We start from the raw sequence: 128,362 nt of genomic DNA, 5'->3' as shown, positions 1-128,362 counted from the left end.
CAAACATAATATAGTACATACAGATGTTGATTTATAGCGCTGTATACCTGAAATCTAAATACTGCTATAAACTAATGTTACCACAATAAAACTTTTTGAAAAAAACATTCTTTTCTGGATAGGCCATCAGCATAGAAATACTGTGGACTTATATCTTTTTTTAAAAATTTCTTTATACAGGGGCCTCCCCGGTGGCGCAGCGGTTGAGTACTGGGTTGCGAAGCTGCCCGCAGCCTCTGCGGTGCTGGTTCGATCCCCGGCTGCTCCCCGGCCACCGGAGGAGGGTCCCGCATGGCGCGCAGACCTCTCCTGCCGCCCGCTGCTCCCCTCAGCAGTGTACCTCGGTCCTTCTGCCTGCTCTGCTCCCCGCTCTGGCTCTGGTGAATTCTCTCACCCTCCCATGCTTCTGACTGTGCCCAGTGCATGTATAAACAAAACAAACAAACAAACAAACAAATAAATAAAGCATGCCTCTATTAAAAAAAATAAAAATAAAAAAATAAAAATTTCTTTATACATACAAGAACAGGGGTATAGGGGCCTCGCTGGTGGGTGGGGCCTCACCTATACCCATCCCCTGCACCTCTGGCCTGTACCCCAGCTTTTAAGTAAATAAATCTTTGGGGGAAATAAAGGGGGTCTCCCTGGTGGCACAGGGGTTGAGGACAGTGCTATTAAGCTATTGCAAGCCACTGTAGCATGAGTTCCATCCCCAGCCCTCCAGGAAGCAACATAACCTGGCACAGCAGACCTCTCCTGCCTTGCCCCATGCTCCCCTCAGCAGTGTATATCAGTGGATCTGCCTGTTCTGCTCCCCATTCTGTCTCTGGTGAACCCTCTCACCCCCCACACCTCTGGCTTACACCCCAGTTCTTATATGCATAAATAAATAAATCTTAAAAAAAAGAACTGGGGTGTAGGTCAGAGGTGTGGGGGGTGAGAGGATTCACCAGAGACAGAGTGGGGAGCAGAACAAGCGGGTCTACTGAAATACATTGCTGAGGGGAGCAGTAAGTGAGACAGGAGGGTTCTGCTGCACCATGTGGTCTTAGCTCCCTGGCTGGGGATCAAACTTGTGCTGCAGTAGCTGGTGATGGCTTGATAGTGCTGAGACTTTAACCCCTGGGCCACCAGGGAGGCCCAGTGGACTTAAATCTTTAAAATTAAAAAGTTCCTCTCTCGACCTTGATAATTAACATGATCTGTGACAGCATTTTGTAAGAGAAAAACAATCCTGATGAGATTTAGCTGAGAAAAGTTCCCAGTATATCAGCCAATACCCGTTTCCTCACTCCATCCTAGGATGGAGAAACTCCATCAGAACATTAAAAGTATCCTCTAATGTAGGTCCCCTGCAAGTTGTTTTGGTCAGAACAGAGCAACTTCCCTGGAACTCAGGTTCTACAGCCAATCAGCTACAGAAATTGGGAGAAAACACTTCCCATTTTTAAGCCTGACTCTACTGTCAAATGAGTGGCTCATACCAGTTCAGGGTTTTCTGGTGACAAGAAATCAAAGTTCACTTAAACCTACCCGGCTTAAATGTATCTGATGAGAAGATGGAGCGTGATCACACAGAAGCCAAGCACAGGAAGTCAGGCATAGGAGGTTCTGGGCATAACAAAGGCATAACAGTTCCTCTGTCTCTCCTGGGAGCAGTGTGAGTGTATATTTTGGGTGGTTCCTGCATCTCATCGTGTTCCCTATTGCCCTTCACCTTCCACTTTGAGTGCCCAACAAAACTATGCCCCTCTCAATCTCTTAAATCAACTCCAGAAGAAGACCTTTGCTCGCTCATTTCATGCTTGTGAGGGCAAGGATACAGTAAGTTATAAAATCCTGGCTGGCCTAGGAATGGGGTGCTTGAGTGCAGCATCTACCCCTGCTCTGGTGGGTTGTGACTGCAGGTAGGTGGGGGCAGATGTGTCAAAAATGAGTCTGTTGGGGCAGACAATGAATTCCACCTTGTGCAGAAATAATTCTTTTCTGACAATGACCATATGACATAATTGTGAAACTGCTTTAGCAATCATCAGATGTAAATTTATTTTTTTAATTTTTTAAATATTTATTTATTTATGCATACAAGAATCGGCGTACAGGCCAGAGGTGTGGGGGTGTGTGTGTTTGAGAGGATTCACCAGAGACAGAGTGGGGAACAGAACAGGCAGATTGACTGAAATACACTGATGAGAGGAGCAGCAGGCGAGACAGCAGAGGTCTGCTGCGACATGTGGGTAACTCCCTGGCCGCTGGGGATGGAACTTGTGCTGCAGTAGTTGCACATAATTTCACAGTGCTGAGGCTTAACCCCGTGCGCCACCAGGGAGACCCAGATATAAATTTAAAGCTTTCTAATAATTAAGGAACTTAGAACAAAGAGTGGGGGTCAGGAAAAAACTTGAATGAGCTCCCAATGGCACAAAATAATACAGTGTAAGCAACAAAATTGATTATGATGGTGATATATTTTGCCCACATAAAATAAATATAAGTCCTCAGTAATATAAACAGTTAAATACATTTTAAAATGTGGAAAAGGGAAAACCTCTTCCTTATAGTAAAATTCTATACAATTAAATAAATATATAAAGAATGACTGAAACAGAAAAATCATCTCTTGACAACTACGACAGTAAAAATTATGGCATTAAAGAATCATTAATGGATGCAACAATTTGTGGGGAAATGTATAACAGAAACAGGCTGTGTACATAGCCTCAACATATATCTCAACAATATACTTATTAATTGCAAAGGGGAAAAGTGACTTCACAGTGGAGTTATCTGGAAGATGCCACCTTAATGAACAGTTCAACGTTAACGTCACCAGTAATGTGACGTGTCAGCATCACATGCCTCCTGATACCACGTAATGAGGACACAGCATCACTTATGTGATGTTCTTTCTAAAAATGCATAACCTGGGGCCTCCCTGGTGGTGCAGCGGTTGAGTGTTGGGCTGCGAAGCGGCCCGCAGCCTCTGCAGTGCCAGTTTGATCCCTGGCTGCCGGCGAGGGTCCCACATGGCGCGCAGACCTCTCCTGCCGCGCACACTGCTCCCCTCAGCAGTGTATTTTGTCAGTCTGCCTGTTCTGCTCCCCACTCTGGCTCCGGTGAATTCTCTAACCCTCCCGCGCTTTTGACTATACCCAGTGCTTGTTTGATTAAATAAATCTTTAAAAAAATAATAAAAATAAAAATGCATTACCTAAATTTAACTATGATGAAACACATAAATCAAACTTGAAAGCCATTATAATTCTACAAATTATTGGACACTGCTCTTCAAAAATCAGGTCAGTAGATCACTAATAGTACTGGATCAATACTAATTTTCTGGTTTTCATAATTGTCCTGTGGTTACAGATAATGTTAACATTTGGGGAAGCTGTATAAAGGGTATACAGGAATTCTTTATACTACTTGTACAATTTTATTTTTAAGCCTGATTTATGTCAAACTTCAAAATGACCAAGTTTAAAAAAGTAACGAGATTGGGCCTCCCTGGTGGCACAATACGTTAAGGTGCAACCTGTGAAGCTGTCCGCAGCCACTGCAGCGTGAGTTTGATCCCCGGCCAGGGAGCTACCCACATGGCACAGCGGACCTCTCCTGACTCATCCTCTGCTCCCCTCAGCAGAGTACTTCAGTCAATCTGCCTGTTCTATTCCCCACTCTGTCTCTGGTGAATCCTCTCACCTCCCGCCCCTGCACACCTCTGGCCTGTACCCCAGCTCTTGTATGCATAAATAAATAAATCTTAAAAAAAAAAAAGTAATGAGATTGCTCATTAGTACTGTCTCTCTCTCTCTCTCTCTCTCTCTCTCTCTCTCTCTCTCTCACACACACACACACACACACACACACATGAATCTACATAAAACATCTCAAAGAAAGCACAATTTTGTAATAGTGGTCATGACTAAGGTGAGAACACACACACAGGGTTAGAAGAAAGATTTTTTATGATATACATTTTTTGGTATTTTTTGAGGTTTTTAAAATATCATGCATGCATATCTTTAAAATATCACTGAACTACCAAAAACTTTTCATCTTGTAAATCTGAATTCCTTTCAACAACACTTACTGAGGCCAGATACATCCTTTTCAAGACACTCAGTCTTCTACTGTATCTGTCCTTATTTCTCTAAGTTAAGAACATAATAAACCACTGTGATTACATTTTCTCCCAAACCCATATTTGCATGGAAATTTAAAAGCAATAGACCAAGAAAGAGAAACAAATTTAAAAAAAAACAATTATGATTATTTGAAACTCTCTAGGTCACTTTCTGATTTCCACTCTGTTCCATGAATGCTTTAAAAGTGCCAAATGTGTAATTCAACTCTGCCATTAAAAAGCATGAGTTATTACTAAAATCATGTAAGATAGGGCCTCCCCTGGTGGCGCAGCGGTTGAGCGCTGGGCTGCGAAGCTGCCCGCAGCCTCTACAGAGCCGGTTCGATTCCTGCCCACTGGCGAGGGTCCCACATGGCGCGGAGACCTCTCCTGCCGTGCCTACTGCTCCCCTCAGCAGTGTACTTCGGTCCTTATGCCTGTTCTGCTTCCCGCTCTGGCTCTGGTGAATTCTCTCACCCTCCCGCGCTTCTGACTGTACCCAGTGCTGTATAAATAAATAAAATCTTTAAAAATAAAAAAATAAAATAAAAATAAAATCATGTAAGATATATTCAATCCCATGTTCCTTGCACCATTATTTACAATCATTAAGAGTTGACCACAATTTAAGTGTCCCTAGCAGGTGACTGGATAAACTTGGTATATAAACACACGGGACACCACTCAACTATACAAAATATGAAATCCTCTCCCTACAACCACATGGATGGACCTAGAGAGTACTATGTTTAGTGAAATAAGTCAGAAGGAGAAAGACATACACCATATGATTTCACTCATGTGTGGCACATAAAGAAACAAAATAAGCTAAAAATAAACTTTTAAACTACAAAAAGAAGACAAGAAGAGAATTAGCCTGCAGGCTGTGGTTTGCTGACATTTCCTATAGCTACATATGCCATATTAAGATATTCAAGTGTGGGGGCCTCCCTGGTGGTGCAAGGGGTTAACCACAGCACTGTGAAGCTATCCATAGGCACTGCAGCATGAGTTCAATCCCCGGCCAGCCAGGGAGCTACCCTATGGCTCAGCAGACCTGTCCTGTCTGACCTGCTGCTCACCTCAGCAGTGTATTTCAGTCAATCGACCTGTTCTGCTCCCCACTTTGTCTCTGATGAATCCTCTCACCCCCCACACCTCTGGCCCGTACCCCAGTTCTTCTGTGCATAAACAAATAAATCTTTTTTAAAAAGGATACTCAAGTGCTTTCTACTTCCTACTCATTAGATAATATTAAAATAATGCAACTGATAACGAGCAGTGTGTGCCTATTTCTACAATGTGAAAAGGTAGGTGTATTTGTAAACAAAATGATGGCAAAGAGCACAACCGATCTTGCCCTTTAGCAAAGTTGTGAAGGTATACTGTTGATGCTACTGCTCTTCTGTTTCCCTAAGTAAGGGAAAGTTGATTCTAATAATCCTTGCAAATTGATACAGGGAAAACAGTATTTGTCAGATAAATAGCTGCGTGCCAGAAATAAAGTTTCCTTAGTGTTCAGCAATGTCGGATAACTAGAATAAACAGATAATGTGAAAGTCTATCTCTTTTTGCTTTTAAACTCTTGCTGGAGGAAGTGAAGCCTTTTTGAGAGATGTTTTACCACAGTGTTAAAAATCTTAAAGTAGGGGCCTCCCCGGTGGCGCAGCGGTTGAGCGCTGGGTTGGGAAGCTTCCCGCAGCTTCTGCAGCGCCTGTTCGATCCCCGGCTGCTCCCCGGCCACCAGAGGAGGGTCCCACATGGCGCGAAGACCTCTCCTGCCGCCCGCTGCTCCCCTCAGCACTGTCCTTTGGTCCTTCTGCCTGCTCTGCTCCCTGCTCTGGTGAATTCTCTCACCCTCCCGCGCTTCTTACTGTACCCAATGCTTGTATAAATAAATAAATAAATAAATCTTAAATAAAAAAAAATCTTATAATGTGTAGAAATAAGACTCCAGCTATGACAGAACGAAGAAGTGGGCAAATCTTCTCCCCCCCCAAACAAATCTCTTGTTAAAAAATATCTAAACAAACCACTTAGTGCTCTGGAGGTCAAATGCAAACAACAAATTGAGTGGTTTATTCTTAAAAAACTGCTGCAACTTTGGGTAAGAACAAGAGGAATTTGCAACCTTCTAGGGCTGCTTCCATCCCACTACCAAGTTTGGTTGGTGCAATAGTTTTACAGGAGTTGGACACCTACTGGGTGGCAAGTAGGGCAAACATGATCTGAAATGGAGAATGAAAAAATCATGGTTGATAGCACTGTCAGTGAAAGTAGCAGCTTAGCAGAAATTAAATACTGAAAACCTGAAGCTCTGCTGACCTTAGGCTGTGGTCCCAGCTGAGCTGAGTAGTGGATAAGCCAGAGATTTACTAGCACGACTCTGGAAATGACAGAGCAACAATAAAAGGCCCAGGGCCTTCCTGGTGGCACAAGGGGTTAAGACGCAACCTATGAAGCTGTCTGCAGACACTGAAGCATGAGTTCGATTCCTGGCCAGGGAGTTACCCACGTGGCACAGCAGACCTTTCCTGGCTCACCTGCTGCTCCCCTCAGCAGTGTATTTCAGTCAATCTGCCTGTACTGTTTCCCACTCTGTCTCTGGTGAATCCTCTCACCCCCCCACACCTCTGGCCTGTACCACAGTTCTTGTATACATAAATAAATAAATCTATAAAAAAAGGAATAAAAAACTTTAATAGAGACATCAGCTGCTATACACACTGAGGAAGATGGATCCTGCAGATGAAGTGCAGGCAAGTTATTTAAACTAAACTAAAATAAAACAAACTAAAATAAGCCCTTGGGAGGAGAAATCAGCATCTCTAGGTGTTACAGATATTAAACATTCTTCAGCTTTCCAAAAAGAGAGAGAGAGAGAGAGATAGCAAAAAACAGGAAAGTATAGTTCACACAAAGGGAAAAAAGTTCTTAATAAAAACTAACTCTGAATGATCCTCAATGTTGATTTTAGCAGATAAAAATTTCAAAGCAGAGCCTCCCTCATGGCACAAGGGGTTAAGCACAGCATTATGAAGCAATCTGCAGCCACTGGCAGCACGAGTTTGATCCCCGGCCAGCCAGGAAGCAACCCACATGGCGAAGCAGACCACTCCTACCTCACCTGCTGCTCCCCTCAGCAGTGTATTTCAGTCAATCTGCCTGTTCTGTTCCCCACTCTGTCTCTGGTGAATCCTCTCACCCCCTGCATCTCTGGCCTGTACCCCAGCTCTTGTATGCATAAAGAAATATATCTTTAAAAAAATTTCAAAGCAACTATTTTGAATATGTTCAAAGAATCAAAGGAAACAGGTTAAAAAATTAAAAGAAAAACCTGACAACAATAACTCAGTAAATAGAGAATCTCAACAGAAAATATCAACTAGACTAAAACCAAACAAAGGGAAATTCTAGGGCTATGAAATAAAATAACCAAAATGAAAAATTCATTGGATAGGCTCAATAACAGATCTGAGAGCAGAGAAGGAAGGCTCAGCAAACATGACACTAGATCAATAGAAACTATCCAATCTGATGAACGCAGAGAAAAGAGTAAAGAAAAATGAATGGAGCCCCGAAGCCATAAGGGGCAACACCTAGCAAAGCAACTTATGTGCAATGAGGGTCCTGGAAAGAGAGAAGTACAAGAGACAGAACAAATACTTGAAGAAATAATAGCTCAAAATAGTTCAAATTTCAAGAAATACTCAAAAAAGTCCCAAGTAAGATAAACAGACACAAAAAATCCATACCTAGACAGATCATAGTCAGTTTGCTAAAAGACAAAATGAAGAGACAATACTGAAAGCAACAAAGGAAAATGACTCAGCATGCACAGAGAAGGCACAATACCATTAGTGATCAACATCTTGAGAAAGTGCTCGCTTCGGCAGCACATATACTAAAATTGCAACGATACAGAGAAGATTAGCATGGCCCCTGCGCAAGTGACATGCAAATTCGTGAAGCGTTCCATATTTTTGCTGGAAGGGATCATGCTCAGCGAAATAAGCCAAAAAGAAAAAGAAAAATACCGGATGGTCTCACTCATAGCAGGAATCTAGAAAACTTAAATAAGGGATCAGGAAAATGAATAACTATAAGAAAGTGAAAATCAAAATCAACAAAAAACTATGAACCAGAGACACTTTTAGGGGGGCGGGGACGGGAGGGGAGGGATTGGGGTCAGAATGGGGGGTCTGCAATTGTATGGGGGAATATAAAAATAAAATTTATTATTAAAAAAAAAAAACATCTTGAGAAACAAGGAGGCCAAAAGGCAGGAATGGCATAAAGAACTAAAAAAATTCAACAAAACAGGGGAGGGATGAAGACAAGGAACATAGTGATGGCTCACGGCAGGAGAACTATGGAGACTACAACAATGTAAAAAGAAATTCAATTAACGATAAATAAATAAATCAACAGATAGCTATAACAGAGTCAACAGGATCATACTTTATTTTTTTTAAATAATAAATTTTAGTTTTATATTCCCCCATACAATTGCAAACCCCCCATTCTGACCCCAATCCCTCCCCTCCCGCCCCCCAAAAAGTGTCTCTGGTTCATAGTTTTTTGTTGATTTTGATTTTCACTTTCTTATAGTTATTCATTTTCCTGGTCCCTTATTTAAGTTTTCTAGATTCCTGCTATGAGTGAGACCATCCGGTATTTTTCTTTTTCTTTTTGGCTTATTTCGCTGAGCATGATCCCTTCCAGCGCCATCCATGTTGCTGCAAATTGCATGTGTTTATCTTTTTTGAATACTGAGTAATATTCCATGGTATTTATGTACCACATCTTCTTGATCCAGTCATCTATTTTTGGGCATTTGAGCTGTTTCCAAAGCTTAGCTATTGTAAATAGTGCTGCTATAAACATAGGGGTGCAGGTGCTCTTTGGAATTGATGTTTCTGTGTCCTTTGGGTAAATACCTAGGAGTGGAACTGCTGGATCATATGGAAGCTCTATGTTTAGTAGGTCCAGAAATCTCCACACAGCTCTCCATAGTGGTTGGACCAGTTTGCTCTCCCACCAACAGTGCAGAAGAGTTCCTTTTTCTCCACAACCTCGCCAACATTTGCTGTTGCTAGTTTTTTTAATATGTGCCATTCTCACTGGTGTAAGATGGTATCTCATGGTAGTTTTGATTTGCATTTCCCTGATTACAAGTGATGTTGAACATTTTTTCATATGCCTGTTGGCCATTTGCATTTCCTCTTCAGAGAAGTTTCTTTTTAGCTCTTCTGCCCATTTTTTGACTGGATTATTTTCTTTGTTGTTGCTGAGTCTCATCAGCTCTTTGCAGATTTTTGTGATCAGTCCTTTATCATTAGTGTTGTGTGCAAAAATGTTCTCCCAGTTGGTGGGGTTTCTCTTTGTTTTTGTTATTGTCTCTTTTGCTGTGCAGAAGTTCTTTAATTTGATGTAGTCCCAGCTGTTTATCTTTGCCTTCACTATCACTGCTTTGGGTGATGTGTCTGTAAAGATGTCTTTGATATGCAAATCACATAGTGTTTCGCCTATATTTCCTTTATGTATTTTATGGTTTCAGGTCTTATGTCTAGTTCTTTAATCCATTTTGAGTTGATTTTTGTGTATGGTGTGAGGTAGTGGTCAAGCTTCATTCTTTTGCATGTAGCAACCCAGTTTTCCCAGCACCATTTATTGAACAAATTTTCTTTGCTCCATTGCATAGTCTTTGCTCCTTTGTCAAAGATTAGTTGACCATAAATCTGTGGGTTTATTTCTGGATTTTCTATTCGATTCCATTGGTCTGTATGTCTGTTCTTGTTCCAATACCATGCAGTTTTGATGATTATGGCTTTGTAGTAGAGTTTGAAGTCTGGGAGTGTGATGCCTCCATTTCCTTCTTTTTTTTTCAGTAGAGCTTTGGCTATTCGGGGTTTTTTGTGATTCCATATGAATTTCATCAATAATTGTTCTATTTCTTTGAAGAATGACATTGAAATTTTGATTGGAATAGCATTGAAACTGTATATTGCTTTTGGTAGGATGGCCATTTTAATAATGTTTATTCTTCCAATCCATGAGCAGGGGATGTCTTTCCATTTCTTTATGTCTTCTTCTATTTCTTTTAACAGTGTTTTGTAGTTTTCTTTGTATAGGTCCTTTACCTCTTTTGTTAGATTTATTCCCAAATATTTGATTTTTTTTCTTTCGATAATAAAAGGGATTTTTTTTTAATTTCTTCTTCAGATTTATTGTTTGTGTATAGGAAGGCTACTGACTTTTGCATGTTGATTTTGTATCCTGCCACTTTACTGAATTGATTGATGAGTTGAATTAGTTTTTCTGTGGAGTTTTTTGGGGTTCTCTATGTATATTATCATATCGTCTGCAAATAGTGATAGTTTGACTTCTTCTTTTCCTATTTGGATTCCTTGTATGTCTTTCTCTTGTCTTATTGCTCTGGCTAGGACTTCCAGTATTATATTGAAAAGCAGTGGTGAGAGTGGACATCCTTGTCTTGTTCCAGATCTTAATGGAATTGCTTTCAGCTTTTCACCATTGAGAATGATACTGGCTGTTGGCTTGTCATAGATGGCCTTTATGATGTTGAGGTATGTTCCTTGTATCCCAAGAATTTCAAGGGCTTTTATCATGAATGGGTGTTGCACTTTGTCGAAAGCTTTCTCAGCATCTATTGATATTATCATGTGGTTTTTATATTTCTTTTTGTTGATGTGTTGGATAACGTTGATTGATTTTCGGATGTTAAACCATCCTTGTGTCCCTGGAATGAATCCTACTTGGTCGTGGTGAATTATCTTATGGATACATTGTTGGATTCTGATAGCTAAAATTTTATTGAGGATTTTTGCATCAGTGTCCATTAGGGAGATTGGCCTGTAGTTTTCCTTTTTTGTGTTGTCCTTATTTGGTTTTGGTATTAGTGTAATGTTGGCTTCATAGAACGTGTTTGGTATTGACCCTTCCTTCTCAAATTTTTGGAAGAGTTTGTGAAGGATAGGCACTAATTCGTCTCTGAATGTTTGGTAGAATTCATTTGTAAATCCATCAGGTCCTGGGCTTTTGTTTTTGGGGAGGTTTTTGATTACCATTTCAATTTCGCTAATTGTAATTGGTCTGTTTAGGTGTTCTATTTCTTCTTTATCTAGCTTTGGGTGATTGTAGAGTTGTAGGAATTTGTCCATCTCCTCTAGATTGTTGAACTTGTTTCCATATAACTGTTCATAGTAGTTACTGATTATTCTTTTGATTTCTGCTGTGTCCATTGTGATTTCTCCTCTCTCATTTATGATCCTATTTATTTGCGCTTTCTCCCTTTTTTCCTTTGTGAGCCTGGCTAGGGGTTTGTCTATTTTATTGATTTTTTCAAAGAACCAGCTCTTGGTTTCATTGATCTTTTGGATTGTTTTTTTAGTTTCAATTTCATTTATTTCTGCTTTGGTTTTTATTATTTCTTTTCTTCTATTGGTTTTGGGGTTTTTTTGTTGTTCTTTTTCTAGATCTCTGAGCTTCGAGATTAGGTTGTTTCTTTGAGTTCTTTCTTGTTTTTTGATGTGAGCTTCTATTGCTATATATTTTCCTCTTATTACTGCTTTTGCTGCATCCCACACATTTAGGATATTGGTGTCATCCTTGTCATTCAATTCAAAGAATTTTTTAATTTCTTTGATCTCCTCGTTAGTCCAGTGGTCTTCCAGTAGTGCGGTTTTTAATCTCCATGAGGTAGGATAGTACCTTGCCTTCTTTTTATGGTTTATTTCTAGTTTGATGCCTTCATGGTCAGAAAAGATGGTTGGTATGATTTCAATCTTGGTGTATCTGTTGATGTTTGTCTTGTGCCCCAGTATGTGATCGATCCTGGAGAATGATCCGTGTGCGCTTGAGAAAAATGTGTACTCCGTTTTTTTCGGGTTTAGTGTTCTATAGATGTCTGTTAAGCCCAAATGCTCTAGGTCTTTATTTAGAGCTTTAGTTTCTTTACTTATTTTTTTGTCTTGTTGATCTATCCATTGTTGATAGTGGTGTGTTGAAGTCTCCCACTACGTATGTGTTTTCTCTGATGTCTGTTTTCAGAGAGGACAATAGTTGTCTGATATATTTTGGTGCTCCTTCGTTTGGTGAGTATATGTTAATGAGTGTTATTTCTTCTTGAAGTATTGTCCCCTTGATCATAATGTAGTGACCATTGGGGTCTCTTTTTATTTTTTTGAGTTTGAAGTCTGCTTTATCTGATATAAGTATAGCTGTTCCTGCTTTCTTTTTTGGTCCATTCACTTGTAGGATTGCTTTCCATCCTTTAACTTTGAGCCTATTTTTATCTTTTGTAGCTAAATGTGTTTCCTGGAGACAGCAAAAGGTTGGGATTTGTTTCTTAATCCAGGATGCAACTCTGTGTCTTTTTATTGAAGAGTTTAGTCCATTTACATTTAGAGTTAATATTGATATGTTAGCATCTGTATTTGCCATTGTGTTTGTCTTTCCTTTGATTTTATTTATTTATTCTTTTAATAACTTTTTTTTTTGGTCTTCTTTCGTTGTTATTCATCCCTCTGAGGTTCTGGCTTTAGGATTCCTTGTAGTATTTTTTGGAGTGGGGGTTTAGTCGTAATGAAATTCCGTAGTTTCTGTTTGTCTGGGAAGGTCCTTATTCTTTCTTCATAGAGGAAGGAGAGCTTTGCGGGATAGAGTATTCTTGGTTGGCATCTGTTTTCTTGGAGTCTGTTGACTATGTCCCTCCACTCTCTCCTTGCCCGTAGTGTTTCTTCAGAGAAGTCTAATGTCAGCCTGATTGGTTTTACTTTGAATGTTATCTGTTTTTTCCCTCTTGTCAGCTTCATTATTTTTTCCTTGTCCTGGATTCTTGGGAGCTTTGCTATTATGTGTCTTGCTGTATTTTTCCTTTCGTCTTGGAAGTTTGGTGTTCTTCTTGCTTCTTGTATATCAATTTTCAGCTCCTTCTTCGCATTTGGGAAGTTCTCTTCTATTATCTCCTGGAATATTTTATCTGTTCCTACATCTCTCTCCTCTCCTTCTGGAATTCCTATTAACTCTTATATTTCCTTTCCTCATGGAGTCAGATAGTTCCCGAAGTCTTTCTTCGTTCTTTTTCCTTCGTATTTCTCTTTCCTTTTCTGTTTTGGTTCTTTTTATTTCTGTGTCTTCAAGATTACTTATTCGTTCTTCCATTTCATCTATTCTGCTTTCATTGCTTTTCCCAGAGTTCTTTAGTTCCTCCATTAATTCTTTGATCTCCTGCATTTCTTTTACTTCCCTCTTTAGGGACTCAATTTCATTCTTCTGACCATTGTTTTCCCTCTTTAGGGACTCAATTTCCTTCTTCTGATCATTGTTTTCCTTTATGACTTCTGTCACTTTTTTAATCATGGCAATTTTAAATTCTTTTTCTGGAAGGCTCAGAAGTTCTTCCAAGTTACTGTCGTTGCAATCTGGGGGGTGGTTTTCTTTTTGTGGTGTGCTTCTTTCCTGAGGAGTTGTTAGGTTGCGTGTGGTTCTTCTACTCCCTACTGTCTGTTTTCTAATTTGTCGTATGCATTGGGACACTGTGTTGCTCGGACTGGCCGGCATCTTGGGTGAACTTCTCCGCTCCCCTCTGGCTCCTCCAGGAGCCATCTCTGGCTTCTGGGGGAGCTTTCTGCTGGTTTTAGGCAGTCTTTACTGAAGAAATGTCCCTGATCTAAAATGGTGAAGCAGGACGCAGTCCCTGAGCATCCGGTCTCAGGCACACTCTTCTGCGTGCCCGCGGGTGCCTTCTCCCTCTGTGGGCTCAGACTGCTGGTTGGAAGGGGCCTGGCGTGGGCTAACTTCCCAGCTGGCCACTGTCTCCTCCGGGAGCCTTCTGCCCTTTTCAAGCAGTCTTAAGAAATTTCCCTGTTCTATGGGGTGTTAGTGACTTTTTTTTCCCCTGGTCGCTAGGTGGGCACCAGAGATCTCTCCTATTGTCCTTGGGGGGGGGGGCTGTTTTTCGCCCCCCCCCCCGAACCCGTGGGACAGGGAACAGAGCGGGAATGGTAGAGTAAACCTCAACGGCTTTGGAGTGCTGTGTCTGCCTTGTGCCCCACCGTCGTGGAGAACCCACGCCCCGAATTTCGTGCCCCGGGTCTCAGTTCCAAAGCCCTCAGGTCCAGGACGCGGGCTGTAGCCCAGTTCAGTGGCGCGGGAAGGGCACCTTTTGCACCCGCTCCCGTGCCTGGGCGCCTGTTTCCTGCTTACTCAGGGAGGGACTTTCACCCCAGTGAGGGCCTCCGCGCGTCTCCCCGCAAGCCTAGGTCACAGGCGCGGGACCTGGGCAGCCGCGATCCTGATCCGCGTTTGCTTTTCAAGCGCGCCAAGCGCGCCGCTTTTCCACGCAAGCTTACCGGCAGCCCAGGGCTGAGTGCAGGTCTCCTCCAGAGTCTCTTTGTTCTCCAGTGGCGCCTGAAGCCGTTCGCTCACTGCCGCGGCGAATCCTGCAGGGTTCTCCACAGCTCCCGTTCACGGGGTGTGGTGGCTGCAATAGTTCCTTTCCACTCACAGTCCCGCTTGCTGCGTCGTTTGTTCTTGTTGGTCGTTTTAGTTTGTTGTTTTCCTCCTCTCTGCCGGTCGGAGAGTGCCGCCTCTGTGGGCGGGGGAGGGGAGCAGGGTTCTGTGCTTCCCTCCCTTCTAGTCCTCTTTTATGGCCACTTTCTTCTTCAGGCAGTTTGCTGGAGTCACCCGTTTATCTTCCGTGTCCCAGTTCTCACTGGGACCTGCCGCTTTCCCTCCCTATTAACTTTTTTTAATGGGAGATCTTACTCGCAGCGTCTCCTCGCCGCCATGTTGCTCCGCCCCCTCCAGGATCATACATGAAACAAAAGAAAAATATATCCAAATAGAAAAAATCTGAGCTAATTTGTTGCTAGTACATCTGCCTTTCAAGAAATTCTAAAATAAATACACCAGGCTGACAGAAAATAACATACACAGTAACTTGAATCCACAAGAAGAAATCAAGAGCTCTCAAAATGTTAATATATAGGCAAATTTAAAGAGAATTACTTCTTTATTTGTCTCTTAATTTCTTATAAAAATAAAATTGGGGCCTCCCTGGTGGTGTAGGGGTTAAAGTCTCAGAACTATCAAGCTATCACCAGCCACTGTGGCATGAGTTCGATTCCCGGCCAGGGAGCTAGCTTATCCACATGGTGCAGCAGACCTCTCCTGTCTGGCCTGCTGCTTCCCTCAGGAGTGTATTTCAGTAGATCCACCTGTTCTGCTCCCCATTCTATCTCTGGTGAATCCTTTCATGACCCTCCCCCAACATCTCTGGCCTGCACCCCAGTTTTTGTATGCATAAATAAATCTTAAAAAAAAAAAGAGGGGGCCTCCCTGGTGGCCCAAGGGTTTAGCATTTAGCACAGCACTGTGAAGCTATCTGCAGCCTCTGCAGCACAATTTAGAACCCTGGCCAGCCAGGGAACTGCCCACATGGTGCAGCAGACCTCTCCTGTCTCACCCGCTGCTCCCCTCAGCAGTGTATTTCAGCATATCTGCCTGTTCTGCTCTTCACTCTCTCTGGTGGATACTCTCACCCCCTGCACCTCTGGCCTGTTCCCCAGTTCTTGTGTGCATAAATAAATGGGCCTTTAGAGGGAAAAAAAGGGTAGAAATAAAAATGTATAATATAAACCACTGAATTGTACAATTTAAACATGCAAACTTTATGGGACACAAACTATATTTGAATGAAACTTCAAATACAAGTACCTGAATCACTTATTTTCCTCTAATCTGTATGTACTGGTTCTGCAGATAGAAAGCATTTTACAGCAACACCATATAATAGAAAATTCCTCCATTAGTCATCACCAGCAGAAGAATAGTACTTTTATTTAATGGGGAAAAACCTCAACACATACCCAGTTAATAAAATTAGAAATGTAAAAGGAAAAGATCCAAAAGCACAAAAATCCTTTGACATATTGTATTCTCTCTCTACAGAAATATCATGTAAAACTAAGCATCCTGCTTATGCATAGCTCTAATTTGGTGCTCTGTTTTTTATTTTAAGTAAGTGCCTGTTCTGTGCTTTGGAAGCTGTAGGTAGTAGAGGGGTATTACAGATTTATTCCATTTACTAATATTTTCAAATGAAATAACTTTTTTATTTTCTTCTTAGAGCTTTTAGCTCTTTAAAAGAATTTCATAGGGCCTCCCCGGTGGTGCAGCGGTTGAGCGCTGGGTTGCGAAGCTGCCCGCAGCCTCCACGCCACCAATTCGAGCCACCAATTCGATCCCCGGCTGCTCCCCGGCCACCTGAGGAGTGTCCCGCATGGCGCGCAGACCTCTCCTGCCGCCCGCTGCTCCCCTCAGCAGTGTGCTTCGGTCCTTCTGCCTGCTCTGCTCCCCGCTCTGGCTCTGGTGAATTCTCTCACCCTCCCGCGCTTCTGACTGTACCCAGTGTTTATATGAATAAATAAATAAATAAATCTTTAAAAAATAATAATAAAAAATAAAAGAATTTCATAGGCCAAATTTTCTCTGTTATTAATGGGCCATAGCTAAACTATTGTCTATCTAAGTTCATATACACCTCCTATTCCTTTGATTTGGAAGGGGTGTTTTGGGGTTTTTTGAGGGGGTATTTTTTAAATCACAGATAATTTACCACCTCTTCATTTCTTATAACCCTGGTGATTAACACCTTTTGTAGGTGAATATGAAATAAAAGTAGATAGTCATGTAGTTGTAACTGATATTATATTATTCCTAAAGCATTCTCCACAGCCTTTTCTTTTGAATATATAGAACACAATAAAACTAATCTTAAGAAGAAAAAATTCAAGAAATATAAAAATTCATAAATGAAAAATTTTAACACTATTACGGAGTTCATAACACATATAGATGTAATATATATGACAATAACAGCACAATGGAGGGGAAGGAAACTGAGCTTGTCAGAAAGTTTCTATATTTTACCAGAATCAAGTCAGTATTCATTTGAAGTAGGTTGTGGTATATTAAGATATGCACTATAGTCCTTGGCACCAATCACATTTGGGCAAGAGAATTCTTTATGGATGTTTGGCCGCATCCCTGACTCTTCTTACTAAAAGCACACCCCTACACTCCTTTGTGGCAAGTAAACATGTCTCCAGACATTTTCAAATACCTCAGTATGTGTAGGGGGAGTGGAGAAGGAGCAGCAAAAATCATCCCTAGTGGAAAACCACTGCCCTAAGGCAACCACTGAGCAAAGAAAGCTCAAATTAACAGAGAAGAAAACCAAGAAAAAGATTAGAATGCTACCCTAAAAATATTTTTTACACAAAAGAAAGCTGAAGTGAACAGAGGAACAAAAAAAAAGACATGATATATACAGAAAACAAGTTATAAAGCAGCTAATGATAAATGCAGCCATATTAATAAATATATTAAATATGACTAGACTACGGCCTCCCCAGTGGCGCAGTGGTTGAGCGCTGGTTTGCGAAGCTGCCCAAAGCCTCTGCGGCACCAGTTCGATCCCCGGCTGCTTCCCAGCCACTGGAGGAGGGTACCACATGGCGCGAAGACCTCTCCTGCCGCCTGCTGCTCCCCTCAGCAGTGTATTTCAGTCCTTCTGCCTGCTCTGCTCCCAGCTCTGGCTCTGGTGAATTCTCTCACCCTCCCGCGCTTCTGACTGTACCCAGTGCTTGTATAAATAAATAAATAAATCTTTAATAAATAAATATGAATAGACTAAATACTCCAATTAAAGGATAGAAATGGTCATATTGGACTAAAAAGTATGATCCAACTATCCACTGTATACAAGAGACACATCAGATTCAGACACAAATGATCTGGAAGTAAAAGGATGGAAAAAGATGTTCTATGCACACAATATCCAAAAGACGGCCAAGTGACTATCAGTATCAGACAAAAGAGATTTCAAGAGAAGAAATATGAGAAACACAAAGGGATATTTCATAATAATAAAAGGGTACAGTATATCAAGACAATATAACAATTATAACTGTATATGTATGAATAATAGAGATTCAAAATATATAAAGAAAAAGCTGACAGAACTGAAATGAGAAACAGAACAGACATCAACAAGGATATATGCCCCTTACTTTGACCTGACAATTACAGAATACTCCATCCAAAAACAGCAGGATATATAAATATATAGACAGCACACTTGGAATATTCTTCAGCAGAAAAACAACAAGATGAAAAAATAAAATCTCAATAGATATCAAATATCAAAGGGTTGAAATCATACTAAGTATGTTTTCTTATTACAATGGAATTAAATTAGAAATCAAAAATAGTAGGAAATGTATGAATTTTGCAAATTTATTGAAATTAAACAACAAAAGCTTCAATAACTCATGGGCCAAAGAAGACATCGCAAGAGAAGAGTTTTCCAAAGGGTCCCTGTATCTATAACTGTCTTGGCATCTCAGCAGAATGAAGTCTGACTTGCCGCCTGACCAGTGAACAGCTGATCCAGGCTTCCCTGGATCACTGGGGTCGGCCTCAGCGCAAAGATCAGCTCCTTGAACCTTCACATCATTCTTCCTTTGCAGATGAGAGGAAATGAGTTCTGAGAGCCCTCTCTACTAACAGTCAAGTTTTAATAGGTTAAGTGAAAATACTGGAACGAGATTGTTTCTCCTCCTATTCCTATCCCCTGATGATGGACTTATTAATGATATACAAAAATCCATGTCAGGAGCTTGGAAACCTCTGCTCTCCATAAAAGGTCAGGGGTGTTTTTACCCCAAGGAGAAAGTTAGAGATGACAAAAAAGAATATATCATATTTAATGAAATATTTCAATTTGCAAGTGATAATATTATTCCATTAGAGTCTATCACTCAAAATGTCTCACATCAGAGAATGAATTATTATTTAACTAGTTGTTTGAACTCTCCTTCAGAAACTCTCCTTCAGAAGGACCTATTCATAATACATCACACTATTCTCAAACTGAGAATGTGGGTCATCTGGCATTTTCTTTGCCCTGCTTTTCACTGCAACTATTTCTCAAAGTCAGTACATGAAGAATCGGCACATTTTCGTCTTGGTTATAGTCCCCATACAATTCCCACCCCCCCTGGTTTTTTTTTTTTTTTTTTACTGTACATATTTTTTTTTATAAATTTTATTGTTATATTCCCCATACAATTGCAGCCCCCCCATTCTGACCCCAATCCCTCCCCTCCCGCCCCCACCCCCCTAAAAGTGTCTCTTGTTCATAGTTTTTTGTTGATTTTGATTTTCACTTTCTTATAGTTATTCATTTTCCTGGTCCCTTATTTAAGTTTTCTAGATTCCTGCTATGAGTGAGACCATCCGGTATTTTTCTTTTTCTTTTTGGCTTATTTCGCTGAGCATGATCCCTTCCAGCGCCATCCATGTTGCAGCAAATTGCATGTGTTTATCTTTTTTGAATGCTGAGTAATATTCCATGGTATATATGTACCACATCTTCTTGATCCAGTCATCTATTTTTGGGCATTTGGGTTGTTTCCAAAGCTTAGCTATTGTAAACAGTGCTGCTATAAACATAGAGGTGCAGGTGTTCTTTGGAATTGATGTTTCTGTGTCCTTTGGGTAAATACCTAGGAGTGGAATTGCTGGATCATATGGAAGCTCTATGTTTAGTAGGTCCAGAAATCTCCACACAGCTTTCCACAGTGGTTGGACCAGTTTGCACTCCCACCAACAGTGCAGAAGAGTTCCTTTTTCTCCACAACCTCGCCAACATTTGTTGTTGCTAGTTTTTTTAATATGTGCCATTCTCACTGGTGTAAGATGGTATCTCATGGTAGTTTTGATTTGCATTTCCCTGATGACAAGTGATGTTGAACATTTTTTCATATGCCTGTTGGCCATTTGCATTTCCTCTTCAGAGAAGTTTCTTTTAAGCTCTTCTGCCCATTTTTTGACTGGATTATTTTCTTTGTTGTTGTTGAGTCTCATCAGCTCTTTGCAGATTTTTGTGATCAGTCCTTTATCATTAGTGTTGGGTGCAAAAATGTTCTCCCAGTTGGTGGGGTTTCTCTTTGTTTTTGTTATTGTCTCTTTTGCTGTGCAAAAGCTCTTTAATTTGATGTAGTCCCAGCTGTTTATCTTTGCCTTCACTATCACTGCTTTGGGTGATGTGTCTGTAAAGATGTCTTTGATGTGCAAATCACGTAGTGTTTCGCCTATATTTCCTTCTATATATTTTATGGTTTCAGGTCTTAGGTCTAGTTCTTTAATCCATTTTGAGTTGATTTTTGTGTATGGTGTGAGGTGGCGGTCAAGCTTCATTCTTTTGCATGTAGCGACCCAGTTTTCCCAGCACCATTTATTGAACAAACTTTCTTTGCTCCAATGCATATTCTTTGCTCCTTTGTCAAAGATTAGTTGACCATAAATCTGTGGGTTTATTTCTGGATTTTCTATTCGATTCCATTGGTCTGTATGTCTGTTCTTGTTCCAATACCATGCAGTTTTGATGATTATGGCTTTGTAGTATAGTTTGAAGTCTGGGAGTGTGATGCCTCCATTCCCTTCTTTTTTTTTCAGGAGAGCTTTGGCTATTCGGGGTTTTTTGTGATTCCATATGAATTTCATCAATAATTGTTCTATTTCTTTGAAGAATGACATTGAAATTTTGATTGGAATAGCATTGAATCTGTATATTGCTTTTGGAAGGATGGCCATTTTAATAATGTTTATTCTTCCAATCCATGAGCAGGGGATGTCTCTCCATTTCTTTGTGTCTTCTTCTATTTCTTTTAACAGTGTTTTATAGTTTTCTTTGTATAGGTCCTTTACCTCTTTTGTTAGATTTATTCCCAAATATTTGATTTTTTTTGTTTCAATAACAAAAGGGATGGTCTTTTTGATTTCTTCTTCTTCAGATTTATTGTTTGTGTATAGGAAGGCTACTGACTTTTGCGTGTTGATTTTGTATCCTGCCACTTTACTGAACTGATTGATGAGTTGAATTAGCTTTTCTGTGGAGTTTTTGGGGTTCTCTATGTATAATATCATATCGTCTGCAAATAGTGATAGTTTGACTTCTTCTTTTCCTATTTGGATTCCTTGGATGTTTTTTTCTTGTCTTATTGCCCTGGCTAGGACTTCCAGTATTATATTGAAAAGCAATGGTGAGAGTGGACATCCTTGTCTTGTTCCAGATCTTAATGGAATTGCTTTCAGCTTTTCACCATTGAGAATGATACTGGCTGTTGGCTTGTCATAGATGGCCTTTATGATGTTGAGGTATGTTCCTTGTATCCCAAGAATTTCAAGGGCTTTTATCATGAATGGGTGTTGCACTTTGTCGAAAGCTTTCTCAGCATCTATTGATATTATCATGTGGTTTTTATATTTCTTTTTGTTGATGTGTTGGATAACGTTGATTGATTTTCGGATGTTAAACCATCCTTGTGTCCCTGGAATGAATCCTACTTGGTCGTGGTGAATTATCTTATGGATACATTGTTGGATTCTGATAGCTAAAATTTTATTGAGGATTTTTGCATCAGTGTTCATTAGGGAGATTGGCCTGTAGTTTTCCTTTTTTGTGTTGTCCTTGTTCGGTTTTGGTATTAGTGTAATGTTGGCTTCATAAAACGTGTTTGGTATTGTCCCTTCCTTCTCAATTTTATGGAAGAGTTGGTGAAGGATAGGCACTAATTCGTCTCTGAATGTTTGGTAGAATTCATTTGTAAATCCATCAGGTCCTGGGCTTTTGTTTTTGGGGAGGTTTTTGATTACCATTTCAATTTCGCTAATTGTAATTGGTCTGTTTAGGTGTTCTATTTCTTCTTTATCTAGCTTTGGGTGATTGTAGAGTTGTAGGAATTTGTCCATCTCCTCTAGATTGTTAAACTTGTTTCCATATAACTGTTCATAGTAGTTACTGATTATTCTTTTGATTTCTGCTGTGTCCGTTGTGATTTCTCCTCTTTCATTGATGATCCTGTTTATTTGTGCTTTCTCCCTTTTTTCCTTTGTGAGCCTGGCTAGGGGTTTGTCTATTTTATTGATTTTTTCAAAGAACCAGCTCTTGGTTTCATTGATCTTTTGGATTGTTTTTTTAGTTTCAATTTCATTTATTTCTCCTTTGGTTTTTATTATTTCTTTTCTTCTACTGGTTTTGGGGTTTTTTTGTTGTTCTTTTTCTAGATCTTTGAGCTTCGAGATTAGGTTGTTTCTTTGCGTTCTTTCTTGTTTCTTGATGTGAGCTTCTATTGCTATATATTTTCCTCTTATTACTGCTTTTGCTGCATCCCATACATTTAGGATATTGGTGTCCTCCTTGTCGTTCAATTCAAAAAATTTTTTAATTTCTTCTTTGATCTCCTCATTAGTCCAATGGTCTTCCAGTAGTGTGGTTTTTAATCTCCATGAGGTAGAAAGTTCCTTGCCTTCTTTTTATGGTTTATTTCTAGTTTGATGCCTTCATGGTCAGAAAAGATGGTTGATATGATTTCAATCTTGGTGTATCTGTTGATGTTTGTCTTGTGCCCCAGTATGTGATCGATCCTGGAGAATGATCCGTGTGCGCTTGAGAAAAATGTGTACTCCTTTTTTTTGGGGTTTAGTGTTCTATAGATGTCTGTTAAGCCCAAATGCTCTAGGTCTTTATTTAGAGCTTTGGTTTCTTTACTTATTTTTTGTCTTGTTGATCTATCCATTGTTGATAGTGGTGTGTTGAAGTCTCCCACTACGTATGTGTTTTCTCTGATGTCTGTTTTCAGAGAGGACAACAGTTGTCTGATATATTTTGGTGCTCCTTCGTTTGGTGAGTATATGTTAATGAGTGTTATTTCTTCTTGAAGTATTGTCCCCTTGATCATAATGTAGTGACCATTGGGGTCTCTTTTTATCTTTTTGAGTTTGAAATCTGTTTTATCTGATATAAGTATAGCTGTTCCTGCTTTCTTTTTTGGTCCATTTGCTTGTAGGATTGTTTTCCATCCTTTAACTTTGAGCCTATTTTTATCTTTTGTAGCTAAATGTATTTCCTGGATGCAGCAAAAGGTTGGGTTTTGTTTCTTAATCCAGGCTGCAACTCTGTGTCTTTTTATTGAAGAGTTTAGTCCATTTACATTTAGAGTTAATATTGATATGTTAACATCTGTATTTGCCATTGTGTTTGTCTTTCCTTTGATTTTATTTATTTATTCTTTTAATAACTTTTTTTTTTTTTTGGCCTTCTTTCATTGTTATTTGTCCCTCTGAGGTTCTGGCTTTAGGACTCCTTGTAGTATTTTTTGGAGTGGGGGTTTAGTTGCAATGAAATTCCGGAGTTTCTGTTTGTCTGGGAAGGTCCATATTCTTTCTTCAAAGAGGAAGGAGAGCTTTGCGGGATAGAGTATTCTTGGTTGGCATCTGTTTTCTTGGAGTCTGTTGACTATGTCCCTCCACTCTCTCCTTGCCCGTAGTGTTTCTTCGGAGAAGTCTGATGTCAGCCTGATTGGTTTTCCTTTGAAAGTTATCTGTTTCTTCCCTCTTGCCAGCTTCATTATTTTTTCCTTGTCCTGGATTCTTGGGAGCTTTACTATTATGTGTCTTGCTGTATTTTTCCTTTCGTCGTGGAAGTTTGGTGTTCTTCTTGCTTCTTGTATATCAATTTTCAGCTCCTTCTTCACATTTGGGAAGTTCTCTTCAATTATCTCTTTGAATATTTTCTCTGTTCCTACATCTCTCTCCTCTCCTTCTGGGATTCCTATAACTCTTATATTTCCTTTCCTCATGGAGTCAGATAGTTCCCGAAGTCTTTCTTCGTTCTTTTTCCTTCGTACTTCTCTTTCCTTTTCTGTTTTGGTTCTTTTTATTTCTGTGTCTTCAAGATTACTTATTCGTTCTTCCATTTCATCTATTCTGCTTTCATTGCTTTTCCCAGAATTCTTTAGTTCTTCCATTAATTCTTTGATCTCCTGCATTTCTTTTACTTCCCTCTTTAGGGACTCAATTTCTTTCTTCTGACCATTGTTTTCCCTCTCTAGGGACTCAATTGCATTCTTCTGATCGTTGATTATTTTTCCCTTATCATTGTTTTCCTTTATGACTTCTGTCAGTTTTTTAATCACGGCAATTTTAAATTCTCTTTCTGGAAGGCTCAGAAATTCTTCCAAGTTATTGTCGTTGCAATCTGGGGGCTGGCTTTCTTTTTGTGGTGTGCTTTTTCTCTGGAGAGTTGCTAGGTTGCGTGTGGTTCTTCTCCTCCCTACTGTCTGTTTTCTAATTTGCCGTATGCGTTGGGACACTGTGTTGTTGGGACTGGCCGGCATCTTGGGTGGGCTTCTCTGTTCCCCTCTGGTTCTTCCAGGAGTCATCTGTCAGTTTCAAGCAGCCTTTACTGGAGAAAGGTCCCTGTTCTAAGATGCCGATGTGGGGACACACTCCCCTGTTCGCCTGGTCTGCCCCGGCGGTGGGTTCCTGCTCCCCTCTGGGCTTGGACTGCAGTCCAGAGGGGGTCTGGCGTGGGCGAACTTCCCCCGCTCACCTCTGGCTCCTGAGGAAGCCTTCTGCAGGTAGTCTTTACTGAAGAAATGTCCCTGTTCTAAAATGGTGATGTGGGACACACTCCCTGCGCGTCTGGTCTCAGGCACACTCTTCTGCGCGCCTGGTCTGCCCCGGCTGTGGGTGCTCGCTCTCCCTGTGGGCTCAGACTACTTGTTCGGAAGGGGCCCGGTGTGGGCTAACTCCCTAGCTGGCCACTAGCTCCTTCAGTAGCCTGTGCTGGGGTCAAGACGCTAGGTGGCGCCAGAGATCTCTCCTAGAGCCCTTGGGGAGCTGATTTTCCACCCCGTGGGACAGGGAGCAGAGCGGGGATGGTAGGGTACACCTCAACGGCTTTGGGGTGCTGTGTCTGCCTTGTGCCCCATCGTCGTGGGGAACCCACGCCCCTAATTTCGTGCCCCGGGTCTCAGTTCCAAAGCCCTCAGTTCCAGGACGCGGGCTGTAGCCCAGATCAGTGGTGCGGGAATGGCGCCTTTTGAATCCCGCTCCCCTGCCTGGGCACCTTGTTCCTGCTCACTCAGGGAGGGCCTCCGCAGTCTCCCCGCAAGCCTAGGTCGCAGTCGCGGGGATCTGGGCAGCTGCAATCCGAGCGCCGCTTTCGCGCAAGCTTACCGGGCGGCCGGGGCTGTGTGCTGGTGCTGGTCTCCTCCTGGGGGGCGGGGCTCTCTTTAATGGCGCCTGGAGCTCACCTCCGCGGCGGATCCTGCAGGGTTCGCCTCAGCTCCCGTTCACGGGGTGTGGTGGCTGAAATAGTTCCTTTCCACTCACAGTCCCACTTGCTGCGTCCGTTTTTCTTGTTGGCCGTTTTGGTTTGTTGTTTTCCTCCTCTCTGCCGGTTGGAGAGTGCCGCCTCTGTGGGCGGGGGAGGGGAGCAGGGTTCTGCGCTTCCCTCCCTTCTCGTCCTCTTTTATGGCAACTTTCTTCTTTGGGCAGTTTGCTGGAGTCGTCCGTTTATCTTCCGTGTCCCAGTTCTCACTGGGACCTGGCGCTTTTCCTCCCTATTAACTTTTTTTAATGGGAGATCTTACTCGCAGCGTCTCCTCGCCGCCATGTTGCTCCCCCACCCCCCCTGTTTTGATCCTACTCCCTCCTGCCTACCCCCCCAGTGTGTCTCTGGTTTATAGATGCTTGTTGATTTTGATTTTTACTTTATTATAATTAAGTTTTTTCCTGGTCCCTTCTTTAGGTTTTCTAAATTCCTGCTATGCATACATTGTGCAAAAATGAAAAAAATGATGTAAAAAATGTATAAAAGAAAAAAATCATATTCAAACAGGAAAAAAAAATACCCTCACAGTGACAGAAAAAAAAAAAATCGGCACAAAGTGTCCTCAGAGAGAGAGCAGAGGCTCACAGGAGGCATATTTACAGAGCCAGGGTGTTGCAATACTTGCCCCTAATCCCTTGTTTTTAGATGAAGAAATAAAGCCCAGAAGAACAAGTGCTGGGCTCTGGGGTGAGACACACTGGGTTTGAGCCCTGGTTCTTCTGCTGGGGGCCCTTGGACTGCCAACCACTTAACTCTGAGGCTGTTTCCTCTCATCTGCAAAATAAAGATGATGAAATCTACCTTACAGGGTTACGGGAGGAAAATGAGATGACCTGTGCCAAGTGATGAGAAGGGGGCCTTGCACATGCAAACGACAAGTGCAGGCCATGGAGAGCTGTGGCAGAACTGGCATCAGGGCTTGGATATCTGGGTTCCCAATCCAGCAGAGCTCTCCTCTCCTCCACTCCTCCCAACCAGCAGCTCCTATTCACCTCACCACTGTTAACCGCTGCCCTTCCTGTCCCTCAGCCCCCAAATCTTGGAGCCTTTTCATTTACTTCACATGTGTCATTCACTAGCAGATGCTGCAGGCTCCACCCTTAAAATCAGCCAGAACTTAACCAGTCTCACCACACCTGACTCCAGTGCACCTCATCTCTCACCTCCTGATGGGTCCCCCTACTTTCCCCTGTTCTCCCCAGCAGACCAGCCACCAGAGGGATCCTACTAAAATGCGAGATTAGGGCCTCCCCCGGTGGCACAGCGGTTGAGAGCTGGGCTGGGAAGCTGCCCGCAGCCTCTGCAGCGCCGGTTCGATCCCCGGCGAGGGTCCCACATGGCGCGCAGACCTCTCCTGCCGCCCACTGCTCCCCTCAGCAGTGTACTTCGGTCCTTCTGCCTGCTCTGCTCCCCGCTCTGGCTCTGGTGAATTCTCTCACCCTCCTGCGCTTCTGACTGTACCCAGTGCTTGTATAAATAAAATAACTAAATCTTTAAAATGTGAGATTATTTTCTGCTTCTGCTCAAAGCCCTCTGAAGAAGCGTTCGACAGGCCCTGAACCCAAGGCAATGGTGGTTCCAGGACCCGAAATGCATGGAAGAGAGACTGAAAGTACAGGAAAGAAGCTGGATTTGGGGCTCCAGAGGTGGGAGGTTAGGCCTCGGCCGCCTCCTGGGGCCTTGGGGCAGCCCAGAATCCAGCTGGCCTGGGGCGGCTGCGTTAGAACCACACGAGGCAGCGAAGACCACGAATTAACGCGGAGCTTACCTTTCTTCCTCCGGGTCTGCTCCCCAAAAGCCAGTGTTCGCTCAGCAGCGGTCCTTGGGCCCGGGTCCACGAAGATGGAGTAAAGGGACCGACGCCAGCAGTTTCCTACAAACCATCAGGCCAATTTAATCAACGCGCACTGAATACAGTTGTGCTGCAAGGGTGGGCGCCTCCTGGGCCACAGGCTACGGCTGCTGCTTCATTTATTTTCCCCCCTTTATTGGGCATGAGCGGGAGGAGTAGGTGACCCCAGTGCCAGGCCGGCCGTGCTTGACGGGCTTGCAGGTGACGGAGAACTCCCCCAGGTAGTGGCATCATCTCAGGCTGCCTTTCCGACCGAAAGTCTTGCCATTTTAAACGCCCACCCTGCGGCCCAGGTTGATGGCGCCAGGTGCCAGGTGCGTCTTCACCAAATGGGCGTCTCCACGGGGGGCGTCTCCTGCGCGTTGGCAGGCGCCTGGCAGTGAGCGCTGCTCCCGCCGGAGGCCCTGGTTCAGCCTCCGCAGCCCTGCACAGCCGCAGCAGCTGCGGGAAGGTAAGACCTGCAGCTGGTGGTGAATCTGCAGAAGCTTCGCTGCGGCTTCTGCTCCACTCCTGCCATGTTGTTGGTTCTTCAGAACCGGCGGTCTTGCCTGTGCCTGCGCAATTACCCAGCTTTTAAAAAAAATCTTTTTAGTGTTTTTTTTTTGTGTGTGTGAAGATTTATTTATTTATGCATACAAGAGCTGGGGTACAGGCCAGAGATGTGGGGGGTGAGAGGATTCACCAGAGACAGAGTGGGGAGCAGAACAGGCAGAACTACTGAAATACACTGCTGAGGGGAGCAGCAGGCCAGCCAGGAGAGGTCTGCTGTGCCATGTGGGTTGCTCCCTGGCCCGCTGGGGATCAAACTCGTGCTGCAGAGGCTGGGGATTGCTTCAGAGTGCAGTGCTTAATCCCTTACATCACCAGGGAGGCCCCCCCCAGCTTCATTTTAAACAATTCTATTCTTTTATTCTGGTAACATTGTTTTACACGACTATATATGATTTAGGGGTATTGCTTCACACCTCCTCAGAAGTATGTTACCACCCCATACCCACCACCAAAATACCAATAAACCTTCACATAGTTTTAATCAGCTTTATTTTTTTTTTGAAGATTTATTTATGCATATAAGAAAGTGGGGTATAAACAATGGGTGGGGGGTGTTGGTGAGAGGATTCACCAGAGACAGAGCAGGGAGCAGAGCAAGTAGATCTACTGAAATACACTGTTGAGGGGAGCAGCAGCTGAGACAGGAGAGGTCTGCATTGCCATGTGCTGGATTAAACTCGTGCAGCAGTGGCTGGCGATAACTTGATAGCGCTGTCTTTAACCCCTGAGCCACCAGGGAGGCCCAAAAGGCAAAGGCTTTAAGCAGTAAGACTTCATTATTGCCCATAAGTCTACAGGTCATTCCGGACATTCTTTTGGTCTTGACTGGGTTCACTAATTCAACAATTATTACTAGTTTCTGCTGACAACGTGCTGGGCTAACTCTCATGTTTGGATGGGTCTGCTGGCTGGTCTAGACTGAGACTGTGGGCTACCTCCATTATACCTCTTGTAGGTAGTGATAGAGGCCCCCAAAAGTATGCAAGGTTTCTGAAGGCATAGTCTTGATATGACAGATCTGTCCTTTTGCCACATTCTGCTGTCCAAAGCAAGTCGCGAGGCCAAATTCAAAGTCAGCATGAGAGGCCACTACCAAAGGTGTGAGTACTGGGGGTGTACAAGATTGGGGCCATAATCTACCATGCCAGTCCCAGATTCACCTCTGCTACTCCACTGTCAGAGATGACTAGAGAAAAACAAAATGATTAAGACTTTGAGAACCACGAGACTTGGATCTTACTTACTTCCTTGTCTGAGTGTGTTTGAGGAAGTTTGTTAACCACTCTGGCATCAGGTTTCTCATCTGTAAAATGAGGATAATAATCTCTCTCCCTCAGAACCAGGGGGATGAAATGACATGAATTGTGGAAAGGTTTCCAAGGACGGATAGCAGGTATTTTACTACGTGGGGCTTGTGGTAAGTGCCCCTTTCCTCCAGGCTATAAGTGGGATCAGCTCTATAAAGACCTTTACCATGGACCAAAGGAGGAGGCATTGGAGAACAGGGAATTGACATAAGCAGACTTATATTTTAATAGGATGCCTGAGTTTAAAAAAGTGGTTAGGGGGTAAGGACCGAAGTAGGTAAAACCAGGAAGTATTGCCATCATCTAGGTAAGTGACGATGGTAGGTTTGACCCAGGTCACTGAAGCAAAGGTGAGAAAAGGAATATGTCCCTGTAGCTGGCAGCTTCTGCTTGCTCAGTGGCAAGCAGATGGCCTGATTTCAGCAGAGTTCCCTCTGCCACCCAGGCACTTCTCCTGAACTCTTTTTCTGAAACTTTCCCCCCTCCCTTTCAGCTGATATCAGAAGATTCAAGTGGCAGAGACCAAAAGGACTAACTTATGATGTAAATTAGTAAGTGTAGAACTGAAAAAGAGATGACAGAGGAAAAGAAGGCTGTTAGTCCATAGGTTTTAGTTGCAAAAGCAATCTGCTCATGTTGATTTGGACAAGAAAAGAATTTGTAATAATGATATTGGGTAATCACACATTTCACTATGGGTAGACAGCCAGGTTCTAGGAGACACAGGTTCAATGCCCACGGCGGCCACGTCACACAGCTCATTAAGTGTGGAAATCCCTACCACAGCCAGAGAGGAGAGGCTCTGCAGCTGCACCACCCACCCCTCCCCTAACCCCTCCAGCATCACACCCCAGCCCTGCAGCCTCTGCTGCCTCAGGAATCAATCTGAGTGGAGGCTCCCAGCCCCTACCTCTGGTTCCTGCCTCTAAGTCAATATAAGGAGCCATGTCCAAGCTGCAAGAAAAGAGTTTGACATTTTCATTTCTCTCTGGGTGAGCAAATCTGTGCATCCCACTGTGGTTAATAATGTTGAGGAAACACCAGACATATGAAGGATCATAGATGCTAAATGGACTAAAAAAAAAAAAAAACCAAAAAAACCCCACACACATGTATACATGTGTCTGTAAGAAAAAGTGTATTGAAAGGACCAGTCACTGTCCTGTGATTATAAAACTACCACACTGATATCCTTCTGTGGCTCTAATGCACACTACCAGAAGGAAAATCCAAAGGCAAAAATTACACTCTGAGGGAACCACCTTAAGTGAAAACACTTGTCTGGATATTTGTTTAAGTATTATTGTCAAGAGCATGATTTAAAATTTTTTTATAAAACAATGTGATAAGTTGATAGGATGGATGGATGGATGGTGGATGGGCAGATGGATGGGTGGCTAGTTCACTCAATTCCTATATCATTTGACATACTGTTACAGGGAGGTAGAGGGGCATCCCAGAAACCCCAAACCCGTCTGCTCTAAATAGCTTCTGCCATCCACTGCATCAAGACAAAACATAGGACCTTTAATGGAAAGGAAATTTAATACAATTAGTGAACAATACAGAAAAGACAAAAATATAGTTTCTAAATTAATTACCAAAGGTTACCCATCCCCTCGTGGGTAAAAGTCCACCCAAACAGGATTGCCCCAGAGCAAGGCCCGAAAGACTGCCACAGATCAAAACTGCCACAGTGGGGACTCATAGAAAGGGGTCAAAAACCACCAGCCAAGTCTGGAAGGAAAAGAGCAAAATCAAAATCAAGATAAAAGCTGCCATTGTTATCCTCCCCATGGTCTCTCACCCACATCTGTGTCACCCAGTCTGTGACCAAAAGGCAAGTGCAGTTTCTTCACGTGTCTCTCTGTTCCATGTGCCTCCTCCAGGTTTCCTTGCTCATCATCCTGCTTCCTTCCTTCTTGTCTCCTCCCCAGCTTCTTCTCCTTCAAGCTCAGCTCTACCCTCTTTTGGGTGGGGCAGGGAACCTGGGACCTCCCTTTTTTCTGGGGAACACCCTGTTACAATACCCCAAGATCTATCTGTAACTAGAGCTGAACAGAACCTTGGAATCCCTTGTATTCAAACAAAGAAATTACCTTTTCAATGTCAGTTAGTTTAAGGGCCTCCCTAGTGGTGGTAGCGCAGCACTGTGAAGCTGTTCACAGCCTCTGGAGCATGGGTTTGATTCCTGGCCAGCTAGGGAGATACCCACATGGCGCCACAGACCTCTTCTGCCTTGCCTGCTGCTCCCCTTAGCAATGTCCTTGGTCCGCCTGCCTGTTCTGCTCTCCACTCTGTCTCTGGTGAATCCTCTTACCCTCCTGCACTTCTGGCCTGTACCCTAGTTCTTGTATAAATAAATAAATATTAAAAACAAAACAATTTCAGCTAGTTTGAGATGAATTTCTGCCACTTGCATCTGAAAGAATCTGGAATATAAAACAATTCTTTGAATAAAATTGATACTTAACATTTGTTGATTCTATGTGTTTGGACTACAGAGATAAATGAACTTACGTGAGAGTATATTTATCAGAAAGAAATGGGGAATAAAAAATGGAAATGTTTGTAGACTTTTATAATCCTCCATCTGTGAAGGTTCGATATATTTTATTTTTTCTTTACAATTTTTTCTTAGTTTAAAAAAAAAGATTTTATTTATTTTTGCCTGGAAGAACTGGGTGTAGGCCAGAAGTTCAGGGGTGGGGTAGAGGTGAGAGGATTCCCCAGAGACAGAGCGGGGAGCAGAACAGGCAGATCTATTGAAATACACTGAGGAAGTGATAGTGAAGGCAAAGATAAACAGCTGGGACTACATCAAATTAAAGAGCTTCTGCACAGCAAAAGAGACAATAACCAAAGCAAAGAGAAACCCCACCGATTGGTAGAACATTTTTGCACACAACACTAATGATAAAGGACTGATCACAAAAATCTGCAAAGAGCTGATGAGATTCAACAAAAACAAAGAAAATGATCCAGTCAAAAAATGGGCAGAAGAGCTAAAAAGAAACTTCTCTGAAGAGGAAATGCAAATGGCCAACAGGCATATGAAAAAATGTTCAACATCACTTGCAATCAGGGAAATGGAAATCAAAACTACCATGAGATACCATCTTACACCAGTGAGAATGGCACATATTAAAAAAACTAGCCACAACAAATGTTGGCGAGGTTGTGGAGAAAAAGGAACTCTCCTGCACTGTTGGTGGGAGTGCAAACTGGTCCAACCACTATGGAGAGCTGTGTGGAGATTTCTGGACCTAGTAAACATAGAGCTTCCATATGATCCAGCAATTCCACTCCTAGGTATTTACCCAAAGGACACAGAAACATCAATTCCAAAGAGCACCTGCACCCCTATATTTATAGCAGCACTATTTACAATAGCTAAGCTTTGGAAACAGCCCAAATGCCCAAAAATAGATGACTGGATCAAGATGTGGTACATATACACCATGGAATGTTACTCAGCATTCAAAAAAGATAAACACATGCAATTTGCAGCAACATGGATGGCGCTGGATGGGATCATGCTCAGCGAAATTAGCCAGAAAGAAAAAGAAAAATACCGGATGGTCTCACTCATAGCAGGAATCTAGAAAACTAAAATAAGGGACCAGGAAAAAGAGTAACTATAAGAAAGAAAATATCAAAATCAACAAACAAATATGAACCAGAGACACTCTATGGGGGATGGGGGGCGGGGAAAGGAGGGATTGGGTCAAAATAAGGGGGTTGTAATTGTAAGGGGAATATAAAAATAAAATTTAAATTAAAAAAAAAAAGAAATACACTGCTGAGGGGAGCAGTGGGTGAGACAGGAGAGGTCTGCTGTGCCATGTGGGTCACCTCCCTGGCCAGGGATCCAACTAAGGCCATCTCAATGCTAGCACTGAGAGTTAACCCTAGGCCACCCTGAAGGCCCAATTTTTTCTTAGTTGTTAAGATTTACTTTTTGTGTAAGTGGGACAAGATACATTTGACAAAAAAGGAGAGCTCTTTCTGTATTTTGAAATTTTTGTCAAGTTTCAGCAAGGCAGCAAGGCAAGAACTTAAAATATGTTCCCAGAAAGAAATGAACTTTGACATAGATTTAATGTTAATGTGAGAAACAACAGATTTTAAAACTTAAGCTATTTATAAAATAGGAAGGAAAAGGAGTAAGGGGGATTAAGTCTGTGATTGGGTGAAAGCATAAAATTAAAACACAACTAAAAAAAAAAAATTAAAACACAACTAAGTCTCTGAGTCTGGCACTGAAGCCCTCCATCCTCAATACACCTCTCCACTCCCCCACCCCCACACCAGTTATTTTGCTTTAAGAGTTCTGGGGCATTAAACTTAGTGCGCAAAAATGTGTGTAAGAATTATGACATAGGGCCTCCCCGGTGGCGCAGCGGTTGAGCGCTGGGTTGCGAAGCTGCCCGCGGCCTCTGCGGCGCCGGTTCACTCCCCGGCTGCTCCCCGGCCACCGGAGGAGGGTCCCACATGGCGCGCAGACCTCTCCTGCCGCCCGCTGCTCCCCTCAGCAGTGTACTTTGGTCCTTCTGCCTGCTCTGCTCCCCGCTCTGGCTCTGGTGAATTCTCTCACCCTCCCGCGCTTCTGACTGTACCCAGTGCATGTATAAACAAAACAAACAAACAAACAAACAAATAAATAAATAAAACATGCCTCTATTAAAAAAATTTTTTTTAAATAAAAATTAAATTAAATAAAAAAAAAGAATTTTGACATACTTCCCATTAATCATCAAGAAAAATGAACAAAGATATTTATCTCTATTCTCTTCTATAACTTACTAAAATGAGAGTCAAGGGAATAATTTACAAGGCAAACTACAAGGATAAATACAAGTGGCAAGGAAACAATAGCAAAAATTTGCAAACAAATATACAGATAAATTCTTAGCAAACACTTCTAAACATGACAAAGCCAAAACCTAAACAAGCAGTGGCAGAAGCACAAGCAAGTAAGCTCATTCCTGCTGCCCACCCCTCAGAATTCTGCCCTGGGGGCACCAGGTACCTTGTGGAACAGGTGGGGTGAAAATTCAGGGAATCACTGGAAGTGAACACAATGGTGAAACCCATTTCCCCTCCCCACTGGCAGAAGATTGGAGTTTTATTGACTGGACATGTAGATTCAGCAGTGCTCTGGACTTTGGGGCTCCAGTCTCCCCTATACATAGTAAGACTAGACTGGAAACAAGGGCCTAATCGAGTCTACACAGCAGTGAGGCCTCTGTTCCCCTTGTCCCTTAGAATCCCAGAGAAATGGTGGTCAATTTAGGGTGCAGTTTTGGACTACCTTTTCTTTCCTCTTTCTTCTATTCATATGTTTTTAATTCTTTACAGTGACGTATTATTTATGTAGTCAAACAAAGTGGAAGAGGTAAATACTTCTCGCCAGGCACAAAGAATGTGTTGATTTATTCCAACAATTAAAGGACATCTGGAACAGCAGCTAAACTGGAGTGCCATGTGATTCTGTTGATAACAATCCAATTACTCAGCAAGATCCATCTGCCCTTTGTATAGCTATAATTGAGCAATCTTTCATAGAGGAAGAAATTGGGGTTAAGATCACACAACTTAATAAATGCCGGACCAAAATCCAAACCTGCCTGACTCGAAAGTCTAAGTGTACAACCCCATACCCTAAGATCTCAGTGGCTCTGGAGTCTTGTCAAATTGCCGCCCACAAACCTGCATCTGCAGGGTACTAGGAATCAGCCTCATTTTTTGGCAAAAAATACATTAAAGGAATTTTTATCTTTACAGAAATGTGCAATAGGTTGGTAAGAAGATACCTGAAGCAGGATGCATCCCTTCTCCTGCAATATTTCTTTTTTTAAAAATTTTTTTTGTAATGATTTATTTATTTATGCATACAAGAGCTGGGGTGTAGGCCAGAGGTGGAGGGGTGGTGGTGGTAGTGTTGAGAGGATTTACCAGAGACAGAGTGGGGAGCAGAACAGGCAGGTGTACTGCAATACACTGCTGAGGGGAGCAGTGGGCGAGACAGGAGCTCTCATCTGCTGCGCCATGTGGGTCAGCTCCCTGGCTGGGGATCAAACTCACACTGCAGTGTCTGTCATTAGCTTGATAGTGCTGAGACTTAACTCCTTGTGCCACCAGGGAGGCCCTAGATTTATTTTTAAAATTGAATCAATAACCTCTCCAAGGGCCTCCCCTGGTGGCGCAGCAGTTGAGCGCTGGGCTGCGAAGCTGCCCACAGCCTCTGCAGCGCCGGTTTGATCCCCGGCCACCGGCGAGGGTCCCACATGGTGCAACAGACCTTTCCTGCCGCGCCTGCTGCTCCCCTCAGCAGTGTAATTCAACAGTCTGCCTGTTCTGTTCCCCGCTCTGGTGAATTCTCTCACCCTCCCACGCTTCTGACTGTACCCAGTGCTTGTATAAATAAATAAATAAATCTTTTAAAAAAAAAAAAAAAAACCTCTCCAAAAAGAAAACACCTACCTTTGACAGCCTCTATGCCTTTATAACCCTTCATGAGAAATATAAGTTGAGAACTGCAAGTCAAGTACTTAAGACATAGAAAAGTGCAAGCTAGATCATCACATATGAATATTTCCTAAAATCCCGTGACCATACCTTAAACTAATTCATTGCTGCTGATGTTGACTTTATTTTCATAATTTTTGGAATGATCTTATTTCAAAAATTTCCACTTCATAATATAGGAATCATGTTACTGTCCTTTTTAAACTTTGTCTTTTTTTTTTTTTTAAAGATTTATTTATTTATACAAGCACTGGGGTACAGGCCAGAGGCACGGGATGGGGAGAGAATTCACCAGAGAGAGCCGGGAGCAGAACAGGCAGACAGACCGAAGACATTGCTGAGGGGAGCAATGGGTGAGGCAGGAGACGTCTGCTGCACCATGTGGGTTTTGCCCTGGGTAGTCGGGAATCGAACACATGCTGCAGAGGCTGCAGACAGCTTCACAGGACAGCGCTCCACCCCTTGCGCCACCGAGGAAGCCCTAAACTTTCAATCTTGATGTCGATTTATATTGCCTGTTTTATTGTAGTGAGCTAGAAAAAGAATGGAAATATTTCTAGGTGCTAGTTCAGGTAATTGGGTAAGATCCATATTTTTTAGCCACCTGTTATTTCTTAAATTAGTTCCTGGTGGGCTTCCCTTGTGGAGGAAGGGGTTAAGATGCAACCTATGAAGCTATCCGCAGCGTGAGTTCGATCCCCGGCCCAGGGAGCAACCCACATGGCGCAGCAGACCTCTTCTGACTTGCCTGCTGCTCCCCTCAGCAGTGTGTTTCAGTCAATTTGTCTATTCTGTTCCCCACTCTGTCTCTGGTGAATCCTCTCACCCCTCACCCCTCTGGCCTGTACCCCCCGTTCTTGTATGCATAAATACATAAATCTTTAAAAAAAAAATTAGTTCCTGGTATTTTACCCAGAGGTGAGGAATTTCTTTCTTTCTTTCTTTCTTTTTTTAAGATTTATTTATGCATACAAGAACTTGGGTACAGGCCAGACGTATGGGGGAGAGGGTAAGAGGATTCACCAGAGACAGTGGGGAACAGAACAGGCAGACTGACCAAAACACACTACTGAGGGGAGCAGCGGGTGAGACATGAGACGGGGAGAGGTCTGCTGAGCCATGTGGGTCACCTCCCTGGCCAGGATCAAACATGCTGCAGCTGTTGCGGATAGCTTCATGGTGCTGACGCTTAGCCCCTTGCCTCACCAGGGAGGCCCAAGGTGAGGAACTTCCAACAATACCAAAGATGATTTTGCCTATCTTCTGACGTCTTTGCCTTGCGAGGCTGGTATAGCTTTGTGAAGTCAAGAGAATGGGCAGTGGGGAGCCTATTTCATGGAGAAGTGCTTTATCTCCACCTGGTGGACAACCTTATCTTTGCGCAGCTCATGGTAGTTCTTAAGCCAGGCTGCATTTAGGATCACCTAACTGTTCGCAATTCCCAGGTCCTTTCCCAAACTAATTCAATCAGATCTAGGGTAGGACCCAGGCATCAGTATTTTTTGAAAAAGATTTGTAGCTGGTGGTGGGTGAGTACATTTTAGAAAATGTACTCCTGGAACTACACAATGTTGGAAACTGTTACCTCAGTAAAAAGAACAAACAACAACAAAACCTCCAAAAAGATCTGCAGCTAATTTTAAGAATCACTGAGTTAGAAGAAGCTCTAACTGATGAGTACTAGACAGTCATTCCACCTATACAATTGCATAAAGGAGAGAGCAATGTAGGCAAATTCTATAATCTTCCAAAAGACTTATCCCACCTTGCAGTGGAGAAATCATCAAGGAATTGCTAAAAATATAAGCAATCTAAATTACTTCCTTTGTGATGGATGCAGCAGAAAGTGCTGAACACACACACTTACCACACAATCAGATTAGTCCCTGGGCTAAACTGTCAAGTGGTTTCAATCTGATCTTGATATCTTTAATTCTCAGGAAAAAAACCCAACAACAACATTGTAAAATGAAAATTCTGAAGGCCCTATAGACACCGGGACTTCAAGTATCTTAAATGCCAGGTTTTTCCCATCATCTTTTTGTTCATTAAATCTTTTATTGTTAAAATCAGCTTCTTTCTCACCTTGTTATCTATGAAAAAACTTCTCAAACTAATTCCTCATTAATAACTGCTCAGTCTTCATCATGACACATGCATTACTGATATAAATGTAGTTAATAAAAGGAAGACCAAGTTTTGCTTTGGCAGTTGTGGACTAGGTGATTCTAAACACTCTCACTGAAAGATAGAAAACTTGCATAAGATACATATTATTAAAAGAGTGAAAAGGGGCCTCCCTTGTGGCGCAAGGGGTTAAGCACCACACTATGAAGCTGTCCACAGCCTCTGCAAAATGAGTTTGATCCCCGTCCAGCTGGGGAGCAACCCACAGGGCGCAGCAGACCTCTCCTTACTCACTCTGCTGCTCCCCTCAGCAGTGTACTTCAGGCAATCTGCCTGTTCTGCTCCCCACTCTGTCTCTGGTGACTCCTCTCAACCCCCGCACCTCTGGCCTGGCCCCCAGTTCTTGTGTAGATAAATAAATCTTTTTTAAAAATCCATGATATAGAATTTAAAGCAGGCAAAACTAACCTATGCCATCAGAGTGAAGACAGTGGTGACTTTTAGGTATTAGGAAGAGGTTGCGACATCAGCGGGGAAAGAAGGGATTGTGTATTTGTTGCCCTGAGTTATTATTACATAGGTGTATTTGTTATAGAACAGAGTGAGGGGCATCCCCCCAGAACCCCCAAACCTGTTCGCACCAAGTAGGTTCTGCCATCCGCAGCATTAAGACAAAACATACTCTAGTGCGTAAGACCTTTAATGGAAAAGAATTTTAATACAATTAGTCTGCAATAAAGAAAAGGGAAAGCATATAGTTTCCAAATCAAGCACCCGAAGTTACCTGTCCTCTCGTGGGTAAACGCCCAGCCAGACAGGGTTGGCCCAAATCAGGGCCTCTGAGGCTTGAAAGCCTGCCATAAGTCTAAAGCACCTTCTAGTGGGACAGCCAGCCAGACAACTCTGGAAGGAAAAGAGCAAAATCAAAGCTGCCATTGTTAACCTCCCACGGGTCTCTCACCCACATCTGTTTCAACCAGTCCAGGACCAAATAGCAGGTGCAGCTTCTTCACACGTCTCTCTGCTCCATGTGCCTCCTCTAGGTCTCCTTCTTGCTCTCCATTCTGCTTCCTTCCTTCCTTCCCCCCTCCAGCTTCTTCCCCTCCCTGCTCAGCTCCACCCTTGGGTGGGGCAGGGAACTTGGACCTCCCCCTTTCCCTGGAGACCTCCCTGGTACATAGTTACTTTGTGATAAATCATTGAGCTGTTTACCATTTTGTCCTCTTGAATTAAAAATAAAAAGGTTAAAAAACAAAACAGGATATTCAAAAATAGTTTTGTACAAAACCAAGTCTTTGACTTCTTTGTGTTTTTCACCTAAATGGGATAATTTTAATGATGTGCACCTGGCAGTGCTCCACAAACTTTATTGTATATTTGACTCACCTGGGGATCTTGTTAAAAAGATTTCATCCAGCATTCTGAGGTGGGGCCTAAAGCTCATACATTTCTATCAATACCAAGCTCCCAGGTGATGCTCGTACTTGAGCAGCAAGGACCTAAGCCGGTGCTTCTCAAATATTGTTCCACAAATAGTAATTTTTGTGATTAATAGATGTCATCATTATTACCAATAAGATCACAATAGGATTCTTTGGCTAATAATCTCTCCAAAGACATTTAGAATTAATGAACTTACACTTGTCCTATAAACTGTTGTAGTACCATTTATAGAATTTCAAACTGTCCCCCAAATCTCCTACCACCAACTTTATCAGGTGAAACTATTAATACTTGCATTCTCAGGTGTACTTTTATGAAATACTTTCATTATTTTTTAAAAAGATTTATTTATTTATGCATACAGGAACTGGGGTGCTGGCCAGAGGTGAGGCGGGTAAGAGGATTCCCCAGAGGCAGAGTGAGGAACAGAACAGGGGGACTTACTGAAATACACTGCTGAGGGGAGCAGCAGGCAAAACGGGAAAGGTCTGTTGTGCCATGTGGGTAGCTCCCTGGCTGGCCTGGGATACAACTTAAGCTGCAGTGGCTGGCGATAGCTTGATAGCGTTGTTTTCAATCCCTGTGCCACCAGGGAGGCCCCATGATTTATTTTATAACGGAAAATTTCTACCTTTGACTCTCTAGCCTCATTTTCCCCACCTCCCTCACTCCCCAGCTCCCTGGCAACCACCAATCAATTCTCTGAATCATTGAGTTTGGGTTTGTTTGTTTTTGATTGCACATATAAATGAGATAATAAGGTATGTCTTTCTCTTATTTCACTTAGCATAATGCCCTCAAGGTCCATCACTGTTGGTGCAAATGTCAAGCTATTTCCTCCCAGTCAGCAGTCTGCCTCTTAATGGTATCTTTTGAAGAGAAGACCTTTTTTTTTAAAGATTTATTTATGCATACAAGAACTGGGGTACAGGCCAGAGGTATGGGGGTGTGTGTGAGAGGATTCACCAGAGACAGAGTGGGGAACAGAACAGGCAGATTGACTGAAATACACTGTTGAGGGGAGCAGTGAGTGAGTCAGGAGAGGTCTGCTGTTATGCAGGAAGCTCTGGGGCTGGGAATCAAACTAGTGCTGCAGTGGCTGGGGAGAGCTTCATAGGTTGCGTTTTAACCCCTTGTGCCACCAGGGAGGCCCTCAAATAGTTTCAATAGCAGTGACAGCATCCTTATCTTGGTGTAGATCTTAGGGCAAAGTATTCAATATATTATCATTAAACATCATATTTTCCTGAGTTACTCACGTGAAAAATATTAAGTATAGACTATTGAAGGAAAAAGTTACAATATCGAATGTATGATCCCATTCTACATGTATAAGAAAAAGACTGTGGTTGTTTTTGAATGGTGAGGTCTGATGAAATTGACTCTTCTTCATGCTCCTTTTCTGAATTTCCAAATGGTTCCAGATAGTCTCATCACTCCAGGGTTGTAAAGGAGAATTTGCATTGATTTAAGGGATTTAGCAGGTCAGGGAGTATGGATGTGAACTAATCCCAACAAGGAGGAAGATCCTGCAGGCAGGGTGGTAACTGGCCACAGAAGTACAGGAGATGCACAGAGACTGGGAGGTATCCTCTCACTCCCTCCAAAATGAGCAAAGATTGGGGGATTAAATAAGATAGTGCATGTGAAAAAGGTAAAGTTCCATGCGAATATTTACAAAAGCAATTGCCTTTCTACTTTTTCCCTAGGTATTAATAATAAACTTGGTAGTTGTTATTATAAGTATCCACATGGCACAATTAAATCTGGAGTTTAAAGACTGGAGTGGAAGTCTGAATTTGTGTTTCCTGCCAAATCCCAGGCAATTATCTTTCTGGGCACTACCATCTTTGAAAACCTGGGAGGATGATGATGCTAATTTTAACCACCATCTTCCCATGTTAAAAGATTATCGTGGGAGGGCCTCCCCTGATGGCGCAGCGGTTGAGCGCTGGGCTGGGCTGCGAGGCTGCGCGCAGCCTCTACAGCGCCGGTTCGTTCTCCCGCCGCAGGCGAAGGTCCCACAAAAAAAACAAAACAAAAAAATATTATTGTGGGAGCTCTGTAGTCTGTGAGAGTAGTCTATAATCTATAAAGTGCTTTATGATGAGTGCTTTATGATGAGTGCTTTAGTTGAGTTGCCCACATATTCTAAACTCTTTGAAAAGTTGGACTTGGGTGAGAAAAATAGCAATTCTGTATTACCAAAAAGTATTGCCACAAGAAACCACAGTATTAAAGCTGACAGAGAATGAACTTCATTAGCTAGGCAGCACAGAACACTAGGGATTCAGGAGCCAATTGGTGAGAGACCCCACCAGGAAAGATTAGAAGGACAGGAACCACACTTACAAAAAGAAGATAAGTATGTGAAAATCCTTGATTTTCACCATAAACTTTCAGGGAAGTTATATTAGAGAATATGATCAGGGAGCCAGATGACCCCAATTCCTCATAAAAAGGAGGAGAAAACTGCCCCAAGTCATAAAACCTGCATAGGGTCTCTGGAACGCATCTCCGCGTCATCCCTGAACACGAGGGTAGACTGCACGCACTATGCACTGCCCTGGGCTGGACACTGAGGACGAGGCATATTTCCTCTTGAAGTGCCTATTCAAGCCAGCTGGCAACACCAGGACTAGAAAGATTACCTTGATGGGGAGTGAGCAGCCAGTGACTGGACAAAATATCCACCTAATCTGCTGCTGGAAATGTGACAAGAAGATGCAAAGAGTAGCTATAGAGAAGAGAAATACTTAGTTTTTCTACCCTTTTTATTTTCCTCCTTGTAATACCTGAGACAAATCTTTCTGGGTATGGAGTCAGTGATGTTTCTGTTTTACGAAACTGGTGTACTCTTAAACTGTCAGGCTGACCTATTTATTGAATTAAATCACCATTACCCAGATATATTTAAACAAAACAAAAACCAGAATTCACTACTTTCTGCATGGAGAACAATGAAAACAAGAAACATTGTCAAATCGGGACACTAAGAGTTTGAGGACTGATCAGTCAAACTGTAAAAATAAAACAAATGCAAACTCCAGAGGTTAAATTCAGGCAATTTATTGTAAACAGGATTACCCTAGCACTCCACCATAATGGCTGTGTCACATGCTCTTTCTTCCACATCAACTAAAAGACTTCTTTTAAAAAGCCACAGGTAACTAATAACTTAATTTGCTTTACAGATCTCATTTACTAAGCTTTGAGTAAATAGCAGTATCCGGGGTAGTCTGTTATTGCTCATGGACTGCAGCTTGGATCCACTTAATGAATCCATTAGTATGCCTGAGTGATCCAACAGTACTCAATCCAATTTGGAAACCAGATGACGCTGAAGCATACTGAACAACAATCATAGGTTCCTGGAAGACTACATGAGATTCCTTTCAGATTTCTTCATATGACTTTCTCATAAAAATGACACTGTTAAATTTCACCCATTTTTTAAAAAGAGCTCAGTTACTCAATAGCACATAATTTTTCACAGAAAAGGTAGGTGGATTATTTACTCTTACAGCAGTAGATTTAAACACTCAGGACTAATTTTAGATCCCTCATGTATATATTTGCAGTTTGATGAAACGCTGAATAAATAGCCTGCAAATGCATAAAATCAGAAGGAAGTAATGACTCACACACCTTCTGATGGACAAAGACAGGCTTCAAACAAGGAACTCTTGAAGGTAGGGATAAAAAGACAGTTACAGCACCACATTTATCTGATAGTAGAAATGGAGCCCTGCTTTTGAAAACAGCCTCCATAGTAGAGATTATATCATTCTTGCCCCAAATTTAGATTATTTGGAAAATGGCAAATGTGAAAACTTAAGATGTAAAAAGACATGACTCCACAGGAAGAAGTCCTGGCAAATTACTCCTACGGTGGCAAAATGTCATCTGAAAATGCCATTCTTGACTTTGCCTGAGATAGTGAGCAACAGGGCCACGTAGTGTTACTAGTGCCTGTATGTGGAAGTATATTCACAATTTCTCTTGAAGTAAGCCTAACTAACAGTAAATATTTCAAAACAGTTGCTAAATATACAGTAACAGTTTCATCGAAAATAGTATCTCATGAAAAAAAATATTTTTTAAAAGTCCACTCCAGTCATCATCTGTGGGTTTGTATGTTTATATTTATAGATTCAAAAATAACTTACTTAAGGCAAGATTAGACTGGTAGCAAAAGTGATTTTAGAGCTTATAGAACTCATACTATTTAAGAATCCAGGGCTTTATTTATACCCCCAAAAAGGTGACCTTGTACTTGTTGTCTTCTGACTTCATAAAGGGGCAAATATTTTGGTTGGTATTCAGAATGCAATTTCATGGCAGTAAAGAGCACAGGTATTTATAATATCTGATGTTAGAAAAGCATGTCACACACACAGTGGGCTCTGAAGTTGACCAAGGTTGTACTTGTTATACACAGCAACATGTTGATGGGGGAAAAGTAAAATTGATGGAACACTGCAAACCAACTATGAACAAGAATGTCAATATAATTCAATCAGAAAGAAACAAATCACAGTAATCCTGAGAAATTCAGTTTGGGACAAAATTGATGTAAGGTAAGTCTGTATTTCTAGCACTGTAAATAAGTGGGGTGTTCTAAGGTTTTCCAGCATATTGCTAGTTTGAATATAAAACATGTTCATGTTTTATAAAAAGATTAAAACCATGCCTTATATAATCAGCAATTTCACTAATGAAAGAAAATTGCATTGTTTATAATCTGCCAAATGTAATGTTCTCCACTGATTTACATGAAACCATCAAGTAGAAAGCCAATTTGAGGATCAATTGTTAACAAAGTTATCTGTTACCTTTCTAAATGTTTTGAGGCCTTTTCTGTCAACCTAGAAGGCTTTTAGGAGAAAGCTAACATTTTTTTTTTTTTTGACAAGTGACTGTTTTGCAGAATAGGAAAGGAAAATTCTAAAGGAGTATCATTCATCATTTTAAGTACTGTTATATAAGGGGAATTTCCCTTAGTAATGAAAAGAAAACTTTTTAAATATTTAAGAGGCATGTATTTTAAAAATATTCTACATTTATAAGATTTTGTAATTTAATTACTTTGGATTTAATATTTCTACATAATGACATTTGACAACTTCTTTTTTTTTCTGTTTGTCTTCGTAACAATGAGCCTGAAAATATTAAAGTGGCTAAGATTGTTTCCCTAGCTCTGGGAAGACTCAGGAATGCATCCACTTGCACTTTCCCACCCACAGGAAATCCTCAGAGTTTTGCAGCCATGAAGTTAATATGTGGTTTCACTAGGGGAAACAGTGGCAGACCACGCTTGAACTCAGTCATGTTCTGAATCACCTCAGGCTGCAAAAAAAAACAAAAACAAAAGGTTTTCTCTTAGTATGTTTAGCTGAAAAAGCACACTGAACAGGAATCAACATCTTGCTTTCATAAACACTAGTTTCTACCCGATATATTATACTCTGCTGAGCTGTCTGGCGGGATCAGTAGGGATGGAGCATCTATGTAAACCTATGGTGAGTGACCCCAGTGATGACTCTGGGCCAGAAGGAAACTCTTCGTTCTTCTCTGGACATACAAGGGCCAGTACACAAGGGTTTAGTACCAATGCTTTAGCAGAGAGGCAGAGGCTGGTGTGCCATCCAGCAAAGGACAATTTCGTCCTCTTGCAAGTAGATGCCAACCTTTTCAGGTGATTACAATACATCTGTAAGTATATTTAGGAGAGGTGTATTAAGGCATTGTGGAGAGGGCTGGAGACAGATGTGGCTAGAGATAATTCATCACAGGGTAATACAACTGTTCAGATTAGGGGCAAAGGCAGATAAGGGCAGAGGCCGAATCTCTGCAGATGAAAAGGGAAAGATGACCACTGGGAGCTGTCTGAGAGAATGGTGACCTGGTTTTTAGGGGGGCTCTAAGGGAGAAGCTTGAACACCTGAGCTGACCTGAAACCTTTAGGTATTAAAGCGTCCTGATTGAATAAGCTCCATCTAAGTACAAAGTCCTCTAAATGTGCAATCTAACATAACATTTATATTTCTTACTTGTGGCAAGGCTGGTGCTTGTGACAAATTTACATCATTTTGACATGGGAACTCTCCAACCACAGGACCTGCAAGAAATTGAAATGTTTAATGTTTTGCACTTATTAATACTAGTATACAAGAGCAACTTGCAAAAAAGAACCTACAAAACAAGACCCAGTTCATGTACTTCTCAGATCCTTTCAGACTGTCTATTCCTAAGACCTTGACTGCGTGTCCTGCCTCCTCTCCAGAGAACCATCGGTGATAGTTCAGGATGTTACTGTGGTTACAAAGCCTTGGCTGCAGCAGCATTAGTGCTCAGGTCTGACTTCACTAGGCCCCAAGGCTTTGGCCACGCAGGAGAATAGGGAGGTTAATGGCTGTGGGGCAAACCTTAGCCGGAGACAAGAGATGGAAAGGACTGAGCACATAAATTGCCTGCTTTTTCTCCCCGCAAGCAGGGGGTCCACGTAGCTGAAGTTGGAGATGTCCTACCAACAGCCAGCTGTGTTTTCTTGTAAAGTTTTGGCTAGCTTAGCACTGTGCTAGCCAGTTACTAGCTTTCTCCTTAACGGTCACATTTCTCTCTTCCTTTTCTTTCTTTTATATATATATATTTAAAGAACAGGTTTATTAGGGAAAGAAAAGGGGACAGGTTTGCTGAGAGAGGCCTGCATGCAGGCGGGTGGCCTTGAGGAGAGCTGCCTCCACTGAGAGAGGTCAGTGAAGAGAAGCCCCAGCATGGAACAGATCATGGGCAGGCAGGGAGGCTGCTGCCCTGCAGAGGAGAGTTGGGAAGAAGAGGCACTGCATAGTCACAGGTAGGCAGTAGGAGTACTGCCCTCTCTCTTCCCTTTCTTTTGTGCTTTGATAGAGCAGACTATCTTTCTAGTTCCTCTTCTGATGTTATTACTTTCTGGTGCTCTATAAAGATACAGCTATGGCAAGGGACAGCTATCTTGTGTCTAAAAATATACTTAAAAAATCAGTAATTAATACTTACAAGAATCCATCTCTCTGGCAAGAACATGGACAGACACCTTATGTCTCCTTGGGGCATCTACTGCCAACATTTCCTAGGCAGAAAGAACAAGAAGGTCATCCTTTTACCTGGCTAAGGAACTTAAAGTGAGATGTTCTCTTACAGGTATGAAAGAGCAGCCATCACATAGCCTGAAAAAGAAAAGATGTTTGTGCTGCTTTCCCCTATTACAATATTTCATTTAAATTCTACAAAGATTTGGTAAGGTAGGTGAGAGTTGTTCTAAACACCATTTTACAGATGAAAAAAAACAAGTCCAATGAGATTAAGTGGTGGGCTCAAACTCCTTTAGCTAATAAGCACCGGAGCTGGCATTAAAACCTAGCCTGGTACTCACTGGGGTACAACACAAGGTTGTACCTAGTGATCTTTAATGTCTGAGAGACAATGGCCTGAGCTAAGTCAAGAGACAACTACAAAGTCTGCTTCTGCAAGAAATTTTCCAGATTCTGCACTAGAGCACTGCTGTGGTTCCTCAACTACCAAGAGAGAAATGAAGCGAACATTTTGGAGTACTGCCTTGTATCAGCACTCTACTGTGTTAGCTCACTCAGTTCTCTATAAGCTAGACATAATAATGATACCCATTTTAGAGACACAGAGAGATATGATGACTTTCTGGAGTGACAGAACTGGTAGGGATGGTGTCAGAAGTGGGTCTGCTTGTTCTCTCAATTCCACCACACTGCCTTATGGGATTCCCCATAGTCATTACCATGAATACTGGTAAGCAGTAGGCTGGCAGATGGATCCTATGAGAAAGTACACCTCACCTTTTCTTTTCTTTTTTAAAAAAAATATTTATTTATTTATGCACACAAGAGCTGGGGTATAGGTCTGAGATGTGGGGGGTGAGAGGATTCACCAGAGACAGAGTGGGGAACAGAACAGGCAGACTGACTGAAATACACTGCTGAGGGGAGCAGTGGGCGAGACAGGAGAAGTCTGCCGCGCCATGTGGGTTGCTCCCTGGTTGGCTGGGAATCGAACTCGTGCTGCAGAGGCTGTGGATTGCTTCATAGTGCAGTGCTTAACAAGCTTGCGCCACTAGGGAGGCCCACCTTTTCTTTTAATGCTGGGCCTTCATTCTGATCTTTCCCTAAAGGAAAATACAGTTCTGATGCAGCTACCCCCGATGACTCAGCCTGAAGTTATATTTTATATCCTCAGAGGGAGAGATCATCAGCGAAGCCAAATCAACTCAACAGTTATTTATGGGAGTGATTATGTCTTGGTGCTGTGCACTATAACGGAAGACCTGCTGATGTGGCATAGCAAACTTGACCATGGCTCCCTCAGCTGGAAGAACAGCCCAGATTCTCCCACGGACTTGCTCTGGCCACCCCAGCCTCTTTCAGGAGCACAGCCCAGGCTTGCCTCTAATAACCTCATCTAAGAACTTCTTACTTTTTAAAGTCGTTGCTGCCAACGATCTATTCTTGATCCTTTTTCACCCAAACTTTTATGAATCAGTACCAGTAGACAGAACAAGCTCATCAGTTTCAGACTGTTCTCAATACCCTGACCAACTCTGCACAATCTCCAGTTTCCTAAAAAACAAGTAACCAACAAATCACATTTTCTTACAAACTGCATTCACTAGAGTACCAGGTATTCTGTACATTAAAAAAAAAAGGTGGGGCTCCCTAGTGGTGCAAGGGGTTAAGCACTGCACTATGAAGCAATCCGCACCCTCTGCAGCACGAGTTATTCCCGGCTGGCCAGGGAGCAACCCACATGGCGCAGACTTCTGCTGTCTCGCCCGCTGCTCCCTTCAGCAGTGTATTTCAGTCAATCTGCCTGTTCTGTTCCCCAGTCTGTCTCTGATGAGTCCTCTCACCCCCCTGCATCTCTGGCCTGTACCCCAGTTCTTGTATGCATAAATAAATACATCTTTAAAAAATAAATAATAAAGGGCCTCCCTGGTGGCGCAGCGGTTGAGCGCTGGGTTGCGATGCTGCCCGCAGCCTCTGCAGTGCCGGTTCGATCCCCGGCTGCTCCCCGGCCACCAGAGGAGGGTCCCACATGGCACGCTAGACCTCTCCTGCCGCCCGCTGCTCCCCTCAGCAGTGTACTTCTGTCCTTCTGCCTGTTCTGCATCCTGCTCTGACTCTGGTGAATTCTCTCACCCTCCCGCGCTTCTGACTATACCCAGTGCTTGTATAAATAAATAAATAAATAAATCTTTAAAAAAATAAATAATAAAAATAAAAAAGGTCCATGGTGAAATTAGTCTAGGAAATGTTTTGTTAATCAAAAGCTGGATTGAAGAAATCTTTATTGCGGGGTTTCTTAGAACTTTTAAAGTGCTAACACACTGTGATAAAGAGTACAGTCATTCCCAAACTTACATAATTCCCAAACTTACGAAACACTTTTTTTAGGTGCTCCTATTAATATCATAGGGAACATTACTGTACCAAGGAACACAACTAGGGAAATGTTATTCTAGATTTAGGTTAAACCTGTAATAAATACTCTCATTTTTAAAGATAAGATCCAGTTGCATAACTACTATTTTCACTACTTGTAATCTCAAATGAATTTATGCAAGGAAAGGAAAATCTTCATTTCTTCTGGAAACATTATAGTAAGTTATATTAGGACAGCATTCTTTTTGAACGCCCATAACCAGTAATGCCTTAAAATGAATATCTTAGAAACCAAAAAGAGCTTAATGTAATTGCCCTCTTGTAGGCAAAAGAAAGAACTACCGAGGATACCTAAACTTACAAAATGAAACAATTTTAAATGGTAAATAAATACAACTAAAACTTATTTTATGACTTCAAGGCAAAAAATATATTACCAATAAAGAGATAATAGTATTTATTAAATGATACTAAGTGCCAATTCCTTGATATACCTCACGTTTCAATTAATACTCCAATTAATTTCTATTTTGGGAGTAAGGAAACTGAGGCTTAAAAGCTTATGTTACTTGGCTACAAAGCTAGCTAGTCTTGCTTTGCCTTGAGTCTGTTTTCATTGGCCACACATGCTTCTTTGCTGCCTACAAGTAAAAGAACCTTCAGAGAAACTGGGATCACTGAGTGAGGCTGACAGCTCTAGCCAAGACACTTGAGACAACTGAACAGCCTGGCAGCGGACTTGCATCCTGGAGCACTACTCCCATACCTAACTCTGCTCCTCACAGTCCTATTGTAGCTCTCTTTTCATATACACAAAGACCATCTAAGAATGTATTTCAGAATAGAATTATTTTTATAGTTTTAATTATAATTAACATTTAGAAATCAATTATATTATTTTTAATTAAAATAATATATGTGAAAATATTTTAATTTGTACGTTTTTGTTCGTCTTCATATGTATATTTTAAAAATAAATTCTATTATTTAAAGCAGTTTTAGGTTCACAGCAAAACTGAGTGGAAGGTACAGACTTCCCATGGTGCCAACCTCTTAAAGACGTTCTGGGAAGACTTTAATGATGATGCCTCCCTTTCATCTTGATAGACTTTCTCAGGCACAGGCATTCAAAACTCATAAGATCTCTGAACACAGTTCAAAGATGAGTAATCACTTATTTTAAAAAAGCAGCACCAGTGGCATCTAAATGGGTGAAGACAATTTACAGTTGTCAGAGCCTAGAACATAATTGAATTCTCAAGTTCCATTTGTTTTCTTCGCTCTTCCTTCTCACCAAACAAACTGAACAATGTTCTCTGTGGGCTGGGGTGCAGAACAGAGAGAAACAAAGGATGGCCAATAAAGGATGGCCTAAAGAAGTGGACTTGGAAGGGCTGCCAACTCTTTGTTCCACAGGGAGAGGAAAAGAGTACTAGAAGCAATATGAATTGTCCCTGTAATATGTGTCAAAATACTTAAATGCATTAAAATGCTTCTTACACAAATCCTGCCCGAATGGGTTCTAAGTGGTAACATATAACACAGTATATGCAATAATTCCTCATCAGTCAAAATCTAAATGTACAAATTCAACTTACCTTGTAGAATCTGATGATATCTTCCTTGGTGAGTGTCTTTAAATATGCAACTTCTATATTATCTGAAAAAGTAATCAATAATATATTGCTAATATTTCCATTTTGAGTAGTCCAGGACAAATGCACTAATGACAATATATTTCACTACAACATTCTGAAGACTGTACTTTTATGTGATCATTTGCTTCTGCAAGTCATAAGGGAATAAATTTCAAGTAAAAAGTAAGAGGATATCCTGACTTTCTACCTATAAACTATTGGGTCTTGGGCTCATTTCAACTTTTCTGAGCCTCAGTTTTCATTCCTGGAAATTGGGGATAATAATGACTTAACAAGGGCTGGAATGAAAACTAAGGAAAATGATAAAAGATAATTACGTGATGCCAGGCACATGACAAATGGTCAATAAATGGCAGGTTACTATTATCATTAATAGTGACTATAACTGCTAGATAAGTTACAGATAAGGAAACAGAGACTTAGAGAAGGTGAAAATCTTGGCCAAGATTTTCAGCCTGCTAGTGTCAGAATGAGAAGACAATTCAACTCCTCTGACTTGCAGTGTAGTTTATCACACTCCACCTTTATTTTCTGTATTAGAAAAATGGCAATAGAAGTTGGTAAGCTGGAAACTTCTATGAGCACAGTGCTCCCAAATCTAAAAAGCATGAACCAATTTTTGACTACCCCTAAAGGTAAATCTGAACCCCTCTGCCTCAGGGCAGCAACTGACTCGAGAGTTCTAATCAGCAATTTTGTTTTTTTTTTTTAGTGTTATGGGAAATAGACACCAACATTTAAGTGCACAGAACACGATGATTGAATACAAAGTAAGGTTAGATTTATTAATGCTGTATTATGAGATACAAGTATATCCAGCTCTAGTTTTAGAGAAGAAATAAAACAAAGTTTCTGACTGAAAATTTTAGGTAAATACAGATCTTTAAAAGTACTACATCCCCACTCTCAACACAGTACTAAAACAACACCTACAAAACGAATATCCTTTTGCAGAATGATCTTAAATGTTACACTTACACATCAATAAATGTTGGGTCCTAGTTCTGCCTTACCTCTGTCAAAATTGTACTGCTGGGAGATGATTTCCTCCCAATATTTAGTACATTCTGCAGATAGCTTCTTTGGTTTGTCTAGTCGACGAATTGCTAATGCTTGAATGTGTTTCTGGAAGGCCTCTTCTGTCATATCCTCTATGGACTTTTCCATGGTAATTAGGAAAGCTTCCACTCTGCTTTCTAGGTAGTGTGGTGGCTTTTCTGACTGGATGATGAATCGTAAGCCCTGTATGCCATTGGCTCGACGTGGCCCACTGAAGACGATATAGCCTGAAACACAAACATCAGTCAGTCAGGACCTGGCATTTTGAGACTCGAGACTTTTAACCTTTCAAAAATTATTTTTTCAGAGCAAATAAGATCTACTTTGGAGTTTCATATTGCTTGTCTTCTGAAGAAATATGAGCAATTAATTACTCTCAGTTCCTAGGGAGAGAACAAAAGAATTCTCTGAAGAATATAGAAGAATAAACCCCGAACAACAGGGTTTTAAACTGCATATTGTACACATGGATTTTCTTGTGAACAGATGACATAAATTTACAGCATCCACAAGTACAGTACAGTACATGCATTTTCTCATTCTAGAATTTTCTTACCACATTTCCTTTTTTCTATCTTACTTTATTGTAAGAACACAATATATAATGCATAGAACATAGAAAACAGGTGCTAACTGTTTATGTTATCAGTGTGGCTTCCAGTCAACAGCAGGCTATCAGTAAAGTTTTTGGAGAGTCAGAAGTTATCAGTGTATTTTTGGGGTGAAGGTCAGCACCTCTGATCCCAGGGTTGTTCAAAGGTCAAGTATAGTTAGAAATTTGGATAACACTTTCTTCTTCTTAAACAGAACCAAAACATATTCATCGTTCGAACTCAGATCCCTTAACTAATCCTCAGTCCTTCAATCTATGTTAAAGCTATTTCATCTCTATAAAAATGTTGGACTCACTTTCATGTTCTGACCATTGCCATAAATTTATTTCCTTTCCTATTCAAGTTCCATATGTGAATTTGGCTCCGCTATTGCCTTTCTTATTAGATAATTCAATCCTGAACCAACTCTACTAAGACTGAAAATACCTAAAAACTAAGTAATTGAAGGTCACACATTTATTGTCACCTTGTGAGCTCATGTACTAACTCCCTTAAACATTTTTTAATAAGCAGATCTCATGGCTTGCTTTCTTCAGCTTTTCTGTCCTGAACCACACCTCTGATAGCTTGGGGTTCCACTCCTGAGAAAGAACTATTATCAGCATAGACTTCAGAGTTTAAACACTGTTAGTAGTACTTGAGCTGAAACACACTGAACTATCCCTTACAGTTCTACCTTCCTGATTAAACTGTGAGTTCCTTGAAAGGACGGACCACTCTTAACATCCATTTTAAATATTTATCATCTAGCACAGTAGTTTTTTCAAAAGATGATTGGTACTTGGAGATTCACACAAAATTTTTTCATGGTTTCTCCTAGTCATTATTGGGACTACTTTCTTTTCTCACTGATCAAACCTGCCAAATCTCCAAGACTTTTAATTTAACAGTACCTGAAATATTTCTTCACACATACTCACTGAGTACCTTCCAGGTGCCTTAGACTTGGGGCTACAAAGATGAAGAAGAGATAATAGCTACCCTCAGGGTTCCCAAAGTTTAGTGACTCTGAGCATCTCTGGATGATGCAAGTCCCACCTTTTTATGCATAACCAGCTTGTACTTAGCAGAGCAGCCTCTCCCCACTATCCGGAATCTCCTCCTATTGATGTATATGTAATTACAGTGTTATCTCCTTAAGAACTACTTTAATGTCCGTGATATATTAAATGTTTATCTTTTAGATGTGAGTTCTAAAAGATATTCAAAAACAAGGTTTTCATGATCTTCTGAATAAAGTATTCCTGAAGCACCATGCTAGGTGACTTATACATGTGGAGAATGTTTTCTGGGGACAGTGGTTGCTTCTCCAGGTCTATGGTAGCCTTCTATTTCACATTCCTCTTACCCAGCTGCTCCTTGGTACGCAGGGTATTGAAGCAAGGCTCAGAGATGATTTGACAGAAGAGTTCCAGAAACATATTCTCTGAGGTGCTCTGCATGTCTGTTTGGTAATATATCTCGATGCCACAGTTATTATGAACTTCATTCCTCTGCTGATAAACAAACCATCCTCCTAGGAAGTTTTAAAAAGAGAGCAACAGGTTCAAAAATGTAATTTGGGTTTAATAAAATCAATGCTTGTCTGGTTTGTTAAAGTTGTTCAATTTACTTGGTATTTTTTTTGCAATTCCAAATTCCAATTAATTTATGAAGAATGTGAAACTCAATTAACTTACCTAGGGATTTGTATTAGGCTTTCAGTAAATATACCTTGAATTCATTTATTTATTTATTTATTTATTTATTTATTTATTTATTTATTTATTTATTTATTTCCTAAAGATTTATTTATTTATTTATACATGCACTGGGTACAGTCAGAAGCACGGGAGGGTGAGAGAATTCACCAGAGCCAGAGCGGGGAGCAGAGCAGGCAGAATGACCGAAGTACACTGTTGAGGGGAGCAGCGGGCTGCAGGAGAGGTCTGCATGCCATGTGGGACCCTCCTCCAGTGGCCGGGGAGCAGCTGGGGATAGAACCAGCGCTGCAGAAGCTGCAGGCAGCTTCACAACCCAGTGCTCAACTGGTGCGCCACCGGCGAGGCCCTATACCTTGAATTTAAAGGGCAAAAACCTTATAAAATGTATTTTATGATTAAGTATGAATGGAAAATGTGATCCACAGTTAAAACAAGTACAGTGTAGTGTATGTAATAGATTATAACTAGCTAATACAAATAAAATTCTCAACAGAAATACCCATTGTTTTAATAATTATACAATTAAACTTTTTTCATACAAGTTTTAAAAAGTATTAGTTGTATCTTTATTACCTTGTTTTTCCATTTATCCCTCTATTCTAAATATTGTTTATAAACACTTAAAAACAAAAGTAACATACATTCTAAAGATTTATTTTATTTACTTATGTATACAAGAACTGGGATGTAGGCCAGAGGTACAGGGGGTGAGAGGATTCACCAGAGAGAGTAGGAACAGGCAGATCTAGTGAAACACACTGCTGAGGGGATCAGAGCTAGACCGGAGAGGTCTGCTGCGCCATGTGAGTTAGTTCCCTGGCTGGGGATTGAAATCATGCTGCAGTGGCTGGTGAGAGCCTGATAACTCTGAGATTTTAACCCTTGCGCCACCAGAGAGGCCCCAAGAAATGTACATTCTAACAAGAGAAATGGAGATATATTTCAATCCCAAAGCAAGAGAAGTGCGAAGAGGTTTAAATAAGGAAAGCTACCAAAAAACTATGCTGGGAGGTCAAAAGAAAAAGTGATTACTTCCAGCTAGGAGCTTTTAGTAGGTGGCTTGTAAGATGGGCCTGACAGGATGAATAAGGTATAGATACGGAAGGGGATAGGAGAACTATTTCAGGAGGATAAAATAGATAGGGGAGGTGACCAGTGCCAGCACCCAAAATATACTTTGGCTGAACAACAACAAAAAAATCAACTTTCTTATTCCCGGTTTAATATACTTCTTGCTATACAAATTTGAACAACATTAAAAATAATGCTTAATGACTTTTTACATTGAAAGAAAGTAAAGTTAATGCAAAACTCCAATACCAATTCTTTTTTTTTTAAACAGAGACGTTTTTATTTATTTATTTATTTGTTTGTTTGTTTGTTTTGTTTACACATGCACTGGGTACAGTCAGAAGCGCGGGAGGGTGAGAGAGTTCACCAGAGCCAGAGCGGGGAGCAGAGCAGGCAGAAGGACCGAAGTACACTGCTGAGGGGAGCAGCGGGCGGCAGGAGAGGTCTGCGCGCCATGTGGAACCCTCCTCTGGTGGCCGGGGAGCAGCCGGGGATCGAACCGGCGCCGCAGAGGCCGCAGGCAGCTTTGCAACCCAGAGCTCAACTGCTGCGCCACCGGGGAGACCCCTCCAATACCAATTCTTATGTTAGCTCCTTATAAAATTTATGCATGAAATGAATATATGCTGTTGGCTGCATCTGTGGCTTTCCTAAAACTATATGTGGTAAAGACTTCTATGGACTTCAATTAGATATTTTTATTCTACTTCCTATTTTTAAAAAATAAATATTATTTCGCGCTCACAGTCAACGTTTCTTTAGCTTTGTGACATTTCCCCTTCCTAACTCCTTTACACTCAATTCCAGTCAATTCCAGTATCATTGTCTTCAAAATAATTGCCTACCTCCAACTTTACTTCTTTGGCCCTCCTACAGAGAATTTTCTGACAGAATTAACTATCTTTAAGCATACTTCTATAAATAGTAGAACCCAGTAGATCTTTACCATAAAATTACACATTGTCATCCAAGTGAATTCACCACCTATAATCACCCACAGTACTATGTCAAAGTAAACTATTACCAAAGCTTTAACATTTCAACTTACTGTCAGGGAGCTGAACTTCTCTATACCGAACCAGCTGACTTGGAAGGAGAGGTTTTGTATGAGCATGTTCAATAAGAGTGTCTTCAACCATCTGCATGATTCCTAATGCAGCCTATGGAAAAAGATAAGTCAGGGCACATTATGCAAACATAAATGTATCTTGTCTGTGAGATTAAAATAGTACATTGGATGCTAGCCCATATAACATGAAAACAACATACATGTTGGATTTTAAAATCTTGGTTAAATACACTTGATCCTAGTCAAATGGATAAAAATCAGTTTGTAATACAGTCACTGTGGTAGAAGTGAAGATAAAAAGAGACCCAGAAAAATATCAACACTTATCCTGATGCTGGGGAAAAAAGAAATGACAAAGCTGGAGCGGTATTGGTGATGGGAAGTTGGTTTCAAGAGAAAAACCCTGATTAAAGACACCTGAGGTTATAGCAAAGCAAAGGAGATGAGCATAAGGCTTTGTTCTGAATAAAATGCTCGATAAGAATCCTATATCTGATAAATTATAAGCACTCGATCCTGGGTATATTGTTGTGGAGGCAGAATAGCAGAGTTGTAGATAGTGTTGGCTCTTGAGACAGATTGCCATGGGAATTCCAGAGCGATTTCCATGTGCTAAACCCTTGGCATGTAGTATTTGATTTAATCCTTATGACTCTAGTTTTACTGAGAAGGAAATTGAGCACGAGAGGTTAGGACACCTTCTGAAAATTACATAACCACTATGTGGCAGTCAGGGATTGAAATCACATTATCTGATTCCATACTATGTATCTTATCAACTACACAGTCCTTCTGTCCTAAACAGGGTAGAGATAATTGTTTCCATTTCCTTTCATGACTGTACAAGGTGGGCAACAGCAGAGGAGGTAGCCATGAAAGCAATTCCACAGTTCATTTCTAACCCATCAGAACCTACTTTCCTCCACAGAGCAGAGAAGGTGGAATGAACATTAATATGCTTATCACGCAGTGGTGGTTAACAGTCTTAGACAGACTAAGGAAAGAAAAAATGCCTCTTGCACTGATCCATAAATGACTGCTGACACTTCAACCACCCACCTGCTTTGTTATGTTTCCATGGAGAAGAGCTTCAATGTGCAGCCGTGACAGGAGCTGAGGTATGAAGGCCTTAAGGCGAGGAAGGGTGACATCTGCAAAGGTGTGAGAAATAGTAAGCTCTATCTATAAGGTTCTATAAAAAAACTCTAGAGATAATTTGAGACAGAGAAACTGCAAAAACAGTACAGAGTTCCTGTGTACAATTCATCCAGTTTTTCCTGACACTAACATCTCTCATAATCAAAATTAAGAAACACTGTACAATATTATAAACTAAAATACACTTTATTTGGATATCACAATTTCTACTAATATTCCTTTTCTGTCCCAGGATCATATCCACAGTCCCACCTTACATTTAGTTGTCAAGTGCCCCATCCCCAACATTCTCTGCAGGCCTCTATCACAACACTCTCTTTGCCACTAGTGAAATGATCTATTTACACTCTTGTTTGGTCATTAGACTGGAGCTTTATGACCTAAGAAATCCCATCTAATTTTTTTTTTTTTAACCTCAAGCATGAGCACTCTTTCTGGATGGTAAGACTTTCAAGCTCAGTTTTTTATTCCTCTCTCTCATCTCATCTGAAGACAATATTAACCAGGTAAGTACTTGGACCAAACACTTAGTCATTTACAGAAATCTATGAAGAGTAGTAACTAGCTGGTATGGATCCTGATAAAAAACAATGTCGCTAACCTGCCTGAATACAAAAACCACTTCAAGGTCACTCTTGTTTTTATAAGAAGTATGTGCAGTTGACTTTAACAGAATTACAAATTAGAAAGCATAAGCACTATGTAACAGGGTAAACCAAAAATGACTTTAGAAAGAAGTGAAGAATGCTTTAGGCTGTAAGTAGAAAAAGAGTCTCACCATCCAGCGCTTCTTTTAGTTCATCTTTAGTCCAGGCCACTTCAGTCATCAGCAAGCGGAGGTAGTACATGGCATGCTGGTGAGGCTGTTCAGCTCGGAAATTGTTAAGAGACCGCATATACTAGTGAAGGGAGACAGGGGTTCATCAACTTTTTGTATCCTTTGAAAATCAGTTTTAAAGATCAACTATAATAAAAACTTCAGGTTGTATTTATCATGTGTTACTAGGATGCATAAATATTTGCTTCTCCTTTTTGAAGTTATTATATAATTAAGAATGGGGTTTATTCTTCTCTGATCCTTAATAAAAGGCAAGTTTTTTCCATGTCCAAGCTGCTGCTTTACTCCCAGCATTTGACATGTACTGCAAATGCCTTTGATGCCTCAGAAAGTTATCCCTAGTTTTCAGATCCTCTATCTCTTGGCATCCTTTGAGTCTATAAGATAAGGCCATCCCAAAAGTCGCTACTAAGCAAACAACATGAGTATGTGTGTGCATATATAATATCGAATCTTTATTTAAAAACTGATATATTTTTGGTGCACAATAAAGGTCATAGCTTTTTTTTTTTTTTTAAGATTTATTTATACAAGCACTGGGTACAGTCAGAAGCGTGGGAGGGTGACAGAATTCACCAGAGCCAGAGTGGGGAATAGAACAGGCAGACCGATGAAGTACACTGCTGAGGGGAGCAGCGGGCGGCAGGAGAGGTCTGTGTGCCATGTGGGACCCTTGCTCAGTGGCCGGGGATCGAACCGGTGCTGCAGAGGCTGTGGGCAGCTTTGCAACCCAGCGCTCAACTGCTGCACCACTGGGGAGGCCCCATAGCTTGGTTTTTAAATAAACTTCTATTTTTGGGTCAACCATGAGTTGAATTTAAGTGGAACATAGTTCAAGATTAAAATAGTTTGCCCTAATGTGACAAAGTTCTTGTGGTAGGTAGACATCGGCATGCAGAGTCATGCGTTCTGAAATGGAAGCTGGATGAAAGCATGAAGGAATCTTTGAGAGCCATTAGGTCTACTGTAGCCTCCTCCCTGAAAGTCAATATAAATGCCCTAGCTCTTGGGTTCTACAGAGAAAGGGCCTCTGTAGAGAAAGCGTATAGTCTCCTAGGCTTTCCTTCTGGGTAAGAGATTTAGCAGAAACAGGATGAGATGACTGTTACAGGGTTATAAAAGTTTCTTCCTCTCCCCTTTTTCAAAAATGTTCATAAGATGGCAATATTACCTTATAAACAAAAACATTATATATTTGAACTGAGATAACTTACCGCCTCTTTGATAATTTCAAATCTTTTTTCATCAATTTCAAAGGTAGCCATTTTCTCAATAATCTTCTTTAGCAAAATTGGTTGCTTGTCATTGTAACCTCTCACTGAGAGCTACAGAAAAAGTTCAGGGTATTTAAAGTCTAAGAATATCATGAAACAATTCTAAATAAACACCTCAAATTTGATTTTTAAACATTAAGAAAATCCCCAAACCAGGTATATTAAAATAAAAATGAAAGAAATTCAATTTAATGTTCTATTATATAACTTTTAATACTCAATAGGATAACATTAATCATCTTTACTAATACCCCAAAGGATAATTTTGCTTGTCCTATACAAAATCAACAGCAGGAAAACTCACCTGGTGCCAAACTATGGTAGCACACAATACAGCATCAAAATTCAAGTTTTCATTATACGAAAATGAATTCTTGAATTCATTTTAAGTTTAATCTTCAAAAAGTGTTTCTGAGGACTAGCAGGCTAAAACTATTTTTAAGATTTTTATTTATACATATAAGAGTTGGGGTGTAGTCCAGAGGTTGTGGGTGGTGGTGAGAGAATTAACCAGAGACAGTGTGGGGAGAAGAACAGGTGGATCGACTGCAGTACACTGCTGAGGGGAGCAGCGGGCAAGAAAGGAAAGGTCTGCTGAGCCATGTGGATTAGCTACCTGGTTGGGATTGAACTCGTGCTACAGTGGTTGCTGATAGCTTCATAGTGCTTAGACACCACCAGAAAGGTCCCAGCAGGCTAAAACTTTTTATAGGCATGATCCGAAGATGAAAATCACAGAGTGGGGGGGTTGGGGGGGGTATTATCTAGCAAACTGCTGGTTATGGTCCCAATTTAATTGTAATATTTAAAAAATCATCTGTAAAAATCAGTCAGCCCAGTTTTGTATTATTTGCCACTCTTCTCATTCAATGCTGCTCAATAAGCATCTACACATCTCACAAATTGTTATTTGATAAATCTGCTGATGTCCTAAAAGTCAATGATGGCAAGATAAATGTGTAGTGAGGATCCATTGTAAGTTACATCAGGATTCTGCTTTAGGACAATTCACTTTAATGATATCTGAAAGCATAATAGTTTGAAAATTGGGGACGCCTATTATTCATTTCCACATGGCGGCACCCCCAGGTGCACAAGATACACTGCAACTAGAATGCTTATGAAAGGCTCCATCCGTGAAAAGTGATCCCAAGAACCTCAGCAGAAGTGAAAGTCATTGGCCATGGGAGGAACATAACATACAATGGAAATCTGACTGACAATTAGCAGAAAGCCCATTTTGTCACAAATAAAAAATTATTTTAATGGCAACATGCTATAACAATAGCAAAAAATAAAGAATAGATTATAATTTTTCAACTTAGAGTTTATTTTGATGTCTGAGCTTCAAAGTTCCCTAGACTCTGAGAATGGTTAGGTTTTATAAACTCTTCTACCTTAAACAAAAGCTACCAGAAAATTTGTGTGAAGTAAAAACATGACTGCAAATAAAATTGAAAAACCCTAAAACCATTTGTATAAGAATTTTTAAAAAGGAGAATGCAGCGCATGCTCTCATTTTCATTTATAGTAAAACAAACAAAATATCCTTAAGAAAAGTGATGAATGTATTCCATAAAAGGGTTGTTAATTTGGAAATGAGATAAAGTTTAAAAACAGAAACTGTTTTAAGAAAAAAGTATCTAATCATTTCTTGAAATGCATTTAATAATGCTTATTTTAAAACACACTTAAAAGTAATTAATGATGCATGTTACAAAATAAATTAAATAAAAATGCCAGATGTATTTGAACACAGGAGCTTTCTACTACTGTCAGCAGAAATAAAAGAAGCTTACATTTAAGTAAGATTTAAGCATCACAACATTAGCTATGAATATCTTTCACTCACAGACAATGTACTCAAATGAACAACATGCTATCAGGATTAATATGTTAAATATTTTAAGCGGAGGAACATGCAAATAAATATATGTAGCATATTCACAAGATATACTAAGCTCTATTAAATCATTCATTAGTGGAACTAATACTAATTTGAGTTCTTCAGTCTTTAAAAAAGTGCAAGGAAAAAACCATCAGTCTTCTTGTTTAAGAATGCAGAAGTTAATAGTTTTCTCAAGCTCAACATAATGCTTTTTAAATGATGTGGTGCCTTTTCTTTGGTTTTCATTTTACTTACAAGTATTGCATTCATTCCTGATGCAATGCCATAGCTCAAACCTGAGAGGCGTGCTGCATATGTATACTCTTTTAAATCATCCTTCAATAACCTGATAAACAGGTAAGTCATGTTGCAATGGAGAGGATCAGCATAAATGTAGCGACTAACAAAAAGAAAAACAAAAGAAATGCTTTGATACCTCAAGCAATGGCATGGTAATGAAGAAACATGACCGAAGAGTATGGATATGCAGCCTCATGATCTGAATTTCCAGGTAAATAGTATAGGCCAACCTTATGTTTTACAATGGCAGCAAGACTTCATTCTCTGTTGTCAAAGACCAAGACTTCAGACATAGAATGAATGAGACCTAAACCTAATTCACGGTCCAATTTCATTTGAGGAGAAAAATGACAATCTAATGAAAGATGTTAAAAAAAAAAAAAGAAATCAAGGAAAATTTGCATTATATGAATGGTATATTGCTGAATACTTAGTAAGAATTAACTGAAAAATTAAATGATGAGAAAATGATTAGCTACAAAGATTAAAAAAAGAAATTAAACTTATACCCTCAATCAAAAATGCTTCCATCAAATCAATACAAAAAATGTTGATGAATGGAAGGCTCTAAGATGTGGGTACTTACATACATCCCATAGATGGTATTTTGGAGGTCATAGCTCAAGCCTGCTAGCTCTGCTGCATATGCATACTCGTTGAGTGAGTCTTTGAGGAGCTCAAGGTACAAATAGGCCAAGTTATAGTGCAAGGGGTCCACATAAGCAAATGGGCTGGAAGAAAATGTTGACAGTAAAATAGCTGATTTATTACTTCCCAGTGTGATGCGTGGCCTTTCGAGATGGATCAAGACACTGAACACAGGTTAATATAATTTCCTGAAAATATGGTTTAAATTCTTGAGTCTCTTCTTAGGGGAAAAAAGATGTCTGAAAAAGAAGCCTAACATATGCCATCTGTGCTGGGAGTGGTGAAGAGTGAGAAGGCATTGCTTACACCAGATGAGGTAGCAGACAAAAAGAGAGTGGAACGGGCCAAAGTGCAAGTCTACCTTTAGGCTATAAAGGCAACACAGAGTTGACACATTTGTATATCCTCATTCTCCCTCTAAGCAAGCCTCACCCTTGGTGGACAGTAAGGGATTGAGAAGGCTTGTGTGCTATCACTATATGAATTTAAAAAAGAAAAACTGAGAACTGTGAAAATGTTAGGTTTTGCCCAAAACCAATAAAGCTAGAACATTGTCGGTAAAATAACTGATAATTTCCACCATGGAACTGTAGTCAGAACTAGGAAACACTATTAATATAGGAAAATTTTTAAGTAAGAAAGAGAAACAAAAGAGTGGAAACAATTATAAAGTACAAGAGCCAAATAGGCCCACAGAGATCACTTCAATCTTCATTCCCCAAATAAGGAACATAATTTTTATCATCTCACATGGTTGGTAGGAGCAGTCAGGATTCAAATACAAGTCAAATGACCTACTCATCTGACTACATGACATTATTTACTTTCATGAGCAGTAAAAGATTCATTCAAACAAGTATGTATTACATGCTTATGACAGAGCTAGTCTCTTCTCTAAGTAGAGGGAATACAGAAGGAACAAATCAGGCAAAGTTCCTGACCACAGGGTTCATAGTCTAGTTAGAGAAAACAAGTAATAAATTTAATTATGATATATTAGGTGGTGATAGTATTATGGAGAAAAATTAAGTAAAGTAAGGGGAATGTGAATGATGGGTAGTGATGGCAGAGAAGGAAGATTGCTAATTTACATAAGATAGTCAATCAAGGCCTCTCTGATGAGGTAGGAAGCACTTAACTAAGTAAGGGAGTAAACCCCAAGGATATCTGCTGGAGGTGGGGATATCCAGGTAGAGGAAACAATCAGTGTAAAGGACCTGGGACAGGTGCCTACTAGATTTATTTGGCAACAAAGTTTCACTCTATCCGTAGCACAATAAATATAAATATACTGACAGCCAAGCCAACAATTTTATTAAGGTTGATAAAGCAAAAGAGGCAAAATGTTTAGCCCCTTAGAAAATTAAAATCAAAGAGAAATTTCTACAGTCATACAAACATTTCCACCTGGAAACTCTAAATGAATGTAGTCATTAATTTTTTTTTTTAAGAGATTTTTATTTATTTATTTATTTATTTGTACAAGCAGTGGGTATAGTCAGAAGCGTGGGAGGGTGAGAGAATTCACCAGAGCCAGAGCGGTGAGCAGAGCAGGCAGAAGGACCGAAGTACACTGCTGAGGGGAGCAGTGGGCAGCAGGAGAGGACTGCGCGCCATGTGGGATCCTCCTCTGGCAGCCGGGGAGCAGCCAGGGATAGAACCGGCACTGCAGAGGCTGCGGGCAGCTTCGCAACCCAGCGCTCAACCACTGCGCCACTGGGGAGGCCCATGTCATTAATTTTTTTAAAAAGTATTTTAAGTATAGGAAGTACATGACTTTCTTCTTTAGGCAAAGAGCACCTCAGAAACTTATAATACAACAACAGCAGTATTAACAAAATAATAGTCTATGAAAGAGCGCAGGCTCTTAGAGCTTAGGCCTGAGCTTCATTATGTGGAAGTGAAAAGTGATATAAAACCAAATCTGGGAGGTACGCAAAGTAACAGGGCTCAAGATGAGAAAGCAATTCCAAGAGGTATTCTAAAATGATATATCCACATCAGCTGTGCTGGTGAAATGGAGAGGTCCTAATTTTTTTTTTTTTTTTTAAGAATTTATCCATTCATGCACACAAGAACTGGGGTACAGGCCACAGGCCAGAGGAGGGGGTGAGAGGATCCACCAGAGATAGAGTGGAGAACAGAACAGGTAGATTGACTGAAACACACTGCTGAGGGGAGCAGCGGGTGAGTGAGGAGAGGGCTGCTGTGTCATGTGGGCAGCTCCCTGACTGGGGATTGAACTCCTGCTGCATTGGCTGCGCAGATAGCTTCATAGGTTGTGTCTTAACCCCTTGAGCCACCAGGGAGGGCCCTTAAATTAACTTTTAAAAGAGAATATAATACAACGGAAATGCTTAAATTCTGATTCATATGTTAATTTAAAAACTACTCTGTAGGGCCTCCCCTGGTGGCACAGCGGTTGAGCGCTGGGCTGCGAGGCTGCCTGCAGCCTCTGTAGTGCCTGTTCTTTACCTAGCGCTGGCGAGGGTCCCAAACTATTCCTTAATCAGATTTAAATGGTTAAATATGGATCAGGGGTTTAAAAGCTGTAAGAAAAGGGCCTCCCCGGTGGCGCAGTGGTTGAGCGCTGGGTTGCAAAGCTGCCCGCAGCCTCTGCGGTGCCGGTTCGATCCCCGGCTGCTCCCCGGCCACCGGAGGAGGGTCCCACATGGCGCGCAGACCTCTCCTGCCGCCCGCTGCTCCCCTCAGCAGTGTACTTCTGTCCTTCTGCCTGCTCTGGCTCTGGTGAATTCTCTCACCCTCCCGCGCTTCTGACTGTACCCAGTGCATGTATAAACAAAACAAACAAACAAATAAATAAATAAAACATGCCTCTATAAAAAAAAAATTTAAAAAAAAAGTACTTTAAAAGCTGTAAGAAAAGGGCCTCCCCGGTGGCGCAGTGGTTGAGCGCTGGCTTGCGAAGCTGCCCGAAGCCTCTGCAGCGCCAGTTCAATCCCCGGCTGCTCCCCGGCCACTGGAGGAGGGTCCCGCATGGCACGCAGACCTCTCCATCCTGCATGGCACGCAGAGCTCTCCTGCCGCACGCTGCTCCCCTCAGCAGTGTACTTCGGTCCTTCTGCCTGCTCTGGCTCTGGTGAATTCTCTCACCCTCCCGTGCTTCTGACTGTACCCAGTGCTTGTATGTATGTATAAACAAATAAATAAATAAATAAATAAATCTTAAAAAAAAAAAGCTGTAAGAATGTATATAACATAATACTATATGAGATAAAGAGAATTTAGACACAGAAAATTTCTGTAAGAATGTACAAGAAATCTAACAGCGTTTACCTCTAGGAAGATCAGAACCCAGAGAGTAGGGATGGTGGAAAGCAGACATTTTTAAATCTAAGAACTATGCTGGGCAGTGTAGAGGGGGAATAGGAGTGATGGATGGTGGTAGTGAGGAAAAAAGACAGATGGATAATTTGGTCAAAAAAGAAATGGTCTCTCAAAAAGTATTCTGAAAAAGTTGATAATCATAGAAACAAAATGACGAAGTAACAAGTTGCTTAGATTGTTAAAAATATCACTTTGAACTATCAAGAAATAAAACCAGCTTTGCATTGTTCTCTATCAACAATAAACCATGTTTGCTATAAAAAAAAAATCTCACTCAGCAAAGCTCCAGATAATGTATAAATTTCATGCTATAAAACACATGGTTATAGTTCTATAATCTCAATGGATTTGTTGGTGAAATGCTAATTTTCTACCTAGATTCATGTCCCCTTTTCTAAAACCATTTTAAGCATATTCGGCTTTAATTACATGTCAAGTCAATTAAATAAAATTTAATGAAAAGGCTTATCATTTTGAATAGTATTATAGAGTAAGTTTATATTTCACAAACACAGAGCATTGAATTTTAGAAATACACAATCACAAATTGTAACCTCACAGATCTAAATTTGAACTGGGTGATATACTTTACCACACAAATGAATAAAAGGAGACAGAGAAGAACTGAAAATCTATATTGAGAAATCACTACAACCATAACATTGCTCATGAATTTTAGTAAATACTTCTTAATTTTTATTAAAATCACTTTTAAATAAACAAGCCAAGATTAGAGAAAACACTATCTAAGCGCTCCAGGTAATTAAAGGGCTTGAAGGGACTCAAACTAATTTAGTAACTACTACGTCTGTGCTAGACAAGCTTCAGGAATGCCAAACCAAAGTCACAACAACAACAAATTCTGATTATTTCATCTTTCTTCAATGAAATGTCTGGGTGTGTGCATAGCACGTCCCCAGATTCGAAAATCCTGAAGACTAGGGAGGCCATCATAACGAATATAAATCCATTCAGGTAAAGGGTGCGTTCACCAATGGAAAGAAAGAATTAACAATATTAGTTAAGGACGGCAGTCTTCCTGATTTTAAGCTAAAATCTAATTCCTTTCATTTCTAGATATGCGTCCTCAAGGAAGCAAAGAAAACTTTTAGAAATGTAACTGTTGAATTTTTATAAGAAGCTCTGTAGATAGATTCATTTTACATACCTGAAAAATTCAAAGTTGAGACAAGCCTTTGGCAAGAAAAACTTATCATCTTGTTTGAACCAGAGTTTGCTCATAGCTGTATCCTGTGATGGAGAAACAATTTGATTATGGAAACATGACCACATTAGGCAAAAATGTTCAATCAAATCATTCTTCAAGAGGACAGAGGCAACTGTTGAGTTTTATTCTGGATAGGCTACTGTCTCATGGCCATAAAGCATACTGAGAGGCTTAGCCGATAGGACACTGGAGAGAGGTTTGATGCTTTCAGTAGCAGAGAGCAATCACCCTCCATTCTCCCTGGGTAAGGAAATGGGGATAGAGTGAAGAAAGAAAGAATGGAGATGCCAATACCAACTGGCATTGTCTTTCTGGACAGTGGGAGGCAGACGCAGAAGTCCTTCTGGAAGTATGGCAGCCAGTCTCTAAGGCAGACTGCAGCGATCCCTGTCTGCTGGAATTCATGCTCATATATAGTTTTCTCTCCCAAATTGGACCAAGTTTGGTCTGTCTGACCAAGAGAATTTAACAGAAATGAAGATGTAGTCCTTTGAGATTAAATTATAAAGGATATTATGGCTTCTATCTTTAACATCCACTTTACCTCTGGGGTTACTCATTTTTGAGGATGCCAACTGTCATGTCAGGCAACTCAGTGGAGATGCCCATGTGGTGACGAATGAGGTCTGCCAACAGCCATACAACTAAACTTGGAAGAGAACCTCAGTCCTAGCTGAGACTTCAGCTGACTGAAGACCCAGTCAATTGCTTAACTATAACCTTAGGAGAGACCCTGAGACAGAGTTACCCACCTAGGGCACTTCCAGGTCCCTCACCCTCAGAAACTGTGAGATAAAATGTTTATAGTTTAAAGATGCTAAATCTGGAGTAGTTGTTATGCAACTGTGGGTAACTAACATAGAGATGGATAAATAAATGCATCACTCATACTACACTAAAACCAGCCTTAGGTGTTCACTTGGAACTACCTTGAAATTCTGACAAGGGACATAAATGGTTTAACATTCTCCTTTATTTGCTGAGAAGGCCTGTTTAAAACAAACAACAAATAAAAAGAATAGGTTTTCTCTTTGAATAACTTAATTCAAAACTCATTAAAATGTCTTAATAATCTTACTTGCTGAAAATAAATTATATTTCATGTTCCTAAATATTAATTTTTATCTCACTGAGTTAATCTGAATGCTAAATCATGAAGAAAATATATTCTTGATAATTTTTTAAGAAAATAATTTGATCTATTTTTCTATATAATATATCTAAGGTGTGAAATAATACCAGGAAAAAAATTCTGAAGAAGGAAAAATTCCACTTCTCAATCAACTGGCTTATAACTTCATTAACTTCATATAGGAATAGTTTTTAAGGGCAGGAAATCCAAGAGTTTCCTTTGGATATGTTCTCTTCCAGGCTTTAGAAATTCATTATCTCTAACTTACATGATGCATGTAAGTATAAATTTACTTCCTTACTGGATCTTCAGTGAATACAGAAAAGAGGCTACTATCTGTCAGCAGATTTGTGATTATAGTCAGAATGGCAATTTTTTTCCTGCAAAAACCATAATTCTCTAGAATTTATGCTGTTTACTAGTTTTGTCTGCTTTACATATCTAGCCTTTTAATTTCTTCTAGCTATTCTCTGCAACTTTTCTGTGACCTTTTAGAATGAGCTTCCCCCAAATCAACATAGTACCAAATGCAAGAAATCATCTTTATTCTCTTTTATGTAATAGCTTGGTCCCCTAATTTTAATATGTTACCTTAATAAGAGAAGGGTATGGTGTTGCTTCTTTTTCCAGTGATAAAATCTCAAAATTTGTAGGAATAAATTCATTTTTCATTGGAAGTTTAAATTTCCCATTCAGGTCAGCATTTTGCCATTTCTGGATGAATAATGAAAAACATATACATAAACAATTAGTTTATTTAAGAGTTTGATTTCAGAGTTTAAAATTGTCCCTTTGCTTAATATCCAGGCAAAGATTAAGGGAATAAATGTCACACAGCACTCTTCACCATCATCTCCAAAGAAGTTACTTCCAAGGTTTGCTGATGGCTTTTTTATGAAACTTGAGGTGGCCTCTCTGGTATTAATGAAGAGTTTGTATTTATCTTTCCTCTTTACACATCTTCAAAATGACCAGCTGAGGTTAAGAAACATAAACTAGAACACTGAGAGGCTGACTGGTCCATATGAAGATCCTGTTTGCTTTAGTTCTTCAAAGAATGGATAATTAAAGAATAATCTGTATAATACGGGTATAGTCCCACAACTGCTGGGCTATAGGTCATTTGTATAGGAGTAAAACTTTGAGCCACACTAAGTAACTTCTTGTATGACTGGAAAGCTTGGCTAACAGGGGGTTCTTTATTTCAACATTTCGTAAGGCCTGGCTCACACTTCTCCCAGATGATCATGCGAACTTTCAAGTGAACCAGTAATTCAAACACAAAGTTAAGGACAAAGTTGAGCCTTAAGTGTTGACTGTGGTACAAGGCTGACACAACCGACAGGTTGTATCTGTTTCATGGATTAGCTTTTTTTTCCCCTGGACAAAGAATGAGACTTTTCAAATACACTAACTCTGTATTATACATTACAAGCATAAATACAGTATTTACACTACAAGTTTTTTTTACTAAATATGTATGCTATTTTGAAAGAATACTGTTGAGATCATGACTTAAAATGCCTGTTAGAACTCATGGAGTCTGGGCTCCAGAAATTTACTATATAATGACATAAAATAAAATATGGCTGAACATCAGGGGTTTGCCCATACATAAAAAACATTAATTCTCTCTCGTAGTGATCAACAATTGATGGCCTGTAGGCCTGATACAGCTGGTGGTCTGTTTTTATACAGCTGGAAGCTAAACATGGTTCTGATATTTTAAAGGGATTGTTTAAAAACAAAAAACTAAACAAGAAAGAATAGCAACAGAAAGACATGTGGCCTAGAAATATTTATTATGGCTCTTTATAGAAAACATTTGCTAACCACTGAACATTATATGAAACTGAGGTAGAGTATACTCATGATTTATTTCTTTTCAAAGTTTTATTTTTATTTTTCTTATTTTTGCATAGAAGAACTGGGGTGTAAGCCAGAGGTGCAGCGGGTAAGAGGATTCACCAGAGAGAGCGGGGAGTAGAACAGGTGGATCCACTGAAATGCACTAAGGGGAGCAGCGGACGAAAACAGGAGTGGTCTGCTGTGCCATGGGGTTACCTCCCTGGTAGGGGACTGAACTCAGGTCGTACGGATGATAGCACTGAGACTTAACACCTAGGCCACCAGGGAGCCTACTCATGTATTAAAGAAGACACCTCTGAAATGTGCCAGTACCCTCAGCACCACTCACTTATAAAATGAGGCACTTCTGTTTGAACACATACAGTTCCAAAACATCATGAGCTAGTTTTAAAAGCTAAATGGGTTCGATCACAGGGCACTGATTACTGAACTCTAATTTATAAGACTTTTCATTATCTAAAGAAAATAAAGAGCAACCAACTACCAGTAACTCTGAGTTTAGTATTTGGGAATCCAGCTGATATGGCAGTCTTACAGCTTTTGCAGTTCTATTTTGGTCCCTGTATTTATTTCTTTGGCACCGGGATCCACATTATGCATAAGTGACAACTTAACTCTCCAGAATGACAGAATAGAATAGGGACTGGGAAACACTTAGCAAGTAATTTCATTGCTGAGCAATCAGATGCATTTTTTTTTTTAAAATCCCACTCAGGACAGGTTTGTTTTTTAGAGTTTGGTGAATAAAACTTCCCTCTTATTTTAGGATTAGTTCAAGCCAAGCTCTAATTCAAGGGAGAGCAGCTTTCCTCCCAGTTTAGTAAGATAGAGATCTTCATACACAAAAGGGCTTTTAGTCACTACCTTTGTACTATGGATATATCACAGATCTCCTGTGTATCAGTGATGTCTTTCTTTCTTAAACTTATATCTTCTTTTCTGTATAGTCATTACACAGGTACATTTAAGAAATGTCCATTACTTCAACCATAAATCAGAGACATTCTGCAGGGGAGGAGGAAGGATCAAAACAAAGGTGGGAAGAGCACAAGGGACTATGGTGATGGGACACGGGTGAATTGGTGGTGGGAATCTCACGGGGACTACACCTGAGAGGAGAAAGTATACAGTGTATAAAAATGAAGAATGATATAAAAGATATATAAAATAAAAAATAAATAACAAAAACAATTAGAAAAGTAAAAAAAAAAAAGAGAGAGAGAGAGAGATTTCCATTACTTGAGTTTAACTAGGAGCTAGTCACAGCAAATTTTTTGGTGTCTTCCCATAAATGAAAAACACAATCTCAAAGTTACACAGCCAATGAGAACTGAAAAAAGTTCAAGAGAAGGAGATATGACTTAGTTTGGAATTCAATATTTTGAATGGGGTAAATACTATCTAAGCTTACCTGTTTTGAAAAAAATCCTAATTCCCCTGCGTGGACACAAAGAGCAATGATACAAAACAGCATGAAATACAGTACCTCCTAAAGTGAAGACAGTATGATTCTCCAGAGACTGCTCCCTGCCTGTGATCACAGCAAGACTGGAACCTTTGCATTTGTTTTCTGTTCACTTACTGCCATCTCTTCCTGCCTGGCTCAGTGCCTTTGCTTCCCTTATACTTTGTAGTTCAATGATCTTTGATGGCATGAAGCTGCAAGTTAGCTTTACAGACCTGCTGTATGACAGACCTGTGGGGGGGTGGCTGGGGTGCCATTTCTTCATGCTAAAACCTAAGCTACAGCTCTCTTGCTCCTTGCTTTCTGCCCTCAGGACAGTACAGACAGCACTTGGACATCACTTTCCACACTCTGGCCTGTGAGCTGGTATATCCAGGAAATTCATGTTCTTGTGTGTCCCCCACATATCAGGTTTATTCATGGGTGTGTTAACACTACCTTAATGACTTCATCTGGTATAGCTTCTTGTCTGTACTGGGTTCCATACCACTCTTCTGTGCGATCTGTTTTTCCTTCAAAAGATTTAGAAACTACTGCAACCCTAGAAATAGATGGAAAAAACAAACAGAAAAAAACCTATAAGCTTACATTATGTAATAAATTTATATAAAACCTAACTCACGAAAACATAAATAATATCCAAGAATGTGGAGCCTCCGTGGTGGCACAAGGGGTTAAAATGCAACCTATGAGGGCCTCCCCGGTGGCGCAGCGGTTGAGCGCTGGGTTGCGAAGCTGCCCGCGGCCTCTGTGGTGCAGGTTCGATCCCCGGCTGCTCCCAGGCCACTGGAGGAGGGTCCCACATGGCGCGCAGACCTCTCCTGCCGCCCGCTGCTCCCCTCAGCAGTGTCCTTCGGTCCTTCTGTCTGCTCTGCTCCCCGCTCTGGCTCTGGTGAATTCTCTCACCCTCCCGCGCTTCTGACTGTACCCAGTGCATGTATAAACAAAACAAACAAACAAACCAGCAAACAAATAAAGCATGCCTCTATAAAAAAAAAAAAAAAAAAAAATGCAACCTATGAGGCAATCTGCAACCTCTGCAGCATGAGTTCAATCCCTGGCCAGCCAGGGAACAATCCACATGGCGCGGCAGACCTCTCCTGACTCGCCTGCTGCTCCCCTCAGCAGTGTGCTTCTGTCAGTCTGCCTGTTCTATTCCCCGCTCCGTCTCGAGTGAATTCTCTTAACCCCCCCGCATCTCTGGCCTGTATCCCAGCTCTTGTATGCATAAATAAATAAACCTTTAAAAAAAAAAAAAGAATGTGTTGGGTCTCTAAAAGCCAGCAATCCTGTAAGATTAGCCAAATAGGTAATGTATGTATGGAGGTTTCTGACCATAATTTCTTTACTCTGTGATTATGGCCATCGCTTTTAGTATGAAAGTGTTTGCAGGAAAGATTTTTGTAGGTATGCTATTGGTTAAAATTAAAAAAGAGTGGCTACAGGAAAAAGTGAAAAAACACCAGCTAAAAATAGTCCTTAAAAAAATCAAAAACAAAGTACATCTTCCTGGGAACATCTTGGAGGCACAGAGTTAACAAGAAATTCCATTGGATCATCTAGAGATCCAAAAGACGACCAGGAAGTCCTGTCTACTGACTTTTTTTTTTTTTTTCAAGATTTATTTATTTATTTATACAAGCACTGGGTACAGTCAGAAGCGTGGGAGGGTGAGAGAATTCACCAGAGCCAGAGCAGGGAGCAGAGCAGGCAGAAGGACCGAAGTACACTGCTGAGGGGAGCAGCAGGCGGCAGGAGAGGTCTGCGCGCCATGTGGGACCCTCCTCCGGTGGCCGGGGAGCAGCCGGGGATCGAACCGGCGCCGCAGAGGCCGCGGGCAGCTTCGCAACCCAGCGCTCAACCGCTGCGCCACCGGGGAGGCCCCCTGTCTACTGACTTATTAAAAGTGTTCTTTCAGGGCCTCCCCGGTGGCGCAGCGGTTGAGCACTGGGTTGCGAAGCTGCCCGCGGCCTCTGCAGCGCCGGTTCGATTGCCGGCTGCTCCCCGGCCACCAGAGGAGGGTCCCACATGGCGCGCAGACCTCTCCTGCCGCCCGCTGCTCCCCTCAGCAGTGTACTTCGGTCTTTCTGCCTGCTCTGCTCCCCACTCTGGCTCTGGTGAATTCTCTCACTCTCCCGCGCTTCTGACTGTACCCAGTGTATGTATAAACAAAACAAACAAACAAATAAATAAAACATGCCTCTATTAAAAAAACAAACAAATAAATAAATAAATCATATATAAGAAAAATATGTCTTTAAAAAAAAAAAAAAAAGTGTTCTTTCATGGGATAATAGAAATAGTCCAGAAGAGAAATGAGAGGGAAAAAGAGTTCAGGAAGAGAAGGTAGAGGTAAGATGATACCAAAAGATTATGAGCAGAGTATTAAAAAAAACCCTGGTACCAGTAGAGGGTCATGAGGGACATTTCTGTCTCTGTTGCTTTTCAATTATCGAAGTTAGAATCATTACACTCCACCAGCAGACTCAATCCCAGGCTAAGACCAAACCTATTTTGAATTTTGTGGATAGAGGAGTCCTCAGCCAGTAGCTTGAAGGTTTGGCATGAACTCAGACCTGTCACAGGTTCTACTTCTCTCTCATGTCCAAATTCAAATACCTAAGTCTGTGCCTGATGCTGCTTGTTCTTACCTGTCCTCCCAGAGATTTGATTCTAGCTTCTGAATGTCAGCGTCACAGCTTAAAGTCCAGTGCTTGCAGTCAAAACTAGTGTATGCTGAAACCCCAATCTCTGTATTCTTAGCATCTGTCCATTGAGCTTCACTGCCTGGTTGTCTGAATCATCTATTTCTTATTCATTCATTCCATGTCTATAGATTCCAAACACATCTATAACAGATAAAATCCTCTATGTAGCTAACTGGATGTGACCTTAACATTTGTTTTAGGGTAGATACCATAAGCAATCTGACCCACCTACTGTGAATATGACTGACTAATCTTCTAGCTCAAGGGTTTCTGATCTGACTTACCTGCCACTGATCACTAACATTTCTAGAAAACAAGGTAAGTAAGAATTTGTTACACAGAAACATAGAGAGGAATTACGGGGTTTAGAGTATGAAAGAGTGGTGCATGTTGGAAGTTCAAGAATTCCTTTTGTATATATAGAGTATGTAAAGAACAACACAGGCACATGAATATTATGTCATGCTTCTTAAGGGCATTCAATACATGACAGAGTTTGCTAAGACTTAGTCCTAGAAATTGCTTCTACTCCTACTGGTTTCTCAAAGAATTTATGGATTGATTTTCAAGATATCAGAAAACTAGGTTAGGAGGTAGAATAGCAATGGAGAGAGGTGGTATTATCATATTTTCTCCATAAGAAATTTGATTTTGGAAGAGTTCACTACACAGATAGCTTTAGTTTCCCTGAATGACAGTCCAGACGTCATAATAATGGGCAAAGGACTGATTACAAATTGTGAAGACTGAAATATTCATTTGGCAGTAGACATGCCCTCTGAAATAAGAACTCTTAAAATTCAGTTGTGAGAAAGTAGAAAAGCTCAGGGAAGGTGCTAAGCTAAATGCTCTGGAGGACAACTATATAAATACTGGGTGAGTAAACAGTTATGGGTAAAGATAAAAAGAGACTGGTCATTTACTGATTGTTTAAGCTTCATATTTGTTTATTATAGTATTTCCTGAACTGTTGCAATCATGCTTGACAAAAAATTTTAAAACATTTTATTCAGTTTCAAATTCTCAGATTCAAATCATTATTGAAAAATTTAGCAGCCTCCCTGGTGGCGCAAGGGGTTAAGATGTAACCTATGAAGCTTCCGCAGCCTCTGCAGCACGAGTTCGGTGCCCCAGCTGGCCAGGGAGCAACCCATATGGCGCAGCAGACCTCTCCTGACACGCCCACTGCTCCCCTCAGCAGAGTACTTTGGTCAATCTGCCTGTTCTGTTCCCTACTCTGTTTCTGGTGAATTCTCTCACCACCCACACCTCTGGTCTGTACCCCAGCTCTTGTATGCATAAATAAATAAATCTTTAAAAAAAAAAAAAAAGAAAGAAAATTTAGCAGTAAGAATAAAATCTGTAAATGACTCACCGGACATTTTCTGGTCTAAGTTTATTGAGAACCATCTCTATTAAATCAGGTCTAAATTCTTCCAGTAAATATTCAGCTGTAAGCACTTCTTCTAGGGGATAATACTTTTAAAAAGGAAAATAAATAAATAAATCAAATGTACATGCTACTATAAAGTTTAACTTATTAATGCAAACACATCTATAACACATTAAATTCATCTTTTTACATCTGCTTCCCCTCCCTCCCCAATTTCTTTCAACTATATTTTACTGCACTAGAAGTTTTTCCTCAACCTTTGTTCTTCCCTAATACATTTGAAGCAGTTTTATATTGTGGGATGATTTTGCACTTGAAATCCAAATACACCTGCTTTACAGAGAGCAAAATCACATATTTTCCAGGGAAAAATATGACCATTTACCTCTGGCTAAAAACTATGTATTGCTAATGAAGAGAATATGATGGTGAAGTGCTGACACCTATAGGATCCTTGATATAAAATAATACATAATCATGAACGAATTTCCTCTCCAATTTCTAGGAATGAAATTAGACAAGCATTTATAAAGTTGGGGGAGGGGAAATGACGTGTTTTTGGTTAATGAAGAAAAATAACGTAGAAGACAATTTTTTAGCAACTTCTAATATACTGGACAGAAATTAATTTATTCAACAAATAGCTAATGAATTCTATTCTAGGAACAATTTCAGGTGCTGCTGTGGACACAAATGAAGATGCTATCCCTGCTCCATAAGAAGCTTACATTCTGACTGGGAGGGAAGCAGACAACACATAAGTAAATACTGTCATTACGGTGATAGGCACTGGCAGGAAAATTAAAAGGGGACAGGAGCATGACTAGGAGTGAGGAAGGTTTCTTGGAGGAAGAGACATCTGAATAAAGATTCAAATAAGAGCCTAGCTGTACAAACACTAGAGAGAAGGTAGGGAAAACAACAACTGTAAAGACCCTAAGAGAGAAGAATAAACTTAATACTTAATTAGGCAGCCAGCAGGCATAGCTAGAGTGAAATGGGAATGGTATTAAATATGGTTAGAGAAATAGGCTGGGGCCAGGTCACCTTGTAGGTCAAGTTAAACTTTGGGATTCTATTACAACTTCGATGGGAAAGCACTGCAGGACTTGACACAGAGAAGAAAAGCAACCTGATTTTGGTTTACAAAAGATCTGAGCCTGGAAAAATCAACTGTGGGTGGGACAAGATGGAAAACAGAACTCAAGTAAGAGCCTACAATGGTAGTCCAGGCAAGAAATGATGGCAGCAAAGAAACTGGCAAAAGTGATGATCTATAGCTTTGATCTATAGCTTTTATATAAGTAGCACCTGCAGAATTGAAAAACATTTAAAGTCAGCAAGAAAAATGTCTAGTAATGAAAAATGTTCCAGATGATAAAGCTTCAATTTTTATCATTTGTGTATATTGTGTATATTGAAAGTAACATATCTAGAATCAATGAAATACTCTATATACCAATGTATACAGTAAAATAACAACAAACTTACATGCAATACTCCTGCAATCTTAGAGGTATAGCTCCGTGGTCTTTCTTTATCTTTAAATCGAAAAGCAACAGCATTCAGGTCCTAAAATGGAAAGTTAATTCAATTAAACATGACAACAATTATTTGGAAATATTTTCAGTATTTGTTTTGCACTTTAGACTTTCTACTCCATATTGAGTTATTATACTTTCTGAAAAAATAGCTATGCTTGATTTAGAAATGCAAATACCATGAGTAAAAGCAAATACAGAATATGATTCTGGGCCTCCCTGGTGGCGCAGGGATTAAAGTCTCAGCGATACCTAGCTATGGCCAGCCACTGCAGCATGAGTTCTACCCCAGCCAGGGAATTAACCCACATGTAGCACAGCAGACCTCTACTGTCTTACCCGCTGCTCTCTTCAGCAGTGTATTTTGGTAGATCTGTCTGCTCTGCTCCCTGCTCTGTCTCTGGTGAATAATTTCACCCCCTGCACCTCTGGTCTATACTCCAGTTCTTGTATGCATAAGTAAATAAAAATGAAAAAAAAATCTTAAAAATAAAACACCTTAGAATAGGGTTTATAGCCTCTATTGTTGAAACCAGTCAAACTAGTTATGGAGTCAGAAAATTGTGTAGAAGAACCTCATAAGTCGACAGATACACAGATAATGATTTTACTGACCCATTTTATTGACCCAGAGAAGAGTACCCAGATTAGAAATTAATGTCATAAATTTCACAAGCAGAGATTATATCACTAAACTTTTATCTAGGTTAAAAAGAGTATCTCTCATCTCAAAATAATTTCAGAATTTTTATAGGCCTTAAAGTATGTACCTTTTCTAAACCCTTGAGAAGTAATCTTTAAAAATTTGGAAGACAGATACCTTTTATGCAAAAATAAATAAGAGAGCCAGACTTTCCCATAGATACAATAATGAAATCACTTTTAAGAATACAACACAATCATTATCAGTGTTTGAGAGTGTGCTACACATTTTTATCACCAGATCTGAAAATGAGAGAGCTCATGTAGCTTTGAGCAGAGAGTGAAGTAAGTTAGGATACAAGTTGGATACAAGTTCAAGAAACTGCTTTCTATGTTCTGAAATAGTAAAGCAATCAATTTATTATTGTTTCCTTAAAAAAAAAAAGTAAATGAGGGTTTAACCCTTAATTGTGCTCCAGGTAGCCAATCTGACTAGTACAACTAAGACTTAACTAAAGCTACTATAAATTGCAAAATTTTAAGAGTTTAGATTAGGTGGGAAAGAAACTTCACAAATTTCACTGGGACTTAAGTTTAAATTACATAATGTTTTTAAAAATAATTTAATTATAAAAATAGTTTAGTGTAACAAAGTACCTTGCACTCTTGGAAAACCCATTCTTGAGGTCCTTCTGCACGTAACTTCTGAATGTATTGAAACATGTGCAAAATTATATCTTCAACATGTACTGAAAAAAAGAGGCACACTTAAAAACCATTCAGTTCTCAAATCCTTCAGTGAACTCACTCCTCAGACAAAATCACCTAAGTATGAAATGGTGCCATTTGAAAATGGAGTCCTCAACCTCCAAGGACTGATTAAGTTAGAGTTCCACACACGTGGCCATATGTGACTAAAAGGGATTTGGGGCAGTAAGTGAGCAATTGGAAAGTCAAGTACACATTTTAAAAGTGCAATATAATGATCAATTGTTAAGGAGGAAAAAATTACCCATGAAAACTGGAGGCCAAGGTACACATGAAAAATAACATGGATAAAATGCAGGAATTAAAGTGTTTATAGCATTACAACATAAAACAGATCCATAGCAGGAAAAAATTTTTTTAAATAAATAAATCATTAAAAAGTCAATTTTCGGGGCCTCCCTGGTGGCGCAAGGGGTTAAGATGCAACCTCTGAAGCTGTCCACAGCCCCTGCAGCATGAGTTTGATCCCCGGCCAGGGAGATACCCACATGGCGCAGCAGACCTCTCCTGACTCTCCCGCTGCTCCCCTCAGCAGTGTATTTCAGTTAGTCTGCCTGTTCTGTTCCCTGCTCTGTCTCTGGTGAATCCTCTCACTCCCCACTCTGGCCTATACCCCAGTTCTTGTATGCACAAATAAATACATCTTTAAAAAAAAAAGTCAATTTTCATTCAAAACAAAAAGACCAGTACTTACATAACCCTTCCTCAGTCAGGTCCACATTAATGATAAAAAACATAAAACCTCGAGCTCCTTCCTTCTGTCCTCCAACAAGAGTATTTACCCAACCTGTAAAATCCAAAGAAAATCAACATGATTGCATAAATGGCTTCTTTTAGGATGAAATTCTTTAAAAACTCTTATGTTCCCAAAAAGTTAAAAAAGGCCTCTTGTAGAAAAGATTGAAAGAAAAAAAATCAGTTCAGGAAAGCAGCTTCAGACACTGCAGAAGACTCAAAGGATTTTTTTTTTTTGGTTGGAAACTTTCTTTGGGACTCCTCAAATCAAGACTAGACTATTGTGCTTAAGTGTGATGTAACAGCAGTGCCTGAGCTGAAATGGGTCTTGGAATTCATTTATTGACTAGACTCCAGTACACGCTCTGGTTTGATGGATGAGAACAGCTTTTTGAAATATTTAACCATAGTTGCTCAGTAATGAAAGGCAAAACAAATTAAGAAAGGAAAAAAAAAACCCCAAAGCAAAAACAGGCATAACAATTACCACCTCACTCTCTCAAAACCTTAAGTTGCCTCTTCCAAAAATGTTCCCTCATAGAGAGTTAGTGGTATAGTGGTGAGTATAGCTGCCTTCCAAAAATGTTCCCTTATAGAAAAATATTTAGGAGAAAATGAGAAAGTAAAAAAGATACAGTGGAGTACTAATCTCAGAAACTGGTGCCGAGAGACTTACCCTTTGATTTAAGTTCTGATAACAGACTTCCAGGACCTTCATGCCCTATGAGATGACCAAGGTAATGACCAGGATTTGATTTGTAGTACTTCTGAAGGTCAGGTATGGGAAATGTCACATAAAGATTCCTAATATCTTTAATGGGTACTATTTTGTACAGTTGCTGAGGAAAAAACCAGAAACAAATCACAAAAGAATGATTATATACAATTCCAACTGAATTAAATATTTACTGAAGAATACTTGTTTTCATAGAAGAATCCCAAGTTCAGGAAAGAATTAACTGCCAGAAATAAAAAACAACTGACTAAAAAGAAATTAATGATCTGACTTCTTTCTAAGTGGAATTTCATTACAATTAGTACGCAGATTAAGTTTGGTTCCCTGGACCATACAGCTAAATACCTCTGGATCCTGGCCTTCTGGCATTAGAGTATAGCTTCTACAGTCTGCCAAGGCTATAGCTACCAAAACTACAAACATGCAAAGAGCAGAACATACTGATTATTTTTGGTGATACCTGTCCATAATAAATATGAAATTGGTTTGGTTTGATGATCAAATATTAAAGACTGTATAAATAATAAAACAGCCAAAGTTTTTCACTTACACTGATAAAGTAGGCAAATATTATGTTTATAAATTTAAAAAGAAAAAATGCTAGGAATACATGCACATACTTTCAGATGTTCTTCTTGGAAAGGGTGTTCAGGAAATTCTGGCAAGGGGACACTTTTGTTCTCTACTTCAGAAAATAACTTTACCACCAGATTAGTTAAGTCATCTAAAGATTCTGCAAGAAAACAATGAAAACAAACTCAAACTAATTACAACATAAGAGGTATACTTAAGATTTTAAGATTGTGAGTGTGTGTGTGTAAAACCACTATATTGTACATCTTAAACTTATACAATAAAGTTAGGAGAAAAAAAAACCTACCTTAGGATCTCCTGAAAAATCTCAGGACTAGAAGCAGGAAAACCTAGGATTTTTTTAGAAATGCATCTGACAAAGTTAAAGTATGCAGTTAAATACTACCAGTGCCTATATAACTTCAAAAGTTGCTAAGCAATAATATCACATATGTCTAGCTCTTTAGATTTATTTATTTATTTGCTTGTTTACTTATTTATTTATTTATTTTATACCTGTGGTACAGGTCAGAGATGCAGGAGAGTGAGAGAATTCACCAGAGACAGAGCGGGCAGCAGAACAGGCAGATGGACGAAATACACTGCTGAGGGAAGTAGTGGGCGAGGCAGGAGAGGTCTGCCGTGCCATGTAGGTTTCTCCTTGGCAGGCTGGGAATCAAACCTGTGCTACAGAGGCTGCGGACAGCTTCACAGTGCAGCACTCAACCCACTGTGCCACCAGGGAGGCCCCTAGCTCTTTATGTTTTATGTTTCATAAAAAATATCTTGCAATACATTGAAGACAAATATTAGAAACAATGATTAGTTGCATTTGAAAAACTTATTTTTTAGAATTTTAAGATTTATTTATTTATAAATAGAAGAACTGGGCCTCCCCGGTGGCGCAGTGGTTGAGTGCTGGGTTGCAAGGCTGCCTGCAGCCACTGCAGCATCAGTTCGATCCTACCGGGCGAGGGTCCCACATGGCGCGCAGACTTCTCCTGCCGCCTGCTGCTCTCTTCAGCAGTGTACTTCAGTCCTTCTGCCTGTTCTGCTCCCTGCTGTGGCTCTGGTGAATTCTCTCACCCCCCCCCCCACGCTTCTGACTGTACCCAGTGCTTGTATAAATAAATAAATAAAACTTAATAAATAAATAAATAAATAAATAAATAAATAAATAAATAAATAAATGGAAGAGCTGAGGCGTGGGTTAGCTCCCTGACTAGGGATCGAACTTGTGCTGCAGTGGCTGCTGATAGCTTCATAGCTTTATATATGTAAATACAGTAACAAAATTCTACTTTTGGATGAATATCAAGAAATGACCTGAGGAGAGGGTTCAGTGGTGATAGGAAGAGATGAGGAAGAAGAACCTGATGATTTCCGTTTTATATTTTCCTGTATGGGATAAATATTTCCTATGCACACATATTACTATTATTCTAAAAAGAAAAATGTTGAAAAAATATTTTCTTTTTAATAAACAAGGTAACCACTCAATTTAAGTCTGTATTCCCAGAAAAAGGCTCTTTATAAAGCTATAGACATTCATCACTTGTTACTATCATGAAGCATTTGGATCAAATAAGAAATTTCCCTTGATAGTCTATGACCCATTTTTTTTTTTGTAATTTTTTTTTTTAAGATTTATTTATTTATTTATATACGCACTGGGTACAGTCAGAAGTGCGGGAGGGTGAGAGAATTCACCAGAGCCAGAGCGGTGAGCAGAGCAGGCAGAAGGACCGAAGTATACTGCTGAGGGGAGCAGCGGGCGGCAGGAGAGTTCTGCGCGCCATGTGGGACCCTCCTCTGGTGGCCGGGGAGCAGCCGGGGATTGAACCGGTGCTGCAGAGGCTGTGGGCAGCTTCGCAACCCAGCGCTCAACCACTGCGCCACCGAGGAGGCCCTAATTTTTTTTTTTTAAAGATTTATTTATCTATTTATTTATACAAGCACTGGGTACAGTCAGAAGCACGGGAGGGTGAGAGAATTCACCAGAGCCACAGCAGGGAGCAGAACAGGCAGAAGGACCGAAGTACGCTGCTGAGGGGAGCAGTGGGCGGCAGGAGAAGTCTGCGTGCCATGTGGGACCCTCCTCCAGTGGCGGGGAGCAGCCGGGGATCAAACCGGCACTGCAGAGGCTGCGGCAGCTTCACAATCCAGCACTCAACCGCTGTACCACCGGGGAGGCCCAGTCTATGACCCATTTTGAACCTTCCCATGAACTCTCTAGAAAGTACTTAAACACTATTTGAGAATAGTCTTTTTTAGCATGAAATTTTCTTTAGGTCTATGAAAGTGGGCATTTTCACTTTATTTATAAAATGTACCTATTTTTACTTCAATTTTTTGGACATGTATGCAGGGCCCCAAAATGTCCAGACTCAAAAAAGAGACAAACCAGTGGTGGCTTGTTACATGATAAGTGAACTGAGAACAGTACAGGTATATTTGGAGCCTGACACAACTTTATGTGACTTAAAACAAGGTTGGCAGTCAACAAAAGTTTGTCAATCTGAAGGGCTGTGAGGCGCTTTAGAGCAAGACTCTACCAGATCTACCTCTCCTTTTGAGTATTTCTGTCTCAGAAGTACGTATGTTCACAATGTGACTTTTTAAAGGTAAGACAGCTATACAATACTGCGGTGTGTCTTTCCCACAAAGCTGTGAGCTACCAGGGATTTGGAAACTGAGTCTCACTCATTTTTACATCATCAGGACTTGGCAACCCCAGTGTCTATCCTGTAGACAGTTATCTATTTGCCAAGTATCCAGGTAATTAGTGCTGCCCTAATTAGAGGGATGGCCCTGTGGCAGAACAGAGAAAAACTTCTTGTTCCTTTGTCACAGAGATTCCTCCACTTCTTTCTTTCCTCTTCTTAAAGGATCAGATTATCCATTAAACTTCTAAGAGAACTTGATTCCTCCTCACATCTCTGTAAAGACACCTCTCCCAAGCTCCTCATCAAGTTCACTGAGCACAGCACAGGAAGTCAGTCATGCTGGGAGAGTGCTGTGTGTGATCTAAGAGTTGAAACCTCTCTTGTTTCTTTAGACACTTGTTCTGTCATTTTCACTAAACCAAGAACACTGAAGACAGTATGTATGATTCATCAGTTGACCTTACTTGTCCAATACATAATTACTGAAATCATGTGTTTTATCTCAAAATGAAATAGGCAATAATATAGATTAGGTGTCTATTCCTAGAACCAGGCTCTGCCTACCAAGTAATATTTAACATTCTAGACCTACCTACCTTTAGCAAACATGTAAGATTATTGGGCCTCCCTGGTGGGGCAGGGGTTAAAGTCTCAGTCTATCAAGCTATCGCCAGCCACTACAGCATGAGTTTGATCCCCTGGCCAGGGAGCTAATCCACATGGTGCAGCAGACCTCTCCTGTCTTCGCCCGCTGTTCCCCTCAACAGTATATTTGAGTGGATCTGCCTGTTCTGCTCCCCACTCTATCTCTGGTGAATCCTCTCATCTCCTGTACTTATACACCAGTTTTTGTATGCATTAAAAAAAAAGGTTATCAACTGTGTTTTTTTATTAGCCTTACTTCCTGGGTGCATTTTATATCCTGGTTCCTATTACCAACTTAGAATATGGATATAGTTGTTTATTTTCTAACTGCAAAGTAACACTTGCCAATAGCAGAAAACTTAAAAAGAAATATAAAAAGAAAAAATAGAAATGACCCATAATCTCATGAAAAGAGTAGTCACCATTTATGGAGGCTTTGCTATATGTCAGGGAATATGCTTTTATTGCATTATCTTGAATAAACCTCACAACAGGTATGATATATCACCTCCATTTTACAAATGCAAAATCTGATGTCCAGAGAACTTAAGTAGCTTTGTTAACTCACAATCACAGAGTAAATGACATATTGAGAATTCAAACCCACGTTGTCTGACTCCAGAGCATGAATGCATAATTAATATACCATAGTATTAAATTTCCAGTATATGTCTTTCTATTATTTTGTCTTATATCTACACAATATATGCCAAAACGGGATCACATAGCACACAGCATTTTTTACAGTGTGCTTTTATTTTCTATTTAATATATTAAGAATAATTTCCCACATTAAAATCATGTCATAAAAATTATTTATTCACTAATCCAGACACTGATATAAAGCTGTTAACAAAATTTCTATTGTCAAGAGACTAACATTTCTGGTAAGTGGAAAACAATAAATATTTACTATTTCATGGATTACAAATGTTATAAAAGAAAAATAATGCAGGTGGGGTAAAGAATGTCAGAGAAAAATGCTGTTTTCTATAAGATGCTCTGTTATATGGCTTTAACATCATTATTTAATCAACCTTTTATTAATGAACAATTAGACCATTTATCATTTTTCACTAATACTGTGCTGATGAAAACATTACTGTATATTACCTGTTCAAACAACTCTGATTATTTTCTTTGACTACATTTCTAGAAGATGCACTTTTTTTTTTAAAGATGTACTTTTTAACATTAATGTATTTTGTTAACCTGCCCTCTAGAAAGTCTAGAGCAACTATATAAATTGTACATACCACAGTCAGTACAAAAAACACCCCTCTCCTATGGTAGGTATTGCTTAAAAACAAAGCCAAAATTAGAAGAGGGGAAAACAAGATATTATCGTTAGCTAATTTGGTTTTAAAAATCAAACGTCTGCTATTTACATTCTAAATAGTTTTCCCAGTTTATCAGCAACTGCCTGTTAATTATGTTTCTAGCTTTTTAAAATAATGTCAAATATGTCATTCTTTTCCTTTATACTTTCTATCTTGCTTTGATCTGCATAGAGCACCTACTAGTAATTTACATTTTCTTCAGTTCACCATATAAAATCATCTAAACTTCTTTTTAGAACACAGTAAAAAACAAAATTCCCTTCTACATATTCTCTACGAGATCATTTTCAAAAACCCTGAATAGATCAAAGGTTTTATCTCATATTCTTTTTGAATATTTTACAAAAGTGAAAATGGAACACTTTAATTATTCAAGTATATGAAAAATTTTAAGGATTCTTACCTCGTCCTAAAACACAAATAGCCATTAAATTGGATGAATAATAAGTAGAATGAAACTTTAGTAGCTCTTGTCTTACATCAATGCCTTCTTGGTTTGGTCTAGTCTCTAGAGTATATTTGTTACCTGGAAGGGAAAAAAGAAAAAGCCAAATATGACTTTAAAGTTTTAAAAATAATGACATTGCTTTTAGTCATAAAGTTTTAAAAATAATGACACACATAATGACTAATCAAATATGTTTGAATGTAAGCCAGGTAAACAGGACAGAACACTATATACTAGTGACATTTTAAACTATAAAGTTTTCCCTTAGGAACTTTAAGTGCTTTATAGAAAATATATACTCTAAAAATCCCTATGAGATCCAGGATATTATGAGCACTTACTGGAAAAATGAGATCCAAATGGCCTCCATTCACACTTAACTTTAATTTTCAATTCCCTATGTGCTCCATAATTAATTGAAGAAAATCACTGAGGGATCTTTTTGGAACTTGCTAAGTTACTTGTGGAAAGAAATGTACTATTCTTGGCTGGAGAATTAAATTTGTGATGTAAATTCTCATGGATAGATCAAGACTGGTAAAAATAGGATGCAATGCTATTTTCATACATCTCAAGCAGTATATATATAGTGTACCACTGTATCTCTTATGAAACTTAATAACAAATTTAATTAGGGTAAAACATGCATGTCAAAAGCAAATAGTTGACTCTTTAAGTATTTACCTGTCTAATAAAAAACTTGTAATTTAGAGTCTGGGGATGGAATTCCAACTATCAATGTCTCTATAAAAAGTGGGATTTTGAGGCCTCCCTGGTAGTGCAAGGGGTTAAGTTTCTGCACTATGAAGCTATTTGCAGCCAGTGCAGCATGAGTTCTAACCTCAGCTAGGGAGGTGACCCACATGACACAGCAGACCTCTTCTGTCTCACTTGCTGCTCTCCTCAGCAGTGTATTTCAGTAAATCTGCCTGTTCTGCTCCCCACTCTGTCTCTGGTGAATCCTCTTACCCCCACTCCCCCAACACACACACACCTCAGGCCTGCACTCCAGCTCTTGTATGCATAAATAAATCTTTTTTAAAAAGTGGCATTTTGAGGAGAAATATCTTAAGATCCTAATATAACAATGTTTATTATTGATCCTGTTTGCACCATTAAGTGGGTGCATGTCTTTCATCTGTAGAGGATAAAACTATGGCAGAACATATTCCTGAAGTATTATTTTGGCCCCTTGGGTTTTTATAGTGACCCATGAAGTGGCACTGAGAGAGTCCTTCTTTTTCTGTTAGACACTTACAGAGAGCCACTAGATGGCGTTCTCAGACACCCAGTCCTTTGCCCCTAGAATTGCATTACACTCTGAGTTCAAGCCCCAAAATGCTTGAATCAATAATCAAAGTGAAGAAAAGAAAGTGTGCAAGAAACAGCCTAGTAAGTATTCATTAACCCTTTTCTAGTGACAAAACAATCGAATGTTGTATGGAATCATATTCATTAGTAGTAGGCTGGTTCTTAACTATTCCTCTCAGTTTCTCACTAAAGATCTAGATCAATTTCAGATCTGCTTTCATTTTGGGTGCTGAGGGATTCTACCTGGACTCCCAGCTCCTCTAGGAAACAAAAAAAAGCTGTTTGCTGGGCAATGGTTTGAAGCGCTCTCATATTAAGATAAAACTTAGCATTGATGGTACCTTTCTTTTCTAACAAATGAAGATTCTAGAAGCCTCAGTTCCAGAGGGACTATTCCTTAAAGCATCCTTTATAGTATACAAAGCTCAGATTATTACAATATGCATACTAAAGTCAACCCACCGGATACCCAAGTTTAGTGAAATTAAGTTTTATTTCAACACACTATAAATGTGATACTGTTAGACTGAAATCAGAATTTTAGTCTAAACGTGATGTCATTTGCCTATTTACAATCTGGTCAGTTTTTGGTTGTTGTTTGTTTTTAAATCTCAAAGTTTACAAATACCAAGATCATGGCCTATCATGAAGAACTTAAAATTATTTCAAGGTCAGTTCTTCTGCCCAACTGTGAATATGTAGGCATTGCTCTTCATCAACCTCCTCTTCTTTTGCAAAGCAGTAGAGGCAGCTCTGCTCCCAAGACTGCCAGCTGTGTCTATGCAGGCCTTTCTTCTAACAAACCTGTCCTTCTCAGGGGCATCTCTTTTTGCCTGTTTGTGTCTGTGCAAATATTCTTTACTTCCCTTCCCTTTTTATAATAAACCTGCTCTTTCGGATATCAAAAAAAATTATTTCAGGTTAACTAAAATGGATAATAAGTACGGCTCAAATAGTCTCAGACTTGCTATTAAGTATATAAACCCTTTTACAAACGATCTCTTATAAGAAGTTTACTAAAAACAGAAAGGTTAGCTGGTGGAAGTTAAGAGCAGGAAATGAAAGGAAAAGCAAGTCATAATGTACAGAGTTCAATAATTAGTCCTTAAATTACAGAATGGACTCTGTCAGTGCACAATCCCAAGTTAGGGAGGTGGGTGGAACAGGCACTGGCTTTGGTGTTGGCAGCACTATAATCTAAGCCAGGGTCAACCATCTTCTGGCTACATGACCTGAGCAAGTTGATATCATTCCTCCCAGGCTCAATTTCCTACCCTGACATTGGTAAGGTGTTTTTTTTTTTTAAATCAAACTAGAAAAAAAATACTTGTAAAATATTCTAAGACTAGTATTTAATATCCAATAAGTAGAGTGAAAAAATATGAAAGTCTGATAACATCAAGTACTGTTTAGGAATGTGGAAAAATAAGAATTCAGATACTGCATGAGGGAAGGCAAACTGAATCAGCTACAGCAGGAAACAATTTGGCAATATCAAATGAATCAGAAGATATACATAGCCTACACTACACAGTAATTCCACTCAATCCTGGATAAATATACCCTAGACAACCCTGTGTACAGGAAACATACAAGAATGCTCGTAGCAACACTATTCCACTAATAGGAAAACAGATAAATAGTGCTACATTCCTTCAAAGAATCATTCAAATAGCAGTAAAAGCCAAAAAAACCTATCAGAGGCATACTCAATAATATGGCTAACTTTTATAAAATTAAATGAAAAACATGTAAGTGGTAGCAATTACACTAACATGCCATTTTATAAAACGTAAAAAACTATACAATGTACTTGCTTAGAGGTAAATACATGACTAGCAGGTTTTTGTTTTGTTTGTTTTTTTTATAACTTTTTTTTCAAAGATTTATTTATTTATGCATACAAGAGCTGGGGTATAGGTCAGAGGCGTGGGAGTGAGAGTATTCACCTGAGACTGAGTGGAGAGCAGAACAGGCAGATTGACTGAAATACACTGCTGTCCCCTAAGCAATTTTCAACAATTTATACTCTGTGGGAAGCAGTGAGTTTGAAATGTTTTAGAAACTAGAGATGTCTCCAACTGTATATCTGTCTGGCAAAGATTCTCAGGGAAAGGACAATTTGGTAGTTATAAACATGAGAATATTAAATGTTTTAAAAAAGTCAAGATTTGAAGATTAGGCTAATAAATCTACAGTTATCTGGAATTATAAACTTTTAAAACATTTTTTCTTCTTGCTACAGCAAGCAATTTCTAGAAAAGAACTGAAGTTTTTTGAGATTATGAATTTTCCTATAAAATTAAAAAGGTCCTTTCTCCTCTTAGGGTGAGTACATACAAGTACAAGAAGTAAGTTAGAGAGGATTTGAGTGAAAACCTCTTCAATGTCATAATAAAGCACCTACAGACTTCATTAATCCAGTTCTAGTTTTTAGTACATTTCTAGTTTTCCATAGACACATATGCTAACAAGGGAAAAAAATGACTAACAAAATCCATGGAAAAACTTAGGGAGTAATAACAAATGACTAAATGAGCTGGAACACACCAAATATTTTTGTATCCATGAGATTATGATACTAAAAAACAAATTAGTCATTCAAGGATAAGGAACCAACTCATTTTGAAAACTGGTAAATGAAGGGAATGAATCAAGCATTTGTCCTGCCTTTCCTATAATAACTGTATCACTGGGTAGTCAAAGAGCAGAAGCGATTTCTTTTTGTAGCAGTAGTCAATTGATGTGAGAAAGATTAACAGAATTAGAAAATTAGAATGATGGAGGTGACTTACTGAGTATCAATAGTTATATCATAGAGAAACAGACATTAAAAGTCTGTCTATCTATCTAGCTATCTATGATGAAAGAATACATTACCACCTAAGAAATTTTGTCAAAAAAAGGTCAAACATAAATCTGATCAAGTCTCTATATCCACCTGCCAATCTGTGGAAAACTAGAGGACAGAGGGATGCAATCAGTAAAATCTATGCTGTGAAGAGTTCTATACAACAAACAACCTGATTCTTCAATAAATATATCTAGTGGGCCTCCCCTGGTGGCGCAGCAGTTGAGCACTGGGATGCGAGGCTGCCCACAGCCTCTGCAGCACCGGTTCGTTCCCCAGCCACCAGCGAGGGTCCCACCAAAACAAAACATATATATATATATATATATATATATATATATATAGTGAATTGGAAAGGAGAAAAACCTACAGATTAAAAATTTAAAAGACACATGAATCACTAACATTTGGATCTTATGTGGCTCCTAATTGAAATAAACTTTTAAAGTTTTTATTTTAATGAGACAACTAGAAATTTGAACACTAATTGGATATTTGATGGTATTAACAATAATGACATTTTTATTATGATTTTTTAAGAGTCAGATTTCTTAAAGATATATTTGAAATATTTATGAGTATAACGATGATGACTGGGATATCTTCAAAAATAGGATGAGAGGGTGAATGGGAAGGCAGATCGCACAGGGCTAACAAGGGGCACAATGATGCCTACAATGGGTTCATTACAGTATTTTGCCCATTTTTGTATGTTTTAAATTCTTTACCTAAAAAGGTGGAGGGAGGGAAAGAAGAAACAGGAGGGAAAAAGTAAAAGATTAACTTTTATCAGTTCTAATTTTGTGTCATTATCATCATCCCAGGATCAAAAGTCATTCCTCTGCTTCAAATTGCACAATATCTTTTTTGTTCAAATCCATTTCCTCACTCCATTCCTTCATGCTCTCCTATACAAAAGCATTCTTTGCTATAGCTAAACTATTCCAATTCATGTTCTCCAAAAGACACTGGGCTTATTCCTTGGTCTTTTCTTCTTGTCACAGTTTTGAGGGTCAACCTAATATCACAAAGAATACAGGCTCTGCATTCAGACTGGCTTGATACTCAGTCCCAAAACCTACACAGACATTTACACTATCATCTTACCTCTAGTGAGTGTGTGGCATTTACCACTCACAATTTACATTAAATGGTTCTTTACGTTAAATGGTTCTTCTTTCTGCCTAAGAAAATCCTATCCACCATTGAAGAGAATTCAATCTTAGGCAACCCTAAACAAGGCAGAATAGAACAGTGGCAAAAAGCACCAGATCTGGGTTCGGATCCTGGCTCCAGCACTTCAAAGGTGAGTGACCCCAAATAATTTAATTATCATTTCTTAAGTCTTAACTTCCTTACCTTTATGACAGAAATAAGAACATATATCTACTGGTGATTTTGTAAGAATTAAGTGATATAATCCAGGTTAAATGCTTAGCACAACACTCAATTAAAAAATAGCAAAGAGGAGGAAGTAAAGAAGAGACAATGACCTTGGAAAATCAAAACTGAGTTTATACTCCAGTAAAACCTAGGGTGTGCCTTGTCTCTCCAACTAACCTGTAAGCACTTTCAGTATAAAGACATTGATTACACGTCTCTGCATTTTCTAGTGCACTTTATATGTGGGGGAACTTAAAAAAAAAAAAACTACTTGTCAATCGAGAGAATGTGGGTTCACTTATAATACCCTCCTCAGAATCTTATAATCCCCTGACACATGGTACAAAGCATATTAGAAGAAATAACAAGAAAAATGTCACTCATAAGTCACTCAAATGCTGAAATACAGCACCCTTCTCTACTTCCATGTGCCATCCAACTTTGCCCTTCATTCCATTTATACACGAAAGAGTACCTGCTTTTCTCTCCTCATCCACTCCTTGACTTCTCCTTTTATTTCCTTTCTAGCTGACTAAACCCAGATGCTCCCACAGAGTCTATGGGGTTATATACAGAGTAACAGATCACTAAAAACCTAACCAGAACTAAATTTTTACTGTCATGCTTTAAAGTATTTTTTAAAATGCAACTGCTTCTGCTTCCAGGAAGAACCAATGCATGAAAGCCACTGTTGACAAACCTGTCCCAAATTTGCTGAAGGGATGTTTGGGATTCCCTGTAGCTTTTTCCAACTGGAAGAGTCTCCAGGCATCGTTCATCACATTCTTCTCATGTTCTGAATCAACTGCATTCACTTCTCTGTCTTTGCAACTCTCATCAAACAAGGGACACAGGAAAAACTGTGCAAACCTATGGGTGTGAAACATAATTCAACAGCTGTTATTGTTTTTAAGAGTGGTCTTTCTTTTTTTAAAGATTTATTTATTTATTTATTTATTTATGTTTGTTTGTTTGTTTGTTTATTTATATAAGCACTAGGTACAGTCAGAAGCACGGGAGGGTGAGAGAATTCACCAGAGCCAGAGCGGGGAGCAAAGCAAGCAGAAGGACGGAAAGTACACTGCTGAGGGGAGTAGCGGGCAGCAGGAGAGGTCTCGTGTCATGTAGGACCCTGCTCCGGTGGCCGGGGAGCAGCCGGGGATTGAACCAACGCTGCAGAGGCTGCAGGCAGTTTTGCAACCCAGCGCTCAACCGCTGCGCCATGGGGAGGCCCTAGAGATTTATTTTTATTTATTTATGCATATAAGAACTGGGGTATAGCCAGAGGGGTGGGGGTGGGGGAGGTGAGAGGATTCACCAGAGACAGAGTGGGGAGCAAAACAGGTGGATTGACTGAAATACACTGCTGACGGGAACAGCAGGCAAGACAGGAGAGGTCTGCTGCACCATGTGGGTCAGCTCCCTGGCTGGGGATTGAACTCATGCAACTGTGGCTGTCAGTATCTTGATGGTACTAAAACTTTGAGTGGTCTTTTAAAAGATATGTTTGAGGGCCTCCCTGGTGGCGCAAGAGGTTAAGCACAGCACTTTGAAGCAATCCGCAACCTCTGCAGCACGAGTTTGATCCCCAGCTGGCCAGGGAGCAATCCACATGGCACAGCAGACCTCTCCTGACTCGCCCGCTGCTTCCCTCAGCAGTGTATTTCAGTCAGTCTGCCTGTTCTATTCCCCGCTCTATCTCTGGTGAATCTTCTCATTCCCCACATCTCTGGCCTGTATCCCAGCTCTTGTATAAATAAATAAATCTTTAAAAATAAACAAATAAATAAATAAATAAAAGATATGTTTGAAACTTAACAGGTAGGAAATATAAATTTTGCAGATCAGAAAAAACTACCATTACTACAAAGAAAAAAGGAATATAAAATAAGCACTAAGACAACAGAAAAATATAATTAATACTGGACATACAAAACTTCAGAACAAAATCTACACAAAGATGTTAAATAATCAGTGAAAATATAAAAAGACTAACATCTCTGGTTCTAGCATCAATCTCCATGTTTATTTCACACTACCAAGCAATTCTCCAATATCAGGTGGGTGGCCAATAATCTGCCTCAATTTATCTGGAGACAGCATCAGATCCCACAGTGTAGATCTCAGTTCTACAAGATTGCCACTCTACCTCCCCCACTTGCCAATCTCAAGTCTAGGTTGCCACCTAGCTTCTGACCAACCAATCAGGGATTGGGGGTTCCCACAATCTCCTGCTCAGGTTAAATTAATTTGCTAGAGTAGCTCTCAAGACAGAAAAATATTGTATTCACTCTCTATTTATTACAAAAGGATACAAATTAGGAACAGCCAGATGGAACAAATGCTTAGGGCAAGATATATGGGAGGGACACTAAGCTTCCATGCCATCTGAGCATGACCCTTCCCCCAAATCTCCACATGTTCATCAATTTGGAAGTTCCTGGAATGCAGTCCTTCTGGGTTTTTCGGGAAGCTTCATTCCATAGGCAAGATTGATTAAATCATTGACCATAGGTAAAAGAACTCATCTCTAGACCCTTTCCCCTCCTTGAATGATCTGGGAGTGGGACTCCAAGCTCCAGCCTTCCCATCACAAGGCTGGTTCCCCTGGCAACAGGCCCACTCCAAAGACTGGGGTGGTTCCTGGGCCACCTCATTAACATTACTAATGGCAACTTTATTCTCCTCATTTAGGAAATTTCCAAGGGTTTTAGGAGTTACAGGCTAGGACTGGGACAAAGACGAAATATTTCTTTTTATAAATCACAATATCACAACACAAAAAATTCATGGCAAACTTATAGACATGGCAGCAATCTAAGACTTGCCACTTGGCATATCTATGAAAATCCTTGTTATATATAAAGCTAATTTGCCCCCAAAAGAGGGGGGGAAAAGCAGGTGATAATTCTAGGCAAATCGATTTAAATTTAGTCTCAGGCATTTTAGGACAAATTAAGTGATCTAATTTTAGTTTTATCTGAATATGTTTTCTGTTTATGGAGAGAAACTTTTAATTAGTGAAAAAATGGAGTGAAAAATCTGACATAGTAGACTGACTAAAGACTTAACTGTGGCCTTACTAACAGATTTTAAAAATCTTAATAAGCGGCAATCCAACAAATAACATGGGATGTAACAACAAAATTACCCAACATGTTTTTCTTGAGGTTATCCTTAGTAGTACCCAAATTTAACAAGGAAACCCTAAGTAATAAATTAACTCTCTTATCCCCAGTTACAATTTAAATCATAACTTCATTTAGTAATTCCTAAGAAACATTTGATTCCATCTTTTAAAAACAAGATCCAGGGGAGAAGTAAGTAAAGAATAGAGGTTCTGTCTGAATGGGACTATTATTCAATAAACCTAAGAGATTCCCAGGTATGTGAATATATTAGCAACTGCATCTCACAGTCTAGTTGTCAAAGAGGCTATTTTCATTACTTGCTATTTATTTTAAGCACACAATGAATACAATACTGTAATATGTACTTTACACATATCAATCCAAAGATAAACTATCTGGAGTTCATAATAAAGATATATGGAAACATAATAAAGATATATGGAAACAATAAAGATACATGGTATTTCTATCCCAATATATTCAGGCTGAAAGAGTGCCTAATAGCTACATGCCATAGTTGCATAGGCCTCCATGAAGGGTCAGGATTATGATACAGTACAAGAGCATCTTTGATTATACACATGCTTTAAAAAAAAAAAAACAAAAAAAACTATGAGCCAAGTAACAGACATCTTTTATCACACAAAAATCTACTATATGAACAGCTGTTGTAGTATTTGTAAAGCAGGAAATTAAATTCAGTGTATGGTCGCTGGGAATTCATTAAGTGAAGTCTTCTGGAAATACATATGAAAGATGATTAAACCTCCAATTTGCAGCTTCAAAGATTGAAACAGGGGCTCCCTGGTGGCGCAAGGGTTTACACACCCCACTAGGAATCAATCGGCAGCCTCTGCAGCATGCGCATTCAATCCCTGGCCAGCCAGGGAACAACCCACATGGCCAGTCAGTTGTCTCCTGTCTCGCTTCTGCTCCCCTCAGCAGTGTACTTCAGTCAATCTGCCTGTTCTGTTCCCCACTGTCTCTGGTGAATCCTCTCACCCCTACATCTCTGGCCTGTACCCCAGCTTTTGTATGCATAAATAAATAAATCTTAAAAAAAAAAAAGATTGAGACATAAGCTAGAATAAGAAACAGGCTACTCTGATCTAGCCATGAATCCTGAACTCAGGCCTTTGCCCCATCAATGCCCTTCATTAATGAATAAACTCAAACTATTAGGCTTTTAAAAAATATGACTATTATTAATACAAATAAGCAAATAAAACTGAAAATCACTAAAACTGTCTTTCAGACTTCCTTATAGACCCATCAGAAAGCTTCAAAATTACACCTTCTTGGTAACACAGAAAACTATAAATATTTACCAAGGAAAATTCACACTTTGAATAATTAATTAAATCATTAATAAAACAAAAAAAATCAGAAATTTTTAGCTGTATAGAAAATTGACCAAGAAATTAAATTGGACTGATGGCACTTGTTCCAGAAAAAACTTCCACAAAATGTCCCCAGAACTGAAACAGCAGTTCAACAAACACTCTGTATCCATTGAGCATACCTGAGAATCAGATGAAGAACAGAATATTTAAGTTCTAACACTCTCAAGAGTACATTTGAAAGGCGATCCATGACACTGTTACAGTTATTCTGTCACATGCTTTATATGTAATAACAGTTAGAATGGGATGGACTGGTGAGAATTTTATAAGCCAATAAAATAATTCATAGGTCTGAAGGCTTGTTTAAAATCATGCCACTATTTTTCCTCAACCACATGGTAAATAGATTACATCACTCATTTTTTTTTTTTTGTAAAAAATGGGGAGGGAAAGTCACTTGTTAAAATACCTTTTGTTAAACTATAACGTTATGAACATATCTTTTAAAATAATAAGTGATAAGTGCACCAAGTTGGACAATTCATAGGGTATTTAGCATTACCTGTCTAGGGCACCTTCTAGGTGTTCATGGGAAACATCAAAATAGTAATTGGTATGCTCTCCACTAGTAAAGGCATTTGAACTTCCAGCATGCTCACTGAGAAACTGGCTATATTCGTTTTCTTTAGGGTATTTCTTTGTTCCCAAAAATAGCATATGTTCACAAAAATGACTTAAGCCAGCGATATTCGGGGGATCTGACAATGAACCTGAAAGAAGAGAAAAATGTATGTAATAAATCATTTTTTTAATGTTAAAAGTTTTCAAGTACAGGTAAATTATACATGATTTGGAACTTCTATTAGCAAGGCAACTCCAACAATACAAGCAGGGTAAGTTAAGCATCGGCTGACCTAAAATGGTATTATTTGGATTCTGGCTGCAGCTTTTCACATTAATTACTTGGTGACCTTCAGCAGATTACGTAATCTCTCTGGACATTTGCTTCCACACACATCACACTGAAGAGAAAGAAAGAGTTGAATTCACTGTTTTATAACGGCTATCTAGTACATTAGGAAACTAATGGCCACCAACTAAAAACTAGTTCTAATTAAAATACTAGTTCTTATGAAAGAACAATCTAGTTCTTGTATTTGCAGGAGATAATATAGCATAGTGTTAAGAGCATAGATATAGGGGTTAGTAGCTCTATTAGCTGTGAAACTTTGAGCAAATACTAACTTGTCTTAGTCACTTTTCCTACAACCTAACTTAGAGTTTTGTGTAACCACAAATTAGATCTTTGCAAAGCAAACAGCACTGTGCTTAGCAATAATTATTGGTTCAACATATGATGGCTATTACCTGATTTTTTCAATTCTAAAATACCACTGAGTAAACTAAAAGCTCTTCTGATTGGAAAAACATAAACACACCTCACTAAATGTACTTACTAATAAGAAGCAGCCTGATTAAAACAGCATTAAAAGTGGAAAAAATGTGTACCCAACATTGCAGGAAATATGATATTTCCTAGTATACCAACAATGAAAACATTAAAACTGTTACTGTTACTGTAAAGGATGGAAATTAATTTCCTTGCTGCTAGGTCACCTTTGCTGGGAGCTTAACAAGATGCCCTTGGTAAATGTAAGACTATTTGACACAGACAACTATAATTGTACAAGGTTACTATACAAAGTAAGGTACAACAAACCTGTAACTACAAGGTCTTAATTTGCACAAATAAGGAGAGTACCAATAACGTCAACATTGGTCAATGAAAATGAACAGTTTAGTTCATGATTTTAAACTGTACCTATGTGTACATCAAGTGCTGCTGAAGACTTGTCTGTGGTGGGATCACTGATGAGAAGTACTTTGATTCCATTGGCCAGCTCTAGACCACGATATTCTCGTTTGTCTTCAGGAGATTTCACTATGTGATTTTCCAGTCTCTTGATAGCTTGATTATTCATTTTGCTGTAAGTATTCTTCTGGAAACTAGAAAGAAAAAAAAAATTAACAGTTGAATTGCAACTGCTTTTCTTCTTTTAAACAAAGAGTAACATCAAATAAACCCATCAAATAAATACATTATCAGATTTAAAGTATGTGGAAGAAACTTTTTATAGACTATTTACTACCTATAGGGTATAATAATTAAATAATTTCTCTTATACCTCATTCTTTTAGAGGAATGCTAACAATATTGCTATCATGGAGCCATATTTGTATCTAGAACATATAGATGGGGATTTGAAATAGGATGGGTTGGCTCATGAGTTGGTGAATGTACTGACTTAGAATAGAATTTTCAATTACCAATAATTGCTTCCCTATATATTTCTGAGGTATCTGCTAGAGTAAGTGAAGTGAGATGTTTTCTGCAAACTATTACTGAGGCAGCTAGAACAATGTTCAACCCAATGTTATTCAAACTTGGAAGCCCTGGGTCTGATATACACATGCCCAGAACACAGGGAATTCCAATAAGGAACAATCCTGTCAAAATAATAGACTTGGGCTGTCCTATTCAGGCAGCAAAAGAATAACAAACAAGGCAGCAATAAAAACAAATGGTTGGAAGAGCCCCAATAAGTTTTATAATTATGGTAAGTAGTTAATGCCAGAGCAGAAAGAGTCCAGCATGGTGGTTCCTCAAAAAATTAAAAATAGAACTACCATATCACCTAGTAATACCACTTCTGGATATTTATCCAAAAACTAACTGGAAAAGATATATGTCCCCCACATTCACTGGAGCATTATTTACAATGACCAAGATAGAGAAACCACCCATATGTCTAACTGTAGGTGAATAGATTAAGAATGTGTGTGTGTGTGTGTGTGTGTGTGTACACAGGGAATATAATTTAGCCATAAAAAAGAATGAAATCTTGCCATCTGTGACTTATGGATTGCACTGAGGATATTACATATAGTAAGTGCAATAAATCAGAAGGAGAAAGACAATTATATAATTTCACCTATTTGTGGAATATAAAGAAAAAAGAGCAACAGAACAAACAAAAACAAAGTTTTAGTCTCTGTCCGGAGCCGTCCGGAGTATGTGCCGTGTTGCATATGCGTGCCATGAGTTTGCTTTACCATTTCGCCTTCGGAGAACCACAGGTTTTTCCTGTAAAGCACATGAGACTGGGAGGTACGGGGGGAGGAGCTATGGAGGAGGGTATAAGAGGAGAACGCGGGAGAGAGAGGGGAAGAAGAAAAGAGATTTAAGAGGAGAACCACGAGAGAGGAGAGTGCTGCCAGAGGAGCAGAAAGAAGGCCAGGGAAATAAGAAAGACAGGGAAAAGTAAAAGAGAAGGAAAAGGAAAAATAAAGAAGCAAACGCTAGTGTCAAGTTGTCAAGCCCCTCATTTCAATCCTCAGCCCTTCTCTTTTCGTGCCTCCAAATCCCGCGGGTCGGGACAAGTCTCTAGTAACAGAATGTGGCTACCAGCAAAGAAAAGGAGAGGCAGGAGTAGGTAGAGAGAACTGATTGGTTGCTGGTGGGTAATGACTGGACATTTGGCCGTGGGGATGGTGTGATATAGACAGTATTGAGGTGAAAAACTGTATACCTGAAATCTATACAGTGTTATAAACTAAATGTTATCTCAATAAAAACAGAAAAAAACCCTGGAAATTAAGGGAAGGAAAAAAATCCACTTTGTTCTTAAAATACTTTCTTCTCTAAAATATTCTGTAACTATCCTTCTGAGTAACATCTGATAAACCAAAGAGGTTTGCTGCTCTTAAGACTGTCTCCTAGGGCCTCCCTGGTAGCGCAAGGGTTAAAGACACAGTGCAATCAAGCTGTAGCCAGCCACAGCACAGGATGCAGTCATCCTGAGGTTGATCCTGATGTTGATCCCTAGCCAACCTAGCTCACTAGGGAGCTAACCCACATGGTGCAGCAGACCTCTCCTGCCGCCCGCTGCTCCCCTCAGCAGTGTACTTCGGTCCTTCTGCCTGCTCTGCTCCCCGTGCTGGCTCTGGTGAATTCTCTCACCCTTCCACGCTTCTGACTGTACCCAGAGCTTGTATAAATAAATAAATAAATAGATAGATAGATAAATAAATAAATAAATCTTAAAAAAAAAATGTAATACTACATTTTGGGGATTTAAGGCCACCACTGGAAAATTCAAAAGCGATTTGGAAGTAAGAAGTCATTATTAACAAATTCTTTCTACTTCATTAGTCATTAGCCACTTAAATTCAATGTTAAAGAGAGAAAATATATCTGAGCACAAAGTTTGAAAATATGGTGTTTTGTGATTAAAAGAAAATTCTCATAGTAACAGAAAATGTCTAAGACTCCAAAGAGGGGCATAGGGATAATAATCCTGGTAAAAGGTATTTCTTAAAGGACAATGTGGCCTGCAGCAAATGCCTTCAATATACAATTGGTTTTAAAAACCTTGGTTTGGGTTCCATATAAATTACTCTTTTTAAAAAAATTAGTTCCAATACAGAGGCAACATTAAAATAAAATAAATCACAATACAACCTGCATTGAGACCTTAGCAAGAAGGGCCGAGTTCAAAGGCAACAACAAGGTGTGCACCACAGGGAATGTCTAAGCTCCTCCCTGCAAGGCTGTACTGAAGAAAGGAAGGAAAAAGGCTGGGATTCTAGTGAAAAAGTTCACTAAGTAAGAGCAAAATCCAAAAGTTGTCTTGGTTCCAGTACCATTGTTTATGTCCAACCCCTGCTACTAGTCTTGTCTCAGCAGGTTTGATTTAGAGGAAACAAGAATTACAAAGGATTAAAATATAATAGTGTTGATGATAGAGCCCTAAAATTCTTCTGTCGTCTACAACTGTAACAAGGAGATGAAATGAGCTCACTTTAGAAGGACAAATTGTCTTATTCTGTGGGAAGTGAAAAATTCATTATAATTAAGATGTTCAACTATATTCTGTAATTTATTTTCAGAATTCAATTTCTCTTGTACAGATTCTCATTTTTTTTAGAGGAAAAATACGATCAGAATTCATCACAGGCATGGATATAATTTGCTTAGACATCAAAGTTATATCTGATTAATATCCCTGGTGTGGCTGAGTAAAGAGATGAAATTACTCTAGATGTCAAACATAAAAATTAGAACTACTTTTAGACAATTTGTACATGAGATCAAGGACTGCTATAAATTTCCAAATTGGCAATGCTCCCAAATCATATATGACTTCCTGAGCAAGTAAAAACCAAAAAACACACAAAATCAAAATAAAAACAAAACACAAGCAGCATTTTCAAACAAGATCCATCTCCAGCAACCCATTTTCAATAAGCATAGTCTCATTTTACCTATCTATCATGTATCTATCATGTTCCACAACAATTTGATTCTCACCTGCCAAACTGCAGGAAATGATCCCAGCTCTTCCTCCTCTGATGAATTCATCAACAGATTGCCTGTCTCTGTATTTATACTCGAGATCACATGTCTATTCATCTCCGCTCCCTCATTAGCATAAAGCCTTCAAGGATAATTTTATTTATTGCAAATGTTCGCTAATAAGAACCAGAGTTAGCAGACAAGAATACTGACTTTTAGATGACAAGTTAATGCTAACTCAAATGCTTTCCCAGACATCTATTTGATATTTTTAACCTGTCAAAATCAAAATCTCAGGAGCAATTAAGTACTTTTCAATTTTAGACACATTCTCCTTCATTGGAAACTTTATAACAAGGCACTGAATTGTCTCTGTTCAGCATTCTGATACACTGGATAGATGCTTAATAATTACAGCATATTTTGTAATTTTGTTCAGAATTTAAAATGACTAAAATCACTGAAATAAAAGCTAGAAGAGTCACTGGATGTTATTTAATCCTTTGTTCTTGGACTAGCAGAACTGGCTCTTCCTTGGAGGTAGTTAAAAAACGCATAATATCAGAAATCACTAGAGTCCTAAGGAGACAGAATCTGCATTTTAACTAGGTCCTCAGAAGGGCTTGCCCCTCATCTTACTTATAAGGAAATTACAGCGCAGGAAACTTAAATCACTTATCCAAGATAACATAGCAGAAAATCAGTATTAGAACTCACCTCTTAATTCTCAGTCCTGTGTCTACCCTAGCACCCTATATCCAAATATTTAAGGAGACCTACTATGGTTCAGATGCTATGTCATAACAAGTTCATTACATAAGATCAATTGACCAGAGCCCTTATTCTGAAAGAACCAGACTTACCTTTTTAAGTTTGATGACAAAGCTGTCCCTAGTATGCTATGGGAGTATTGAAAAAGGGAAACCTAACTCTTCCAGGAGGAGAGGGCAAACAAGGTGAGTGGAAGCACACCAAATAAAAGGACTGGAATACCTGAGGCAAAGAACTGGTGGTGAGAAAAAAATGAGGCATACAGTGGAAAAACAAGAGTGTGGTGTTACTGGAACTACAACCAGAACTTCCAATGTAAGATCATGGATTTTTATCTAGACAATGTAAAGGCCTAAATTGCAGGTTTGCAAAAATAAAGTCCCAAATCAGTCATTTCCAAATTTCCCTGCCAAGAAATTTTTATGCAAATTATCTTTTATTCAGATGACTATTACAGCCTTTTTATCTCTAAGTGTTTTGCAGCCTACTTAATAGGAGGCTGGGAATTTTTACTGCGCCTTTTGTTCCTACCCCACCACCATGGCCCCAGATATATTTAAAGTTAAACCTGGGCCTCCCCGGTGGCCCAGCGGTTGAGCGCTGGGTTGTGAAGCTGCCCGCAGCCTCTGCGGCGCCGGTTCGATCCCCGGCTGCTCCCCGGCCACCGGAGGAGGGTCCCACATGGCCCGCAGACCTCTCCTGCCGCCCACTGCTCCCCTCAGCAGTGTACTTCGGTCCTTCTGCCTGCTCTGGCTCTGGTGAATTCTCTCACCCTCCCGCGCTTCTGACTGTACCCAGTGCATGTATAAACAAAAACCAAACAAACAAATAAATAAACATGCCTCTATAAAAAAACAAAAAATAAAAAAAATAAATAAAATAAAGTTAAACCTGATCCATTTCTAATTTCTAAACGGATGACCTATAAACCTGCACAGATGAATAATCATGCTAATAGTCAAATTAAAAACCCAAACCTCCCTTCTGTGGAATCCATCCACCCACTCCTAAAACTATAGGTGGAAGTAGAGGCTTACCTATGGCACTCTTGAATGTGGAGGAGGCACCCAGAAAAAAAATGTCTGGAATTAGAACCACGCCATAAACATCCTTTCATCCCAACAGAAGGCAGAGGTAAGTAAGTAGAGTAAGCAATCTCATGAAACCTAGGGAGCCTCACTATGTTAACATAGTTTAAGACCACATATACCCAGACATTTTTCATGTTATCTGACCTAAAAAATAACGACATGTCTCGAAACCATGAGACAGGTTCTTCATCAGTTGAGGCATAAAGGTGGGTATAAACTAAAATACCATCAATTAAACCTTATTTTCCCCATGATGAGATGTTTTACCTTTGTTCCAGGCAGAAAGTCAGCTGTTCTAATTCTGGCCCTCTGGAAAGGAGTTTGCTATGAAAAAACAAACCCTAAATAAGAGTGGTTGCAATGTAAAGGAATACTACAGAAGTATTCCTAATACTACTAATATTCGTATTAGAAGTATTCCTAATACTTCTATCATCTTGGAGATAAGTGCATTCCCAAATTTTGTTTTAATTTTACTACATAGGTAACAATAGCCGTTCATTCCAAAAGCTTAACAGAACACTTCATAGAGATTTTAGGAAGGTTTAAGCAAATGAACAAAACCTCCATTTCTTCTCTTGACACACAGTTCGCTATAGACGGTCTCTTAGAGTTGTGGTTTTGGGGACCAAGGGAGTTTTAAAGTATGCTTCTTGCACAGGTTGCCTTCTGACTATTAGGGAAATGTGAGATAAAAGTCCCTGTACAAAGATAATCCTACCAAACACTCCCATTTTTAAAATGTCATATGCTTTATACACTACTCATTTAATCTTACTTTTCTCCCTAAATGCTGGGACACAGCAGCTGCTGATGAACATTCTCCTTAACCCAAAATGAAGAAACAAAAGCTCAGTGACTAAGTGGCTTGCCCAAGGGCATTCACACAACCAAGGCAAAGCCATGGCAAAGCTTTGAACCACAGAGAAGGAGGAAGCGTGGGAAGGGGTGGGACAGAAGGTGGTGCTAAGACAATCATATATTGTTTTCTTCCAGGCTCCTAGTTACCACCCCACAGTCCTTCCCTGACCTCATTCTCTTTGCTTATAATCCAAAATAACAAGAAAACAAGGAAACAAAAATTAAAATATGTCAAAATAAATGCTTTAGTTTTTTACTCCTTCCTTTCCATAAGGAAAAAACAGGCAGAGGAAGAAGTGGGAAGAATGTTTCTAATCTGTCAAAAGAGTCCCTGGACTGAAAACCATATTATCTCATTATACTTTGCTGATAAAAAAGCAAAAGGCAAATGGATGGTAGGATTAAAGAAACAGCAAGTTTAAAGAAAGAAGAGAGTATAGAACTGTCTCATGCACTGAAGGAAACATGAAAATAATTACTACCACAAACATAAATAGGTGAATTATTTTTCATTAAGTTAGGGAACAAGAGAAAAATCATATAATTATCTTGGCAGAGGCAGAAAAAGTAGTTAACTAAATTCAAGTCATTCTTACCTTAAAAAAAAGTCAGCAAACTAGAATAGGAGGGAGAAAATTCCTTCATCTGAAAACGAATCTACAATCTACAAACACTACAGCAGTTATCATACTCAATGGTAAAATATTGCAAACACCCTAACTCCCCATGAACAGGATGCCATTATCACCTCTTCTAGTCATTATTTTACTGGTAACTCTAATCAATCCAGCAATACAAGAAAAAGAAAACACATAAAGATAAGAAAACAAGGGGGAGTGGGGGAAGCTATCATTATTCTCAGGCAACATGATTATGTATATAGAAAATCCCAAGAATTTACCAACAACTCCCATTTCTAGGTAGGATATAAGAGATCACAACAACCTGTCTCTACTTCAATAACTAGACAAAAATATGATAAGTTAAAGAATTACGTTTTCACAGATGTTGGAGAGTTGTGAAAGCAATGAGGATTGGAGGCACTGGAATTCCAGAGAGAGGAGAAACCTCTGAAATGAGTGGAAGGGCATCACCTCTTTTCTCTGGTGTTATTTGCCAATTCTGGGTACAGACTGAAGATCATGTTTGGCCCAAGCAGAAGGGCTTTCCTCAATGAAAAGAAACTTGAGGGTTGGTGGGTACATGAGCTTGATGTGACAGATTAAAGTCCCAAGATACACAAGCTCATAGCTGATTTTTGCCACAGCAGATTTTCTGAGATACTACCAGAATGGCTTACTAGAATGGCTAAAGGAAAAAAGATGGAAAAATATCAAGTGAATGATAAGATATAGGGCAATCCAAACTCTCATACACTACTGGTAGAAATGCAAATTGGTACAACCATTTTCAAAATCTGCCAGGATACACTGAAACTGACAACATACCTTAACAAATCATTAATTAGATATACTCAGAAAGCATTTATATGTTTATAGTAATACTATACTATTTTTTTAAAAGATTTATTTATTTATTTATACAAGCACTGGGTACACTCAGAAGCATGGGAAGGTGAGAGAATTCACCAGAGCCAGAGCAGGAAGCAGAACAGGCAGATGGACGAAATACACTACTGAGGGGAGCAGCGGGCGCAGCAGGAGAGGTCTGCACGCCATGTGGGACCCTTGCCAGAGGCCGGGGATCGAACCGGCGCTGCAGAGGCTGCAGGCAGCTCCACAGCCCAGTGCTCAACCACTGTGCCGCCAGGGGAGGCCCTATAGTAATACTATTTATAACAGCCAACACTAGATCAAATGTCTCTTAACAGGGATAAGATAACTTTGATATAGTCATATAATGGAATAGTATACAGTAATAAAAATGAATAATCTAGAACAAAGTACAACTATGAGTATATATCTCACTGACATAAGGTTGAGTGAAAGAAACTAGATGCAAAAAAGTAAATACATTTATTTTAAGTGCAAGAACTAGTAAAATCAAGCTATGTCTTTACATCAGGATCGTGATTATCCATGGTGTAAGAAACAGCAATTAAAAAGAAGCATAAGGGGTCCTTCTGGGGTACTACAAATGAGCTTTATATACAGGTATGTTTAGTTTGTGAAAATTCATCAATATGAACTCTTATAAGTGAAATGTCTTTTAGTTTTTGAAAATACCATAAAACATAAAAAAGCGGGGGGGGGGGGATGTTGTGAATTACTCAAGGTCCATGAATTACTCAAGGATATAAGTTACCTTCTACCAAAAGCCATCCTGGAAATAGTACCACTTGGATAGTGAGAAGTAATTATCCTTATCAAACAGATACTAAACTAAGAACGGTCACTAAGAAATAATAATCCAATTAATGTGATGATTATCAAAGCCTTCTCTGGTATATCCTAAGACAATTATTTCTGTTGATGTCATCTTGGCCACAACAAATAGAAGGCCTGTTTGAATATAGCCTGTGCCAACTCAGTAAATAATAAAGCATGTTAGAATTTTTAACTCAAGTGTTTACTGATTATGTACGATTTGAAAGCTAGTTTTTAGTAATTACTTTAGACCCCAGTTAAGATTTAAAAATAAAACTTGAGGACCTCCTTGATGGTGCAGGAGTTAAAGACACAGCACTATCAAGCTATCACCAGCCACTTCGGCATGAGTTTGATCCCCTGGCCAGAGAGCTGACCCAAATGGTGTAGCAGACCATTCTTGTCTCACCCACTGCTCCCCTCAGCAGTGCATTCCAGTAGATCTGCCTATTCTGCTCCCCACTGTCTTTGGTGAATCCTTTCACCCCCACACCCCTGGCCTACACCTCAGTTCTTGTATGCATAAATAAAAATAAATCTTAAAAATAAAATAAAACTTGACATATCCAGGGCCAATTACAAATAACAAGCATTAATGTAATCCAAATAAAAGAAAAATGATTAAAAGTTTAAATAATAGGGCCTTCCCCGTGGCGCAGCGGTTGAGCGCTGGGTTGTGAAGCTGCCCGCAGCCTCTGCGGTGCTGGTTCGATCCCGGCTGCTCCGCGGCCACCGGAGGAGGGTCCCACGTGGCGCGCAGACCTCTCCTGCCGCCCGCTGCTCCCCTCAGCAGTGTACTTCGGTTCTTCTGCCTGCTCTGCTCCCCGCTCTGGCTCTGGTGAATTCTCTCACCCTCCCGCGCTTCTGACTGTGCCCAGTGCTTGTATAAATAAAATAAATAAAACTTAAAAAAAAAAAAGACAACATTCTTTAAAAAAAAAAAAAAAGTTTAAATAATAGATTCCCCCTCAGCAATTTTCTTTTTTTTAAAAAAAGATTTATTTATTTATGCATACAAGAACTGGGGTACAGGCCAGAGGTGTGGGAGGTGAAAGGATTCACCAGGGACAGAGTGGGGAACAGAACAGGCAGATTGACTGAAATACACTGCTGCCCCCTCAGCAATTTTCAACAATTTATATCAAACAATTTTCACTCCAGAATTTGAATTAGAAAAATTCAATTTTATTTTAAAATTTTATTTTAAAATAAAACCATATAAAGCTAACATTGCTTCAAATTCTGAATTAATTTTAAATATAGGTCATCTTCCTGATAGATGCACCATGATCCCAGACACTACAGACAGCTCAAAGATTTCTGCCATGGTTTCTAAAGATTAAATCATAGGCTAGGAAGTGTTACCAACCTATAACTAATTCTCTAAAGTCAGCCCCTCAAGGAAAGCCAACAATAAACATTCATACTCTGTACAGAGAGGTGCATCTCCCACTCAAGGTCTCAGTTGTACCTATATGTATACCCTGGTTCTGAAAGAAAGAGAATGCTGCCCTCTTCAGATAATGCTGGTTCAGAGAGCTTGACCAGCACTCTGCCTTAATCTGATCCTCCATGCCAGCTCTGATGCGCTGACCACTTCCAGCCAACTGGATCAGTAATTATATATCCTCAGGTTTATCAAATGACCCCTTTGCTGTTCAGATCTTGCATACCACTCAACTCTTCTGGTCAAACTGGTATTTTTACTTATTTTTCTTAAAGATTTATTTTTATTTATTTATGCATACAAGAAGAACTGGGGTGTAGGCCAGAAGCGCAGGGGGTAAGAGGATTCACCAGTGAGGAGTAGGACAGGCAGAGTGATTGAAATACACTGCTGAGGGGAGCAACGGGCAAGACAGGAGAGATCTGCTGTGCCATATGTGGTTAGCTCCCTGGCCCCAGGGATAGAACTCATGCCACAGTGGCCAGCAATAGCTTGATGGCGCTGAGACTTTAACCCCTATGCCACCAGGGAGCCCCCAAACTGGAATTTTTAACCACATATAGTTTTGCCAGTCAAGAGTGACATGAAGTTTTCATATGGGTCCATTAAATCAACAGAGGTAACTAAAGTTGCATCAAATTAGGGTAACCTTTACAGACTTTCTCCTGTAAAATCAACTTGACCAAAGCACAGTATATAATACATAGAAGGCTCACAAAAGGAACTTTATATTATAATCATCATTATTATAAAGCTGATCAAAGTTAACAAAAACAAAAAAGTCACAATTACTTTCTAAAAAGTTATAAAATTACTATGGTACTACTAGGGGAAGTAGGATGCAAACAGACCACCTCAATCATCACCATGTGACTATTAGCATTCTCAATATATACTCATACAAATTCCAGTTGCATACTATCATCTCCAGAGGTCAGTAACATTACCTGGGCAGGCTGGTAATAGAAAGATAATTGATAAGACTACCAGAAAAACAGGTAAATAATTATCCATCTCCAATTGCTAGAGTCACTATTTATCAGCAGTTCTCAATAAGTGACAATTTTGGTGCTCATGCTGACTTCTGGCAATGGTGCTACTTGCAAATAGTGAATAGAGCACAGGAATGCTGCTAAGCATCCTACAATGCACAGAGAATTATTTGGCCCAAAATGTCAATAGTGCCAAAGATGAAAGATCCTAGAGTTTATAGCTCTGACTTTAGCATCTAAAAATAATGGTTAAGAATCACTGCAATCAAATACTACCCACTTAAATAAACCAGAGAAAACTTCACCAAAACACAGACAGTTAGGGCCTTCCTGGTGGCGCAGCGGTTGAGCGCTGGGTTGCGAAGCTGCCCGCTGCATCTGCGGTGCCGGTTCGATCCCCGGCTGCTCCCCGGCCACCGGAGGAGGGTCCCACATGGCGCGCAGACCCCTCCTGCCGCCCGCTGCTCCCCTCAGCAGTGTACTTCGGTCCTTCTGCCTGCTCTGCTCCCCTCTCTGGCTCTGGTGAATTCTCTCACCCTCCCGCGCTTCTGACTGTACCCAGTGCTTGTATAAATAAATAAATAAAATAATAAATAAATGAATAAATCTTTAAAAAAAAAAACACAGTTATCTACATTAAATTATTATCTATTTACTTATTTAAAAAAAAAATCTAGGGCCTCCCCGGTGGCGCAGCGGTTGAGCGCTGGGTTGCGAAACTGCGCGCGGCCTCTGCGGCGCCGGTTCGATCCCCGGCTGCTCCCCGGCCACCAGAGGAGGGTCCCACATGGCGCGCAGACCTCTCCTGCCGCCCGCTGCTCCCCTCAGCAGTGTACCTCGGTCCTTCTGCCTGCTCTGCTCCCCGCTCTGGCTCTGGTGAATTCTCTCACCCTCCCGCGCTTCTGACTGTACCCAGTGCATGTATAAACAAAACAAACAAACAAACCAGCAAACAAATAAATAAAGCATGCCTCTATAAAAAAAAAAAAAAAAAAAAAAAGAAACAGCAAAAAAAAAAAAAAATAAAAAAAAAAAAATAAAAAAAAAATCTAAACCAGAAAAGGTAACATGAAGAGAGGGTTAAACTTATAGTGAAGGAGAAAATAAGAGGTTTACAGAACCCTTGTCCTTAAATAAATAAGTGATCTAGTGCACAAGGGAGTCTGCTTTAGAAACACAGCCAGATCCTTACTGAATGCTCAGTATCTTGCACCGAATAAACTCTTTATAAACATTGTATTGTATCTTCAATAAATCTACATAGATTGTATTATTCCCTTTTTTACTGGATGCAGAAATTAAACCCCTAAAAGTTATTTGGTTAGGGTCACAGAGGTATTAAATAGAAGCAGGATTCAAACCCAAGTTTTCAGACATCAAACCACCATGCTCTTAACCACTCCAAGAAGTAAGAAAGTTTTTCTTATGTATAGTGACTAAATCTCTGGAAGGATACTGAGAGCTGTTGAGTATGGTTATATGTGGATAGAAAATTACTAGATGATCTTTGTACTTTACAGAATAGTCCAGAAAGAATCTTCAAAAGGATAAAACTTAAAGAATTTGAATGTATCAGGATATTCTTACTAAGTTTATATGCCCAAACTAAACTTCTCTGTTGTTAACTTGGATCAGCTACACCACGTTATAAAAGAGCTAATTAATAAAGAAAAAATCTAGACTCCATTTCCATTCACTGATGCTGACAAGTTGGTTCACTTAAACTAGTTTATTGGCTCACAACTGGGGCAATTTCCAAAAGAATTTTATTAAGTGGTTTGTCACGTGAGATGAAAGTTTTAAGCAGACATTGGAACAGAAATCACTGTCCAATTCCAGAACCTAGTTTCTCACTCAATTGCTGACCTAAAGTGGTTTGGCCCAATATTGCTTCACTTTTAGGCTTTTGTTTCTTTCTACATAGTCCTCACCTAATGTAGTTAGTAGAGTCTTAAACTGCAACTCTAAGTGGAAACAAATTATAAGGAAACTAAGTATTCAAATAACATTTTGTTAATGTCAGCTAGGATTCTTTTTCCCCCCTCAACATTATAAAGAAATGAAACATTATTAAATTTAAATTCAAGTAATATTGGTTCACAATACTGTGTATGATTCAGCGAATCACACCTTTTCAGACATATGTTACTACACCACACCTACCACCAAACCACCATCATCCGCCATAGTCCAATGAGCCCCCTCCATACCCAGCTCTCTATCCTCCCCTTCTTGCAGCCTCAATTATGCAGTCAGACTTTCAGGGTTTGTTACTGGTTTGGTTTGAGAAACAACATTATTTAAGGACCTGCTGTACAGTGGGATTTCATACTATAGGATAGAGTAGTTTAGAAACTAACAATCTAGACTCTCCCTTTCACACAAGATGCTACTTTGTTGGGCTTTCCTGGTGATACAAGGGGTTAAGTCTCAGCACTATCAAGCTATAGGCAGCCACTACAGCCTGAGTTCCATCCCAGGCAAGGGAGCTAACCCACATGGTGCAGCAGACCTCTCCTGCTCCCCTCACTGTATTTCAGTCAATCTACCTTTTCTGCTCCCCACTGTGTCTCTGGTAAATCCTCTCACCAACAACACCCCCACCCCCACACCTCTGGCCTACACCCCAGATCTTGTATGCATAAATAAATAAAATAAATCTTAAAAAAAAGAGGCTACTTTGTTTCTTTACTTAGATACAGACTTTAAGAAAAGCTACCTTTCAAGCTCCATCTAGCTGACTGGCATACAACTTTGAAATTACAGCCAGCTGTTCCATCCATAACTGGATATGATATATACATAATACTTTCTTGTCTTCATAGTTATGGTGGCATTGCTGTTACTGTCCACATTCACTGAACACAACATATGATTAAACATATACATTACATGCATTTCTTGTTTAATTCTCACTACAAACCTGTGAGGTAGATACTACTAATATACCCATGTTACTGATGAGAAAACAGGCTTGAAGAGGGAAGCAAAGGGCACCAGGTCACACAAAAAGCAAGTAGCTGTCCACTCACTGTGGTTCCAAAATCCCAGCAGCATCACAAAAATACTAATGACTTGTTGTTGGTAATTACATTATCACTATGGATAGAAGTGCATTACTACAACTTTTCTGTAAGTATAAAATTAGTCAAAAATTAAGGTTTTTAACTAAAAATACACAGGTAGTCAGACTCACCATCCTCCATCAAAAAAGAAAAATGCTAACATAAAAGGATGTCTATACATTAAAGATGATATTTTAAAAATTTTATGTTACTAGAAGACCAAAAGTAACAAAAGGTAGGGGGGAAAAGTACATCAAAAGCTTTCCTAAGAATAAAGACACAAATTATTTTATGGTTCCCTCTCCCACCACCCTCATCCCAGATCATTAAACAAGAAAGTTCTCAAATTTGGGAGTTGAAGCACTTTTTATTTCTTTTTTTTAATAATCACCCATATAACGAAAAAAAGTTATTCTGGTTGTATACAAAGGGTTATTTTCAAAGTATAAAGGAAATACAAATTACCTAGATTGCACCCTCCAAAGATAAATACATTTTCAAGGTTATCTCCTTTTAGAAACGGTATTATATACATACATATATTTTCCCATATAAATAATTACAAATTTAAGTGCAACAACCACTCTGTTTTTAAGACTCCCTATTCATCACAGCTTATATTGGCTAACCCCTGAGGTTCTTAGACGGGCCCTCTCCAGAATTCTTATCTGGCTAAGACACTTATTAGCTGTATATCCTTTAGCAAGCTAACCTCTTTGAGCCTCAATTTCTTTACCTTAAAAAAAAGAAGATAATCTAATACCACTCTCTCAGAATTAATGTGGTCATAAAACAAGACAACATATGGAAAGCTATGAAATACAATTTATAACATAATAAACATTCACATAAAACTAAACTTTTTATGGCTAACTTCAGCAGCATCAGTGGTTGCTGCTTAGCCTTGTTGGAGGCTCTGGACCCATTTCCTATGTTTTTTGTTTTGTTTTGTTTTGTTTTAAATGTCTGGGTCCTTTTAAACCTGCAGGTTTTGGTTTTTTTTAAGATTTATTTATTTATGCAAAAGCTGGGGTGTAGGCCAGAAGAGAGAGAGAGAGAGAGTGTGTGTGTGTATTCACCAGAGACAGAGTGGGGAGCAGAATAGGCAGATCTACTGAAATACACTGCTGAGCGGAGCAGCAGGCGAGAGGTCTGCTGTGCCATGTGGGTCACCTCCCTGACCAGCAGGGGAATCAAACTGGGGAATCAAACTCATGCTGCAGTGTCTGACAATAGCTTGATAGGGCTGTCTTTAACCCCTGTGCCACCAGGAAGGTCCCCCCCCCCCCACTTCCTATATTTGAGCAGAGGAAATTTAATTAACTCCAGTGGTAGTACAAGACTCCAACCTGGTTCTGATCTTTCAAGTGAACACTTCCCTAGAGCTACAGACTTCATTATCATTTTGGTTCCCTTTCTGGGCATTTAAGGGTTGCTCAGTCTTTTCATTTGCCCTGAGAGATCCCTCCAAGTCATCCAATTTCCTGAGCCAGCTCTGAAGTGCCCAAAAGACTGTGTCACTGTCCTACCACTGTACCTGACCAACAGTTCTCTTGGCATTCCTTTAGAACACCAGCCACCCACCAGGCAGGAACAACTACTTCCCTAGCTGTACTTCCTCCCGCCTGAAGGTGAACCTCCCCACAAGAGATTTCCCTACACTGTGGCCCCTCCTTGTCTAGGCTCATCTCCACACTAAATCTCAAAGTCAGTGAGGCCCAAGACTTTAGATCTCTTTGACTCCTCCATCTCCCACTATACCAATCACAGTTCTGACTCCTCTTTCATACTTTATCTTCTACAGACACTCTTTTCCTTATTATTTGCCCTACTTCTTTATCCTTCAATCTCTACCTGTGCTTTCAACTACCAAAGTAATCCTCTATAAACACAGCTTTCATATGTCGTTCTACTGGTCAAAAGATATGAGGTTCTGTGCTTTTATATGATAAAATCTCCCCTCTTGATTATATTACAAGATTCCCGACTTCTGAGTCTTCACTAGTACCACTTCTTTTACCTAAAATACTTATCTCTCTTCTTCTCTGTTCATCCAATTTTTTTCTCACGGTCCCAGGAAGTGGTTTCCATTGCCTGCTTTGCTTTGTCGTTTATGCTTGTTCTGTCCAATGCTCCTGCCCCAGAAAAGAAGGGCTGCCAGCATCCACTTGGCTAGAGGGAAATTTCCAGCCCAATGGAGTCTCAGGGCCTCCCTACCACAAGCAACAGCTCGGGCAGAACGATGGGCCCCTTGTCACAAGTAGCAGCTTGAGAAGGGATTGGGAGAGTGCCAGGCTTGCTGTGGTAGCAATATAATTCCAAGCAGCAAGTCAATGGAGTGCAAATGTCCTTGGTTTGGCATTGCACCAGCACTGCCATCATGCCCCTAAGATCTGGGGCAAGGTGATAGCCTGTTCATTCAAATTTTATATTTCTTTCAAAGACATTTACTCTAATCCTATGTTCTCTGTGAAGCACTCCTGATCTCACTAGTAAAAGAGCATTTGAAGGAGAGGGAAAAACTGAAAATAATCTGATAAAGCACAAGTCAAGCAAGGAGACTAGTATGACTACAAAGAAGTGAGAGTGATTATTTTGAACCTGATCAAAAATGTGGTGAGAGGCTAGATCCCAAAGGACCTTTCTTCTTGCTATTATACGAACTTTGTCTTTAACTTTAAACCGGGGCCTCCCTGTGGCACAGAGGGAGGTTATCACGTCACTGAAGCTATCACGTCACTGAAGCACATGTTTGATCTCAGAGCTATCATGTCACTGAAGCACGTGTTTGATCCCTGGCCAGCCAGGGAGGTAACCCACATGGCACAGCAGACCTTTCCTGTCTTGCCTGCTGCTCTCCTCAGCAGTGTATTTCAGTAGATCTGCCTGTTCTGCTCCCCATTCTGTCTCTGGTGAATCCTCTCTCACCCCCTGCACCTCTACTCTGCACCCCAGTTCTTATATGCATAAATAAATAAATCTTTAAAAAAAAGAAATGAAAAGGGCATTCTAAAATTGGAAATGAACAAAGCATGAACAAGAGACAATAAATTGGTGAGTCTGGTCAGTGAAAATTAAAGTTATGTTGAGAAGTTAAGGTAGAGTCAACCTACGATACACTTAAATGCCAGGTCAGCAAGTCTGAATTTGATCTTAAAATAGTGCACAAACGTAGGTGATGTCTAAGCAAGACAAAGGCAGGGGGAAAGTAGTGTAATAATAGGATTAATCTGATAACGGTCAATTAGTAGGATGATAAGACGCTAAAAAAATTCAGCTATGAAACTTGTAGATGTGCGATGTTGGGGATAATGATTATGCTCTGAACTACAAAGGTGAGGAAGATCAAGTTTACGCCAACAAACTTTGGGATGGGAGACACAAAATAGTTTGATCTTGGGACCTGGCAGTTAGGGAAAAGAGGGAGATTCAAAGATTAATCCAATTTCCAGGCAAAATGAAAAAAATGATACTGACATACACCAAACTAGGAAAATCAACAGAGAAAACTGGGTTTGAAGGGAAACCATTCATTCATTCATATGATAAACATGACAGGCAGAATGTGATACCTCCTACTTAGTGAGCAGTAAAGTCCTACCTTTTTTTTTTTTTAAGTTACCCACTTTTAGTAGGCAAGGGGAAACTATAGTTCTTTGGAGGGAATAAAAGACTTTCTAGCTTTAACTCTGCACGAACTTACAAGTTCCACTTTTCAAAGAAGAAAGTATGGTTATAAAACATTATTTTTTTTTTAATAATTTAAAAGACACAACAGAACACAAAAGTGGAGATGCTTAGTAAATGGTCAGAGGTTGTAAAAGAGTGAAACTACCCACTATTTGATTGAAAGTTCCTTGAGGACAGAAATGACCACTGACTCTTTTGTATTCCTCACAATGCTGAGCACAGTAAGTGATCACTACACAGCAGACATTCAAATAATGGCTGAATGAACAGACAGAGACCATAAAACAATTCAACTGGAAACACCCTACCAGGGGCTCCAGAAGCCAACATACCTAGAGAATCTATCACTATGGAACAAGAGTACTTTAGCCCTGTCACCTTAGCTGACAGGCAGGCTGATCGGGTTCATGTTTAGGAGATCTAAAATACCAACAGGGGAACAATTCTTATGAGAACATATACCAAAGACAGGGTGAGGAACTCTCTGGTGGTGCAAGGGGTTAAGATACAACCTATGAAGCTATCTGCAGCCACAGCAGCATGAGTTTGAGCCCCAGCCAGGGAGCTACCCACATGGTGCAGCAGACCTCTCCTGACTCACCTACTGCTCCTCTCAGCAGTGTATTTCAGTCAATCTGCCTGTTCTGCTCCCCACTCTGTCTCTGGTGAGTTCTCTCACCCCCCCATGTCTGGCCTGTACCCCAGTTCTTGTATACATAAATAAATCTTTTTTAAAAAAAACAACAATAACAAAAAGGCAGGGTGGGTAAAAGTGGTGAACTGTTTGGTAAAGGATAAAACTGGACTTTTAGCAGTGAACTTGATATTGTCCCCAAGCCAAAATTCCAAGGCATACAGGCAGAATAACTTTGTACTATGTGTGGACTGGGTCAATGCTAATTAAAAACACTCAAGGGTATCCTGTCCTTGTAGACATTAAAAAGCACTTTTTCTGGTTAAAAGTAGTTTAAAAGATTGATTCTTAATAGTCCCACCTGGTATACCACTGTTTCCTAAGCCTAGAGAACAGAGAAATGCAAAGTAGAGCTGCCTGCAAAGTGAGATGACTGATGCTTGGGGGTTTTGGTTGCCAGGAACTGATCTATTACCTCTAAGTTCCCCCTATAGCTCAGAAAGTTACATATAGGTCCAATTTATCCAATATGGTCTGAAAAGGGGACAGTGAGGCTGCTTTTTAAAATGAACTGATCTTATACAAATGCTTTATGACCATTACTTTCTCAAGAGCAAAGAAATGCCCAAACACTGTTGAGTTCAGAGCTCAAGCTCTCGCATGAGACAGTAATGGGTTAAATTTCAACTCTTCTATCAAATATGACCATACATGTTAAAAACATTCTTCCTACTATGTACGATAGGGTTGATCACTTTCCTCAAGATTTGAGTATGTGTGGTAGTTTCAGACGTTAGTACTCTCCTTCCTAAAACTATGCCCTGGTCCCTTAGATTAGATCTACATTTTCCCTAATAGCTGCAGTCAATAATTTTTAGGGTAGAGTTTTCTAAATGTTGATCTCATTCATCATGCTTTGAATTTCCTGAATTTCCCTCTCTGAGAGCAACTTTATCCTAAAGCTCTGTTCAACCTGCCATTGCTTCATCAATGAACAGTGGGAGAAACCACAGAGCAAGTAGAATTGTACATAGGACATGCAAATCTTTTAGTTGTATGAAACTGCTAAATTGATGCTTTCTCTAAAAATCACAAATGCCACACACTGAAAACAATCAATCTGGTAGCAATAAATCTTGCCTATCAACATGAATTAAGAAAAAAGTGCGTTGATCTTTTGACATTTTATAGAGGATTCTGTGGTGTAGTGGGAAAGAAAGAAGGGAAACAAGTTCCAAAGATTCTTCATTTGTTTTTGGCCTTCTTAGTACTATAACCCACCATCCTAGTTCATATAGTAAAGACTAAGTCCCAACCTGTTTCTCTGCCTCAGGTCTCTCTCCAGCTGCTCTTTAACATTCAGTACAGTCACCAAACTAATATCCAAATCTACCAATTTCATCAGCTCATTCCCCAGCCCCCAAATTCTTAATGATTCCCTACTATTCACAGAGGAAAAGTCCAACTAAAATTCAGGGCCCAGGAAATTATTATTCTACTTTTATAATACTGCAGGACTTGTTTTTGCCTAATTCCTCCCAATGGAAATTCACCAGTGACCCAACTAGACTAATGTGCTCCCTGTCCCCCCAGTACAGATTACCTGCACACCTAGACTTGACTACCTCTATCCCAGACACCCTCCTCTATCTCTGCCCCACAATGTGTTTCTACCCCCCTTTTTTTTTTGTGGGACCCTCGCCCATGTCCGGGGATGGAACTGGCGCTGCAGGTGCTGCGGGCTGCCTCGCAACCCAGCTCTCAACCGCTGTGCCACCAGGGGAGGCCCCACAATGTGTTTCTAAAGAAAACACTGCCCACTGGTCATCTCTGGCCCTGGTCAAACATCTTTTTAGCCGGCTATACTCTCGTGGTATCTTAATCCCCTCCAACAAAGTCAAAGTTCCCTGGAAAGAAGAACACATATTTCCGGGGGCGGGGTTTGGGGGGGGGAGGGTCCTATCACAGTCTCCTGTACTTGGCAGATCTTAGATTTAATCAAAACCAGAGGAAGGGAGCCTCCCTGTTGGTGCAAGGGGTTAAGCACCGCACTATGAAGCAATCCACAGCCGCTGCAGCACGAGTTCAATCCCCCGCCAGCCAGCTAAACACATGGCGCAGCAGACCTCTCCTGACTCACCCCCTGCTCCCCTCAGCAGTGTATTTCAGTCGATCTGCCTATTCTGTTCCCCACTCTGTCCCTGGGTAATCCTCTCACTCCCCCCATCTCTGGCCTGTACCCCAGCTTTTGCATGCATAAATAAATCTTAAAAAAAAAAACTCAGAGAAAGGGTTCGAATACAGTAAGTAGAGCGAAACAATACTGCCCACCTTTGCCAATTCCTTCCTACTCAAAGTAAAGAAAGAGTACTCAGCTTTTGCAACAAGGTTGAAAATTTTCAGTACACACAGAGCGGCAACACGGAGCGAGAACGCCACCGGATGGCAATAAATTATAAATAAAAGCCCTGCTTCCCGCTCCTGGTTTTTGCCACAATCTCTGCAATTGTGGGGAAATTACACAATCTCTCTGGGCCTCCGTTTTCTCGGGTGTACATGGAGGCACCGTGACGGACACCAAGTGTCTTTCGGCTCCCAAATTCTCCCGGGCAGGAAACCCAACAGCCGTCTAGTCACTCAGGCGGAGGCAGGAAAACTTTACGTTTCCAAAGCAGACATTTCCAGACAGTACTGGGAACTCAGTCCCCGCAGGAAAAAGCCGGGGAGGCGGGAGAGGAGGGCGAGAAGCGGTCTCCCCGGACTGGGATTCCCTCATTCACCCCATGGCCGGAGACAGCCGGCCCGGGGCTCGCGGTCCGCTCCCCGCAGGCTCCTCGGGGTGACCCCGCTCCCGCGCCGCCCGCACTTGTGACACACGCCCCGTGACCCGAGGTCACAGCCCCGACCGCCCTCGCCTCCCGGCCAGGCCCTCCAGCCGCCCTTCCAGGCCCCGCGCGGCCTCGGGGCGCCGTCCCCGACGGGCGGCGCGAGGAGCGGCTTCAAGTGCTGAATCACCACTTTGCAGCCCGAGCGCGGCCGCCGTGACCCGCGGGCCGCGAGGCGCCGGGCGCGCTTACCCGCGGAGGCGCTGCGGCGGGCAGGAGCCGCGGAGGGAGCGGAAGGTGCTGGGCAGCGCCGGGTGCAGCAGCCACGCGAGCCGGTACCGCATACCCCAGCGCAGCCGCCGGGAGCGCCGCGGACGCTTCCTCCTGACGCGGGGAGGCGGCCCGGGCGCCGCGCATGCTCAGTCCCTCGCGCCGCGCCGCCCGGGAGAGCGCCCCGGCGGCCGGAGGGGGCGGGATGGCGGGGGCCGCGGCCCGGGCTCAGCGCGGGGTCTGACGGGCTTTGGCCGGGAGCTGCGGCAGCCCGGCCGCCCGGCTTTCCAAGGCGGGGAGGGTCCGGTCCGGGTCACTCGGGCGCACGTGGGAGGCGGAGGTGTGCACCTGGGGGTGGGGTGTGTGAGTGTGTGTGTGTGTGTGTGTGCGCGCGCGCGCAGGACCTCACGCGCGCTCGGAGGACGCAGGGGCCATGTTTGCGGCCGCGTCCCCGCTGGCTGGGGGCCCGGCCCTCGCAGGTGTTGGAACAAGGTCAGCCGGCGCTGCGGCCTCAACTGAAAACGGATCCGCGGCCCGCGGGCTCCCTCTACAGTGCGGTGGGGTCGTCAGCCACAGGGGGTGAAGTTAGAATCGGGGTCCACCAGAGGGAGGCCTGGACCTTGGAAAAGCCAGCAGCCCTGCGAAAACCGAGGTGAAGGTGGGACAGGCCAAAGCAAAACAAGGCTTTCGTGGACTTTCAAATCCACAATAGAAACCAGAACTTTTTACTACAACGTAACATACAGGGGTACGTTGCAGTTTATGTAACAGTAGTAGTACTACTACTACTGTAGTTATATAACTACTATGTAACCGTTTGTGACTGTAATACTATTGTCAGTTTACTTTCCCTGATGACTATGGTACTTTGCATCCGAGAACAACCGCATAGTTGCTGTGGATCTTACTTTCCATTACATTATTTTATGGGATTCTTGAAGGAAGTGTGCAATTAGGAATAGTGACTCCTTAGCTTAAGTGCTTTTAGGTTTCTGTGTGGCAGACCAAAGACTGCAGCCAAGAACAGTGTTCTGACTCGTGTTATCACTTCAGCTGGGAATTCAGAAGGAGGATCTTTTAATCAAGTGGATGTTGGATGGATGAACAATGAGGTGAAAATTACTACATGCCTTCAGTGGTGTCTGCAAATATGTGATCATAAGAATGTTTAAATTACGGGCCATCCCTGGTGGCGCAGCAGTTGAGCGCTGGGCTCGGTTCGATACCCGGCCCCTGGCGAGGGTCCCACATGGCGCGCAGCCCTCTCCTGCCGCCCGCTGCTCCCCTCAGCAGTGTACTTCGGCCCTTCTGTCTGCTCTGCTCCCGGCTCTGGCTCTGGTGAATTCTCTCACCCTCCCGCACTTCTGACTATACCCAGTGCTTGTATAAATAAATAAGTAAATAAATCTTAAAAAAAAAATGTTTAAATTACAACCAGTGTGGGCTAGTCAAATATCTTGGAGCAGTTCATCTGAGTGTTTATACAGACTTTTGAATATATGCTCACTTAGGAATCTATGCATGAATTGGGGTTACTGTGGATTCAGGCTTTGAAGGACCTGAAACATACTTTGGAGAACCACTTATAGAATACAAATTAAGAATACAAAAGAAAAAAAAAAGAATACAAAAGTAGGAAAGTAGGAATCAAAGTAATTAATATTTAGGGAAAAATTACAATATATTAATCAAGACTTGAAGATTCAGGGACCCTCCCCGGTGGCAAAAGGGGTTAAGTCTCAGCACTATGAACCTATCTGCAGCCACTGCAGCACAAGTTCAATCTCCCACCAGAGAGCTGAACCATATGGCACAGCAGACTTCTCCTGGCTCCCCTGCTGCTCTCCTCAGCAGTGTATTTCAGTAGATCTGCCTGTTCTGCTCCCCACTCTGTCTCTGGTGAATCCTCTCACACACACACACACATTCTACCTCTGGCCTACAACCCAGCTCTTGTATGTATAAAAAAAAAAAAAAGACTTGAAGATTCAGGACCCTTTTCTTATGAGATCACCTAAGCTATTAGAAATACATAAAAATGCTTCCCTTCTAACAACCCCTTGTCTGGGACCTGTCTAAGTGAACATCACTGAAGTTGAAATTTCATTACCTTCTTGATAAATGTCCCTCTGATTGGAGTGTGTGTACTAGCATAAGAAAGGATATTATAGTTTCAGTAGAGGAAATAAGTGGAAAGAAACTAACAATTTTGAGAATTTACTATGTGTTTGACATTGTACACAGATCTTATTTAATTTTCACAACCACCCACCCCGCCCCTGTAATAGATATTCTCTACTTACTACAGCTAAACAAGCCAAAACAGTGGAATAGAGAGATTAAGCAATTTACCCATGAATGCACAAAAAAGTAAAGCTGTATTTTGAACCCAGCACTGACAGAGTCCAGAGCCTGTGAAACTTTCTTATTCTTTTGTTGACTTGACAAATATTTATTGATTACATTTAATGTGCCAAATGTTATTAAAGGTGCTAGGGAGATAGCAGTATACAAAAATAATGTTCTGTCTTCACGGAACTTACTTTCTAGCTGTGTGGGGAAAACAGGCAATAATCAAGTAAATAAATGATGAAAAGTGCTATAGAGAAAAATGAAGAGCAGGCTAAATGGATAGGAACTAATGGAGGAGGAGACTATTGATATTTTAAATAGGATTGTCAGGAAAAGGCCTCTGTGATGAGGTAACATTTGAGCAGAGCCCAGATGAGAAAAAGTGGGCAAGATGAAGATCCCGGATATAATCTTTCCCACAAGTATAAAATGTGAACCACCTAGACACCTACTTTAGAAGCAGAAAACAGTAATACGACAAGTCACTCCCTTGTCACCGAAGAAAGTGTTAGATACATATTCAAATGTGAGTATTCTAAAACACACCTGAAGCCAAATGTTGGTTCATCTGTGCTATAGTTTCCTTTCATTAGCCCAGATTGAGTACCATGGAGCTCACTCAGGTGTTCCTAATGAATTGAGGGGAGAAACCCAGTGGCAGATTTGGCAAATTGCTAACATTTAGAAAAGCAATGTTTTGAACTAATCTATTTTCTTGTTAAATAATCAAAAGATAATAGAATCTCCTGAATTCTCAGTCTACCAGCTCAAAATTTTGTGCTAATAACTAAAGAGAAAGGACATCTAAAAAATTAATAACAAAATAAAATTTAAAGTTATGTTCAACATGTGTTTACTGAGCATAGGTATATAACCCTATATGGTCACAAACATGAATTAAAAAGGTCCTGGCCTCAACTAGTTTTTGCTGGAGTGGGAGGAAGACAGCAAAGAAAAGGGATAGTACCAATGTCCATCCAATTTCTGCTCTCCCTACAGTCTTACAAGTTCCAAACATGCTCCTAATGTAAGATAAAATTTCACCATATTAGTCTAGTCCCAACTGACCTGCATAACAAGTTGACATAACAAGTTACCACAAGCTAAGTGGTTTAACAAAACAAATTCATTCTTGTAGTATGAAGGCCAGAGTCCAAAATCAAGATATCAAAGTCACACTCTTACTCAAGCGTCTTAGGAAACCAGGCCCAATAGAGCATACTATGTAAGAATCTATTCATATAAAGTTAAAAACCAGGCAAAAATACGTAGTGTTACTACGTGATTTGCACATCAAAGACATCTTTACAGACACATCACCCAAAGCAGTGATAGTGAAGGCAAAGATAAACAGCTGGGACTACATCAAATTAAAGAGCTTTTGCACAGCAAAAGAGACAATAACAAAAACAAAGAGAAACCCCACCGACTGGGAGAACATTTTTGCACCCAACACTAATGATAAAGGACTGATCACAAAAATCTGCAAAGAGCTGATGAGACTCAACAACAACAAAGAAAATAATCCAGTCAAAAAATGGGCAGAAGAGCTAAAAAGAAACTTCTCTGAAGAGGAAATGCAAATGGCCAACAGGCATATGAAAAAATGTTCAACATCACTTGCCATCAGGGAAATGCAAATCAAAACTACCATGAGATACCATCTTACACCAGTGAGAATGGCACATATTAAAAAAACTAGCAACAACAAATGTTGGCGAGGGTGTGGAGAAAAAGGAACTCTTCTGCACTGTTGGTGGGAGTGCAAACTGGTCCAACCACTGTGGAGAGCTGTGTGGAGATTTCTGGACCTACTAAACATAGAGCTTCCATATGATCCAGCAATTCCACTCCTAGGTATTTACCCAAAGGACACAGAAACATCAATTCCAAAGAACACCTGCACCCCTATGTTTATAGCAGCACTGTTTACAATAGCTAAGCTTTGGAAACAACCCAAATGCCCAAAAATAGATGACTGGATCAAGAAGATGTGGTACATATATACCATGGAATATTACTCAGCATTGAAAAAAGATAAACACATGCAATTTGCAGCAACATGGATGGCGCTGGAAGGGATCATGCTCAGCGAAATAAGCCAAAAAGAAAAAGAAAAATACCGGATGGTCTCACTCATAGCAGGAATCTAGAAAACTTAAATAAGGGACCAGGAAAATGAATATAAGAAAGTGAAAATCAAAATCAACAAAAAACTATGAACCAGAGACACTTTTAGGGGGGCGGGGGCGGGAGGGGAGGGATTGGGGTCAGAATAGGGGGGCTGCAATTGTATGGGGAATATAACAAAATTTATAAAAAAAAAAAAGATGCTATAAAACAGGAACAGAATAAAGACTGAGAAAACATGAGGCTCTTACAATTAGAACTACTGGATCTAAAAATACTATAGCTAAATTAAATAAATACATTAAATGGGCTCAGTAGCAGATTAACACAAGTAAAGGAGAGAATTAATGAGCTCAAAAGCACATTGTTAGAAAAAACACACAACTAGGATAACAGAGGAAAAAAAAATACGTAGTGTTAGAAATCAGGTTAGTGGTTGCTCTTGGAGTGGCAGTGATTGAAAGGGAAAATAAGGGAGGCTTCTGGGGTGTGTTTTATGTGGCTGTGTTCAGTTTTTGAAAATAGACTGGGCTGTACACTTATGATTTTTTTATATTTCTGTTTGCTGTACTCCAATCTTTAAAAATCTCCAAAATCTTTAAAATCTTTAAAATCTCCAAAATCTTTAACTCTCCAATCTCCAAAATCTTTAAAAAAGTAAAACACAAAAAGATAGAAATATATTACCAAATATGTTTGGTTCTTGTTTGAATCCTAATTTGAACAAAACTATTGTGTGTAAAAAAGAAACATTTATGAGACAATCAGAAAAGTGAAAACATTGATTGTATATAATTGTGTTAATTTCTTGGTGTGTTAATTGCTTTTTAAATATATATATGTGCTGAAATAATAATTCATGGGGAGGGGGAGTAAGCTAAATAAAACAAAACTGGTCAAGAAATGACAATTATTGAAGCTGGTAGTGGATGTCTGGCAGATTTATTATACTATTCTCTTTGCTTTTGTATCTGTTTGAAATTCTCCATGATAAAAGTTTTATAACTCAAGTTTTAAGTACAGTACTATAGTAATAAAATACACTTTATAGTATAAATACTTTATAGTAATAAAAAAGCAACATGAATTTTTAAAAATGTCTATAGATAATTGATTTATTAACTATAGATCTATTTGTTAAAAGTTTTCCTAAGTGAATACTTGTTTTCCTTAAAGTTTGAGTTTCTTTATGGTTAGTACCTGAAATATTAATATAAAAATCTATAATTCATTTTCCACAGTAAAATTACTCTAGATTTATCAATAAAGATGGACCCAGATCTTGCTTTAGATGTTGAGGATACACCAGAAAAAAGAACAATCAGGTTTCTAGTTTTGTGGGGTTTACATTGTAGTGAGAGAGATAAACAAGTAAATTAATACTTGTATAAAGTGACATAGTGTGATTAAAATAATAGTAGGGCATCCACGGTAAGTTTTCCTGCTGTCCAGTTTCAACCAACTAACAACTCTGGGACTTTCCTTCAGTCATTGCTACTGTCCCTGTGGGTGAACTGCGGTGGTAAAGATCTCACCATCTGTATTAAGGGAGATGATGCATGTCCTGGGCTGCTGACAACAGAAGCATGCGTATGAGACATTTTAGGTAGGAGCTCAGCAAAAGGTCAGAGCCTATGATTCAGTGTTTGGGTTTCATAGGCAGCTGTCAATGGAGATTTAGCTTCCTTGGCCCTTCTCAGGAACTCTCTTCCCAATTCCCTCTTGGGATTCCCCTCCTACATCCTTTTTGCTCCAATGTCCTGTTAATAATTTTCTCAATTAGCACTTGAAAGTTGGGGATGGGCAATCATCTGCTTTTCCTTCCTTACTGTTTTGCTTAGGGCTTTTCTCATGATCTTCCCTTAATAGCCTAGCTTAAAAGTTATACATTGTGAACATTGTTTTTTCTTTTTGAATTCTTGTTGTGTGAACACTAATTCTCCTAGATGCCTTTGGTGTCTAGAAAGAGTCCTGTGTAGGGCAAAGAAAAAAACAGCAGAGAGAATGAAACTTCTGCATCTTCTTTTGCTATGTGGAGAAAGTAATACATGGGGTTGAAAATCTACTTTAGATAGAGTTCTTGGGGAATGTCTCTCTGAGAAAGTGACATTTAGGTTGTGACTTAAAAGGTAACAGGGAGTCAGTTATAAGAACAGGTGAGGGGAAGACTCCAGACAGCAAGAGTCAATAACAAAGGTTTCGGACAGGAGAGTCTGGCATGTTTCCTCTTCCTTTCTCTCCCAATTAATCTTTGTTATTGAAGTTTTACTATTAGAATATTAATAACTGTAACCAAAACTTGGACTTGGGGCACTTATTACACAAGGATTTGGGAACTATTTTTTATAGGTTTATGAACAGTTCATGAACTGTGTTTTTTCCTCAATTTATAAAGTACACACAGATATACTGCTTTTTCTCCTTGGTATTCATACCCACAAGCATACAATAATAGAACCTAACATGATTCTGGTAGCTATGGAAATAGAAAACTAAAGTCAATGGATGAAGAAGATGTGGTACACATAGACAATGGAATATTACTCAGCAATCAATCTCAGCAACATGGATGGAGCTGGAAGGGATCATGCTCAGTGAAATAAGCCAGAAAGAAAAAGAAAAATACCAGATGGTCTCACTTATAGCAGGAATTTAGAAAACCTAAATAGGGATCAGGAAAAAAGACTATAATAAAGTAAAAAGCAAAATCAACAAGCAACTATAAACCAGAGACACACCACAGGCAGAAGAAGGATCAAAACGAGGGGGGTGGGAATTTTACAGGGACTATAACCAAGATGCAAGTACATACATTGTACAAAAATGAAAAATGTAAAAAATGTATAAAATAAAAAAATTTTTCTTGTTATTGTTAAAATAAAACTAAAGTCAAGCACTCCTCAGCTATTCACTAAAGAATTTCATAGATGTTGCTCAAGAGTGTTAAAAGGTTATACAATTAAAGTGCTTATGAATATATGGGAGAGTGGATGACGGAGTTTGGCACAGGGGGTTGGATGAAGGGTGAGTGGAACGTGTACACAATGTAATCCCAAAGTTAATATTTAAGAAATTAAGAAATTAAAAAATGCTTATGAATAATTTTTAAGGACTTAGAATAATGGTTCAGTTATATTAAATAAAAATTCAGAATGCAAAACCACATGTCATTCCAATTGCTTAAAATATAGGCAATTAGAAAGGACATCAACATATTGATAGTGGTAATCACTAAATGATGGAAATCCACTATCCACAAATGAGTTCCAGAAAGAGCAAAAATATGAGTAAAAATGTCCAATGAATAATTCTAAAATATTTCTTAGCACTGAAGGAAATAGGTTTCCAGATAAGGGATTCACTAAATGCTCACGCCAAAGGTTAAAAATAGATGCACACTAAGGATATCATGACAGAATTTCAGCCCCCTAAAGGGAAAAATACTGTTTAAGAAAGAACAGAGAGAGGGGCCTCCCTAGTGGCCTAGAGGTTAGATCTCAGTGCTATCACCTCTAAGGCCTGAATTTCATCTCCAGCCAGGGAGTTAATCCAGGTATGGCACAGCAGACCCCTCCTGTCTTGCCTGCTGCTTCCCTTACCAGTGTATTTCAGTAAAAATCCACCTGTTCTGCTCCCCACTCTGTCTCTGATGAATTCTCTCTCACACCCCCACCTCTGCCCTATACCCAGTTCTTCTATGCAAAAATAAATAAAATCTTTAAATAAATAAATAAATTTGAAAGCTCTTAAAGAAAAGAGGGCACAGTTAGGTGGATTGTAAAACCATCACAACTATCTGATTCCAGAACATTTTAATCATCCCCCAAATAAACCCCATCGCCATCACCTCAAGACCCTGGTAGCCATGATTCTACTTTCTGTATTTGTAGCTTTTTCTATTCTCAGCATTTATACAAATGATTTTTCACCTAATTCTTTTGAATGTTACCTAATGAAGCAAAAAACCTTGAAGAAATGAGTAAGGATTTTGAGCTGGCGGGATTATTCTGGATTACCCAGGTGGGTCCTAAATATATGTATTCTTATAAGGAGAGGCAAAAGGAAATTTGACACAGAAAAAGAGGAGGCAGAGAATGGAGGGATGAACCACAAGTCAAGGAATGCCAGCAGCGAGGTACATAAAATGGCTTCTCCCCTAAAAACACTAGAGAGCCTGATCCTGCCAGCACCTTGATTTTGACCCAGTGAAAATGATTTAAGACTTTTGCTCTCCAGAACTATAAAAGAACACATTTTTGTTGTTTCAAACTACTATGACTTTGTGGTGACTGTTAGAGTAATAAGTAATAGAAAACTAAGATACACCTCCAAAAAATGAAGTAAAAATACTTAGAATCTGGAATGCAATATACAACCTATATAGAAATGCAGTGTCGGGGTAGAATAAAATTTTTAGATAAGCAAATTCTCATGAAATGTATTCCCTCCTCTGTACTCTTTCTCAGGAAGCTACAGGATGTACATCAATCCTTGCAGAAAGTAGTCCTAAAATGCCTATCTGATCTTGCTTGTTGTCATTTTGCAATGAAGAGTTCTTATCAGTTAAAGTATAAATCCAGAGTCCTAAAAATGAAATTCAATGTCTTTTTCATCAAGACTTGGTATCATAGTAGCCTCACTTTATTTTTTTTTTAAGATTTATTTATTTACGCATACAAGAGCTGGAGGACCGGCAAGACGTGGGTGTGTGTGTGTGTGAGAGAGAGAGGATTCATCAGAGACAGAGTGGGGAACAGAACAGGCAGACTGACCTAAGTACACTGCAGAGGGGAGCAGCAGGCGAGCCAGGAGAGGTCTGCCGCGCCATGTGGGTAGCTCCCTGGCGAGGGGCGGGGCGGGGATCGAACTCCTGCTGCAGAGACTGTGGATTGCTTCATAGATTGCGTCTTAACCCCCTGCGCCATCAGGGCGGCCCTATAGTAGCCTCCTTCCAAGGCTTCCTAATTATTCTTCAAGACTATTCTGGATGCTGCTTTCAGAGAGTGGCTGCTTTGGCCCTCTGGCCTGTGTGCTCCCGCGGCACTTTCTTACAAATATCTCCTAATAACTGTAATCACGACCACCTTTCCTGCGTGCTGACGCGTGCCAGTCTAAGCTACTTAGCCGCACTACCTCATTAATTCTCACTGTAACTCTCGGAAACGTTGCTGTCGTTTCCATTTTGCAGATGAGGTAACACAGCTCAGAGTCTGCACGTAATTGGAGCAAGGCCGCTTTAAGCGCCGCAGCGCCGCAGCGCCGAGCGCCGAGCGCCTCTCGTCGCTACGCCGCGGGCCACGCCCCGAGGGTCGGGCTCTGCTGACGACACCCGTCCCATGGTGCTTTGCGCGTCCGCG

General features: G+C 40.1%; 1 protein-coding gene across 4 annotated transcripts; it reads right to left on the bottom strand.

Moving 5' to 3' along the window:
- Positions 1-44,462: 44,462 nt before the first annotated feature.
- On the bottom strand, positions 44,463-118,597 carry IDE (insulin degrading enzyme; the record flags this gene model as incomplete). Of its 4 annotated transcripts, none has more annotated exons than XM_084246386.1 (25): positions 44,463-44,558; positions 45,263-45,330; positions 46,248-46,320; positions 50,257-50,318; positions 51,330-51,602; positions 53,338-53,505; positions 55,812-55,923; positions 56,892-56,983; positions 57,769-57,889; positions 59,043-59,153; positions 61,877-62,021; positions 66,455-66,537; positions 68,238-68,360; positions 71,419-71,521; positions 75,064-75,167; positions 76,573-76,653; positions 77,922-78,013; positions 78,727-78,819; positions 79,444-79,606; positions 80,124-80,236; positions 85,131-85,253; positions 91,421-91,590; positions 95,757-95,964; positions 97,017-97,201; positions 118,506-118,597. In XM_084246386.1, 25 exons carry the CDS (start codon positions 118,595-118,597, stop codon positions 44,463-44,465), a joined length of 3,054 nt encoding a protein of 1,017 aa, XP_084102512.1. The 4 variants fall into 4 exon arrangements, with proteins under 4 accessions (XP_084102512.1, XP_084102513.1, XP_084102515.1 ...); XM_084246387.1 differs by lacking the exon at positions 61,877-62,021 and adding an exon at positions 61,246-61,390; XM_084246389.1 differs by lacking the exon at positions 118,506-118,597 and adding an exon at positions 100,566-100,641.
- Between the last annotated feature and the right edge of the window lie 9,765 nt (positions 118,598-128,362).

This window comes from Talpa europaea (genome assembly GCF_964194135.1).
Source record: "Talpa europaea genome assembly, chromosome: 10".
In the NCBI taxonomy this organism is placed as follows: Eukaryota; Metazoa; Chordata; class Mammalia; order Eulipotyphla; family Talpidae; genus Talpa; species Talpa europaea.
The sequence above is the reverse complement of the archived record's forward strand: the minus strand, read 5'-3'. Positions and strand labels throughout refer to the sequence as shown.